Source organism: Dromaius novaehollandiae, chromosome 3 (genome assembly GCF_036370855.1).
Source record: "Dromaius novaehollandiae isolate bDroNov1 chromosome 3, bDroNov1.hap1, whole genome shotgun sequence".
Classification (NCBI taxonomy): Eukaryota; Metazoa; Chordata; class Aves; order Casuariiformes; family Dromaiidae; genus Dromaius; species Dromaius novaehollandiae.
Window position 1 is genome coordinate 96,418,231 of NC_088100.1, and position 144,179 is coordinate 96,562,409.

Sequence of the window (144,179 nt, forward strand, 5' to 3'; positions counted from 1 at the left end):
AGAGCACGTGGAGATATATTTTGTTTAACTGATGAATCCAGAACAAAGTAACACCCACTTCTGAGCATAACTCCTTTCCCTTCACAAGTACTTCACAAATACATCAGACTCAGGAATCTCACCCCAGGCAGACTTTTGACCCCACAAGGGAAAAAAAGTGCCAGACAATACTTCTCACTAGAAACATCACTGTTGCTATTGATTTTAGATTGAAGACTTAGTGCATAATACAGCATCGGGTGGCAGATGGCTACACAGAAACTGTGGCATCCATTTTAGACAGGGTTTCCTGGCCAAATTCCAAGACACTTCATCACTTTGTCTGCAGTCTCAGCTGAGCTTCATACACTACTTTTTCTGCTTCCCTCAACAGTCAGGCAGCTCACCTCTGCAATGGGAAGTAGCCCAGAAGGGGTTGCACTGCAGAACTGAGTCAAGTGAGTTACAAGCTTGCCATCTCCAAGGTTAACAGAGATGAGGTGAGTCACTGAGTAAAAAAGATACATAAATGAGAATCACAAGTGTAGGCTAAATCATAATCTCAAAGGTGTGTGGGGGGGAAGCAAATAGGAATTATTTTGATTTGTCTTCCAGAGATGCGAACTTTAGGATTTGGTATTTCCAAACTTTTCTCAGCACTGCATAGCTAGAAATGTTTCTCTTAATGAAAGGTGAGGTAACCAGGTAATCAGGTAATAACGTGACTCCATCTGCTTGAGCTTTGAGGAAGACAACAGATCACAAAATGGAGCAGAACATGCTGGACTGAAACTAGCAGTTAGAACTCAGTGTAGGTCCATCAAACCAGTGATATTTCACCATTGCAGATTCAGCTAAAGGCCAGCTGGTTTGCCAAGCTCTTCGTTTCCCTTCAAAATGGGTTTTATATAGCAATCAAACATTTATTATTATTGTCAATAATAATAAACTCGGACCCATCCTAGATATCAGGATCTGCTCTGTCTTCAGGGTATTTCCATGAGATCTGCACTTTGCTTTACGGAATGACCCAAAAGCATGCCTTCTCCTCCTACCAAGTGAGGCCTCACCTCAAGCTTGTCTCAGCTGGAGGTAGCCTTTGTGCATATATTGCTGAAAGTAGAACAGATAAATATAACTGTTGTTTTTCTCTTAAATATTCATCATGTAAGTGCTAAATGAAAGGAATGCATTGTCCTTTTGCTGCAATGGAAAAGAGCTGAGCAGAAGTGTGAGCAGATGTGAACACCAAGCTGAGAGGGACTCATAGCAAGTGCTGCCCTGCTGTTGTACGATGGACGAGGGACCGCTCGAGAACCATCTCATGTACAAGCCTGGCTCTGGCATGCCCTATCCTGTCTCATACTCTAGCACTTCACCTCCTGCAGCACTGTACAAAACAAAGCCAGTACAACAGCCCATGACATAGGGAGCAGGCTGTGTGGGTACAACTCTACAAGGGCAGGTGTTGATAGATACAGCACCGCTACTGCACTGAAATCCATAGTAGATGGAGATCCACCCCTGCCCCCCAGGTTAACTCCTGTCTTGAAGGTGAACTGACTCTCTTTCAAATCCATGTTCTGTGCCAAAATATGAGCAGGTGGGAGAACGCATCCAGCCAAGCACCTTCCCTGATCAAAAACACACAGCCACCTCCTAAGACTGGTGAGCATAATTAACTTGTCCCTGCTTTTGCCAAGCCCTGTCATCACCTCCTTCCCTCATGTCCAAGCACTGTCTCAGCCACAGTTTAATGCAAGCTGTTTCCTGCCCTGAACCCCTTCCCTGCTCCTGCAGTTGCCTTCACACTGCTTGCCCTGCTTCTCATTCCCTGCTCCCTGTGCGTGCCTCCACCTGCCCGTGAAATGCTACCGCCTTTCCACCTTGCACTCCTTCCCAGTTTCCCAAGCTGCTCCCATTGTGGATCTGCCTGGAAACAGGCAAACATGCCTCTGAAAGATGAGCTGTTAGCACTGAGAGTAAACTCAGTTCATCTCACTGTTATACTTCCTATCATTTAAGGTAACAAAAACATAAATGCCCCACATGGAACAAAGCTGAGAAAAAAAGAGATGGTGGCAGCTATAGGGATGTTTCTACATTAAGTCAAAGTACATGCCAAAGTCCAGCACCTTCAGGCAATGAGATGTGAAAATAACAGGCCATCTCTCAAGCCTGCCAGCCCTACAGGACCCTGCATGGTGACAGACTCCTGTTGGCTCAAACACTTGAGCCAATATGACATGATAATTGGGAAGGGAGCAGACACATGCCACACTGAATTAACCAAGCAACTATTTTTTTTCCACCACAGCAGAGCACTTTTAAGTAAAAAATTTCCTGATCCTCAGCAGTGATGGCTCAAGGACAGTGATAAAAACAGCTTGCTTTGGTCTTCTGTCTCACTGATTGCTGCTCCTGAGAAGGCAGAAGCAGAGACTTGGTGAATGATTTTTTTCAACTGTTTTAGTGAGTCATTCTGAAAGTATCAAGTGATGAAAAGCCCCATATTTACACTTCAGTAAGCTGAGGTCCTTCTGCAGAGAATGATGGCACCCTTTGGCTGCTGGAAAAGTCCTTTTTTGGCTGAGGGTCAAACTGATACTTCCATCACAGAAAGTCCATTAAAATTTGCCACCGCAAAAGGGTCCACCTAGCCATGATTTTGGCCTTGGACAGAATTCTGGCTTCAACATTCAAAAAAAATGTGATGTTGACTAAATGCTTACTCCCATCCCCAGCCTGGATAAAGTATTGACTTTCAGTTCCTGCCCTGAAATTCAGTGTAGTGTTACAGGGACCTGCCGTGTTACTACTGTGCTCCCTGTGAGAGCTAGTCATGGCCAGCAGCAGGGAAGTGGGCCCCTTTGAACGCAGCATTCCTGGCGCAGAAAGCCCAGAACGGCTCTGTGACAGGAGGGCATCCTAGAAAGCATCCTTGTACCTATACTTGGTTTTTATGCATGTTCTCTACATAGCCAGTACTGGCTGGCATCAGTCAGGATGCTGGGCTAGAGGACCTTCTCTGCGTTTCTCTGCAGGCATTTGAAGTTTACAGCTGTCTTCCTCACAAAGAAAAACACTTCATTTCCCTTGCTGAACAGGCTATTTCCTTCCGCTCCCCAAAAAACATCAGTCCAAATCACAGGAAGATTCAATAAAGCAGGATTTTGCACAGTGGGGACATTTTCCTAAAAAATTTTTTTGGAGATGAACTAAGCAGAATTGTTACAGAAAAAATCTGGTAAAGTTCCTGTTGTGCCTGGACACCAGCTCCCATCTCTCGACACCAGTGGACGTGGCGGCCTCGGCTCCAGCTGGTGTAGGTGGGCAGAGGAGCTGGGCAGCCATGTTGCTCCACCACAGGAACAAGTTGTGGCAAAGAAGAAAATGTTCTCTCCAAAAGCTTTTAAAATGCCTGAATATATATTTATGACTGAATCTTCCTCCTGCATTCCCAGAGCAGTACAAACTCTTTGGTTTACTGTTCGCCAAGATTGGGTCCTCTGAACGTTAAACTTTGCCCTTTCGGCAATTATTTTTGGAGGGCTTGTGACCCTTGTGTGTTTATAACAACTTCTGGGTCCAGAAGTGATTTCACTTGACTCCAGAATTACAGGAGGCTTAACATGGGGGTGTGCTAATCAGGAAATGCATGATTTAGGGGGTGCATACTGTGCCGTGCAGCATTACTGATCACTACCGGAGAGCAGTGACAATGGGTAAAGAGCTCAGTGTTGCGCAGGAGCCTGGCCGTCCCTTTCTGCTGGCTGCATAAATCTGCTGCCTCATCTGTTGTCTCCATAGAAACTACCCTGCCATCTGCAAGAGACCTGCAAAGAGCTTTATTTCTCTGCAGTAGTCCCTTAACATAATGTATATGGGGAGGAAAAAAAAAAAAGAGGAGATCAGCAGGACTTCGCCTGCGGGACAGAGGCAGGAGAGCTGTTTACAGCCTTAGCATTGCTATGTGTCCTCGCAGCTCCCCCACCAAACCCAATGTGACCCAGTTTCGCATGGTAGCGTTCAGTGGGGCCAGAGCAGCACCAGTAGGATTCTGCCCAATATCCAAATGGGGATGCTCCTCTAAGTCTCTTAGCTGCAAGTTTCACATCCACTTAAGGGACTTAAAGACTCAGTTGCCATTAATTTTAAATGGGAAGGGACCACCTACATCCTCCAGGCTAGTGTGGAACTATAGCCCTGGAAAACCTAAGACATGGGCTACAGGTCTTCTGAGGATAAAATTCTTCTTGAGATTCATGGTATCTTGGGTGAGGATGGATATTCTAGGGTATAGAGCCAATGTCCTCCTGGATGGAAAGGCAAAGGCTAAGAAAGGACAAGAAATGATGGGAAAAAATACTTTTTAAAACTCTTCTTTGAACTTAAGTAAGCTCTCTCAAGCTTAGGGTGGGAAGGCAAGTCGGTCTGTTTTTTAATCCAAATCTGTTCTCCAGAATATAGCAGAACTAGAGTTCTCACAAAGACAAATTTTTCATTGATAGATTGGTTTTTTAAAAAAGAAAAATACACGAAAAATACAGATGATTTGAAAAATATCTAATTCTTATGAAGTTTTGGATGGCATTTTTGAATGTACTTTCAGAATCATTACTGAAATGGTCATGGAGAATTTTTATTTCTTGGTTCTTTTAGAATTCTTGCTGGATTTTTTTTTATTTTTTGGTCATGCATCACAAACAATCCCTAGAATATTTTCTAAAAAATTCCAGTGCACTCCAAAAATAACAAAAACAAATGAAAAATGTCTATTTTGAACTCTGCAAAGTGGAAACAGCTTTGAAAGTCTCTAAGAAATATATTTCTCAATTATTATTTTTTTCAACAGCCTTCTTCAAGAAAATTTTTCTGCATGTTTTTTCATATTACTGTGCAATAAATAGTAGTGCCACTATAGCAACAGCTGAGAGCAGTTTGTTCAGCACATACATGCCTATATTTCTAGTGCACCCACTACCTTGACATCTAGGCTGATACTGTGTGAGAGACTGGGCTGAACAGAAAGGTCTGGGCTCGGCTTTTTTCTAAATTCTTTCCTCTGTATCATCTGCCTAAAAGCTTATAACCTGTGCTGAGAAAGAGAGAAACATGAAAGGTGAGTTAATAAGGGGAGGAAGAAATATCCATATCCAGATGTGATGGGAGACGAAGGGAGGAGAATGTTTCATATCGATATTAATATTTCTACTTACACTGTTCTCTGTGTGGCACCCAGATAACAAGGGGGAGAAATACTTACAACAGACGGAAAGGTAAGACAGATTGGCTAGAATGGATGTGAGGAAATAGTTTTAAAAATTTACTACTCCAAGGCTGCAGTGGGTAACAAGAATTTACCATCTCTGCCAACCTTAGCTTCCTTCAGAGACCTGGAACATACAACATAGCTCATTGCTAGGCAAACTGCTGCAGATAACGAGGTAGGGCCTTTATAAAGTTATTGTTCTCAGAGGTAATTAAAACTTATTTCAGATCTCATTGAAGAGTAAAGAGGTATTGAAAGCAAATGGAGGAAAAATAATAATATTAAAAGAACCTCTTGCCTCATCTTCAATTAGTCATGCTGTCTCTGGCAAGTTGACTGCATGGTTCATTACTGATGAATAACTACCATTAAAGTAATGGACTAAAACCTGTGAGACTGGGATCATTCATCTGGGGAATGTTTAGTACCAGACCATTTGGCAAAAGCTTTCCTAACAGGCAACGAGGGGACAAACGGGCTCTCACGAGACCAGATATCAGCCAGCACATAGGATGGGTACACTCATCCCAATCTATCCCAAAGCTTTCCCTCATGAGGAAGCACTGTAAAAATTTTTAACTGACGATGGCCTTTTGTTTCCTTTTGTGTTTTAAAGGATGAGCTGTAACACTAACAGGAGGTTCTTCCGACCAAGAGGGATATAAAAAGGGTCGTATCATTCTCTCTCATTCCAGCTGAAATCCTGGGAAAGTGAGGGCACAGCAGGATGCAGGGGCATTTGGTTCCTTTTACACCACATTTGTTTACTTCATTTTAAAGGCTCTCAACCTAGGAGACCCAGACCTGATTTCAGTAAATCAGTAACAAATCTGCCGAAGAAATGCAGCAGGTTTTGCTCTCTGTCAGCCTGGCGTAGACCTAGATATATTCCATAAATTCAGTGAGCCGTTACTAAAGTCTGAATCTCCACTTCATTGCCCTGGTTTCCGGCAGGTGTGAACTCTGCCAGCTATCTGAAGGAGCTCACGTCAAAGCTTCCTCACGCACAGAATAACAACACAGAAAGTATTCTGCAGCATTGTTCCAAGAGCCAGAAGTTTTATTACAGGCATAATCTAAGATGCAGAAAGCTCATTTAAAACATTGTGAAAGAGCTTAACTCTTTCAGCATTAAATCCTCAGACCTCTTGCACAGTCACAGAGGTCCTCAGCCTGTACAAGAAAGAAATGGGAGTCAGATTCACTTATGAATCAATCTTCTTACAATTTCCATAAGTAATCACAGACCATGCAGCCACTGGAAAGCCCCTCAGCCTGCCTTGCCTCCCACGCAGCCCATCACACCGTGGTGAAGCACTGCTCTGTCCTGTCCTCCCTGGGCCCTGGCTCCACATGGCAGGAGCCTGGCAACCACCCTGGTTTGAGGAGCACTGGCCCTCTGAGCAGTTGCAGCACAGCCCTGCAGGCAGTTGAGCTGACCCGTCTCAGCAGAGAGGAGTAACATGGCCAAAGGGCAGGCGCTCCCAGGCGGGTGGTGTTTCTGCTGAGGCCCCAACCCAGGGAGAAGCATTTGCATTTTGCTTCCTCTGAGCATGTGTGACTGATCAGGGCACAATCAGCTTCTTCGTACAATGAGGGATGTGGAGTTATTCGTGGGAGGAGGAGCTCCAGGATCAAGTCTGGTGTTCAACACAAAGGCCCTTATCTTGCTTGACATGCTAATTTTGGACATTGCCAGCTACAGAAGAACTAGGCTTAATTGACCCCAGGGTAAAGAAGGTCCAGGCCATGTGAATAGAAGACAAAAGGGACTACAACAGAAGTATATATGGTCTTTATCAGAATATACTACTCTCTAACTTAACCACATAAACTGAGAATGTATTCACAGCTAGTAGAAATCATCCGAAGTCTCCTGACTTCATTAGAGCCCTGTGGGTGACCATTAGATGGGAATCTAGCCTGTTATTTTTTATCTGGAAAGCTTTATTGAACAAGATAACAATTCTTGAGCATGGGTCTGTGCCTCTCCACCCAGCGCAATAGAAGGATCTCTTGCTTCAGGAAGACCCAGCCCCAGGTTTATTGTGTTGAAAGGAAATGAAAAGTCATCTGATTAAGTGCTGGGAAAACGCTTTCCTTTCACAATCTGCAGAAGAGCGGTAACAGACAATCAAGCTAAAGCAGATTCAGTGCCGTGTCTGATAGGCAATAGAGAGGGTATTAATAGACAATATCATGACAACTGTTGTTGCCTGGGAACTGTCATTACGAAGCCCTGAGTGGGCAACAGAGGGAGCAGCATGGTTAGCAGATGCCCTGGGAGCTCAGCCATTAGCCCCATGAGTGAAGGGAAACAGGTGCAATGGGACAGTGCGGCATCGCTGGTCCTTCTGACCTTACCCAGTAGCAGGCAGCAACGTGCCCACACTGCTGCAGTACAGCTTATTCAGTGCTTTTCCTGAGCATATACTTACTATAGGTATCTCTCTATACAGAGTTATCTCTGGCACTTTTACATCTCCAGAAACAATATGATTTCTTTAAGATGTTTGCCCTGCCACTGTCTGGCACTTTTTATTCTGCCAGGAGCTAAGCCTTGACACTTCTGCTGAATTTTAGGAGAAAAATCTTTCTTCTCATTTCACCTGAATGGGATGCTGTGACAGAAGGACTGCGAGAAGGAAATAGGCTTGCTGTGAAAGGAGGGGGAGGGGATCAACTAATTTAAGCATTGGAGTGGGATTTCTTATGCTTTTTGCAGCAGTGGAGGGCTTGTTTGCACTCCTACCACCCCACCTTGTTTTACTCCAGATATCTTATGTTCTAGCACATCCAGAGACCTGTCCTGGGCCCAACCTGCAGTCTCCTTGAGGTGGTCTGACTTTCCTTTCCCCAACTCTGCCCTGACCCACAGTGTCCTGGAACCTGCCCTGCTCCACTGATCTACTCCAAGCACTGGGTCTGAGAAACATGACAAGCAGCTGCTGCCAGCATCAGCCCGTGCTGCCTTACTATTCGGTCCAGTGGAGCTGACCCGACCTTGCATGACATAAAGAAGTCAAACTCTCCAACAGCAGCTGCAGAACTCACTGCCCATGATGAGATTATTAGCATAGTAAGTAACTGGATTAAGGCCATTTGTACTAGGCTTTGGGGTACTTGGAGTAGTATGTTAAAGGAGTCTTTTTAGTCTGCCTGCTTTCACAGCCTATATTAGCATTAATGGGAGATCTTGGAGCTAAGCCAGCACAAGAGCAAGCCTGCAGAAGACAGTTCTTGGGAGAAAATGACTTTATGAGACTCTCCTATCTGGCCCTGGACTAAGCAACTCTCTACCTTGATGTCTCCTTTTCAACCAGCTGATCAGAATTGGGAGGCTGTTTTAATGAGAGATGTCATGTTGTTCTCACTTTCCTGGAAGTTTCAGTGCAGAAGCCTTGATTCAGCAGATAACTTTTTGGCTGTCGGCAAGGTGTTAGAGACCATTGTGAAATTTATGGAGCAAGAACAGCAGAGTCTTTAACACAGAGACATGGAATGAATGGGAACGATGCTCAGTCATGCTGCTTCTCCCTTGTCTTAGCAAAAGAATGAAACAACCTAAAACACAAGGTTTACTCATGCTGCACATCAGGATCAGCCCTCACTCTTCTGAGAGGGACCTATTCTAGCCCTCAGAGGTGGCTCGCACCATCCTGCTAAGTGGCCCACATGATCCAGCATCTCTCTGCCACAAGCAAGGCTCCAGGACCGCAGTTCACACATCCCAAGATGGTTACCCCGATCGATAGCAACTGCTCCACACAAACTGGGATTCAGCCTCTCCTCTCTGCCAGGGTGCAACCTGGAGCCCCATGGCCATGCCACACATGCCCTGTGGCAGTTGCTTCACACAACCCACAGCAACTACCCTCCTGGCTCCACATTCACACCCACAGCCCCCAGAAGCTGCCCCAGTATCTCTATCTCATGCACTCAAGGTTGATGCTCCAAACAACTCACTGATTTTGCCCCACTTTCCCCAGGACCACATCCCAAATGTTTCTCCAGGTCGTATTTTATGCACTGAAGTCATCACCCTGCATATCCTCAAACTCTTGTTCCAGGATCTCCATCTTCCCTCAGCTCCCAACACCACGACTGCTGACCCCTTTAATGTGCTGGGATGACTGCTGAACAGGCCACATCCCTTCCTCGCATCTGCCATAGTAAATACCCGCCACTTCCCAAAACAGCTTCTTTTTCCTCTGTCAAGGCTATCATATCATCCACCCAAACTATTGACCCTACTGCAGCTGAGATCACCATACCTACCACATCTCTTCTCATTGCTTCCTGGGAGCACCCAGACATGTCAGGCTCCTCACGCACACACATACACACACACACGCACAGGACTTTCCTACACCCACTCTCTGGTTAGTCCGGAGCAGAGCCCACGGCTCAAGGGCTTGGCTGCTCACCTTCCTCCTCTTCCAAGGAAACAGTGTTAGCAAACAAGAGGGACATGTTACTACTGATATCACAGCCACAAATCTCCAAGCACTGACACTTGAAACAGCTTCCATCTGCTTCATTAAAGAACAGAGCTGTGGGTCAGGCTGTTTATTAGGTACTAAAATTTAAATTAAAGCAGTTTTTGAAGAGCAAACTTTCCCTGTGTGGCATAAAATTGCTTAGATACCAAAAAAAGACTGCATGGACAGATTTAGAACCCATCTCAGGTTTTGTTTGATTATTTATTTATGGTATTGTTCTTTTTAAGACAAGAGCAGTTTATCTTGTGCGTTAGCTCCAGTTGACTGGGAGGATAGAGACCTACCTGAAGTACATGCAGCAGCCTCTGAATCAGCAAAGATCTGAGTGCCTTTCCAAAAGGACACTATATTAAAACCTATGGGAAAATGTGGCAATGACTCCAATACTTAAGATTGCATAGCATTTTTCATCGAACTGCAGCTTTTCCCAGTTGCATGTAACATGGCTAAATTATAACTATTTGGGCAAAAATCTCCACAACAGATTACTGCATCAGGCTGACAAGGGCCAAAAGAGCACTATGCATGGTTCACTGCCATTTACACTAAATGACTGAAACTACGGCAGGAAGCAAGGAAGCAGTGGGCTTCAGAAGGCCAGTTTATAAGTCTATTTATTCTGATCTCAGCACTTTTCTCTGTTTACAGAGTGAAGAATTCTAGTCTTTATTTTAATTAATGTTTTTTGTTTTCTTTTTTGGTTTAATTTAAAGCTCTTTGGTCTGCTTTCTGCATCTCATTGTTAAACAAACACCTACCTACATCCATCTCAAAGCCCTGACTGACTCAGAGTGAAAGGGCCTGTTACTCTTTTTTTCTGTAATACTCTAAACCTTTCTGGCTCTTGAAGACTGGAAGCTGTTACACATATCCTGGTTCTTGTCCCAATCTTAATTCCAACCTACAATGTAGTTTCTCTGTTACCTATCAATTCCTGTTTAAGATTTGCTCCTGATTCACCTGAAAGTAGGAATTCTGGTCTCAGGCTCTGCATTCAGGCAGCCACAGGAGATTTATTCCCACTCCAAAGCTTTCCTTCTTCCTAAACATCCACTTTCAACTCCATAAGAGCAGTAAAATGGCAGAATGCTAAGAGCTGGCAGACTCCTCTGACATTCCTATAGGGCAAATAAACTTCTTCTATTAAGCCCTATCCTTTTCCCAGTTCAGTCAGTAAAATTAGTAGTCTTCACGGAGGTTCACCTCAGGTTGAGACAGACCTCTGTGTAGCTGAGAGTCAGTTAGGAGATGTGTGCATGTCAGCCTCATTGGCCCAATGCCCATCACCTACCTCCTGCTCTGACCAAGGGGAAGTGCCTTCTGCCCAAAAGGGCTTCCCTGAGCTTTCTTTGAGTAACAAGCAACAGACATAAACAACAGCCCAGGTTGGACCAATTTTGGCAGCTGATGGTAACTCACAAAGACACCTGCAGAGACAAGAGAATTCAGAGTAAGATATTAGAAGCTTTTCAAAGACATTTAATTAGTCTGACAATGGCTCAGTTACAAAAGCATTTCTTTTTACACTGTGCCCATTAGAAACCCGCAATCATTCATAGCATTATAATTTATGGTTATGGTTCTGTGTCCCAGTGAATAATTTAAGCTGCACAGGCTGTGAAACTTTTATTACTAGGTTAGCTTCAGAGATTCTTCATGCTTTTTCTATAGCAGTTCTCTGAAATCTAAGCCACTGATGCTGTTGCTGGTGACTCATCAACTTAGCTAGTATTTTTGATATTAAAAAAATCAATTATTAAATGGAACAATTTTCTCTTCAGAAACCAGTTTTTTTAACTGTTTCCTATGCAATGCAGGCACCAGGTTATTTATGGATTGGAATCACATTCCCTGGATCTGCTGATATTACTAGGCACCAGGGCTTAGCGGATCTGAGCGCAAGGAAATTTAGGCTGAACCTCAGTAAAAAGTCCTACCATTGAGCTCCTTCAGTGAATGAAATAATTTTTCAAGCATATGAGGAAGTCAGCTGAAATACTTGACGCTTCTTAGGCTGGACCGAACAAAGCCATAGACCAGGAGTTCCCAAATTTACATAGCCACTTTAGCAGCATCACTTTCTTCAATGCTGGCAGCAGCAGAAACAACAGGATTTGCATGCTGGAGCATGAGAAGGCATTTAGCGTTCCTATACTAGTGTGCCACCATATGGTATAAACCATTTTCCATAGTATACCGCTTATATTGTGTGTTGTATTTCTGGATTAACATGATACGCATACCAGTCATGAGACACTTCACTCAGCTAGGAAAATACTGACAGTACATAAAACAAAGTAATTCTCAGTGTGCTAAGCAGAAGAAACTAAAAATCCTACCAGAAGCTTCCTTTCCTCCATCCCTCTTTGCTCTAGTCTATTTGTCATTAAAGCTTTAATTACACCCTTTCAGAGCACTATCCTTGCCTCTCCCCTTGCCTTTGGGCCCTTTATTGGATCAAATGGAAATTCTGGTGCATGGTTGCTGCAAGATACCTATAGGGCTGAATGGCACCCTTCAAAGAACAACTGTAATCCATAACCAAAGACTAGGTGGCTGTAAGGACTGGAAAACAGGGTTGTTTCTTCTCTTGAGCAGTAATTTCAAACTCAGGTAAAACTGACAGGAGAAAACTTATGGATTAATACCAGTGTGTGTGGTTCTCCTCATTTCAGTGGCTCCCTTGGCTTCAGTGGTGTTACATCAGTTGGAGACTCAGCATAAGTCAAACATCAGCACTTAACATTGCTAGTCCTGGGACCTGTCCCATTGAATGGTGAACCTGTATGTTAGTGCCTACCTCATGTTCAGCATTCACACTGACAGGTAGTGATTTATTATGCCTTTTTCACTGACAGCTAAACAAATACATGTGATTTTGCATATATCACAGCTTAACAGCATACACAGGGACACTGTTACCAGGATGTTAACAATATGTTATCAGGTGGCATATACTTAGATGTTACCTTAATTAAACTTCTGAACGTGTCTGAGCCCTTGAAGAATTCAGGCTCCTCCTGTGTCCCTGTCCCTCTCGAGGGGGGCAAATTAAGGAGACACTGGGCCCCTTGCCACCAAACCTGCCATTACAGGACCAGGCCTTAAATATGGGACCTGCTAGGAAGGAGGCTCCTAACACCCAGAAACTCTCTCCAATGACTCCAGTCCCATAATATCTGTAAAATCTAGGCAATGCCTTGACTAGAACAGTCAGTGATGAGTTTTCAGTCCTGTAACCTCCTAGCACCTGCAGAATGACAGGAGGGCAGAGCCTACCTGGATTTGACTGCATAGGGCAAGCTGCCAAGCATGCAAACCAGTCATGAGCTTTATTTGCAGTACAACTAATAGAAACTTTTTTATCTTGCTGATCCTTATCCATTTTATATCTTTGCTCAAGGACTGCTTACAGCATATTACACATGAATCCTTTTCTGGGGAAGGGCTGATCAGAGCCCACCCTAAGTATGCAAAAGACCTGTAGAAGAAAAACAAACAGGGCCACAACAGCTGAGGAGGATTTCACTTTTTTTTAGTGAAGCAAATTCTCTCTGAGATGTTGATGACATTCTTTTACTCACTGTTCCAGCTGCCTCAGAATAGAGATGACAAAGTCCTTCATAAACAGATTGAAAGGTCATTTGATTTCACTGTGGCTTTCTCTAAGTACCTCTGTGTCCTCCACTAAAATGTTTTTGTATACCTTCTTCAGTGATAACCAATTATGAGATATTAGGTGTACATGGAGTATTACAGATCACAGGCCAACATCTGTCCTTAATTACAATGGTGTAGATTTAGCAATCCCATTGACCTCAGCAGGGATACTATAGGTTTGCAACCTATAACTGAAAACAAGATATGGTCTTTACAGTCCAGACTTTATACTAAAGCACATCTCCACACTGTCTCCTGAAAAGTATGAGTATTACAAACAATGGAAGTATTGTTAACTCAGTATAAAGGAATACTATTTCTAAGCCATTAGCATGATATTCTTTTCCTTGCAATACTCCCAGTGCTAGTGGCTCAGAAACACTGGTTGATCATTTTTAATAGAATGCTTCCCCACCACAACCACCAAAAAAAAAAAATTCTTCTTTATCAAATTTCAAACTTTTGAGAAGGATATACTGATCATTATGTCATTTGTGTTGTTTTTCATTCCAAAATTAGGCTTTTTTATAAAGTCTAATATAATAACCAATTCAAAATTATAATGAGCCATTTTAATTTTCTCTACTCTACAGTATTAAGTGGCCTAGAATTCATTCTAATATTTTGGATTGCTTCTCTTCAAGTTTTAACACTGAGAGTCAGAAGTGTTGATATTTCCTAGGGAAAAACAACCAAAAAAAACCCAAACAATCTTCTTTCCATTCTCTATAATGCCTTTCTCTAAATATTGTCTACCCATGGATTTGGCTTAAAAATCAAACAGTCACATTTCTAGTATTTGCTAAAAGTAAAATTACACATTGCATATTTTCACAAGTTGCCTTTTTTTGCTAGTATTTTTCCCCCCTTGCATTTTTATATATTATTAAAGTGAAAAAACTAGTATAAACAACTGAAGATAGCACATTTGCCTGGCCCAAAGAGAGAAAAAGTAGCAGGAAAGGAGAGACATGAGTGCCATAACATCACTGAAGCCCCTAAGGATTAGAAGCTAATATAATCTGTGAGCAAAAGAATGAAGAAAAAGAGAGAAGAAATAACACACAGCTCTTAGCTCATATAGCATGAATTGCCCCTCAAAAAAGCCTACTGTTTCTCTTTGATTAAAGAAACCATCTTTGTGAGACTATACTCTTAATTAAAGTACAGGAGGCACATACCTACTGGCAAGTGCTCTGATCACCCCCACCCCCAGCAGCTCTTATAGAGGCTGAGACCACTGCATTGGGTGACCACCAAGCCCTTCCCAGCTGTGGCTGCCTTGGAGAGACTGCAGGTGGTGTGTACCTCTCTGATGGGGTGGTTCAGACAGTGAGGGTAAAGGATAAAAGAAGCTAGACAGCCCTGGGGCTTTCCTCACTGACTGATGTAGGGTTATTAGATGCATCCCTAAAGAGGCTATAGGCTATGCACTTTCATCACACTAGTATGGGAAGGCAGGTATTAGTAGGAGACCTTCAATACTGCAAGCTGTGAGGACCCAAGAGCTTTCTCAAGGAATATCTTTGGAGGACCCAAATGTACTGGGAAAATGAGCTGAGATGCTGCTATTTTGTTCAGTCTCTAAAGTGCCTGAGCAACATGTGTTCCCTGTTGAGGTTTAAGTGTGAAATCAGCTTGGAAAGAAAACTAGAGGGATTATGCAATGTGTGTGAGTGGTAAAGGACAGAAGGCAGGCATCAAGTTGAAGCCTTTTATTTGAATATAAATAACATCTAGAATAGCAGTAAGTCATGCCACTAAAGTTACAGCTTTACAGTATCTGCTTAAATGTTACTATGGTATTCCAAATGCTCTTCACTGTGTTTTATCTGAGAAGTAAATTTTAGGTATTTCATGATTATTTTTCTGCTAAACTCTACTGGGAAATATTACTCTCTTGGGATTTTAGTTAAAATAATGACTTCTACAAGTCCTGAAAAATCAGAGCTCCATTCCGAAAAAATCATGACAAATCTTAGTTACACCTTTTTTGAGCCAGCAAGAGTTTTGTTTGGTGCAAGCTAGGGAAGAGAGTTGGATCATTCCTTATTATTTCCATGACTACTACTATCTATTTGTCTGTCTGTCTAAATGCCACTCATCACCTGAGCACTAAATATATGAGTATCTATTCTGAGTCTTCATTGCAGATGAGGAACAACAGAGTTTATCTTGGTGGTAATTTATTACTACAGCTGCTTGGAATTCAGAATTGCCCAAAACCAAGGATAATCTGTTATGCTCATTCTAAGTAAATATAGTATATGCAGGGGCTGTGGAGACAGATAATTACAGAAAGAGCACCATCTATTGTCAGGTAAAAAAATATTAATGCTGTTTATAGGCATAGAGCTTCAATGATGTGGTGGCAGCTGTGGCATTTGGACCCATTCCAAAAGCAAAGCAAAAAGTGCTCTGAATGCTTTTGACCCCAAGATGAAATGGCCTAGGGAATGATGAATATGAATGTCTCATAGTATGTCTGATAAAATAGGAGACCTTGAACCTCCTATGGGGCTGGGGGTTTTTTTATGAAGGTTTCTTTATCCTGAAGGCTGCTAAAACAAGTGGGTCATGAATGAAAATTGAGTGCTAGCTTAGAGAATGAGGTGGGCATTTAATGGGACATCTGGATGACATGGGAGAGAAAATGAAGGAGTAGATCCCTATCATTCAGCAGGGTATGGCAGAAGAAGCCCCAGTCTGGCTGCAGGCAGGGCTCAGAGCCAGGGTGCCGTGTCTTGTGTTCAAACACAGTAGCACACAACCCTGCGGCTCAGGCAGCAGGTCCTGACTCTCAGCCTGACTCAGGAGCAGCACAGCTCTGACAGTGCTGTGACACGGTCAGGCAGCCAAGGCCGTAGCCAGCTCAGGCCTTGCTCTGCCATCCTCCATTGCCCTGTGCAAGCAAGCGCAGACCTCCTTTCAGCTACCTCTCAGCATACACTGATAAAGCCCCCGGACTGGTTTGGGGCTTTGCCAGACTAATGCTTGGAGGGGGGAAGAAGAGAAGGAGAACATTCCTCAGTGGCTATTTGGAAAGACTGACTTATCCCAGGCAACAAAGTTGTTAAGCCAAGCACTTCATAAATCATTTATTCAGCTCTCTGCATTTTCGCTAGGCAGCCTCATTACTGTTTTAATGTCTTAATAAAATTGAAGGGCAATGACTTACCGGACCAGCTTGTGATGCCCCTTCTGCTGCAAGGAAGGGTTGCCCAAGGAAGACAGCAGGAATGAATGATAACTTCTTTCCCCTTCCCTTCATAAGCTTTCCCATGTAATTGATCCTGCCTGTGGAGTTTCCACATGAGGCAGCAGAGAACAGAAAAGAATAAAAGGTTGCAGGGGACACCTAAAACCAGCAGAGAATGTCTCATCAACTCCATGCAAGCAAATGACTCAGCTGCTTAACTCAGGCAGATGTCTCCCTTGGAAGAGCACTTACCCATATGCAGGATACTTGGAGATATGGGGATGAAAGGAGGATGAAAACTTTGTGTCCCAAATAGTTGTAGTTATAAGAGAACATGACTCTACCTGGAGATCTGTGCATAAGGGTTTAAGTGGGGTATAAAGCAAACCATGGATACTGGAGCAAACCACTGGCCAGAAGAAAGACTCTCTATAGGGCTAGCAGGCAGCAGTAAAGCAACAGCAGAGACCAGGGAAAGAGGATCCTGCATAGACCAGGCAGCCAAGGGGCTAGCAACACCTAGCAACCACTCTGCAGGTAGACAAGCACCAGCACGGGATCAGCAGGGAACAGCTGAGAGATGTGGAGTTGGGTGGAAATGGACAGCTGTGAGCAGATGCTCCAGGCTTGCTTGTCTGGTTCCTGATGAATTGTAGGCCCCTGTAATTCCTGCAATGACTGACTGTGGAGGAGATTGTGCTGGGTTACTGAGGCAGAGGAAAGGGAAAAAGTATGTTGGAATGGGCATGGGGGATCTGACCATTTTGCCCTGATACCCAAAGCCACAGTTTGCAGCTTTGTAGTGGAATTGGAGCTTCCTACTGATGTGCAGATGCTACATACAGGGATAACACCATTAAAGTCAATAGCGGGGAATCTAACATTTCTTGGTTCCCTGGCTAGTTTTGCCTAACCATACAGCAGGTCCATGCTGACCTCTTCTTTCATTACTGCTAGAGGCTCCCTGCCAGCAAAGGATGGGGTTAGCCAAGTGAAAAACTTGAAAGGCAGTGTTGCCTGTGGGGGGAGTGCACTTACCAGTTCCCACAGTTAGCCAGAGACCTTTCAGAAAACACTGTAAATTCCTTTCAACTTAATTTGGGCTGGGGAAGAAGTGTGCAGAGATGATATGCTTTGCACACTCCTCCCAACCTGAGATGCAGCTGGGGAAACACCCCCTGAGCCCAGACATGGGTACACTCTTGGTTTCTACAGGTCTGAGTGTGCATGGACGGCCAACGCTGTTGGTGGAGGGGAGAGCCCAGATATCTGGTAGCTCAGTGCTTATTAGCATTCCCTGACTGGGCCAAGGCAAGAATAGTAACTAGGAGGCTCCTCCGAACCTGTTTCCTTCAGCAAAGGGGATGGTTTGGGCTCTGGAGAGTAACCACCCCACAGGGAAGGACATATGTGAGGGCAGGTGTGAGCACCTTGACCACTGTGAGGTGTGTGCTTGCCTCACCCACACTTCCTGCCAGCAGTTTGGTGAAGGTGTGGGTGCTGGGCTGTGCGAACGCGTGCTAGTAGACTGGGCCTGAGCATGCACCCCATTCAGATTAAATAAAACTTGTGCCAAGGCACAAAGCAGACTCCAGCTCTCCTTTCCTCTCCCATCCACAACTCCCCCTTAGCTGTCTGTCACCTTTGGAGAGCATTTCAAGCACAACAGATGCAATAGAGTGCAAAAGTATTTCCTTAAATGAATTACAAGCATACTGCAGGCTGTGAGCCAAAAGGAACATTTCCACCCTTCAGGTCTCCTATCTCCAAATGAAAATGGAATAAATAAATTAATGAATATCTTATGAAACACACAAGAGCATTTGTTTCCTTCCTGGGTCTTTCACATTCAATGTTATTAACTGAGCTCTTGACTCAGAGGTCAAACTAGTGTCCATACAGTCATGCATGCAAAAAGAAAGATAAATATCCTGCTTGATGATTATTCCTTCTTCTACAAGGAAATTTAAAAAATATATAGTTTTCATTAATTTAATGGACTTTACACTTAGCAAAAGCAATAGCTGACGTGGTGGTGACACATACACCTTCCCTGAAAGAAGTTTGAGGACTATAAGTCCATTTGAACAGAAATCCATCTTTCCTAAGTCCCTTGGTATCAAATCATGGTGCCTCATGTCTGCAGTCTCTGAGTCCAGACCTCAGAAGATTTGTCCAGCTTCAGTAACTACACTCACAGACTCCTTTTTCCCTAAGTGGTACTGTTCTGGAGGAAAGTAATGCATGGATGCAAATCAGTGCAAGATAGGCCTACCTGAGAAGCAAAGAGTGAAAATATGTGCTCTAGCTTCAACATCTAAACCAAGCCAAATGCAAGAATGAAGCAAACTCCCATTATAAGCAGTGAAAAGTGAAGTTTTAACCTCTATTTCAGAGTACTTCATCTAAAATAGGATTATTGCAGAGGAAAAAAATTGTAATTTTTATGTATGGAGGCTGTACAATGTCAGATCTTGCATTTCCCTTGAAACACACTGAATCAGAGATAGAGTGAGATTAATCTGCTTCTTTTCTCCAGTAATCTAATGCGACTTCTTTCTCTTTCACTTTCACCTTCTTTCTTACTGTGTGATTATATGACAGTCTTGTACAGCCTCTTCCATCAACGGATAGTAGAGTGTTCTACAGTGATGAGGGGTGTCATTCTCTGTATTTACTGATGAATGAACTCAGATAGAGAGGATTGCTGAGAACCACCCAGCAGCAGACCTGGCAGTGATACTCAGCCCAACAGTCTCTTATTGGAGCCACTCATCTACTTCAGTTAATATAATAGGATGTAAAGCAATACAATGGATATATTCAGGCTCTCTTTACCTTCCTATTGTAAGTTCCTCTTACAATTGGGTTATATAAACCTGATAAAGAGAAGAGCAAAACTATAATAAAAATAATAGTAAAACAAATACTGTGGAAAAAAAAGAAAAAAAAAGAGCAAGGTGCAGCTCAACTAGGACTATTCTAAGAATTCATAAATATCAAAGGTAATACAGAGGAGAAAACCAAAATCTCTCTTCTGCCAGATGGAGCAAGGTCCAGCCATACAATATTCATTTCATCATCTGAGGTTCATACAGGATCTTCTTTTTTTTTTTGAGCTTCAAGCATGTATGTGATAAAGTAAGGGTCTGGTGAATTTGCAGAGCTAATTCTTTGTGTATTTGTTTATTAATTCTTCTAGATGACTTTAAATTGAAGCTTTCTTTCTGATGGAATTCAGGGCTGGATCATCCAGGATTTAGAGGAAAGGATGGAGAAAGAGGGAAATGACAGCTCAATTCTGTGACTGAATTGATTGCTTTGGAAAGAAATAATAAGGAGATGATCTGATTTTTTTAAATGAGAAGAACTAAGGAAGCCATGAATGAAAAGGGAAAATTAGATTTCATTTTTAATATTGGCATTCATCCCAGAAGTAAAATATTTCCTAAATATCTACTCTATGAGATTCTAAGTGATATATAATTTTGACAATAAAGGATGGTGAAAGTCCTTCCTATATAATGTTCATTTTTTGGCTTACCAGATGTGTATTAAGTGTACAGTACTTTCAGCTTAATTAGAATTTTCAGGCTTTAAAAGTAGTGCCCATGATACACTGAAATGAAAACCAGAAAACCTTTGACCCCCACATTACTTTTTTCCATTTAGAAAATCACAAAACAATGTTGAAATGTAAGAAACAAACCTATTTTCAAAGAGGATAACTAGTTCCACAGAGTTTAATTTTTGATAAATCCATATTTCCTGGTGAAAAGAAAAATTTCCCTCAAGTTCCACTGTCTAGACTCAGCTCCACTCATGCTGAGTAAGAGCCCACACCATGAGGATCTCCATCAATGCAGTTGTGGGGCTCTTCATTCTGGGACTGAGAAGTCAGGGGATCCGAGCTGTTCCCTAGCGTCAAGAGGCATTACAGAAGACAAGGAATGATAAAATTGTTATGGAGAAATATAGACAAGAAGTAATGTGCTTTGTTAGCCCTCAGGAGAGCTGTATTCGTCTCCTGGTGCTCCCTAAGTCTTTCTGAGAATTTAGGTGGGTAATATAGCATGTTCAGCTCTTTTTCTGTAAAATGGTGTTCTAAGGCTTCCTCTGTGTCCTTGTATTCAGTATTAGGAGCATAATCTCATCAAGGCAGGACTGCCTCTCACTAGCTATCTGCTACAGAGAGCTGACATCCAGCAGAAGGAGGTCCTGACCTTGCCAGCTCATTACGGTAGCATAAACAATAAAGAGCACATTGACGAAAGGGCTTCATTTTCCAGAGCTGCCAGTTCAAAACCTTTTGCCAGCACTGATTTTGTCAAAATGGATGAATACAAAAGAAATGATGCGAGTCGTCAGGCCTCTTGGAAGCACAGCTGAGTGTGGTTCAAATCCCAGCTGGGGTGCAGGCAATGATGAGTCTTCCAGGAAAAGTGATCAGGAATGGGCTTGGCTGGTATGAGAGACGAGCAGTGTGTAGTAGCTCAGCAGATCAGAGAGGCTGTGCTTTTCCAGAGATAAGCACTGGTCTTTCTGTCCTCAGGTGGCCCACAGAAAGAGCTCATCCCTTCTCTAAAGCCACAGGTCTCCATGCCTTCCTCTATTAGAAGGCAGAATAGTACAAGCCAAATGACTTGAGAAAATAGGAGAGATTTGATTTCTCTTGCAGTTGCTTTTCATGACATGGTGGATATTTTTTTCTGGTGCTTAGATGAAATGGAGCTTCCTCAGCCCTGCAGGGCTCCGCTCTACTCAGGGAGGGAGTAACACAGTCAGCGTCTTCTGAAGTGCGAAGTTCTCAGCTTTCCAAGAACTGAGGGCTGGAATGGGAAGTCCTCTACCCACTTACAGACAATTTATTCCTAACCTTTCTTCAGTTTATCCTTCTTTAGCAAGGAAATCAGTTCTTAGTCTTCCTTCAAGTGTGTCTCCTGCCTTGCTATTCACAGGCATGGGAAATCACCCTTTTCATGGCAGAAGGAGGTGTGACCCATTATATCCAGCATCCCCCATCTGGAAGGGAAATGGACAGGAGGGATATTTCACTAACGGTCAACTCTTCAGAGAGAAAGACTGTTTCCCGTGGTTATCCTTGACCCAGCACAGACCATGGGCATTGGTAGGAGCAAAACCTCATGTATTCATTCTTTGATAAAGCACGGCATCATGTAGTGTGGTTGTCAACTGGCTTGGGCCACCACTGGGAGGGAATGTGGCAGCTGTTGGGCACCAGCAGCCATAAAGGCAAATGCTTTAGGAGAAGAGTAATAACTCCTGCACCTTCAGCACTGCTTGCTTCTCCACCCCATCCATTAGCTCTCTGGGGGATATCCTTAAACAAAAATGTGTTTTCACAGTGGAGCCAGCTATTCAGGAGAAACAACATCAAGCTTGCAGAAAGAAAGACCTTAGAAACAAAATCACAGAATCACAGAACAGTTGAGATTGGAAGGGACCTTTAAAGATCATCTAGGACAACCCCCCTGTTCAAGCAGGGTCACCTAGAGCAGGTTGCACAGGAGATCAAGTCACCCTGCTTTGTATGCTCAGGCCAGAGGCATTGTCCTGTGCTGGTGACCTGCAAACTGGGAGGTAAGGAAGTCAAAGACACCCTCCGTAAGAGAAATGCAGTTTCCCAGTCAGCCAAAGATCATGGTAAACATTGATTGCAGCCAGTGCTCGTTAAAAGCACAGTATTGGCTAAAAGCACAGTATTGGCATGAATGAGAGCTGCTTGCCCTGAGCTCCTTTAATTCCCATCCTGTCTTTCTGAAAAAAGTTTCTCATTCTTTCTCAACTTCACCCATAGATAAATTAATGACAAAATCTTAGTGATTATGGTCTGACCTCTGGGCATATGTCCTGCTCCCATAAGGTGGAGTCCAGCTGGGAATTACAGGGAACATTTTGGGAGCAGAAGAGGTATTTCCCTCCCCTTCTCTTGTATTTTTTCTGAAATGTGTTTATCTTTTTGAGGTCTCATAGAGAAGGGATAGAAGAAGGAAGGAGAGGGGAAAGAGGGGGAGCCGTTACTGAGCTGAAAATGAATGGAAGGTTATGGACAAGGTCATGAAAACAAATTCTGTGTCCAAGACCGGAGGAATTACAGCATATCTACACATCTTCAGGCCTTGAGGGATTAACTGTTTTCCAAAGGCAGTCTAAAGGGATTGGAGGTTGTAATGGGAGGGGAATGAGAGCTTTGCAGCATGAGGGTTTGAGCGTGTGCTGTGGCATGAAAATAATTGAGTCTTTCTCCCTCTGAAAAGATGAAGAGGAGAGCAGCCCAGGACATGACTCTGGGGAAATCAGCATATGCAGAGAGCAGCAACTGTGCTATCTTGGGCATCTGCTGTTTCTCACACAGGGAACCGAGTTATTTCTGTGGAGCTGCCTGGTAATTTGCCTTTTCAGACCAGAACCTTTTGAGGGGAAGGGAATATGGCATGGCAAAAGAGCATTCTACTAAGATAGATGTCTTCTCAAAACTTAGATCTGAAATTCACCAGCTATGTAATGTGTTCAAATATTTCTCTCACCTCAGCTAAGTAATGTACATACATATAGTGCTTTTGCTATGCTTTTTTCAGCAGTACCGTTTATATGAGGATTGCAAGGCTCTTTACTAAGAAAAGCTGGTTTCACCATGGGGGAAGACCAGGATCCACACCAGAGGCAATCTATCTGTTCAAGGACACACAGCTTTAGCGTAGCAAGCTCGAAATTTGATGCCAAATTTCCAGATTCTCTATGCTTGCACATCATTATGTGTTCAATCCAGACCTGCAGGCTGTTTTGAATTAGAACTAAGCCAACACCAGATACTCCATGCCAAACATTTTGAAATTATTTTCATATTGAAATGGTTCAAACTAACGCATTTTTAATATTTTCTTCAGCATGTCCACACATTTTAATTTTATTTTCAAAGATTATTGTGGCATGAAAGACCAGTTTTATTTCTTTTTTAAGGCAGAACCAGCTTTTTCTTATGCCCTTAAAGAAGATAAGCAGAGGGGGCCCAAACCTGCAGAAACAAGGGCCCCCAAAACCATATGTTTGAAATTTCTTACAAATCAGTCCAGGTAACCTGGCACTTCTTGTTACATGAGCATGATTTCAAAAGCTGCAATCAGTATCAAACAGCCCAAAGGTTTGGGCTGAGCCCTCTACTAATTTCAAGACAATCTCCTACGGTGCAAATGTTGATAACAAGGCAGACAGTCTAAAAAATCACTAGATTTTCAATAGACCTTTTTCTTGTCAGAGGTGAGGACACGTTGTTCTTAGCCTGCCCCCTGTCGGCTATATCATTCCTCTGGCTTTCACTTAAAAACGTCTCTGAAGGTTTGCTCGGTGCATTGCCCTTCAGGGAGCACAGCCAGGGACCCCTCCATGACCTCCCTGCAGCCAAGCAGGTGGCTGCAGACTCTTTGCTGCAATCAGACTCCTGCCATCCACAGAGGTCCAGGGCTGAACCCATTTTAGTTGCTTTCTGATTTTTGTAAGCGCCACTGGGAATGGGCATTTTGGCATGAAACTTTTATTTGTTTTCTCTCCCACCCTGCCTTTTGCTCCTCCATGATAGCCATTAGAAAGCCCTCCTGTGAGAAACTCTGCACCTGTACCACGCGGATGCCTGAGTTTTCAGCACACACACGGCAGCTTTGTGCCTGAACCCGCACTCCAGCACGGTAAAGATCCACCCTTGTATTGCACGTCATGTCAGTAGTGCCTAGTTTTAGATGGGTGATTTCTATCTTTCTTTGAAAATGTGTGCTGGGGTACAGACACACGGGAGAGGCTGTGAGCCCCTCACACACACATACACTTAGGAAAAGAGGTTCAATTCTTTTCTCTGAAATTTCCTAAACCTCTCTGTGCCTCAGTGTGTATGGCAGGCGCAAGCACCAGGGCAGCAGATATCAAACCAAATTAAGGGGTAAGTAGATGTCTACCACTCTCTAGTGGCAGGCCTGACTAAGCAGGTAAGTCATCTGCAGCTGTCAGCTAATGGGAATAATCTCTTAGCTTGAGCTGGGGAGGCTCATCTCCTAGTACTGTAGGTCTACAGCCATGGGCAGTTAACCATACCAATAAGACAGCCTTCAAGCATGATCAGCACAGGGATATGATAAGAACATGTAATGCAGTGGCTGTACCCAAAGAGGGGAAAATGAAAGTTGTTACATAATCATGATACAAACTGATGGCTCAAAGCCCAAGTGGGATAAAACTCAGCTACAGACATGGAGTGTTGTAGCTGTAGAAATGCAGTCTCAACCCAGAACAAGCTCAAAGACATAAGAACATTGAAGAGGGGGGGAAAATCCATATTCCCATTCCTGCAACAGGAAATAAAAAGGCTTCAACGAACCAAAACCTCATCTTTTGGATTCAGAAATAATTTGAGCTTTTAAACAGAGCATATACTAGAATAAAAGTTACAGATGTTCCAAGTGTCTTTACATAGCCCAGTGTGACACACACGAGAGACACCAGTACCCAGGTGTGACAGCAACAAGCACCACTCAGCCATCCCATGCCTCACGCCAATAATTCAGTATAACTCTGGGTCCCCTAAATCCAGGGAAACGTAGCATAGCTGCCCTCTGAGCTGTCTTCCACCCTGTGCTGCTGCCATCATGGCCCGTATTACCAAGGGGGAACAGAATTCACCCCTGCTCTTCAAAGACTCGAGCAGCTGAGGCACAGCCCAACTGAGGGGCTATGCTGAAGCCAGTGCAGCTCTCCAACCACAGGCATGCTGGTAGCTATTTCCATCTTGGCTTTGACAAAGGTAAGACACCTAGGTTCTGGAGCTTGATTAACATTTCATCTTCTTAAGAAAATGAAAGAAAGTCTCAGTTCGTTTTTTGCAGGTCTGAGAGATCTTCCTCATCATCATTCTTTTTATTATTTTATACAGGCAAGCCTTTATAGAGGAAGCCACTTCAAATATTTACACAGTCACCTCTCAGGGCTCACACTGTGTGCCACTGCATGCAACATTTATCCCTTTAATTCCTTTGCTTCCACGTCTCCCTTCCTACACAGGCACTTGTAGCAAGAACTGTGCATTCATGCACAGAAGAGTGAGAAATAGCTTCCATCTGTAAGCCTGAATCATACAGGGATGGCTTCCTTCATGGTATGCACTATTTATTTAACTGGAACCTAATAGCAGGAACCTCGCTGGAGTGTAATGCTGCTTCTCAGCTGGACACGAGGACGCCCAGCAGGAAAGTGGTCATGTACGCTCACTTGACACCCCAAGCAACTATTCATAACCCCTTGCTGATGATGCTTTGTGCATGTGTCTGTGTGTACCTTTACCCTATTATGCTAAAGATTTCTCTCTTCACCTAGAAGTCTTGGAGATCTTGTTCCTTCTGAGCAGTCAGAAATATATGGAACAGAGCAGATTTTCAGGGAAAAGCTTCCTTACACCAGATGTCAAAGGAAGGAGAAGAAACTCCACTGGTAAAGCAGTTGAATAGAAAAACAGGAAACCTGATTTCATTGGAGAAGCAGTAACACTTGCCGCATTGCTCAAACACTAAGGAGTAAGCCCCACAAAGGGATCATGCTCCCTGCTGCTGGGAGGAATCCAGAGCCCCGGATTAAATGCCAAATGCCCTACAGCGTGTATCAACACCTCAGGATTTGATTGCAGAGCCAGTGTGGTGAAAGAAGCTCTGAGGCCTCTATCCTACTCTCAAAGAGGCCATGGCACTTATTTTCAGCCTGCATTGAGGCACACCTCTGTATTTGCAGTTCACAGACCTGAATTGCCCTCTGTTACGTTTATGCTTTTATTTTATATGCTCCATTCTGACTGGGAATATTTAATTAAGCCATGGAAAAGCAGAAGAGCTTGCACCAGAGGGGCAGAGAGCTTTCAGCATCCCATGGTTCAAGCACTATTTACCATCTTGGAGACAGGGATGCAATTCCTTTCTCTGCCTGGGGAGGTTTGTGTTCCCTGCCTCCAAATGGACTGCTCCAGCAATCAGCCTAGAAAGAGATACAGGGAGCAAAGATTCCCAAATTCCAGTCAAGTGGTGGTGCCTATCGTGGCTTCTGCTGAATCCAGCTGACATCAACTTCCAGGGGCAACCTCTGTTCCTTGCAGAAGTAATTGCTGTACCAAGAAATTATTTCACCTTCTTTTTAGCATACACAGTGAATTTCATGGGCTGGTACTAAAAGATGTTTCACTATCAATCTGTACCTAGAAATCATGGCCATAGCTGCTATTCTGTGCCCCTACTGTCATTGCAGTGAAGGAGGTATAACTCTCTGTTAGTGCAAAATTGCAACTGCAAAGCCAAGGAGGCCCAAACTGAATTGACTCTCCATACTTTGCACTGCATTTTACTTCATAGAAAAACTAGATTTAATGCTCTACTGCACAAATCAGGCTCCCCAGGTTTGCAATGCTTTCAGAAACAAAAATTAATGATAATACTTTTCATCCTTAGGTATCAAAGTGCTATGTATAGGTGGGTGATTACATCGATTCCACCATTTTAGCAATGGAGAAATTCTGAAATAGAGGTCTCCATGATGTGTTGAAGACCAGGCAGCAGGGAAGTGGCAGATGAGCTAACTCTCCCAGTCTCTCATCTGTGTTCTTTTGGATGACTTTGTAAAAGCAGGAGGTGGGAGGCTGGGGCAGGGAGGGAGACATGAGGAGAGTGAAGACTATGTCTCAGGCATTTAAATGAGTCTCCAAACACTCAGGAAAATGTACTCTGCCAGCGTGCCCACAAGTGCTAAATGGCACCTGAGTGCTTTCAGGGAGCCTGACAAACATAGGCACACCCATCATTTATTGGCAATTAGCAACAGAAATGTGGTGTGAAAGTGAACTACCTACCACTTCGTAATCAAAGAGCACTCTGGAGTATTTATCAGTTCTATGGCCAAGAACATATGAATTTTTTCATAATTGCTTTGTTCATGTCCTCACCACAGCATAATGAACTCATCCAATTTAAAAGCCATTAATTAATCATTTATTACTGATTACACTTCACAATGGCATCCCAGATTGCTCCTCTGGTAGTGGTAGTAAACATGTCATGTCAATCTCTTGCTTCATATTCCAGAGCCGAGCACATCAGCTATCTCTAATAGCTCATTATTCATCCAGAAGTACGTCTTTGCCTCCTTGTTATGGCAGCAATTCTGGCATTCAGGGTAGCATAAGCGCATTCATGGTATAACCCTGTTCCTGAAGAAATATAATGTGGCTGTAAAATTCTCAGCAAAGGCTGGAGCACATTATGGGACAGGGCTGCTGGGATCCCACTCCAGGAGAGGACCAAACAGTGACAACTTCAGGGACTGGAGAAGAAGCATGATCTTTTTCTTCCCAGCCTCCCTGGAGACACACAGAAAAATGAATCTCCCACTGAAGTCAAGTTATAGTTCTAAGTGTCCATTTATGGTTGTAAAACTTCCTAAACTGTTTTGAATCTTCATCAGACTGTTTCCACCTCAGTCATAAATTGTCCATTCTACCAGCATCTGTTCCTTTCTGGTTTAGAAATTTCTTTTGAAACCATCTGAAACAGCTTCTTGAGTCTGCCTAATCCTAACTCTTTAAATCTCCTAGGAGAACTTTTTTTCCCCTTTGTTTTTGCTCCAGCACCAGTCCCCCCCTTGCTCTGCTCTAGTCTTTGTAAATTATTCACCATGCAACATCTTTCACACCACTATTTCCTGTAATTTATAGCATCTACTATATTGTATTATTTAACACTGCAAAGCATACTGGGATCCAGCTTGAGATGTAGCAAGAAAGATGCAATGAATTGTCTTGTGTTGTATAAAAGCCTAGTCAATAAAATGGAAATCTATTAATAGCTTAATGGTTGTTGTCTTGCAAAGCTACTAATGTGTCTATCTTTTATGTTCATCATAGCAACATGACAGGTTTATTCTACTGCATAGGGGGCAGGAGCTTTTAAACCTGTTTGCCTACCCTCAGGGAAACTGCTTTTTTCTTTTCCACTAACATCACATGCTTGTTCATGGAGTATTAATAACAGCCGTGTGATAAGCTTCTTCCATCAGACAGTGAAGTCCACTAAATAATCCCCAGCAAAGTCTTAATTCTAGAACATAAGTGCAAAAGGTAAGGCCACAGCTGCTGGCAGTTTATTTGGCTTTCACCATAATGTCATATCAGACTAAATTATTGAAGATGACTGGCAATTTACATGTCTCTTCTCCAGCTCAAGCTAGAATTCCCTTCATTGCATTATACTGCACTGCATTTATAAATCCAGGCTTGCAATCCAACTTGTTTGCATATTATATACTGAGATGAGCAGAAAGTAAAGTTTTATTTGACAGGTGTGGAAGAATGGAAGCCTATTCCAGGCAAAAAGCATAAAGAGGAGGTCAGCGTCTCCTGCCTGATGACGAATACATTGTCCAAAGTCTCTTAATCCTTTGGATTTCAATGGCCATATGACTTGCCACCACAGGAATTTCCCCAACATTGTGAGATTAATTTTGATGGTGTCACTCTGTCTTTACACCAAAATAAGAAAGAGTTAGATTCATTGCCTTATATTGAAAGAAATAAACAAGATTTATTCATCCAGACTAGTGTCTATCTTGAGTAGCAGTATATCTTTCTATTAATTGTACCATGAAATTCACATTGTATACATTATAATTGCATAAAGTTCAAATATCTTTTGGAGCTACATCAGGCATCTTCTAGGCTATAGCTATGAAAGTCAAGTGTCACTGGCTTTCATTTTATATTCACATTCCAACAGGATTAGTTTAAAGACCAGATAAAAACAAATGTATTATTCAGAACTGAGTAATAGCTTTCACCAGCCATTGTGACAGCCAGATAGGATACATGGGTTTTTTTTTCACAAGCCATGTAAATGGTGATACAACTCCAGGTCTTCAGTAATAATGTTTATTGAAAGGAGAATAACAGTATTTCAAGCCCAACTTTTTAGATGAAGATATCTAAATGCAGAACCTCCTTAGGCATCAGCACTAAACAGTTTCCCTTTCAGAACAGCAAGCCACACTGGATCTTGTTTTGACTCATAGCTTCTGAAAATCAGACTACTTCTAATGTGCCTTGAAAAGGTGTTTTAGGGTTTTGTTTAGCTATTCACTGGTTTTAATGGGAGCAATTCACATCAATATTTTTAAATCGCTCACCCTCAAAGTGCAAATCTAACAAACCTACTCTGAAAACATCATTCTTATTATGTGACTGTTTATACACAAGATGAGCTCAGTTTTTAGCCTTTCAGTAACACTAATACTCATTCCACAGGGAAGTTATGATCTTTAATTCTTTAATAATGTCATATATCTGTTTCTGCATGTTTTGAACCACAACGAATTCCTTTTAGTTTGCTTGACAATGCATTAATCCTTGTGCTTACTAGATACCAATTGCATGTCAGTTTGGTTAACATATGAATGACTATTCACTCTGATACGAATATGCCACCTGATATTTGCCTTACTGTGATGTTATGATTTCTCTTGTTAAAGCTAGAGAGCATAAAGTATAATTAACTGATTAGTATCTTATCCAGGAAGAATCTTGTAAAAAAAAAAAAAAAAAAAAAATTGCAAATGTATTAAAATGTCTTAAATGTGTTAAAATATGGTTAGGTACAGGGAAAGAAACAACAAAACCAAAATATGAACAACTGCTTTCCAGAGGGATTTCAAAATGCATCATCATATAGAATATCCGATCTGAGCCCTAACTTCAAAAAAGTGAGATAAATAGGTACAAAAGTAAAATGCATAAGGAAAAAAAAGAACTAAAATCCAGCACATGATAATTTCTTGCTGTTAAAGCTTTCCTTACAAAATTATAAGAATTGGGGACAGATTAATCCAATCTTGTCCCCAGTAGAGCAGTAACCAAGGAAATTACAAGATAATGAAATCCACAGTTAAAAGAAAACAACACAAACACAGAGAGGTACATTAACTGCACTTTTTTGTGTGTGGGACTGCAAGATATTATTGATTATGTAGTACTAGGCTTGGAAAATGAAATGAGCCAATGAAGTGCATTGGAGGGGTTCAAATGGTAGCTACTCTGAGTAGTCCAAGCCCTTTTACTGAAAGACATCCCAGTAGGAGATTTTCCCTAGGTAGTTTCTCTCTCCAATTTTATAAAGCAAAATTCACAGAAGAACGTCAGATGGAAAAGTGCCAGTGCATGATGATTTATGCAGCCATTTGTTTGGGCAGTTTATTTGTGGTTGATTAAAACCTGTAAGTTTATCCATTCTTCCTGACTAAATAGGCCACTCTAATAAAACTTATTACCTGCCCTACCAGCCTGGCTTCTTGTGTACTTTCAAGTTGTCCCTTACTGTTTCTCTGATATGAGTTACTGCCCCTGCAGCTAAGATGCAGGAACCATCTGAATCAGACTAAACAGGACAGATCTCTGGCACTGGTGAGGATTTTCCAGCAGCAGGTCCAGACTGCCAGAGGACAGGAGCTTCTGAACCTTTCTAAGTCTGTAACTACCAGCTTTCCTTCCTGCTGTGCCCCAGTGAATAGAAACATCATTAAGCCTTGTTGCCATCCATTTGGTGCACTACAGAGGAATTAGAGGGTATCTGTTTAAGCAGAACGTGAATCCTCAGTGGGTCCTCATTGCCTTCTCTGCTTTGGAAGCCACCACAACCCTGCTATACTTTAAAGAAAATAAAAATCCTGGAGAATTCTGGAAAAACTGAGGCTTGCATAAACCACCATGCCTCCTAAGCTAAACTTACCCAACACCTTCACAGGCAGCACACAGAGGCTCTATCGGACCGAGCATAAATGGAGATTGCAATCAAATGGGTTATGAAGCAGAATCAGTAAACATTGAGCAGTGCCATGGTACTGGGGGTTAACCTTTTGTAACCTTGCTTATGCCATATCACTGAGGTCAGAAAATAATTAATATTTTTTTACTGTAATTTTTGTGTGTGTCAAGTAGCTTAACATGAAGTTAGGAAGAAGCTCAATCCTTGGCAAATACAGTCTGTGGACTCTTATTCTGAAAGGCAACACAGAAGGGGGCAAAACAAGGCTTCCAAAATGTATTTGTCAATCTTCTAAGCATCTCCAGACATAAGTGATTGTGAAGAGAAACCAGAAACAGTGACTGCATCTCAACTGCTATACGTACTGAAAAATGCTGGGAATCAGTTATTCAGTCTGCTTCAAATTATTACACAGAGTCATTCAGAACATTAAGTGATACTTCGGTCTATAGAGAAACACCGCTTCTTGATATTTTACAAACTGTATGTGCCATTTTATGATAATCACCCTCAGTGTATAAATCACTTATATCAGCAATTTACTTGCATAGGTCCATTTCTCATTCTACATCAAATTTGGGGTTCTGACCCTGAAATAAACCTAGAAATCAGTACAAATAACAAGAAACATTCTATTGCATGAGATTCAAGGGACCCAAGTTACAAAACATTCCACTATGTTATCATAGGTTCTCCCATCCAGCTACAGAAGGAGAAAAACAAACAAACTCCAGCATATCAGCATCTAGGAAACTCCCTGGGTCAAAGAGAATGAACACTGCTATGGTTAAAAAAGAGCTATATTGTGGCCAGTAAGAACAACAAAATTACCATGACAAGAAGTACTGGTACTTTCACCGGGAACTGGCCAGTGGCTGGCAGTTTTTCAGGGAAGTACCTAGTTCAATGCCATACAAGAAGTCTTATAGGAAGAAAAAAATATACTAGGAAGAGGATTTCCAGAAAACTGAGGGACTTGGGAACCTGTATCTGGGGGATACCCTAGGCACTGTGCAGAAAGCACTCCAGTGCTGCCTGAAGTAATACAGACTTGCTCAGCTGGTGTTAGTGAAAGACATCAACAAAGATTTCAGCCCATGGCTCTAGCTAAATGATCACAGCAAACCAGCATACCCAGAGCAGGCAACAGATTTAGCTGCACCTTGTCTGTCTGAAGTCCTCAGTGACATACAGCAAAGCCCACTTCATAAAGGAAGAATTGCTCTTTCACACCTGAAATAGCTAATATATACTTTAAAGCTATTATGCTGAAGATTTCCAAAATCACATTGGTTCTTGAAAATATAGGCTACCTTCTACAAAAACTTGGATACCAGGGAGTTAAGCAGACAGTGTTTAACCAGCAACAGCAAGCTATTTACTTTATTTTTATTAAAAATACCATTACATGCTATTTCTAGGTAATATGAAAAGTCCTTGACAAGCTACACAAAGTACAAAAGAGCACAGAAATAGTAATTTTTAAAATGGTAGTGTAAATCCATTTGCTGGTAGCTGCTGATGCAGTCTGCTTTTCCATTCACTAAGACACTTAAAGAAGTACCTCTGTACCTCTTCTGCACTGAGAAGGCAGCCTGCAGGGGGAACAAGCCTAACAAAGGTTGAACCATCATCTTCCTCATTCAGCACCCTTCAGTGCTACTCCTCCCTGTAACAATAAAGCTTTGTTCCCTCTTGAAAACAGAAGTAGCCTTGGCCTGAGTGTCATGAGAAGAAACATTCTGACATCCTTTCCTGAGCCTTTCTCTAATTCTGCTCCTTTTGTGCTCATTGAGGAGAGGGAACAAACAAACAAACAAAAAAAGAGAATGTAAAAGGTGCCACTGCAGGTCACTTCTGGGTGAATTTTTTAGTAGCTGATGGTAAGTAGGTTTGTCAAAACACATGCAGCTGTGTTAACAATGCCTACTGATTCGTTTATTTGTTTCCCTGAAAGAATGGACCAGTACCTTAGGCATGAGCTCAGAAAACTAAAGCTCAATTTCTGCTTCTGCTGCAGCCTTCTCACTGTGACCTTGATCAAGTCACTGAATTTTTCTGTGCCACATTTCCCCACTCATACACAATGGCCTCCTCATATGTCCAAACAGTGTTCTTATGCTAAAAACACATTTTTCTGTTGAGCCTGTCTTTGTATTGTTGCCAGAGGAATGGGAGAAATAGAAACACAACATGGGAAAATAGTGGTTCCAAATAAGTACTAAATAAAAAGATCAAGAGTGAATTATATGGGCCAAAATAACCCCATATGACACAGAAAAATCTAGAAGCAGAACATCAGACTGTGAGCCTGATGCAGATCTGCTGGATACAAGTCTAAATACAGTCTTAATTTTCCAAAGACACTAGCATGCAATAAGGGCAGACTTGCACAGCTGAGAGCCAGTATCTGCACAGGAAGGAAGCTGATGAGATCATGTCAGTTATGGCAGACTTACAAGAAACTGCCATGACAATGATGCAAAATGTTGATGATTGAAGAGAGGACACAGAAAGGCCAGTAGCTATTGGAGAAAATGGCAATAACAAAAGAGGGAAAGATAAGATCAGATGAAATGATATTTTCATCCCATTATTTCATTATAACTTACTAGATAGAACCATGTACAATTCTTTTCTTAAAGACCGAATGTAAGTTTAAACTTATTTATGCTTCTTGAGCTTGCCTTTTCTCATTTTTCTGCTGAGACAGAAATTGGATCTAATGAATCTAAAGGACACCCTCTCATCAGGTCTGAGTTTGAAGTCCATCTGATTTTGTGTTTCTTCTTGAGAATCCTACTCTGTTTTAACCATGATTTTTCTGCCTTTACCCTGCAGAGCTTTACAAGCCTCAGAGATCATGAGGAAAACAGGTCCTCAGCTACAAACTGAATGTAGTCCTAAAAGAGCTGAAACATGACACCGTGGTAAGAGTCACCCTTTCCTTTCTCCTTTTTTCTTTCTCTGGGTCCTCAGAACAAGCACTGGGGAAGTTGGCACCATTTCATAAGCTGCACCTCAACTGCTTGACCTTTACTGTATGTTTTAGAGCTTCTTAAACCTTATGGGCTGGAAATTCCATTATGATGAACCAAATGCTGATCTCCCAATGCATTTACACCCCAAACTTACCCACTTTCCATCTCAAAGTGAAGAATGAGAGCTGGAGACAGCATGTCTCAAAGTTCAAATTCCTTTGGAGGGTCCATCCATACCTACTGCAGTAGCACATTAACGGTGGTATCCACCTCTCTTAACTGCCATCATCTAAAGTTAGACAGCTCCCTAAATAATCTGATTGAGAGAGAAAGAAAAGTGCCTCAGGAAGCAGATTCATCCCTCCTGTACTAGGTTGTTTCTTCTCTTCACTGTCTACAGAAGACTAGATAATTACCTTAGACTCATTTTTAAATGACTGACACTTGGGAAGATGAATCCTACTCTCAAAAGGATAGTGGGAAAAAAGGCTAAATCTCCATATCCAAGGTCCCATGATTTTTTCACCATTTCCCAAGGTTGTCCTGTTATGGGAACTCCCTTTAAGCAGATGGAAGTCTTTGAATACAACCAAAGGCAGCAGCTGCATCTTCAAAGCAGCCATTTCGCAATGGTTATTTGTGGGATCTTTGATTGCTGTCCTTTCTCTCTGCTAAATTATGGGCTCTGCAGTCACCCTGATTACCTTCTCTCCATTTTTCCCTTCTTAACTCTGAAGGGTAACATGTTGCCTGAGGCAGGATTCTGTCTGAAGTCCATGCTCCTCTGGCTGTCTACCTCCATGCAGCTTAGATCCACAATTTTTAGCTTGAAAACCATCCTGCTTTTGTAATATGTGTGACTTCAAGGGACAACCCTATTATTTTATTAGAAAATAAATGCTAGTTAAAGAATAATAAACAACAGAAAGGGAAAACAATTACTAGTTACAGTCTGTCTCTGTGGAATGGTATTATTGGTCTGTGTCACAATTCTTTCTTACATATTAGTAAATATAGGATGGCTTTTCTTCCATAAATATCTAATGTCCTAAGACTGATTCTCCATTTCACTGAGCTGCAATAACTCTGCAGCATAAATATAGCATAAACCCAGGATAAAAGAATGGGGGAAAGGGCTCAGTGATCTGGATTCTGATCCTATGGCTCCTTGTATGCACTGAAATTGAAACACTGCAAATTTATGCTGGCATAGTTGAGATCAGGTCTGTTCTTTGACCTATAAAATAGCATCTCTGTACTACACTTCCACAGACAACTAGCACATGGTGTGAATGTTTCATCAAATCATTGAATAAAGATCAAATATATTTTTTTCTGATTATTTATTTTCTCCCCTTCACACAAATGCCCATAACTATTCATAGGTGTCCTAGCAGCTCACATCTCAGGTTGTTTGTTTGTTTGTTAATGACAAAATGTGGCAGAAAAGGTTTCTTTTAAGGGCACTGGCAATGACTGTATGACAGGGCAATGCATTCTCCTCCTATCCTTTTTTCTGTTTGTCTCTCATGCTTAGAAAGCTTCAGTACTGAAGCCTTCCACACTCTGCCTTAGCAATCCACAGATTGCTTTGAAAGCTGCTGGCAATTCTGCCATCATCTTTCAGCTCTTTTCTTTTCCATCCCTCAGCAGTGGTGATCTGTAACAGTGCCTGTAATTAGAAACCACTCTTGGGCAGTGTGAGGTTGCAGAGTTTTGTTCTTTCGTTTTTCTGCTCTGAAAAAACTCGAATTTGCTGCTGTTCAAAGAAAAAAGTTAATCTACCCCACTACAGTATAACAGAATTATACAAAAATATTGTTCATATATATTTGTACTAAGTTCAAAAATGTAATGCGTGTGTATATGCCTATATACATAATTATTTGAATATGTGTGTCAGTCTGTATCTTCTACCACATACGCACATTCTTCTGTTTGTGGGTATTTAAGACAGCAGCAGACAGACTGTGAGTTTGGTCAAGAGACTGAGGGAGGAGTGGACTTCCACCCCACATGCTGCTGATCCCAGAATTAAGATCCTGTGAAGAAACTGGGAGCTGAGAATATGATGATCCCTGAGACAGACTGCAAAGTCAGACTGCAAATCCACCCCTGCACACAGTCTGAAATCCTGCTCTGAAATGGATATAACCATGAACGAGTTGACATTGAACTCATAGATCCTGGAAGATCTCCTGTCATCCTTAGCACAGGGGGAGCTTCTTTTGGGAATGTGTAAGTGCATTTGACATGAGGGCATCTACTCTGAGGACAGTTCAGCCCCCTCGCACATATAGGTGTTTTCTGATGACTGCTAGAAGCAGCCATAGGTTTCATGGTTCAAGGTGTTCAGCTCTACCTGGTGGCTCCATAGCAGCACAGTGCAACTGATTTTGTCTGACTGCAGTCTTGCCTGGCTGGTCTCAGAGCATCTGCTCTGTGTGTTCTCATATGTATCACTGCCTGGAACAACACCTTTTGGGATTTGTGTGCTGTCACTTCACATCGCTTTCTTGCACATTCGCTACTAATCACAATGGCTATGTTTCTTTTGGTATTTTTCTGTGCATTTTGTTTGCTTGTTTCCACTAGGCAGGGACTGAGACAGAGGTGCTCTGGGACTGTGAACAAATCCCCATTCTGATGCATAGATTGTATTTGGATTGAGGTTGTTGGCTCAGCTGCCTACTTCAAATCCGTGTAGGGATTCTCACATAGAGAGTGTTGTTGTTTTAACCACATTAAAGAGACAGGAACAAGCATAAAATGCAAGTGTAAATCCCAGCTTCCTCACCTGGCCCCAACTCTCAGGAACACTTGAACCAGAGCTTTTGCTGTAGCTCCTTCCCTAAACACTAGACTTGGATAGGGGTTGAGCCCTGAGGCATTGTGTGGTGAAGAGGAATGAACTGCACTATAGCTATAGATGTCACCTGGGGTGCACCAAAATCTTGACTTAGAACTGGGGATTTAAGTGCTCAGAGTGGCTCCTGCTTTCCAGTCCCTCGCAGGAGCTACAATCTTGTTCCTGATGCTACCATTTCTGCGATACATCTGGTCATGCACAGCGTCCTGAGGCAGCAAGACCAAGTCTGCCTGCTTTGCTCCCTGTCTTAAGTGTAACCAATCAGCCCTGGCTAGCATAAGCCCACCACAGTGTGAGCACCTCCAGAGGTATCACCCGCCCACAGAAGCAATTGAGCCAGGCACAAACTCCTGGGAGAATCTGAGGCAATATCACTGTGTACCAGATTAGACAATGCAGCAGAGGTCTGAAGTAATCAAGCAGTGATCAAGTGACCCCTCCCTATACTGCACATACCTTCCCAGTGCTAAATTAATTCCATTTATTACTAAGCACATGTAAGAGTCAGGGATCATCATGGTATCCATAACGCTACAGATGAAATCTCACTTCCAGCAGGGACTGTTGTGTAGCCAAGTCAGGGGATGGTTTAAGCATTGTGTAATGACAACTAACTCCCGATGTAATGCTGGCTGTACACAAAGCACCAGAAGAAAAGGTTGGAAGCTCTGTGGAAATATGTTTTTATCTTGATTCATGGGTGATTACTTTATCTTCTGCAGCTCAAGTAGTCACAAAGTATCTGTCCTTTATCAAAGTCTGAACTTGCCTGAGTGGCTTTCTGTGACAGCGTACCACTGGACAGCTGTATGCTGCTGAGACAAATAGTTGTGTTAGGGTTTCTGTTTTCCTTTAATTTCATTTAGCTGCTACTTCTGTTATTGTCTAGTGTTAGATGGGCCAGCTATCTAAAACTTCAGAAAGCCCCTATTACATATAAAATGTCTGGTAACTGTACAGGTAAGCTTTTGCATTACTGGCAATGGGAGTCTGAATCAATGGACTTTGGCCCAGGAATGAAAGGAGATGTAACATCTTTTACTCATCACAAAAGGCTAGTCATCTTCTACAAAAGCTGCAGCCAGCATTTTCCAAAACCTGCAGTGATTTGGGGCAGCAGATATTTTGGTAGCCTGCTTTAAAAGTAGTCTGATTTTCAGACAGCACTCAGCACCTGGGCCACTCAAAATTCACTCTCCTTTATGGAATTGCCTATTTTAGGCCCCAAGATAGAGATGTCTAAAGATCACTAGTTATTTGAAAAAATTGGTTAGAGGACTGAATCAACTAAAGGTGCCAGTGTTTGATCATATGCAGATCACAATCTGAAACATCAGGAAGTAACTTCCCTCCATGCAAAAATATTTGTAGACACTATTTTCTTCCTTGCCTCTTAAACAAGTGTCATTGGTATTTTTGGTAACAGTACAATAACAGACTAGATGGATCATTAGATAAAGCAATCATTTGGTGAGCAGACAGACAGAGAGTTTGTGAAATGTAACTCTGTGATGGTTGCTCATAATATCTGCACAGCCCCTTCACTTCTAGTCTCCTTTCGGTTTTGCAAATACAGGATCATGTTGAAAGTGTTTATTTGGAGCCACAAGAAATACTTTCTTATGCACCTCACAGCACTGTCTTTGCAAATGCAAAGTACTGTATGCCATGCTACATTTATGCACTTCAGATTTGATAGATGAGGTATGCTAATAGAATATAAACTATCAAATTAAAAACTTTCGTATTAGGGATGCCAACAGTGTTTGCTGTTCCTAGGAATTTGAGACAGAGTTTGAAATTTTTCTCTGCTCTTTAATGTGGTGCAATATGCACATTCTCATATGTCACCTTTTAAAGAATGAAGAATGTACAGTTTTAATCAGAAGGAGTTTCAGAATCACAAGAAACTGCATTATTTTCAGATTGAGCAGGTTCATTATGCAGCCTGAGGAAACTGCCAGATGATTATACTTTGCATGCAAACCCTAAGCCTGATTTTTCTCTCTCACCTTTGTTGACTTTACACTGTTCACATATCATTCATTTCAACAGAGATACACTACTTTTGTCCTGCAATAGGAGAGAGCAGTTTTGGGTGAGAGATGCTAAGAATGCGTAAGCTGACCTATATGCTTGTGTGTGAGTAAGGGTTTTCTGCTCCAACCCACTCCCTCCACATTTCTTATTGTGCTAGTGGCATAAGGTGTATTCGCCTCTCTGTGGCAGCAGGCATTTATAGAACTGTTGCAAAATGCCCTAACAGTCCTGATTCTGTTCTTGTAAGTGTCCTGGGAATTGTTACCCTGGTTACCCTGGTACCAGGCCATATAGGTGCCACTAGCATGTAGGTACTTATCTTTGGACTAAAATCAAAAGCAATAGGATGACCACTAACTTTTGTCCTAGGGGTAGGGAACTGGAAGAGCCTCTCACCTCTGGCACTGTCTCTTCTTTACATGCCAGGAACTGCAGAGGAGCCAGAGGAACAACAAGCAGTATTGAATTGATCTGGCTCACGCCCTCAACCCATGAAAACTAGCACAGCACCTGGCACTTCTCTGCACATCTCAGCTTTACCTGTGAAATCTCATCTCTGCTGACTGCGCAGCTGGGCAGAAGCAGGCTGGGATAAGAAACGTCCTGGGGGACCTGGTCTGTGACTGACAGCAGAGAGCACAGCCTCCAAATATGCTGTGATGTGAAATGGCACTGGTTTGCGTCTTATCTGGAATGAGATAATCAGTGACAAGGGGGTAGGTGAGCAGCTGGATCCCCTCTGCCCGGGCCGTTTGTCTGCACTCCCCTTCTCCTGCTTCAGGCACTGCACGGTTTGCTAATCAGATATTAGTCTGCATGCTGCTTGTCCACCAAAAGCCAAAGGAAAGGAAGCAATGAGAGAGTATCTCTTTCAATAAGCAATTTGCAAAGGAGGTTGAGGACAGAACAGTCTCCAGTAGGGGATGTCATCTCTGTCAAAAGCTTGCCCCAATTAGATTACCCTGGAATCTGAAGTGGGAAGGGATGGCAAATGTTAGCAATATGGTGGTGGCTTTGGGCGCTCATTCCTCCAGCTATCACTGGTGAGATTAAAGCAATTCAGTGCAGCTAACTGCAAGATTAATGGAAGTATTCAACTATTTAATCCTATAAAGGTATTACATGAAATGCTGACAGTAGCCTGCATGTTTTCCAGCTTGCCAGCAGTGTGTGTGTGTGAGTGCATGTGTGTGTGTTTTAACATGGGAGGGGGCAAGGAAGGGAAAAAGAAGAAATCCCACACAGTCACTGATCACATACTGAATAAACATGGTCACAGATTCCTGTTTCTTAAATGGGACTGTGGAGCCTCTCAAGGTTTTGGCAGCACAAGGAAGGCAAAGGAAGCAGGAAGCAGATCAGACTGGGGTGCTCTGGTTGGGTTTTGAAAGAGGCATTGGCTAACTAGAGGGCTGCTCATCTGTCTTGAACCAAGTCAGAATAAGGAAAGATCAGCTGTAGATGTGAGCAGGGTGAAGGCAGGGAAAGAAAGGAAGGTGACTCTCTCTCTCTTTCTTTCTCTCTAATTTTTTTTAATTTCTGCTACAGAAGGATGCCCCTTGTCCGAAGAGATTTTACTCACCATAGGAGACGCACAGGAGCAAATGCACCATCATCGCCACAAATTCCTGCTTGCACACTCCTCACTTGCATCACAAACTCATTTTCTCATCTAAAGCATTCTAACCGAACTGACTAATCATTTAACTTACTTCCCCACCTGGGGTGCCCTGAAAATCCTGTCCTCATCTGATAGCCACGGCAGGCTATGCCTGTGCAACAAACAGTCCCAGCTGTGGTATGCGTGAGCCAGTGCTGTACAAGGCAGCCACAGCATGCAGCAAGGGAGCTCTGTTCGGACTGATTATGCAAGCAATTCCTCAGCAGCGGTCTGTAATGCCACAGATACACTGCCAGCAGCATCCAACCTTGCTTACAGTCATTGCAGGCACCAGCCAAAAGCCAGGGCACCTCTGCATCAGTAGGGCCAGAGAGGGAGCTGACATGCAGCAAGTTGGGGGGCAAGATGGCATTGAAACTGAGAAGGGAATGTCTTCTGCTGGAGCTTCTCCCCATCCTAATTGGCCTGCTAGAGAAGAACTTGGGTTTTTCAATGTGATGGATGGTTTTACATCTTTGTTGGCAGTTACATGATATTCTTTGGGCAGAGTCTGGCTCCCAGGTGGGAGGGACATTGCTACCTCTATGGCAATTACCCAGGTGCCTCCATGGGGAGGTAAGATTTGAGTCTGCAAGGACAGAGGCACTGGAAGAGAGATGGTGGGAGCTAGCGAGGAATTTGGAAGGAATTTGAGCAGAGGATGAGAAAGTCAGAGCCTACAGCCAGGCCTCCAAGGGTAGAGGAAAAGAAACTTTCCAGGGACCAGAGGACACTGTGTGGAGTTTATTAGGGCCTGAAGAAAGAAACTGCCATGCAAAGACACAGTGGTCAGGGGAACACTTGTTTTTAAGGCCCTTTATCTGTATTTTGCCTTACTCATCTGACTCTGAGTTTCCTTTCTCTTTCTTACAAAGTTAATTGCTTCAGTCAGCAACCTAAAACAACCTGGCTTTTTGAGGTTAAAATCCATCTGACTTTCTAGAGGCACTTATATAAGTAAAAGGCGTAGGCATAGGCAGATACACCTGATGCCCTGGCTGGCTTGAGGTCCCGTCAGAGTGGAGAAGCAGGAAAAAAAGTCTTTTAAGGCAAAAATTTTCATGAAAACGTTGACTGAGGTGGAAAATGATTGTTAATCCCATTGACACTAAATGAAATATTCCTAATAACTCTGCTTGCAATTTGATCAGAAAGAGGTGATTTACGTATTTCACTCCCCCAACTCTCTTGTACCAGAGCCAAAATTCCCTATGTTGCTTCCAACAATATGTTTTCAAACCAATATGTATGAATTACCTGAAGGCAGGAGGCAGAGGTTAGAGTCTTTTCTGAATCTGCCTCCAGGGATGCTGGCTGCAGCTCTCCTGTATGTAATACATGCTAAGGGCTGCAATACAGGCTAAGGGCTGGACCAAAGCCTCTAGCCTTTTCCACGTAAGGGCATTAAGCAGCCATTAGACTGCCATGGCTCTCTGATCACTGCTGAACTATCAGCTGTTGACTTATTTTTTGCAAAGTGGCCTGCTCTTGCTTTGGACTTTGCTTCACTGCTTTTCCCATTACCGACACACCACAATTTATTGTATTTATTCTAACTCATCATGTGCAACAAAGCAGAGATTTAGAACTGCAGCATTCAGCCATTCTAGGCCATCACTTACATGCTACAAGGCCTCCAAGAGATAGGAAATTGTTGCAGTGGTAAGAAGAGGCTAGGATATAAGGGAAGGTGTTTTCATCCTGAATGACTCTGGGGAGCATTTTGGCTCTTCTAATGGCTCCAGTTAATAGATAAAGCCACAGACAACCTCAGAGAGAGCACAAGACAGTAGTTTATTCAGCAACCCTGATTCATAACTAAGAAACCTTCCTCAGAAGTTTGTTTAACCCATTGCCTTTTTTTCCACAACTTGACACTAGCTCAGCTCACTACACTAGAGAGGCTTGTGTGCTCTTCTTCTCTCAAGAGTTTCTGGTAGGCTGTACTAGTCTCTTGCAGGAATATGGGGATGTGTGCCAGTGGCTGGCTGATTCCCCCTGTGTTTCAGGTCAGGAAGGCTTAGGGAGGGGAGAGTCACTTAGATCTGGCATTGGTTAGCAGTGCGGAGGATGTGCTCCAGCTATTCCTGGGGAATCCCAGAAATCTGTTCTCTTTATGGATGCCCTCCACAGCTCTGCAGCCAAGACAGCACAGATCCTCACCACTCCTGGGAAGGAAGCAGAGCACAGCCTTTGCAGCACTTGGGGTGGGGGGACAGCCCTTACAGAGGAGAGGCCTTCTTCAGCAGTGTCTCGCTGGTGCTATCCAGGCTTCCAGCAGGGTAGTGAATCAGCTAAAACAAGGCTAACACAAGCATTCAGGAGCACTGTGCATTAACTCTCAATCCAGATACTAGTTGAGATGGTTCTGTAGGGAGGGAGGATGGGAACGGCACAACACTGGCTGCTCCTCATGGTACCAGGCACTGCCCCTGCATGCTGGGCACAGGAGCGTGGAGGCCATTGCTACCTAGAACACTGTCTAAAGGAGCCCTGCTCCCACTCAGATGGACGGGCATGGTTCCTGTGCTAGTGAGGACAGGATGCAGCTACACAACTGGTGGAGCATTGGCTGTAACATGTCCAAACTCCTAGGCATCCATCTGGAAAGCCCTGGGTAGAAATCTGGGTGTTTGCACCGTATAGCACATGCACAATGAGTCTGGTGAGTTCTGGTCCCAGATGCAACCACATGGGCAGTGATACCATTTGCACAGGACTTCTGGATTTAAAGCACTCCAGAAAACCCAAGACATGGCCCAATTTCTCTTTTTCTATACAGAAAAATTTCCAGCCAAATAAAAAAGACACCACATAAGGCAATGTTAATAGGGAGAGGGAATTATATTCCCCCGTCTCTCAAAATCTCCTTTCTCAGCAATATTTTACAGTGGGTAGCCACACAGAGGGAACAGAGTGAATGAGAGCTGAGCAAGTCTCCCTTCCTCTCACCAGTTCTTTCATTGGAGAAAGATGTCAGAGGGCAGAATCACAGAATAATTCAGGTTGGAAGGGACAGCTGGAGGCTGTCTGATCCAATCGCCTGCTCTCAGCAGGGCAACTTCAAAGCCAGAGCAGGCTGCTTCAGGCCTCGCCTATTTGAATTTTGAGTATCTCCAATGGTGGAGATCTAACAGCCTCTCTGGGCCCTGTTCCAGTGCTTCATCACCCTCATGGGGAAGTTTTATTTTCTTTACATCTAATCAGAATTTTCCTTGATGCAACTTGCTGCTGCATGAAGACAGCAGTAAGATCTTCCTTTGCCTTCTCTTCTCCAGGCTGAACAAACCTAATTCTCTCAGCCTTTTCTCTTACATCCTGTGCTCCAGCTCCCTGACCATCCTGGTGGCCATCCACTAACCTCGTTCCCATTTGTCAGTGTATTTCTTGTGCGGGGGGGGGGGGGGGGGGGGGGGACAAAACCAGACACTAATTCCAGATGCAGTCTCACAGCTGCTGGACAGATATCCCAGTGAGTTACAACACTGCATCTGCACATGGAAAGCAGCTCAGTACTGGAGACAGAATCTGACACCACAGCTCTTTGTGCAGCAATGAACAGCTACACAGGTAACAAGAAAAGCGAGGCTTCCCGAAGATATTGAAGATACACTTAAAGCCCAAGAGAAACAGGGCAATCCAAGATGGATATGAAAGAGATTATAACACCCAAGTGCTCAAGCTGAACAAACAGGGGGTTATGGCTGGGTATAGGAATGCCATTTGAAAAACACATTATTCCTCCTGTTTATGTAAGTACAGTAAATCAGTGTAAGCCCAAACTGCCAGGCAATCAGAAAGCTGCAAAGACCTCAGTGAAGGGCAGAGCAATGACAGTTGATAGCCTCTTTAAATAATAATAGTGTTGTTTCTATGGAATCCCCAGTTCATATTGTTGCTGTGAGCAGCATGCAAAGATAAGGCTTCCTGTGCCCCATAGATGGCTCCAATTTCCCAAATAATTGATAGCTGCAGCTCTTCTTGGAGGATCAGGTGAAGAAATCAAAAAAGAGCATCATAATAGCTTCATTTTTCATTCAGCACAAGTCTGGTTTGGTTTCCACCCTGGTGTAGGTTGGTAGTGGCTGCACTGATTGACAGGCCTCAAGGTGGAAATGGGGAGTAATAGCTGAACTGGGTCCTGAATGTCCAGTGCAAACAACCCAGGTCTGCACCTGGAAAAGGCTATGTAAATACCTCAGGCAAAATGACTGTGAAATAACAAAAATCTTGACTTACTTCAAAGAAAGTAACGTATGGACTCCTCACACCGTATTTCACACCCTCAGTCTGTATCTTTAAAAGCAATGTTAGGAGATGCAGAAGGTGATGTGGGGTGAAAACAAACTTAACACTAATATAAGAGAACACCTTTTTTCCTCCAACGATAAAGAAATGCAGCAGATTGCAAAACATAGACAAAAAAGAGAGAAAACAAATCCCACCGTAACTTCAAGCTTCTCTATAGATTTTGATGGGCTCAGCAGGGAGTGAGTAAGGGCCAGAAGGAAGGTATTCCCTTCTTGGAACCACAAATCCAAAGGCTAAAGAGAGTGTAAAGATAAAAACTATTCTCAGAAGGCTGCAGAAGCATGGAGGCCCTCACCAGTGTCAGCACTGTGTTGCGCGAGACAGCACATTTTGAGATAACAAAGACAATTCTTTTTGCTCCAGCAGCTGACAAGCTAAAGCAGAGATTTCCTTTTTTATTGTTATTTTTTATTTGTGGCACACTCCAATTTCTTCCAGTGAATGTAGGCCCCCATTCTGATCCTAGGGCCAGACTATTTGCTTTTGTTAATTGCCCAGACGTCTTAGTAGTGGTCCACAGGCCCTTAGGGGTACACAGACACATTGCAACAAAGAAAAGCAGCAGGATATAAGATAAAGAAACATACTCTGGGGACTAGACTCCCCTGGAGGCCATGTGACTTGCCCAACGCCACTCTGGACACCTGTGTCAGAGCTAGAAACACAGGGCAGGGGCCCTCAGTCTCCATTTGTTTCCTCAATCAGAAGACCCAGGACTTCCCAAGCTAATAATGAGCTAAGAAGGCACTGCCTCCTTTTCCAGCTCATCTCTTAAAAGTGAGAGACGTGGTCACATCCTCCCTGGAATGGAGACACAGTATGGGGGGAGTGAGGTGCCTGACCAGCCCATGCTCTGCCCATGCAAGGTCTCAGCATTTCAAGCAGATGACATGATGAAGGGGGAGAAAGTATATGAGTCTGGTGAATTTGTCAGACACAGTCCAAATTTCTGGAGAATGTGAAGAGAGGACTGACTGAACTGTAGATTTGGCATGTAAGACTTTTTTAAAGCAGACACATTGCCTGACTGGCAAAGCTGTCACTGCAGTTCAGAGTCTCTGGGTCCCACTTTGAAAGAAGGAGACCAGGGCACAGGCAAGAACTGCAGGAATATATTTTCCTGAATATTTGATACTGTAACTGTTCATGAAATTGTAAACACAGATGTCTGAGCACCCCTTTGCTTGAGCAGTCATGCCTGAACATTTAAACATGAGAACAGGTACAGGTCTAAGACAATGACTGGGGTTTTACATTCAGAAGGAGGCTTGTGCACAATGAAAAACATGTCCCATCAGTGAATGAAGAACAGAAGAGAAGATATCCTCATAAGACTAAACAGCCCTGAACCTCAACTTCAGAAGGATGCTCCCTGGAGAGCTATGATTGCCAGAAACAACAGGAGAGTGGGAGAGAGGCCCACAAGCCAAGGGAACAGGAAAGGGCCGTGAGTGGAAGGCGAAGCGAAGCAAAAATGAGTTGTGTAGCAGTACCTGGTCTGGAAGATGCATGGCAATGCTCGATCTGTGTCAGGATGCAAAGAGATCCAGGCAATATTGAGTAGTGGTGGCACAAGGAGAAGAAAGCTCAAGTATTTTAGCAGTACCAGAGCTGGGCAAACAGTTATTCCCAATTTATTTCTGCTGCCTCAAACTCTTCCAATTGCCTCGTCCAAATGGAAACAATTCAAAGCTTCTAAGCCTGTATCTTGGCCAAACTTGATTGTTCTAGTCCCTTTTTGTTGGATAAGCAAGGTATGTAGGGAAAAGTAATATCTTTTATTAGATCACATTATTCTTCTCTCCCACTCCAGGCCCAAAAGGAAAGAGAGAGTCTTTATGCTGAATTTTAGCTTGTTGCTCTCTTCAGATGTTGCACACTTCAAAGCCTTTCTTGCTCAATGAATCTCTGAAAAACATTATCTCCTTCCAGCTACAATAGTGCTATTGTTACAGTGACAATGTAGCAGTTGGGTGCTGAGGCTGAGACCATGATCCTTCACTTCTGGAAAAAATGGGTGTTTATCAACCAACCTGAGGAGGAACTCACACATGCGGATATTACAACAGCAGCAGGTCTTGTACCATCACTGGGCACAAAGGCTGACAGGCAGTCTCAGTATGCATTCAGTCTTATGTATGTTATACAGCACCCAGCAGAGTGACCTGAATTTGTCACAAAAAATAGTAATAAGAGCCCATAGACAGATTTCTGCAGAAGTTGCAGAGACGATGAGAGGAAAGGCTATTTGTGACCTACATGAAGTGCATGACTTGTTAGCACCGATGGGTATGTTTTGTCCACTGGAAACTGAGTGGTCACCCTGATGCTCCACTTGTTCACAAACAGGATTTGCACAAGGATGCATTTCTCAGCTTTTCACTGGAAACACCAAAAATAGAAAGTGGTGTTCTACTTGTTTATTTGTTTGTTAAAGCTATTTGCACAATGCTGGGCAAGAATGGTTGCAAAACATCTTCAAAATGTTCCCAGGGGATGGAGACAAAAATTGAGCAATGCTACACAGCACAAAGCACAAGAGGATCTGCAGATGCACACCACGTACCAGGCTGCGGGGCAGAGAGAGAGGCAGCGATGCTGTAGGAGGAAGTCAGGGAGCAGGAGCAAAGCTTGCTGTGGCTGTTGCTGTGATGAACAGGGGGACAGGCAGTGCAGGGCACTGGTGCTCCAAAGAAGGAGAAAAAATCCTCTGTCATCTGAGAAGAGGAATGGAAGTGATTAGGTGAGGCGGAGAAAAAGATGAGATGCAATCGACTGACCATGATGGACAGCATAAGGAGGTCATGACAGGAAATCAGTGCTGTAGTTGAAGAAAACCTCTTTCTCCTCACATGTAAACTGGAGGTGAATTTGTACCACAGAACAAACAATGTGGCAGGGGACTGAAGGGCACCGTGTTAATACAGGCTGAGTCTTTCTAGATATCCTTGCTATGTCCAGTACCTTTCAGTTATTGCCAGGCTACAAAGAATTTCTTCTAAATTTCCACTTTTTTGTAAATGCAGGAAGTTAACCAAAAGAAAGGAGGATACCAGACTGTTTTCTGTCTATTGTAGCTTATGGAAAAGTATCACAAAGGAGCACAAGGTATCACAAAGTATCCCAGCTTAGGCTCTGACTCACTGGCTGGCGAGTAACTGCAGAAAGGTGTTGATCCTCTTTTCCAAAATAGCTCTGCAGGACAGGGATTCAAAGTAGGCAGTGAGAAGTATATGCAAATACCATAAGATAGTGTGTCTCAGGGCTCTGGAGGGAACAAGGCACTAATAATATTGTCTGCATGCTTAATCTCTCCAAAATCCCCTGGTTGAAAGGCAGCCATGGCAGATGTGTGCAGATGGGTGAGGGAGCACCACAGAGCACTCAGAGAGAAAATACTACAGGGGGAAAAAAAAAGGAAAAAAGCAAGGGAAAGAATAGATCTGTGTTGAGAAGGGGAAAAGAACAGACTGATTCAATCTGACTGCATGGCATAACTAGAGGGAAAATCAATCAGTGGTCCTGACAGTCTTTCCCATAAGATATTGCACCCAAAGACAGGGTAAGCTGAGGCCAGCATACAGAGATATTGGGTCATGTCCAAGCCATTTTAGTACTGGTCAGGAACTGCACAGGGCAAGTGGTAGCGCTGGCTCAGCCTTGTTGCTCCAGAAAAGTTGACCACATCACAAATCCACTTCAATAGGTTTTTACAAGCCTGTTACACACTCAGCTCTTAGGTGGCCTCCACTGGGACCTGGGGCACACACAGCTTTCCCACCCTGCCCTGTATGCCGCTGGTCTCCTGGGGAGCTTGCAGGCAGTGCCTGGGAGGACTGAACTAGCCAGCCTTTTTTCTCCATCCTTTACAGCTGCAGCCTGCAGGGTGCCTGGGTTATAACACAGGTAGGGATAGCTGAGCGGAGCTGGAAGACTACCCCATCTGCCTTAGTCTGAAATATCTCAAAAGCAGAGGCCTTGTTGGTAGTATGCAACAGAAATCCCCTTGATATGTTTTTGCAGATAGATGGTAGTAAAGTTTCCACAATGTTAAAGATGTGGAAAATAATTCCTGTAGCACTTAGCTGGCTGAAACACTTCAAAAAATTTTCTTCCTGCTGCTGGGAATGAAGGGAACCAGGCTGGGTCTGCAGAAGGGAATCAAAAAGCCAAAAGGGTGAAGGGGACCTTGCACCTGGGATACATGCTTTGAGAGCCTGTGCCAAAACCTCAGGATTCATCTCCCACCTTTGACGTCTCTCACCTTGCTGGTTGCCTCAATGTCCTTTCACAGAGGACTTCTTTTACAGAGGTCAGAGAATTGAATGGATGGAGAGAGAAAGGTCAAGAAGATGAAGTTGATTGTTAATCTGGAAGTTCACTGCTGTGACACTGGCCCACTGGGTGGTCGCAGGAAAATACTCTGGGCTCTCAGGCTCTGTTATTGACTTGATCCAGGATGAGATTGCTGGGCACTGCAGATCTCATTAACCTGAGCCAGACACAGCAGTGCTTGGCACCACAAAAATCACAGCCTTAAGTTCTCCACTCCTCAATGTCCCCAAGCATAAATGGGAAAAACAGTATCTCCCACAGTGAAAGAGAGCTCAGATTCCTCTTGATGAGAAAGGTTATTATTAAAAAGAATATGGGAAGGAAGCTCTTAAAATGCAATGTGTTACAGCTGAAACAGAGTAGTGTTCTTTCTTTGTTTTCCAAGAAGTCAGCAGTACAACAGAGCAGTTAAAATAGTGGAAAACTATTTGGCCATTTATAGGACTGTTCATTCATGCAGTGTGCAGGGATAGTCACCAGAAAGCCTTGTCACGTTGCCTTGGATTATGAAGGATATGAGCTTAGCTCCACTGGATCAACAAGCAGGGCAAGAAATGGAAGTCTCAATCAGGTTAGCTGAAGGAGAAAGAAAGTCCTGCTCTCTGTAACATGCTCCTACCCAAGTGGAGACACAGAAATAGGAAGAAATAATAACACAAGGAAGGAATGCAGGACAGTGAATAGCAAAGAGAAATCCATCTCAGTGGGACAGACGCTCATCTGGTGCAGGCTGACTTGGCCGGGGACAAATGTTTTCCTGCGGAGCATTACTGAAGTTAACAAAGGTTTAGTGATTTACCCCATGGTGGATCTGGCCTGCAGTACCAGTCAGCAAGACAAGACTATTAACTGCTGGAATAATGGCAACTTAAGAATACAAGCAGCTCTGCAGAAAATATTCTTTCTTTAATGCTTATGAAAAGTACCATAGATACTCAGCTGGCCAGAATATTTTTGATTATGCATTTTTATTGAAGTGCAGTATTTTGCCAAAGTTGAAATATTTCATGGAAACATTAGTTATAATTAAGGGGGTTTTTTTTGCAGGAAGATCTCTGAGGTACAAGCTGGATTGCCCCATCAGATATCAGACCAGGGAATAGGCTCTAGTTAAAAAAAAAAAAAAGAGAGAGAGAGAGAGAGCTCTCTAAATTTTTCTAATCTGAAAAGAAATGTTCCTACACCATCTTATTATGGTGGAAAAAAACATTCACAAGGTTTTCACTTTAAATTAAAAAAAAAAAAGTTATTTTTGAGGCATTGAATGTGACCATATTGTCAGTCTCCAGCTGCCTTTACATACAGATTCCTTTGCATCTTGAACCCAAATACTTTATATTCCTAGGACAGGTCATACAATATCACTGAAGCTCCAGCCCTCAGTAATTGAGATACATCTGGGGATAACTGAGTTGCAGTAAAAGATGGGAATAACAATCACACCTAGATATATGCAAGAGTATCAATTCCTAGAAAAAGAAAATATACAAGGCACATAAGAAACTGAAATCTTGGACTGAACTTGATAACAGCCTTTGCCCACACTGCCAGCTATTTATAGCATTAACAGTGAAGTCCAGCCACCACAGCAGCTCTACCAGCTCTTGGAAAACCTAATGCAGTGGAGTCCCAAGGCTATGCTTGCCTCTTCTCTTCTCTTCCTGGCTGAGCCCTTTCCAGAGGCTTTCCTGCAATTCCTCTGTCCTGTCTTCTGGCCCATTGGCACTTCCTCCTCTAGTACTTCTTCTTGACTCTTTCCTATTCAATCCTCCTGTTAGCTATGTATCCCTTTATCTTCTCTGAGTTTAACACACATTCAGAGCAACCCTAGGCATCCAATTACAGTGAACAGACAGGATAAGATTCATCAAAGGGAAAGTGGAATACTAGAGACATGTCATAGTCTGCCATAATTCCCATAACAGGACTGGAATCTCTTTTACATCTGGACAATTCAAAGCATCACAAGTTATATTTTAGAGTGAATTTTTAAGGTTACTGTGCAGTAGAAAAACCTTCTTTTTTCCACATTTTATCATGGAAAAGTCTTTGTTATATCAAGGGTCAAACAATCACAGAGGCTGCATGAGCACGTGGTATGTAAAGTTCATAAACATAGACACCTAGAGGTTTTCTTCCTGCTAACTACTCCTGAAGTTCTCCTTTTAATGGCTTGGACCCTGAGTCTGACAAGTATAAAAGTAGTGAACCAACTTCTGTTACTATTGCATCTTGTTTAAGATGGGACTCACACCTTCCTCTTCTATCCAGTCCCAAGGAACTTCTGCAACATGTGATCACTGTAGGGTCCAAAGGACACAGTTGTGGCAATGCCTCTGGGTGGCGGGCCTTCACTTGGAAATTACCTCTCTTCCTCACAAAAAGACAGATTTAAACCATGGTAAATAAATGCTGCTAGATGACTGGGAACTTGGTGTTCCCAAGGACTGTGAAAGCCCACTTAAGAATGTCATCAGCACAATTCTAGTAAGAGATAAATATATGAGAAGGAAGGAGGAAACAGCTCAGTAACTAAAGCAACGTTACATACTTGCTGATTGTCATGGGTTTTGCACCTAGATTTTCCTGTCCTGTACCCCTTTTCAAAAGGCGCCAATAATCTCTTGCTTAGTACTAGGTAAGGTCTGCAACCATTACATGTGCAAGTACAGTAAGTGCCTTAATCTCTGCCTGGAACAGAGGATGGCAATAAGGCAATAACTGCAGACATTCATGTTTGAAGATGTCCCTAGTGTCTACTGAAATACTACTCAGTGAGATTCCACTTCCAAGAACTGGATTAGCATCACCATATCACCCCAGCAAGAGGCAGTTGCCTTGTGCTTCAGACACAGCCTCACCACCGAAGTGTGCTGGTGGGAGAAGTCCTCAGGAGACAGGCAGGTGCCCAGTGTTGGTGGCCCTGCTGTGCCACAGGACACGCTGCCCAACGGGCACTTCTGCAGTCTCTCTCTGCAAAGCAAGCATAGGCTAGTAAATCTCAAGCTGCTCAAAGCTGCTGCACTATTCCTATCTCAACTATTTAGCTTAATTTTTTTCTTTTTAATCCTCTTAACCATGTTCACTAATTCGGCTTTTAATCATAAGCCTATTTATGTAAATACATTTTTTCATCAGCATTTCCCCCACTAATCTATCCAAGTTCTCTAAAACACCTTCTTATTCTACTTCAATTACTTTCTTCATTTCTAATGACTTCTATCTTCCCTGCTTTAGTTCTTTAACATTGTTATTATTAGCTCCAAGAAGAGTCTCTTGCCAGTTCCTTTCTAATAGCATTTCAGCAGTAAGCACCTCTGTAGGCTGAGCCCTTCAGCTTGAGAGAGGCCATTGAAGACACTTCTACACAGGATCCAAATTGCTTCCACCTAAGGCAGTCCATTAGAAACATTATTGTTATTTGCATGTATGGCAGTGGGGCTAATGCAGAAGATCAAAGCCCACAAAAAGCACCGACCACCGCAGTGAGATGGGCAGGTGCAAGAGAACATCTGGGGACACCTGAGGAGGCAGGGAGGCAATGGCCATCACACTGATAAGCAGCAATCTCCCCACATCGATTGATCAGCCATTGTTTTCCTCAAAATCATGGCAGAGAAATGTTAAAGGCAAGGTTGATGGAATATAATAAGGAGGCCGCATTCAGGGAGCTTCTCCCATGCACAGGTGGCTTCATGCATGTGACTGAGGCTCCTGGGTAGTGCCATGACACAGATGAAAAAGAAACAACGCTCATTCATAGAGAGAGGAGTAAAAGAATAAAATCACTTCTGTGACACTGTAATGAATGACTGATGAGTGCAGCATCCACAGCAGAAGTGGGAATGTATGAAAGATGATGGAGAGAGGAGGGAAGATCATGGAAATGACTTAAAAAGACTTGTAGATGTCTTCATTGTTCAGGGTGGAATATTTGTATATATCCGCATTAAAGCCAGCCAGAAATAGAACACATTCCTTGAGACATCTTTTGAAGGAAAGAATTGATACTCATTGTTAGGAAATAGTCTCTGGGATATTTTCTGTTTCTCAAATGATAGTTTTTATTTAAAGTGAAACAATTCATTTTTCTCACATACCAATCCAAAAAAGTTGTTTATATCAACATCTCTACTACTCTTTTCTTCTGCACTGTCTCTGCTCTATCCCATTTAGAACAGGAGGAAAAAAGGAAAGGAAGGAGGAAACATCACTAACTACCAGCCTCCAAACAGTACATCTCAGTAGATCCTTAGATTTCCAGTTTACTGACAGGGGCCAGGAAACTCTATCTACACTCACTGGAGGAGCCTCAAGAACCTTTGAAGGTCTGGGCTGAGACTTCAGCCTCTGGAGGCCACGGTGCCCATTGCCATCAGTGGAAGGAGGCTAACCTGCTGCCACAGAGATGTGACCTCTGGTGACAGCCTCCCACCTGCCAGCCCTGTGTTGGGTTTGTGCCCCGAGCACATCCCATTTTTAAGCCTCGAACCTATAACTATCTAATTAGCTGAAATGTCAGCAATGGGCCCAAAAAAAACCCATCCAAAACATATTCAGTCCAAGGAAGCTCTCTGAAAACTTCACTTGGATCGCAGCCCCATGGCCCAGGTCACAGTTTAATACCAAGTGACCTCTCTGTAGGGTGGCTTTAGGACATGGAGTGCTGTGGAAGTGCCTGAAAACTTTGGGAGCTGCAAAACTTTGGCAGTACATCTGGCAGCTCCTTTGTAGCCAGTGCTGCTAGCCTGCATGGAAGAAGTCTGCAGAGTATTTTCCACTTCAGAAACACTGAAGGATTTCTGTTGCTGGAAAATGTCAGTGATACCAAAAGATAATTGTACAAAATTTCATTTAAGAGACTGTCAATGCTGGGAATTTTTATCCCAATCAGGATTTTTTTCAAAAAATAGAATTAAATTTGCCAGTCAGCTTTATTAATTACTATGAAATTCCACTTAGTCTGTTCTGCTGATGGAAGTCAGAGTATTTCTCAAGAAAATAAACAAGCTGACATGGGAAGGGCTATAGGTGAAAAAGTAAATACTCTGTTTATACTGGAGTCTATACTGAATCATCACCCCAGCGTACCATTACAGTCAGGGGTCTGCTGCTGGCACTGAGATATTTCAACTGGGACATAAATTCCAAGTCTTCCTACCTATTTATTATAATTAAAGGTCCCTTGGCACTTTTCCATGAAGAAGAATGTAATTTGCACAGCTTCCTGCACAGGGAGTTATATTTTGCCATGCTAAATTCCCCAGACAGTTCATTGGATAGTCTGTTTTCCTGGACAATTGAGCAGCATTTGCTATGAACTATTACATCTGATTTGGGTTAATTGTGCAGCACCCGTAGGACAGGTTCCTCGTAAAGATGCTATATACACAGCCTGCAGTTACTATACACAGCCAAAGAGATGCCTGGTGGGATCTCTGGCTGTGTACACACTTACCAGGGGGATCTTCAAGGAATAAAAGAAACTGCTGAAACCACAGATATTTATTATTCTCTGAATGTGCTTTGTGTGTATTTGTATAGCTAACAAGATCAGAGCCTGTTTTGTTTGCTGAATTGATCCTTCATATTCTCCCAGTGCAATTAGGCTACCATTTGTTTCACTTATGCACTATGAGCAATCATAAATATTAGTGGGAATAAGTTCTGAACCTCCAGGCCAATTTGTTGTGACATGTATTTGCAGTCAGAAAGCACATCCAAGAGCAAGAAAACCATATGGCTTTTCTTTCAATTGATTAGGCAAAAACGAATATAGTTAAGCCTTCATACTCTGGTGCTAAATCTCTGTTGTCTCTGGACCTTATGTAGTCACTTGCACCACCAGAAATGATTGTGAAGTGCTACGAAATCATCCTCCTTAACTGATGAAGCCCCTCTCCTTCCAAGGCCAGATTGCTAATGCCAGCTGATGCAATGGTGTCAAAGTAGTAGATAAGAGGAGTCCCACGAGATTCCACTCTCTACAGTTTCCCATCAGCTTCCCCCCAGTAAATTCTCCAGGCCAAGAAAGGTCTGAAAATAGGATGCTTCTTTCCCATGGGGCAGAAATCCCACCTTACCTACTCTCCCAAAGGACCACATTAAATTCTGCCTGTATGATGAAATTGCTTCTCTAGTTTTATTGTCAGATTGCTGGTTGTTGTAGAATTGATTGAATCTGTCAAGATTTTCTTGAGATGGGAGGGCAGGACTTACTTGCTGTACAAATACAGATAATTTTTGCGTGCTTAGTGGCTCTTCTAGAACAAGTGTTGATTGTTTGTACATGCATTTTGAAATGGAGCTGCAGAGGGACAGCACCTCCAATGCATCCCAGAGGGAGTTACTGCAGTGCTTGATAGGTATGTCAGACCCCCTACACAGGCACAAGTCACTCTTCACACGCACAGTAAGCCTAACATACCTGGAACCCACATGTGTCATAGGTATGGGATTCATTTTTGTGCAACTCAATCTAAAGTCCAAGATTCCTATAAAGTTTATCAAAAAACAAAGTTTATGCCGCAGCTGCCCACATAGTGTAGTTACTCGCATGTAGGTGGTGTCAAGCAACAAAATTCATATGAAATCAGGCTCTGCATACCACAGGGCAGCCAAAGGTTTGAGTCTCAGTTCTCTATACCCAAGTGGGAATTATACAGCCCTGTAAGTAGACAGCACCGGTGCACAGCTCTTGACTTCTCACCGCCTCCACAGCTGCTTCTTAAACCTCATCCTGGTGTTTTGTAGGCAGGGCCAGCTCTTTCCATGGGAAGTGAGATGGGAAGCCAGATCCCCTAGAAGGCACATCCTGATCTCCAACAATGAACCCCCAGCCCTTGCAAAGATTTGTTTTGTGGCCTCTCTTTGCTTCTCTACTCCTCGAGCAGTGTTTAATGGAAGCTACAACAAAAAATGATCTGCTTCATTGCTTTTCAATTAGACAAAAACTCCCATTAGTGATGCAATTAAGGCGCTGATTTCAAGACCGTTTTTTAACAGCCTCCTTGACATTTCACAGAGCTCATTTGTTTTGCTTTGTGTTTTCTTTTTTCACAAAAGTAGATGCAAAAAATGATTCATTCATAGAAAAGCAAACAAAACAGAAAAACTCAAAGGGTGGGAGCAGGGTGAGACAGGTATGCTGCAAGAATGAAGGAAAAGAGAGTAAAGATAGCTTCTGCTATCCTGTAGGATAGGTCCTAGCCAGGAGGAATAAATAGGGCAGAGATGAGGAAAAGACAGAAAGTTCTCACGTGAGCCTACAGAGCTGTTTGTTGCTGGAAAACAGCACATGGGTAGAATGGATAAAATAGAATGATTTAGAATAGGTAAAATAGAATAATGTAGAATAGGTCAGGAATTTTGCTCAGGAAAACTGTTTAATTTCATTTAATTTCTTAACTAGAATAAAAAGTGAAACAGGTATAAATACGTCAAAGTATCTCATATATTCCTATGTAAAAGAAACCCAACTGGTTTCTTTGTTAAATCCATTTGAGATTGTCTTTTTTAAAAAATAAAGCACAGTTCTTTACATTTGAATAAACATCTTTAACCATGAACAATCAAGTTTTATGAGGAACATTTGGAAACAAAATTGAATCTGGGGCTCGAAAAATGAGATGTCTGAACAGACATGTACAAATCACTTTCCACTGAGCTCCAGAGATGGCATAGGAAGGCAGAACCCATCTGAGCAGCAGCGCCAAAGAGGTAAAGGGGAAAGCAAGCACATTGCTCTACAGCATACAGTACTCGTAACAACATGGGTCACAAAGCATACACCTTTTGGCTCACAGAGGACGCTCCTTTGGGCTCGGGTCTACCAAGATTTTTCACATGTTTATGTTCTCCTTGCTCCCCTGCTTTCTGATTGTCCTTATCTCCTAATTTTCTTCTTCATGCAGATGTTTGCAAAGTATTTATTCTTGTCATTCAGAAGAAATTATTTTGCATAAACTCTATCAGTAAGCTGATACTTGCATCCATCTGGGGAAAAAAAGAGCCAGGGTTCAGCACCTGCTGCCTTTGAACTTCTCTGACATTACAGTTTCATTAGGCATAAAAGCAGCAAACACAAAAATCCTATTATGAAAACATTATTAGAGTCTGAGACCAGTGTTGCCTCAGCAGTTAGTGTAGCACACAGACACACAGACACAAACACGTTAAAAGGACAGACAGATCTTACCAGCTTTATCACCCAGGACCAGCAGCTATTAGAAAACATTTATTTGTGTGCAGGAAATAACACTCCCCTGTTGGTTTTGCCACTCATTCCCTGCTCGTTCCATGCACAAGATTCCTTCCCCAGAAAGAATAATATTTGCTGCCTTCAAAACCCTTCCTAAACGTATTCATATTTTTGCAAATTCTGAATGGACTCTCATCTGTCTCCAGGATGTCACAGGGTTTAAGATCTCAGTTCAGATCTTGTTGCAACTCAAACTAATCTCTTGGTCTGATAAATATTTCAGTGCAAAACAGCCATTCAGTATTAGCTAAACTGTATGCTGCAAGCCTGGTGAGAAGCCCAAAGAAGCAAAAAGACTGGTGTGAAAGCCTGGTGTGCCTGCCCTGTTCTGTTCACTGCCTTATTCATTGTGCATCACTGTGGTATTTGCATGCACTTCAGAGCTACTGTTATGAATTCCTTGGGTGATCTACAACAGACCTGCATTTTCTTCCATCTCTTCTTTCTCCAATAATGCAACATTACTATCTCCTCCTTTGGTTGCCAAAAACAGCTTTCTACAGAGAATGTTCCCAGTTAAAATCCGCAGGCAATGGGAGTGGGTGAGGTGATTAGTAGCTGGGAAGCATCTTTCTGTTATGTTTGCATAAAGTTGCTGACTGGTAGCCCTGGGAATGTTATGGACAAAGTAAGAAGAGCAGTTCTGCTCAAGTCATGCCCCAAAACCTCTGTGTCTGCCTCTCCAAACCAAACAAAACCTCTATGAAAACAGGAAACTCCTTTGAAAATGCTTTTCCTCTCAGAGAAGGGCTGCAAGAACCTCTATGAAATGGATACAGCTGTTTACACCTGCAGCCTGTTCCTCTTTCTTCATCCCACCTCTTCTACCTCCAAGGTCTTGCCCCATCCTTTGTATTTGCAAACAAAGCCTTAGTTAACATCCACCTTCCTCCATTATCCCAGGACAAAATGTGATGGCAACTGTGGGACAGGTGATCATTCCCAGCTTATGGCTCTTTTATATATGTGTAAAGGTGAAAGGACTGATAGATTTTTTAAGCGTAGTACAGTAAATTTGTTGAATGAGTTGCCTGAGGGGTCTTGGGCAGGTTTCACTCCATCTAGCTGACTAAATCCAGATTAAAGATGCATGGCTCTGCCAACTACTGCTCTTTGATTTAGATGCTTTCACTGTATATTTATTTATTTATTTTTAGAATATTGATTTTGTCAGGAGGCAAAGCAAAGAATGTGGGAAAAAGTGGTAAGTCCAAAACTCAGCAGTGTTAGACTTTTAAAGGGCTGAGATTCGTTTCTTTAATAAAATACCTGCCAAATAAACCAGTTTATCTAAGCAACAAAGTCCTGAATCTGCTGTCATTCAAGGTCAGTGATAAAGTGTTACTGACTTCGTTGGAGGCAAGTCTGGGGCATGAAGCAGCTGCTAGTGTGTGTTCCCCTGGTGGATATGGGAGTGGATTATCAGAGTACTCGGCTGTGAACTGTGTTTCCAGGGTACCTTTTGGCAAGTCACTGAGGCTACAGCTACAGGAAGGAGCCAGGGGTGCTTCCAAGTTCCTCCATGCGGGCATTTTGCCCTTGTCCTGGCACTCACCCCCAGCCGGCACCACCACCCTCTGCACTGCCTTACTCCCATTCCCAGGGCAGCAGTGCCTGAGCACAGCCTCAGCAGTGCACCCCAGGGGGTGCCTGGGCTGGGGATGGAGGACCAGGGTGTTGATTAGAATTTTTTCATCCTGCCTCTAATAAGTTTTGATCTGAACGTTCATATTCAGCTCAAAGGATGTGGCAATGCTGCTACAGTATCCCAGGTTAGCTTTTCTGAAATGAAAAATCAATGGAGTTACCACAGATTTGTACCTGGTGCTGGCATGTAACCCTGTACATGTCCACGACTGCAGTCAGAACCAACACCACTTTAAATGGTTGGCATGCTTGTACACACCAGTGTTGAGAGCACTTCCCTAATGACTTTGCAGTTACAATATATTGTCAGTATGACTCTAGCCACACAGCATGATCTGGAACGCACCATGGTGATTTTTTGAGGGGTCACATGAGATATGACAAGGAGTGATGTGAGTAAGGTAGCCCTGTTCTGTTCACACATACCTCACAATAACAAGACAGAAAGAGCCAATTTACCAATCCTAACAAGCATCACCATTTTCTCTATAACTTTTCTAGCACTAATTGTACAATTACTCTCTTAATCTATCAAGAGAACAAAAAAAGTACTTATATTTAGAAGATAGCTTGAATCAAGGTGTTTTTCTTTTAGACCTTTAAAACTATATTTACTTGAAGTACTTCAAATGTTTTATTTCTAGTACTACAGTACATAACAAAGTAATCGTGTAATTAAGAGATAATGTCAATGCAATAGAACATTGTTGACAAGATAATAGTCTCCTGCTGCTATAGAAATGCCAAGGCAAAGCTAAAGAATACGCAGGAAAAACATACATAAAAATAATTTGATGGCATTGTTTGTTTTTAAACTGAATTGGCAAGTTCTGATTGGCTTAGCTGTAATTTAGTATAGGTTGGTTTCCTTCCACAGCAAAGCGCTACTCTACACAAAAGTGTGTGTGTGGCAGAGGGGTGGGAGGTTCAATTCTTAAGCAGCAAGGCAGTGCATACAGCAGGAACTGGGGCCAAGAGGAAGAAACCTATCATTGCTAACTCTGGGTCTGCTCTCCCAGGAAGAGCCATAGCAGAAGCAATAGTGCAGAAACGACGCCTGCACCCACTGGCAGGTGAGCATCTCAATCTGCTGTTCTGTTGTGGCTATGTGAAGCTGGGGCACTACTGCATAACTTGACCCCATATTCTTCACGACCCATATTCTTCCCTGTAAGGAAGCCACCACAGAAAACATCTAAACTTCAGCTGGATTGCATCCTACTCTCATTTAGCCTAAGGGATAAATGCTGAACCTAAGGATTAGAAGTTCATTGGCTCCTGTTTGCTATTCCAACACTGACTCAGACCACATTTCAGAAAAGCCTGAGCTATTCTGAATAACTTCCCTGGGTCTTTCCACCAGCAGAGCACCAGCACAGCTATCATGTCCCTGGGAGCAACAGTCCCCTTCTGCTGTGTTGCCTGCACTGAAACAGGGGAGGCAGCAGCTGACACAAGCTCTTGGGTGAAAGACCCTTTCCCAGGTAGGAAGTGCTCCCTGTAGGCTACCTGAGACACTTGAGTTGAGCCAGAAGGTGTGGTCCAGAGTTTTAATACTGATAACAACCATGGGACTCATGTTCACATCAAACTTAAGCTGAACTGCCAGTGGTGGGGGGGAAGGAAGCCTCATTTTTGCCCCCAGATTCTGAAGCAGAAAAGGTGCAGGGGAAAGCTGAATTGTCAGCCCCTCCACAACAAGTCTGAAGGCTCAGTGATGGCTCCTTGCCCATGAATACAAGATACAACAAATATCCAGGGCTAGAGGCAGAAGGGATAGAGGCAGAAGTTGGACAGGGAGGCTACATGACATGACCCAGAAAATGGATATTACACTGGGTAGTGATAAATACCCCCATAGTATTCCTGGAAAGGCTGCACCAGGATGTCACTGCCAGCCATGTGATTTCCAGCATTCATTATAGTTATTTATGTAAGAGGATTGTTTTCTTCTCTTTAAATGTACTTCATGTACCCAGACACAAATAAATTAGCTCTTTGAGTTGCGTCTGTGTCTGGGTACATGAAGCACACTAAAAAAAACCTCATATTAAATGCATTAAAAGATTGCAAAGTTACAGACTCAGAGATAGCAATAAAAAAGGACTCTGCAAGCTTGCTTCAGTCCTGTGTGGCCATAGCACATGGCAGGGTCAATGTCCACATATGCCACCTCTGAGCACCCTTGCCATGCAGAGTGCACAGTGGATCTGTTCCCTGTAGAAGCAGCTGTTCAGTATTTCATTTTATCTTAATTTTTCTACATACAGCTCCAGGCCTTATTTATGTGCACTCTGAAGACCTAATCCAAAGGCAAAATTAATCATGAGTTCTTTATAGCACTTATCACTGCAGCATTTGAGTGGTTTATAAAGACTAATTGATTGATATATGCAACAAATCTTGAGAAATGTGATTTCCAAATGGAGATGGGGAACTGAAACAGAGAGAGATTGCACCTGAAAGGACCGCCAGTGCCGGGTGTCTCATCTGAAATACCTTTTGCCTGATTTGGGGAGGTACATGGGGTTTCATGGCACTTCAGATGCTTCAACTCCAGTTGTTTTATTTCCTGTGTTTTGCAAGGCAGACTTCACAGCTCTCATCTTGTGCACCCAAGAAATGAAAAATGTATAGTTAGTAACTCTTTGACTGGCGTCAAATATGAACCTTTTGGCCCCAGCACAGACAGAATTCATTTTTCCAGATGGTATCACACTGATTCAACTATGACAACCCCATCCAAGGTATTTTGCAGTTTCCTACTACATTTGTTGTGAAAATTTTCTCCCAAATTCTGTAACAGAGAAAGATGGAGATTCCTGGAGCCTATGTACTACCTTATCTGCAGAGGCATTCAAAACCCCTCTTTCCTGATTACCCAGACTGAGCGCTTTCTTGGAGAGCACAGTGGCTTCCTTCTTTGTTGTGCGCCAGGGTTTCCCTTCTGAGAAAAACAGGGTTTAGGAAGGGGTTGAGGTGTGCCAATGTCTCTCCCTAATCTGCAGTTTGGGCACAAAGTTTGTACCCAAACTCACAAACTCAGAGGTCATCTGAGGCTTGGAAATATAGCCGGGGGGATCCCACAGAGCAGGCTCAATCATGCTGACTGAATGAGACAGTAACCCTGTTGAAAACCAAAGCTGGCCATCGCACAGTTAAAGACTCCATCAAAATTCAGAGAGTGACCAAATCAGGATTGTATAGGCTTCCTTTTATTCTGACCATTCCTAACTTCTTCATGCTTTTATTTCAAACATAATGTTCCTTAGTCTTCATAGCATTTGGGGGAATAACTCAGACTCAGGAAGAGCCAGAAAGCATCTACCAGGTTCAGGAACCAAGAGTGGACAGCAAACAGAGCAGCTGCCTAGGCCGCTGCTGATTATTAGCCAGTGGAGACATGCAGGAGTTTATCGAGGGGATCAGTGATCCCAGCTCACATCAGCTTCACATGAGGACAGCTGTGTGTTTTGAACGGGAGATATTTCTACATGTAGACCTGGCCCACAACAGCAATCTGCAGAGAAGTGCATTTCTCGCTCCAGAGCAGGGACCAGCAGACAATGAAGGCAGCCACAGTAACAGTACATGTTACTGCATTAATCCTGGGCTGGCTACCAGACCTCAGCCAGGGAGAGGAGCAGGTGGTTTGGCACACTAGAAGTAATAGCTGCTGTCACTGGCTTGCCAGTCCTGCAGACCTACAGATATATGTCAATGCTTCCTTCTACCACCTTCTGCTGCAGACCAGTGTCTCTGTAGTCCTCCACGGGAGCCGCCTCCTTTAATTACTGTGTATCTGGCTGATTTTAAGCTCCTTCACTTTATAATGCCACCAGCACCTACATCATAAGCTGTATGCATCTAGATAACCTGTTCTCAAAGACTGTATTGACTTCTTATTAGTGTAGTAAGAGGTTCATTCATATTACTCCATTGTTGGCAAGCCCTGACTCCTATGATTTGCCTCCTACTTAAAGAGAGAAAATGCCTTTCACTCCAGGAAGTGACTGAACCTCTTTCATTCTCACCAGTTCACATAAAAAAGGGGGCTGATATTTGCAATCAGGACAAGTTCGACAGTTTGTGTGATCACAAAAATGGATGAAAATTAACACATTGTAGGGCAAACAAGTGCCTTTAATTGTACTTTTCCTTTTCCCTCTTCGTTCTTTCTAAACAGTTGTCAAAATTACACTTTTTGTTTGCTAAAATGCACCAGGTCTTGCTGTATATAAAGAGATTGTAAATAAAGCAGGCTGGCTTTTCTACAGATCCTGTTACACAAAAGGTCCACACACTCATACTCTAAAAAGATCCTCATAAAGCCTGTCCAGGCTTCAAAGGTGTTCTTTTTCTCTTTTCTTTTCTTTTTTCTTTCTCTTTTTTTTCTTTTTCTTTTTCTTTTTTCTTTTTCTTTTTCTTCCTTTTTCTTTTTCTTTTCCTTTTTCTTTCCCTTTTCCTCTTGTTTTTTCTTCCTTTTACCCTGTCCTCTCCTGTCCACTCCACTCCACTCCACTCCACTCCACTCCACTCCACTCCGTTTCTCTTTCTTTCTTTACACAGACTGCTTTGAAGGATGTTTCTGAGGCGCCTGTGTAGGCTGGATGAGACAGTGCCTGTCTGGGGACCACGTCAGCCCTGTGGGGGTCTCCTACACCATCTTACCCCTCCGTGGTCGAGTACTACCATGAGACAGGGCAGAGAAGCAGACTGAGGCAGATGGAGCCGATTCAACATAGGAAATGTTTTACACACAAAGAGTGTTTCTGTTTGCTCATCTTTGCCTGCATGTCTATGTGTTTGTGGGCAGTGCTGTCCAAAAACGGGGACAGCTGCTACACCAATGTCTGCTGGTGGACCAGAGAGCAAAAGCAAGGAGGCCCTGGCCACAGCTGCATAGGAAAGCTGCCCATGAATGTATGTGTGTTCAGTGTGCCTACACAGACAGCACAGGCTGGCTTAGCTGGCTGTAATGAGCTGGTACCATCTCAGACTCAGAGGAGGCTGTCAGTGGATTTGAGCTGCCTGGAAGCCCTTATCTCATGTCTAAGCAAGAGCTCCCCTTGCGGGGGGGGGGGGGGGGGGGGGGAGGGGGAATGGCTGAAAGGCAGTGAGAGAATAAAACCTGTCCAGGTGTGGGCTCTTGCACCAGCCACAGTGCCTGGTTGGCAGGAAAGCTAGGCACCCAGCTTCTGCTGACTCCCCCTTCTCCAAAGCCAAAATGATATGGGAGGCTGAGAAATTTCACATCAAAGGTTCTGCAGCATGTGTTCTTAAAGGACAGAAGAGACACAGCCCTGATTAGCCAAAGATTAAAAACAATTCTGAAAGCACCTAGCACTCAAGACTTTCTCTTTTAAATAAATGTCATCATTCTGATGTTATGGATGATACTTCCTGCTTCATTATTTCATAGTTAGATTGGATTCGTAGTGGGATTATTAGAGCTGTAATGAATTGTGCCAGTTCAGCCAAATACTTAAGCATGGGCTTTAGCAGGATTTAATCATATATTTAAGTGCTCTATTAAGTAGAGATGTCCATAACTTTACACCTAAGTGCAATGTTGAATCAGGAACATAATCATATTTTTTCAGAATATAATTATTATTACCTTATAAGTGGAGACCTTGAGATCATAAATTAACTACCCTTGGAAATGAAAGATTCATGGCTTTGCCTTCATATCTGTTTACGGGTTTGTAATTTTGTGTGTGTCTGTCAAAAAAAATATATACACTTTAGTGAAAGAAAGTTCCTCCTGGGGATGCCTTCTGAACAAGGACAGTTGTACAGGTTGTAGCAATGTGAAATGAAAGCTGAGGGAATTAAACACTGACAGTGACTTGATGTCCCGATCCAATATCGGGGGGGGGGGGGGTCGTTACGATCCCAAGGACGAGATTAAGATGCTAAAACCGGTCAAATATCGTACAACCTTTTAACTTTATTTTCCACGGAGTGGGGAGAAAAGGTGGGGAAAGGTGAAGGGGAGGAGAGAGAGAAAGAGAGAGAGAGGAAAGGGGAAGAGAGAAAGAGATATCACCACCCGTGGATCCAGCGGCGTCCCGTTGGTCCTCTTCACCCTGGGTGTAAATTTTAGCGATGCGCGTGCAGTAATTACAACTCGAGCAGGGTCCGACCCTAGGTTCCCGCTGAAAAGTTCAGAGCCAAATCAAGGCAAATTAAATAAATAAATTGTAATGACACGCGTGCAGTAGTTACAGCTCGAGTTGGGTGCCTCCGAAGAGGGACCCTGAACAAAGAAATCCCTGGGCAATTACAGCTTTTTCAAATTAAGTTTCCCACCCCTCACGCGGTAGTTCAGACCAATAGTAATTTTTGGTTCTGGGGTCTCCTGCTCCCTATTGGGTCTCATCGTTGTTCCCAGGCAGGCTGCTTTTCTCCCTTATCTTTACTGTTGCGGTTTCTGCTGACAAATGTGTTTTGATTCCTCGGGTTCTGCCCTTCTTTCTCAGGGCCCTGACAAACAGGTGTTGTTCCAGCAATTAGCACTGCCCCAGCAGTGACAGTAGGTGTTATCTCCCAAGGTCCTGACGAGGAGGATATAATCCAGACCCCCCCTAATTAACACTGTTTCAGCAGTGAGGGGAGGCTTTGTTTCCCAGGGTCCTGGCGCCCAAGCAGGCCTTATTTCAAAGCCTTGACATCCTGCCTCCCGGAATGTGGGGCACAGGAATGCAGACTGCTTGTAACTCCCTTATCCTTCCAGTCTGCACCAGCTCTGGGGCCCTTTCTCACTGAACTAGGGAGTGCGGCCTAAGGCTTCAGCAAATTTAGCTACTCATGCTAAGCAGGTTTTATAAAAGTTGTGCTAAGCAGCAGTAATTTGCAGTCCAGGTCCCAAAGTCTCTGCCCGATCATGGTCTGGTTCAGCGCAGGCTCGGTGTGTCCTGGGTGGTCGCAGGGAGACCATTTCAGGGGTCGCAGCAGCTCAGTCCTGTTTCTGCCGGGAACAGATGGCTTGTTTGGGGTTATGGTTTGCTTGCACCTTATGTACTAAGAAATGTTTAAGGCAAAAGTCCTGTCCACCACACTTACACAGGAGGAGAGACAGCGAAAGGAACTTTTGATTTGTGTGGTAGGTGGCTTTTTGATGGCCTGTGCATCTGCGAGTCTTTGCAAAGGGTGACAGGTAGATGTTAGATCAGCAGGTTGCATACGGCTTCTCGCATGGTTTGGAGATGTTCTTCCCCAACTATTCACAGTTCTTGTTCCCTCTGAAAATTTTGGGGGAAGTTCAGTGGCAGTTGGTTAAGACACCATTTCAAAGACCTTAACGATGTACATTCATCTTGTTTATCGACTCACTTGACATAGCCAACTAGACTACTTTGTATTCTACAATCAGAAATCTGCTTAAGAAGAACTATCCACAAATATATCCTGAGCTTCCAAGGAAGATGGCATACATTTCTGTACTTGCCAGTTACACAATGTAATTTAAAAAAAGGTGGGGGAAATATCCAGTGGATGGGTATTACTTTCCCTCCTGCATCAGCACCATCTTGTGGTGTGTGAGAGTCTTCCTATGACTGAGATGCACACACCAAGGCAGGGATTTCCAGTGCAATATCCCTGTGCTATTAGTCAAGCTATGTGTGCTGAGCAGCATAACTGTGTTTGTTTGATAAATTTGAGGAGTAAGTGCAGTGGTCTCCATCAGCTGCAAGACCTTTGATTAATTTAGTAATTAACCTCAGGAGTTGTTCCAGTTACTCAAATATACACATTAAGGCTTGAGTAGATGCATAGCCAAAACTGTCTAAATATGTAAGCAGGGATGTTTTTAAGCATATAATTTACCCAGTTATGGCATTATACTTTGGTGCATGTTTTAGACATATTTAGTTGTGTGTTTTATTAACCCCTCCAGACCTCTCTGTACTTGCTTAGGAACATAGTGTCACAGCAGACTTAGACTGTCAGCTTTCGCCATCTCTCACATACATAACTTTCTCTGTTTCTGGTACAAAGCTTTCCTGGACAAATTAACACAGCAATGATGTGTACAAATGCCTAGTCAATAAGCTGTGTGACTGGCCATTTGCATGAGTGGGCAGGGAATCTGCAGACTCTAGCTGAGGTAAGAGGGCCTGTGAGTAAGGGCAAAGTCTCTGCTTACATTTCTCTGCCCAAGGACTTTAATGTTTGTCCCTGTAATACTTTTGTTTTGATCATTAACACCTATTGAGTCTGAAGTTGTAGGTGAAGTGCAGGAACTTTTTGAGAATCCAAAGGGAATGATTTTTCCAATAACATGTGGCCTGACCTTCAAAGCCTAATAAGCAGGGTAGTGCTTACATCAGCCACCTCATACAAACTGAATGCCTGGAGCTGCCCTTTCATTTCAGTCATATCTATTGTCTTTCTCCCTGACTGAGGTAAATGACTGGTCCTGCTACCCTTTGTTACCGGATAAACCTGTATAGTAGCTTGCATAGGACAGAGTTGTGCTTATATCATTAATAGTGCAAGAATTAACAAAATTCTCAGCATCCATCTTTTATTATTCCAAATATAGCTCCAACATTTTATTCTTAAAAAGGTATCTTTCCACAGGGGGAATGAATATGCAATAGGAAAACATTGTCTTATGCAATAAGCCATCACACCTATTACAGGTTATCTCACTCAGCTCAAATGGAGGCTAATTAACACTGTTTTCTGTTTGTCTGTCCATTTCTTTCAATGAAAATTAGAGGAATAAAAAAGATAGTAGCAAAGATAGGGTAATTCTTCACATGAATTAAAGGAGTTCAGTTTGCACATTTGAATGTATCTCTAGATTTGTACTTGTGCCACAATAATATTTGTATTTTGATCAGTATCACCTCTTGACACTGGAGTCACTCAAAAATGTGTCATTTATCTTACTCATACAAAATGGAGGTTCTATCTTTCCATTTATACATAAGCCACTGAGATGGCTTGATCCTTTTGCTCACTTTTCTTGCAGCCTAATACCTGTTGATGTGTATATTTTATTTTCAATACTCTCTGAATTATGTCTTCTACTGTTTCATTACTGAGACCTTGATTTGATAAACCAGCTGATTGCTATAGCAACCCTGCCAACCTGGCTCTGCCTGAGGCCACTGCAAGAACACTTCCACTGTTCTCTCAGATCTGAAGCGTGAAAGCTTAGGCTAATGTTCCCTTTCAATTTGAGGAGATTATTTCCCCATCATAGGTGGCATCTTTAGGCTCCTGAACATCTGTTACCTAAAAGTGTTATGCTTTCTAAGAGGAAGCAAGGCAGGGGTCCAGGGAGGAGCTGGGATCATCTGCAGTCATCACAGAGACCGAAAAGAAAGAGTGAAATGTTTTGACAAGCACGTACTGGAAACAGAGAAGAAAATGCCTATGAGACCAATCTCAAGAGAAGGAACAGGAATGGGTTTTGCCAGTGCTCATAATACTGTTTTACTTAAAGCTCCAGCCCCTGGAGGCCAGAGATAGCAGAAGAATCTTTTTTGTTGCTGTTCTTCTTCTTCTAATCTCTCTAGCTCTCATAATTGCTGAGACATGTGAAAATATGACCTCCAGGGTACACAAACTGCTCAATAACCAGCAACAAAATTATCAAATATCCCTGAAAGACTTAAGATTTGTGATTGCAAACCAAAATCATGATTTTGGGGAGAGATCTTTTTTAACAATTTGTAGTCAGCAATACTGAAAGCCACCCTAGGCAGCTAACTACAAACCAAGCTGGCCATTCTCACATACAGGATTCAGTAGCTAAAGAGTTAAGAGAGGGTCTATGGACCTAGCTGACAGCTAGAGGGACCACAAACACTTCACTGCAAGGAGCAGGGCTGGTTCACATTCTGGAACCTCAACATTTCCCATTGACACTTTAGGATGTGGCTTGGGCTCCAATCTTCCCACTGCAATTAGAAAAGCCAAGTTCAAGATACTTGTTGCCGGCCTGACTTGTATTGTTGGGTACCAGTAACTTCTGTTTGAAAAAGATCTTTTTTTAAAGAAATCTCTTTATTGTTCATTCACATTCTTTCTTCTGCTGCTTCTATGCTTCTGGGATCAAACAGAGACTGGAAATGCTAAAATGCCATAAGAAAAGCTGTTCTCCTTGTACTTGCTGGCCAGATTGGAAAAAGGGAAGATCTGGATATCTCGCGAGAAAGTCTGCTTGTGTTGGCTTAGTGTTAGACACAGAAGAAGAGCCAAGTAAACACTTCACAACAAATAAATTATACAATGAATGTTGCCATTTTGTGCTCATGAATTGTCCAGGGGCAGACTGGAAAACTCTCATATGTATCTGTTATTCACAGTTACCCATGAACTTTTTTAGTGAATAATTAGCAGTTGGCAGTTCATTCCAATTTTGAGTGGTGAACTGTTAAATCTACAATTTGTAACTCAACTTCTATAATCACACAAAAGTAGGGCAAGGGCAGGCAGGAGATGCTAAGGAGGGCAGGGCATGTTTTGAAGCTAAATTCATCAAGGTTATAAAGCACTTTGGAGACATCCTCTAAAAAGTGCTTGGGAAGCATAAGGAAATATCACTGAAAATAATCATTTCTGCAAACAATGTAAAATTCAGTCTGCCTGCACTGATGCACTAATCTCTCTGGAGGGGCTGATGTCAGGGCCTCCAACAATAATCCATGAGTTATGACCCTCTAAAATAAAGGATTTATTCCACTCTCATTAAGATAACAATGCTCACAGGGTTTTTTTTTCCCCTGGTATCAAATCACTCAGATGGTAAAAATACGTATGGTAAAGGGGAGCTCATCTCAGGGCTCCAATGAGGGCTCCAGTAATGTCTAAGCTCAAATATGAACCTGCTCTGTGGCAGGGAGTTGGGCTTACTAGCTATCTCTTTCACTCCTATGCAGAAGCCTTCATCCCCTCTGTCCTAGGAATCACAACTACACCATCTTTCACACTGTTCATTTTCACATATTCATATTCTGTACACACCTACTTTTCCAAAGCTGCTTGGAAAGCGGTACAGGGAAGGCACATCAGCCACTCCTCCTCCCTTTTTTCCTCTCTCTGCTAATGAGAATTTGTGAATTGACCCAATCATCCACCAGTCTGGTTTTGATTTTCTGATTAATGGAATGATTAGCTGGTGCTTAATCAACAATAAATTGCCCTATCGCCCTCTCCTCCTAATTCCTACAGATCCTTTTTATTGTGTGTTCTTTATTTGGTCTTCCCTCCTCATTTAACATCTAGCTGCAGCAGTGATCCAAGAAAGAATCTGGATATCTAGTTTTTCCTCCTAATCTTCAGTGAATTCTTGACTGGCCAACCAGTCCAGCAGACATGAATAAATCAGTACAAAGATATGAAAGAATCTTCATATTTCCTTGATGTCAGTCTCTCATTTCATGAACAAATCTTCCCAGGTTTTGCATATTCATAAGAAAACAGAGTTGGCACATCTCTTTCCAGTCACTTCTTCATGGCAGTCACAAAACCTTTTCACAAAACAGAGTCAGCATAAGCAGAAGTGAAATTATCCCCTCCTCATCCACTGTGCAACAATGCTCTTGTAACAGCAACTAGAAGCAGTAAGAGATTCAGCTCTTTTCAATGATCCAGGTACTGTGTGATTGCAAGACACAGTTTGTGCCTTGGAAATCTTACAGAGGTATCCAAAGCCAGAAAGAGACACAACAATGGAGGAAAACAGAAAAGGCCTGTGCCAGGGAAATGATAAAAGCACTTGGGCTTTCTGTGCACACAACTTCCCTTTCCACTGCACATGGAGCATGGCAGAAACACTTCTTGGTGACACCTCATTGCTTCTCAGTCTTTCCAGCAAGCCTACCAGTAGAAGTTACAATTAGGGCAGTATTTACATGACCTAGTTCAGCTAATTAGGCCCCCTAAAGGTATAGCACAGACAGAAAGGCTTCTCCTACAGGCAGTTCAGAGCCTCCTAACTCAGGAGGTCTTGAGGGAGATCAGCAGACAAATTAAGCCCTTATATTAGGTGCTCTTAGAGATATGAATATTTTCCCCCTCGTATATTTACTTACCATCTGGGTTTCTGTTCATCCTCCTTATCCCTTACAGTTCTGGGAAGCAAAGAAGTTGCTATCACTGCCAGACTGGGCTAAATCTGAATGGGTGACCTTCAAGGTAAAAGCCTTTGTTCACTACTATTAATCAGGCCCTTGAACCATCCACTGTTATGGACAATGATCCTTTTCCATGGTCACGGCTTGCAAACTCTCATTTACAAAATGACTCTCACAAAGAGTCTGCCGGAAGGTTCAGTAAAGAAATCTGTCACAGCCTGGCTTCTGGGCCATGGCACATGGAATACAAAATCAGATTCATTAGCTCCCAGGCCTTCACCAGGTTTCCCACTACTCTCTTTAACAGGAAAAATTATGACACTATTTTGTAAAAAATGTTTTAAAAATCAATGTTGATTAATAAAAGTAATTTCAAGAAGCCGTATTCAATTTTAAATTCATTTCCTCTGCTTAATTGTCTGAGAATGTCTTGAGTGATGGTATGCTAATATGAATGTGTTGCCAATTCAGTCCTGGATGAGCCTATCTTCTCTGATGGCAAAAGCCCCCCATTCCCACCTCCCCGCCTCCAGATTACAGCTAGTCAAGGTCATCTGATAGGGAACAGAAGAATTCTGTTGATCCTGCTCCACCAGCTGGCAATATTAACACTCACCCTTTCGATAAAGCAGTAGATGCAGATATAGTCTTAAACCAGCACATGAGAAACAAGTGAAGTGCGTCAGAAATTTATTGGTTCATAATAACCACTAGGCCCTTAAAATCAATAGCAACAAAAGATATACGTGATCCATTTGATTAGCAAAAGACCAATTCCAGAGTCAGTTTCTTATAAAAGAGCTTCTGCAGTGTGGGTACAGATCCTTGTGCAGGTTACTCTGAGTGATGTTCAATAGCTTTCATCTTACTGTCCAAATCACACAGAGCCTTTCAGTCAGCACTGCCAAAGACTGCTGTGCCAGCTGAAGCCACTGTTTCCATGGGAAAGTAACTTTCTGGAAATACTCAGTGTATTTTTTAGCTTTTCTGGATATTAAACAATTTCCAAAACAAAGAAGAGGAGCTAGCACTCTATGGACAGCATCTGTGTACAGCATACAGCAAGATCCACAGCATTTTAACTGGCTAGAAAGGGATTTCGAATACAGACACTGGAGCCAAACTTCAAAGTTTTGGGGTCCCTGACCGAAGATTCAGTTGCTTTTTATTCTAGCACATTATAGCAATAGTAACATTTGGATTCAGAAGTGCCTTCAAAGTCAAGGTCATTTTGCTATGCTCCTATCTCCAGAAATAACTTCAAGAACATCTTTTTTCCAGGAAAAGCCTCAGAATTCTCTACTGAGATTGCTATACAGGGATGATTTCACCAACTGAGTGATACCCCTCAGGGAAGGAATGCATTAGCTGTTTAATAGTGCATCAGAACAGTGCACAAGAATATAAGAGAGGAAGTGAAAATTCAGGGAGAAAGTGGTCAGGGAGAAGCAGATAAGACTGCTTTTCATGGGAACGAATTTACAGAGCAAGAGGTCTGAACTCCAGTCTAGGTTTACCCTTGAGTTTGTCAGTTTCCTCTTATGTGCATCAGTTTGTGTCTGTAAAACAGAAATAAAGGTATTATTTACTCATATTTATAAAGTACTGTGAGGCCTGCAGATAAAGTGCGACTGTAAGTGTGAAGTCTCAGTAAGATCAAAATCAGCTGAGATAATGATAGTGAAATATTTTGCACCTTAGTGCCAAGTGTATTTTAAAAGGCATAAGAGCCCCGTGTAGGTGGCACTAAGACACATCTTGTGCAAACACATTGACTAACATTTGCCATCTTTTTGTAAACAAAAATTTGACCAAGATACCGCAGCTAGCAACCTAGACATAATTCCAGCAGGGTGTTCATTACCACAGATCTTCAGGAATGGGCCCTATTTCTCAAGTATATTCAGTGATGGATGAAACTCTGTACCACATAGAAAAGAAAGTCAACAAAATGCTTTCTGTAGTCCTTTAATTTTCCCTGCAGTTAAAGGTTTCCCATGTTGTGTGTGACCATGACTGCCTCTGCTTAGCCTGGCTAGAGCGTGAAGCAGTGTATCTACAGAAATAAGATCATTTTTCCTGTGCAACTGCATGGCCCTTGGCTCGGCACTTCACCCTTTAGCAATGGGTGATATGTTGCTTTCAGCACAGGCTGTTAGTTCTTCCTCAGATTGGAAAATAATGCTCCAAACTCTATCATCTACCAACTTTCTGTCATCCGCAATGTGTGTGTAGGCAAAGCACACTGGAAATAAAATCTCTGTTGTATTCTAGGTATCATTCTTAGCTCCTCTCTTCAGATGAGAAATAACTTGAGTGGTTCCCATGGCTGCTGTAATGTGAAATGTGGAGGTTAGAAAACACTAAAAGGAGTCAGTGAGATGCAGCACAGAACCAGAGAAGACAAGTTAGGAGGGTTCAAGGTTACATGTGATTCTCAGTGACAGGATGGGAGTCCTGAACATAATGAACAAGTTGCTATGCAATGAACCAGGAAGCACACCGCAGCATACCAGCGACATTCTTATTATTGTCCATGTGTATGTGCACTCTCAACCTGCGGTAAACAACAGCCAGCTTATTCCGCACTGTAAGAGGAACATGCTGTTTTGCACGCACAAAGGGAAAAGACAATACACATGGGCAGTTGCTTTCAAGTTGCTGACATGCTGCAAGATGTGGTTGTATGCCTGTACCCTTAATCTCTGGTGTTAAAAACAAAAGCAATGTTTTGTTTTGCAATTTGTATCCTCTTGAAGGTTCCACAAAAGCCCCTTGAAATTTTCCATATGGGAAATTGATAGCATAAACCCTTTGGCTTTATGCAGCATCCCTGACCCTCAGGATAACAAGCTACTCAGCAGAGAAACAGGAGCTGAACAGGAAGAAAAATGGGGTGGAAGAAGAGATAAAGTAGCTGAGAGGGAGAAGGCCTCACTGACACCAAGCAGCACACACCAGAGAGGTTTTTTCAGCTGTAGAGAAACTCAGGGACAGAACAGGTAAGGCCAAAGTCAGGATCATAAAATGAGGAGGAAGGAGGAACAGAAGTAGATGATAGTGTTTAAAGGCGGATAAAACTGAATGTGGGCAATGTGTCTGGGCTTCTACAGGAGCAATTATCTAATTGAAACTTATCATAAAAAGCAAACAAATATTTGGGGTTTTTTAACTCCCATCAGTCAGTCTTACCACCATTTCCCTGTAGGAAAGCAGAGTATACTTCAAACTATGCCACTCTAGCTGTGTGTGGGAATCTGCTGTGGAGCGGACATGATTAGAGAATACTCTCAGACAACACCACTTACTACAATGCAATGCCACTTACATGTTTACTGAAAGGAAGAAAGAGAGGACTGCAAAGCTAAACACTGTGGAACAACTGACCACTATTCTGACAACATTCAAAAAGAACTATTTTTATGGGCTCTTGTATTCTTTGTCTAAAAATGATAAACAGTGAAGCAAAGAATAGCAGTGTTCAAGGACATCTGCAAATATGCAAAAACCACAAAGCACTAAATTCGTTGTTGAGTTGTTTTTCTCTGTTTCTGTTCCAAGAGCCTGGTGATTTGGAGATTCCCATGTATAACTGCACCTCCTAAGCCTCTGGTTGTTGTCTATGGGGAACAGACATCATCATCATCATCACCTCCACCACCACCACTACCATCATCATCATCATACCTGCTGTGGCACAACGTCCACCATAGCAGTAGTTCATGCTTTGTCTAGGTTCTTTCACAGATTTTTCTTTCACAGATTTTTCTTTCACAGATTTTTCACAGCCTTTTCACAGACTTTCACAGGTTCAAGTTACAATGATCTAGTTGCACCAGAACAAAACCATAATAAAGATACCCTGCAGAGGTACAGAAAGAGGCTTGCACTGAGTGTGGTCCACACAGTAATTTAACAGTGCAAGTTGCCAGTGTTTATGCCACATCTTATGCTAATATTGCTCATTCATTCAGGGTGTCCATCATATTTAACAGAGGGATATAAGAAAACCAACCAAGCAGATAGCTTTGCTTCTTAAAAGTCACAGTAAAACTTACCAGTATTATCACTAGGATTCCGAACTGTAACACGCCGCAGTGGCTGAGATCCCAGCAAGAAAGGACCTAAGACCATCAAGTCTTTTAATCTTTCGATCATTCATAATATTCAGAAGCTTTCCCATTAAGATTTCAAGGCCTGTTCTCTGCCTCTGGGTGGTACTTTTATTTTATTCTTCATTAAAAGTCTCTAAAGAAAGTACTCAGCAGTTTTTGAAATTGAAGAAAAAATGGACAGTCCCTATTATATATATGCGGAAAACCCTGAACTGCAACATTGAAGCAAATGGTATTGAAAATTAACCACTGGTATGGATCTGTCCTTTTAGCAGAGAGCTTTTGGGTGTAAAACTGTTTGGAATCCAAACAAATCAAGCTCCTGAAATCTGAGGCATTCTGCAAGGACCAGAGCCAGAAAGAAAACATCCTGATCACCTAGTCTGGTCTTCCACATCACAGAGACATTAGGGCTTTCCTGATTCATTTCTCCTTTGATCTGATCTTTAGAAAACCTCCAGTCTGGATTTCAACATTTTTTTGATGGAGACTCAAGTCTTGCCTATAGTACCTGGTTACCTGTGCTTAGCAACCCTCACCAGTAGAAATGTTTGCTCTATTTCTACACTGAACCTTTTGAGAGAGGGGAATCAGACACCTCTTTCTGCCTCTTCACCTTGAAGGAAACACTCACCAGAACAACTGCCTTTTCCTCTCTCAATACGTGAAAGTGCAGTCAACTCCTGTTCTGTCATTAACATGGTAAAACGTACTGATTGCCCAAGATAGCAAGGAAAGTCCACATTTTCAGATCCTGACTGGCATTTTAATTAGAGCAATCTGAAGACAAGACAGAGCCACAGGATTGCATTTCACTGATAACAGCTTAGAGTATGCAACTGCTAAATGGAAGCACTCTGAACTCTCCTGATAGTGCCCTTCGCCAAAGAGCCCAAGGGGCCTGTTCTGGGGCACAGACTTCGAGATCCATTGTGCTGAGAGGGACCCACAATATCTACTGAGCTGCAAATCTTGGCAGAACCTTACTAACAGGGCAGCCAGAGCCCTTCCACATGCCCTGTTCTCACTGCTGCCCCTCGCTGCACAGTCGAAACATGGGCCCACAGCTCATGGTAACTCACTCCATCAGGTATGGTGATAAATGACCCAGGTCATCAGCCTGGGGCAAGAGAGATATGGCCAGGCACAAAACCTTGGAGGGAGCAAAGACAGTCAGAGTTGGTCCCCACCTCAGCCCCTCAGCATGCCTTCTGCTCAAGGCACGGAGGTAAGCACAGTGAGGAAAGGTACCTGTACCTGGGATAGCTCCATGCTAGCTAGGGCTGGCAGTAAGTAATAAAAGCCATGAACATGCTATTTTTATTAAAGCTGAATTTATTTTCAGTAACAACCAAGTCCCATCCTCACTATAGCAGCACCAGTGCTAGTCTGGCAGTCCTGGGAAAATGCCTGCAGAAACATTACTGAAAACCATTATATTTTATCTCCCCACACTTTCTGCTGTAGATGAAGTAGCAAGTGGTATTTTACATTTACCTTCCAGCATATGTTATGTAACTACAAAGCATTAAACTGCTGCCATGTACCACCACAGAGGTGGCTCTGTTCCCTGCACTCAGTCTACAAATCTCTCTGGAAGCCTCTGCAATAAAAAAGTTAACCAACAAAGCCTATTGCTTTTAATTAATGATTGTTTAAATGATTAATAAATTATGACTCCAAAATCTAGCAGTGTTAAGTAACCTTAACAAATAAAGCTGTGAATCTGAAATTGCCATGTTCTGAGACGTGACAGGTTCTGATAAAAATGCATTGAATATTTACAGGAATGATTCCTCTTGGGCATGAGACTAAGAATAGCACTGTGACTGGATTTCCCCCTCTTTCATTTAGGAGAGAGGAAACATGGAGAAGTCCACTGTACAACTGTCGGAGTACATTAAGACTTATTTAGTTTTTCCCTGAGGCATCAAGTGCCTGTGCCAGGTTTGAGATACAAGTATCTGTGAAGGTAAATCCTTTGTTCCTACCACTACAGAAGCTCTTTAAAATACCAAGACATTTTTTAGCATGTACATACCTACCACAAAGTCTTCAATACATATGCTTTATGGCATCCAATGGGATCAGGGAGAATTCCCCTCCATGTAAGTAGCATCTGGTTGTACAGTTGCCCAGGTGCATTACAAGTGAAATCTGGCATCTTTGAAGCACATAGGAATTTTGTCACTGATTCTTTATGACTGACATTTCAACCCTGTATTTTTTCCCATTAGTGTCTGATGCACCTCTTAGAGACAAGATAGAGGTTTTGATATCTGTGTTTGCTTTCTTGCAAAATGTATCATCTCTCTTGTAGAAATTAGGCACTGATAGCACATCAGAAGATGTCACATAGTCGGATGATGTTACGCATCAGCAACACTGAGTAGCCATATCCTGCTGATGAAGCTAACTCTTTCCGTCTGACTCCGTGGGATCAGCAGGAGGCATTTATCTAATGGGATGGGCACAAATACTGCTGTCTCCAAAGGATATTTTCCTGCTGCCTTCACATCCCTGCAGACTACAGAACAAGAGCAGATCCCAGCAAGATCTGCCATATCAACCAGCAGGCTGCAGCTTGCTTCTTAAGGGATCACTGCCAGCAATGAGAGGGGAGTTCAGGCTCCATAGCTCTTGGTGCCAGGCATCTCCAAGGTGCTGGCTGAGCAGGCACCCCTTCAGATAGTTCTGTTTGACCAGGTAGATTCTGCAGTGAACATCTGAATTCAGGATGAGAGCAGAAATAAGAACAGCTATATCAAGCTAGTCTCAACAAATGCAATCCAACAACCTCTGACAAGAAGCCCTTCAGTCACCTACTATACAGACTGAATTTGACCTATGACCCGTATGCTCAAGTTCTCACATGGTTTCATTTGCCTTGCTTGAGTTTTGGATGAAAAGTCATGCTTGGTCATGCAAGAAAAGACTCTCAGCTATTCAGAACGTGCAGTTAAAGCCTGATTTTCAAAGTGTGGCTGCACTCCAAGCATTTTGGAAATCTGTTCCCTTACAGTGGTGCAAAGAGTCTTTACTGAAATGTTACCTCAAGAGACCAGATGAGCTCTCATTTGATATGGTCTTGCCCTACAACTCCCAGCCCAATAAATGAATAAAAATACTTCTCAGTGTGGCTCATTTGTGGGACTGAGGGTCAGTCAGCCCATTATATAAGAACACTGAATCCAATAATGTCTTGGTTTGTCGTTCTGAGTAATTTAGTCCCAATAAACACACTGAAAAGTTGCATTTACATTTGAAACACTTAGTGAGCAAGAATCCACAGAAATCATAGTACATCATTTAATAACCCATTTTTCTGGCCTGTTTTCTTCCTCCATTCCCCCCCCCCCCCCCCCCGCCCAGTTTTACTTTTTGGTAAACATATAAATCAGCATCATCTGTATTCATTAGGTTACCCGCCTTGTTCAGTGCAAAATTACCCCTGTTTTGCATGATTTTTCCCCCTTCTGATTAATATAAATGACTTAAGTTAATTATGTTTCTCTTCATAAAAAAACATATTTGTCAAACAGTAAAAGCATCAATAAAAATAAACATGAAGATTTTACAAGGGCACAGACATGCAAACAAGATCCACATGGCTGCATTCCACCCCCAAGTCTTGTTTCAGAGGTGGCTATAATCCATCGACTCTGCCAATGAGGCTTTACCCTCATTCAGTTGAAAACATGGGCTTCACCCGAGACTGACAAGGTCAGTAGAAGATAATTAACCCACTCAGATACATACCATTAGACTAGAGGAAACATAGGTCCCTTTGCCCTGCCTTGTATTAGACCTACAAAAAGCTTTAAATTGGAAATCTCCCAAAATCTTGCAGAGGAGGTCTGGTACACTACAGAGCCAACTTAATTTCTGTTTTTCTCATGGCCCTAGGTTTGGATGGCTCCTAAAGGCATTACTTCCAGAATCTTCCTCAACTACAACTGCCTCCTAAGATTTTACTTCCAGGGACATCCCTTCACACAAAGGAGAAAACATTATATGTAAACTGCATTTGAGCTCGCTTCCTTGCATTCCTTTTTCCTAGACAGCTTTCATTCAGTAGTCCCTTCCCATCCTGGTGAGGCCAAAACTTCAAAAAAAAAAAAAAAATTCCTACAGAGGAGAAAACTGAAAATGGACTACATGTGTAGATTTTCTGTTATAGAGAGAGAAGCAGGGAGTCAGACCTCTGCAGAAATGAACCAGGCACATCCAAATGTCCCTGTGTCAACCCAAGGAAAACTCTTCTCTCCTGAGTACAGGTGTCACAAGAGGGCTGGCTATTCTGTAGCTAGGATGACCCATCCTTCTCTGCAGCTGCCCATGAATTGCAACAGAAGGAGAAGAGGAAAGCTGTCTGTGTTGCAGAATAACTGGCTTTACGTTCTCAGATCCTGAAAAGCAAAGGAGATGAAGAAAGTTGTTTGCAGAATGATATGGTCAGCTACATTGAAATCCTTTTCTATATCCCATTCCCAAGAGAAAGGTTCTCCTGGTCTGTTGTTGCGCCCCAGTAATAGTTATGTTCCCAAGCGACAAATTCCAGTATAAGTTGGAGGTGAAGCCCAAACTCACTTTCATTTCACACCTTCTATAAACATGTGTGAGGCTGCACCCAGAGGGCTGTGTGACCTGCTCCTTAATCCTTTTCTCCAGCTGGGAAAGAACCATTCCCATAGGAGACACCAATATATCTGCCCATCTAAGGCCTCATGTGGGATATGAAACTTCTAAGGAACCGTCCTAAAGTGGGGAGAGGCAGAAGAGAGTTTATTCACCTAAAGACTTCTCTAGCCACCAAACCTTGTCAAGGCAGGCTAAATATTAAGTTTGAGGATTGGGACACTTTCTATTTGTTCCAGGTCAGTTCTCTCACCCTTGCTTTATTCCATCTAGCCAAAGTAGCTTTAAATCTGAGCAGGCCAACGTGCCTGACATAGGATTTACTCAGCCTGAAGCCAAAGTAATTATTGAAATCTATTAAGGAGGGAAAAAAAAGTATTGGCATCTTATTGACTTAATCTCTGCTAAAGCAAAAAGTCTGCTGACCTGTAATTAGAAATCAGTTTTGCCTGAATCAGTTTGCCTGTTTGGGGAAACAAGGCCTGGTGTGAGTTGTCAGTAGGGGTCTTAGGCAGGGGTCACCAGATCAAGAAGCCCCTGCTGTGACCTTTAAGTGTCCACAAAGAGCTAAACATGGAAGACAGCAAAGCTGATGCATCTGTTAACAAATCTACTATCACAGCTTCTGGCTCAGACATAGCTTTTCCTTTCTCACCAGGAAGTGACACTTCTCCATCTCTGACTGAATAACTATTCATTACAGCTCTTCAATATTTACTGTGCGCAACTGCTTGCCTTGTTAAAAACAACTGCTTTAAAAATAACATGATAGAGCTGTTTTACTTTCTTCGTTTTTTAATTCTAGTCCCATTTTTTTGTGTTCTCATAAGTGAATCAAGTAACATGTTTAACAGTGACTGAAATGCACACAAGCCTACCACTGCCACCACAGTCAAAAGTGGAGATCCAGCATGCCCCACAATGATTTCATTTCATTTGTAGGTCCCAGTGCCAGATGTGCCAGACTTGCTGCACATCTGACAGAAATCAACTCTGTGCCTCCACAGTAATCATCTATTCTGGGTTTCTGGATACCTGATATTGCTGAACAACGGACATAGGAAATCTGGGAGATCACTGGCCTCACCAGTAGGCTGGGAGATGATTTGTAAAAAAAGCAATCTGGTTTCCAAACCAGCATTCCTCAAAGTATGAATTTAGAGACAGAATTGTCCAACTGATAACTGGAAAGTTTCTGGGTTGAACCCAGGAATGGACACACTGAACTTTGAGAGTCCATGAACTGAGAAACCAAACATTGCAGCTTTTCCCCCTAGCTCTTCTAGACAGTTCTCTGTAGCTCCTAAAACATGTTTTGGAGAAAGGTGAATAGTATCACACCATTTCACAGTGAAGGAATCTGGGAACACAGGAGTGCAGTGAATATTTTCAAAGGTACAATTGGGACCAATGCAGAAAATTCTTCTTGACTTTCACCTGAAAAAACCTCCCTAGAAGTGACTTGTCCAGTCACACAAAGAATATCAGCATCACAGCTGGCAACGGGATCTAGCAGTCCCAGCTCCCTGCCCAGAACTCTCTCAGTGGGATCACACTCTTCCTGTCTATTTTTTAACACAACCCAAACAGTGTGTCTGGATGCAGGTCTTAGCATCCCTCCAGCTTCTGACATAATTGATATTAATCTCCCAGTGTTGTAGATGCTTGCAATGCACCAGATGGGCCATTGTTTAATTAATAGCACTGCTTTCATTCAATGTGAGCTTGATTAAATGAAAACTTCATCTGTGGGGAACCAAAACCTGCAGGCAGGATACAGAAGAGTGATGCTGCTATCAGCTTTGCTGATTTTGAAAAAAGAATCTGTATGGGGTGAGGCAAAATTTCCAACCATTTTTTGGAAGGAAGAAGGGATCTTCTGTCTCTAGGTAGATATTAAAAATTTGGCATTAAAACAGCCTGGAAAAGAAGGGGAAAAAGACAGAGTGACTGATGTCAGGAAGAAAAAAGCAAGAGGGCAGGATGAGAAGGGAAATAGTAAGCTGTGCTGTGACTGAAGAGATGCAATCCATGGAATAGCAGAGGACAAAGAAGTCCACAACTCATCTTCACGCCTCAAATATTTGGAGTTGATTGCTGAGTGAGCATGACTCTGAGAATAACTTACAGAGCCCGTGTACCCATTGGGGCATTGGACATCCTGCTCACAACCACCAGGGAGCTACCTTGTGGTCCAGGCTAGCTGGCCATGCAGCACAACCATCCTCCCATCTCAGATACTCCATGCTTGGGAAGCAGCACAGCACAACCCTGGCTACTTCTGCACTTAGAAGATCATCCTGTGGCCACCACAGCTGCAGCAACCTAGCAGGGAATAAACACCACAGATAGAGAGAAAGAGAGGGAAGGGCTGATGGAGAAGGAGCTGGTGCTGAGGAAACCTGAAGCAGTTGACATGACAGCACAACAGCCACTCCAGTGTCTACCAGCTCCTATGGAGCTGTGTTGGGGGAACAGGGCATCTTTTTAAGGATTGTCAACACTACACAATGTGCAGTATGTAGGAATGGCTCAGATTTTTGGTGTAGCACAGTGCTGGGCAGCTAGATGTACCAGCAACCTAGGCTTCTAACTGCCTTAGGATATCTGAGACATCCACACAACATATTTGCCAGTCCCATGTCTTAGTGTGCATCGAACAGTACTAGGGGCAAATGAATTGTGCCCATCACTTGGTTTTGGAGGAAACTCTTCCATATTGCTGTATCACACAGCACACACACAGCCTATGTATCTGCTTCTGTTTCTAGCACCCAACCTCTTTGTTGCAACCTCTTGTTACTCTTACAGGACAAAAACAGGTAATCTCTGAGGCCTGATTTCAGAGGAGCAGAAATAAGTAACTTGTGAATTGTGTGTTTTTTCATTTTGTAGCAATTGATCAGCATTGCAGATCACAGAATACTATTGCTGCCAGCCAGCAGAGTGACTCCTTTAGTCCAAATCACAGGGGTCTGCATGCTGAGGTTGATAAAGTCTTGTATGAAAGTCTTCCGGACAATCCAGAGTAAGGGTTGCTGTAACTATTGCCTTGAGCTCAGGAGTTTGGACCTCAGTGTATACAAGCGTATGGTGCACAGGGTTTTCTTCCATTGGGAAACAAGATGCCGTGTCAGAGCAATAAAAGACCACTAGACCATAAACAAGGACTGCTTCAGATCCTTGCGCCTGTAACACAGATTAAGACTAAAGATTATAAACCCTGAGCCTCCAGAATCAACAATATTCAGGTATGACAAATTAAGTTATCACTGAAAAGGATGAAAATCCATAACCCCTTTGTCCCTTCTCAGGTCATAAAGGAGGGCTTTTAATGTAAAGATCAGCAGAACATGTGGGTGATCCTGCAAAATCTCAACATCCTGAAAAATCTGAGTCTATCCTTCACTGGATTTGCTCTCCTCCTCTATACCTTACCCTTTGCTATAGACAAAGATACACTGAAAACTTCCTTTCTTGAAAGCAATCAGCTCTTTGTGCATTGGATGCACTACTGCCCAGGAGACATGCCTTGGTCACAGCTATCTGTATGACCCTGTTCCCCTTCTGCAACATAGGAATAATCTTATGCCCTTAGTCTCAACTTCTGCCCCCCTCACCTAGGCTGACCCTAGATGTTTTGGTGCCAATGCTCTCTTTCATTTTGACCTTTCTTCATTATGACAGGAATTACACAGTTCCTCAGATAGCAGGACCTTCGTATCAGCTGGATTATAATTATAGGGCAGCTTGTTAGGGCAGATGCATTACATTAAAGATCTTTCTTTTTCTGAAGCCCAAGATAATCCTTTTTATGGTAAGGTACTCCACAGAGACCATCTGGGATTTGCCCCAAGCTCCCCCAGCCAGCTCTGCTCTGCTACTCAGGCTAAGAGCTGCCATAGCTTCCCCAGGGGAAACAGGCATGTTCTCTCAAACTCTCTGGGAAAGAGACAGCATTATCTCAAGCAAGATCTTTCCCTGCTGCTGCTTCCCAGATGACAGCATTACCCATCTACATCTGCTCATTGGTTCTCCAGGAGAAGAGAACCTAGCAGTCAGGATTTCTGAAGATATTTCACAACAACATTGCAAGATCACAAGATCTGGCTGGTGGCACATGCTATGTTAGAGTAAAGAGAGAAAAAACTATTCAGACAGATATCAAAAATCTCCCCGTAACGTACATTTCAACAAGCTTCTGATCCAAGCATGGATTGTTGGTAGATAATCACCAAAAAATATTGTATTAAAAAGATCTGTGTTACAATTTTCACACCCAGATAAAATTTGAAGTTTCTAAGCAAATTGGGTATCAGAATGACTTAGGTCCAAGCAAGCTAACATAAACACAATGTGAACAGGAGCTCAGGACCAGAAAGCAATGCTATTTGACCATGTAGCCATTTCCAGAATGTCCTCTGCTTCTGTGACCCCATAAACCTCCCTTTCCAAACCAACCAAACAAAAGCTCTTGTTTGAAGATGATAAACATGGCATATGGCACTTGTAGTTATGTGATGCCTCCCAGACAAAACAAGCAACTTAACCTACCACACAAACACCATACAGAGCTGTGAACTTTCAGACCAGCTTTGGTTCCCCCCACAAAGTGTACTCATGGATTTTCAAAGGATTTGGAATTTCTGCTTTTAGCAAGAAATGGCTTTAGGCTCCATTTTGATTCAGGCACTTCCCATCTCATGCTAAGCACAATGCTATACCCAGGCTATCGTGCCTCCAACTAAAAAACAGTGAGACTGGGGAAAGCAACAGGAAGGGGCAGCACTGAAACTCCTGGCTTGAGCACCTGAAAATGTGGTCCTAGCTCTGTTATGAACCTTCTACACAGTTTTGAGCAAATCTCATATCAAGTCTTGATTTCCGCATGCACAAACAGTATCGTTCCTTATTTTTATATCTCACATGAGCATTGATCAGGATCACTCCTATCTGAACAGTGCTCTGAAAGTGTAAAGCATGTTACAAATGTCAACCATCATTTGAAAAGAAGGACAAATTCAGGTGAGCAAAGACCTCTGCTTGAAGGAAGCTCATTTTCCCCATTTCCTTCAGGCCTGGACTGGAGGAGGTTTGTAGGCATAACAAATTAGTCACTGTGTTTGTGGGGCTTTCTGTTCTTCAGCTGAGACTCCCAAGTGTGTCATTCAGTGCATTTGAGGTGAGTACCCCTCCACAACCCCAAGGACAGAGACCCCTCTTATTGCAGGACGTGGGGCATAGTGACAAGCAACCTAGTCTGGGGACGAAGTGGTAAGCCAGCAGTTTGAGAGCCCACATCTCATCCACTCTTTTCTTCACAGCACTGTTCTTTGTGCAAACACTCCTGTGGCAGGCTACACAGCGGGGAGCTAGCTAGTTGTTTTTCCTCTGTACACTCCCAGAGTTATCCCATGGGCTTCCCACCTGGCAGGATTCCCATTCCTCTTTCTTCTTACTTTCTTTCCCCCCTCCTGTGGAATTTTATTTTGAAGAATTAATTACTGTTATCTTGCATTATCCTTGACATATTACTTCCAGATGGTTCTGTTTTTCTTTTCCATCCACACCCAGAACTGTTGTGGCCATCACAGAAATGGAGCTGGCAACTGCAGAGTAAACAGTCACTCATCTATATAATCAAAGAAGTTAAAGATAGAAAAGCCTTATCAGTTTTTATCCACTTCTTTGTTTTGCTATCTGAAAGACTGTTTCTCTTTTCTGTCTGTTCTCTGTTCCAGCATTTTCCGGTGTTTTCCTCTGACTGATCTTATACGCTCCAAGACTTTGATTTCAGTATATTCTTTGTTTCACTTCTACACTGATAGGTTTCCTCATAAGGTGATCCCTGATATTTGGATTAACTGTTCTTTTGCTTACTATTCATAGTCATCTTGTACAGAGATGTTTCTCTATCTTACCACAAGGTGGGTAACTATCATTATCGTTATTGTACAGATGGGTAAGTGAAGGAAGAGAAATGAAACCAGCAGAGATAGGAACAGAATCTGAAGCTCCTGTCTGCCAGCAGGGACATTCAGACACTTCTCTGCCACTTCCCAACAACACCCCTGCTACGGCAGCCACAAAGTGCCATGCACTATCCATAGCCCTGTAACAGCAGGTTCATGCCTCACGTTCCCAGGCAACTGGCACTGTGCCTTGCCCTCTGCCCTGCTGCCATAGCCGCTCTCCCACACTACAGCCTCACACACCACAGGTCAGAGGCTTGTGTGGAAGAGCAGTGCTACATTTTGCATGATCCCTTGTGGTAGATATATTCACAGCACAAAACACCATCTCATAAGTTAGAAGAGAAGATGTAGAAGATGTTTCCCTTACCTCCTCCCCAGCCCTGCTGGAGCACTGCCTGTGTGCCAGAACTGGGCTGCAAGGAGTGATGGAGAGACTTTCTCTCTTGCAGGCCTGATACTGTTTCTGCAAGCACTGACTCGGGGAAAACACCAGTGTGAAAGGGCTTGCTGTGTCCCAGCCTGGAGTTCACAGGAGGTCTTCCTGCCCTCAACAGCTCCTAGGGCAGCTCTACCTTTTCCTGACAATAGTGAGCGAGTTTATTAAGACTGAGAGATGTGATACAACTGCATTGCAATGGAAATGCGTGAATACACTGGCACCCCTTGTAGTGCCACTGCACAAAGCTCTCTGAGGAGAGTAACAAGTTCAGAGCACTGCTATGTGGGACCTATCTCCTTGGATGGTCTGTCTTTCAGGGCACAAAGTCATCACTAGCCACTCACAGAAGGAGAAGTAATATTCAAAATTAAGCTTTCCACGGGACTCAAAACAGCTGCACCTCTTCAGTAATTCCTCTACATACCTTGAGTTCTGTTCTATCTCAAGTAAAACAGATAAATTAAATTCATAGAAACAAACATTTTAGCAATTTTACTTTGTGTGTGTACTTGTGTTGATGAATCATTCATAAACTAGTCAAAGCAACTACGAAGGCATTCGATATTCATAAGCAGGGATTAAAGATGGGAAAATCAAGTGAAGGCAGCATTCCCAAGCCTGTTCATTACACAGGCTCATTCTACTTGCAAATTGCTGCTCACTCCAGGTTTCCCAAGTCTTTCAAATATGACCATCCCCCATACACACCTTTTCTGCAGGCTTTAATAAACAGTGAAATACTAACATTAATGTTTGTCATCATCATCCTCATACTCATTCTGTTTCACATACTGGGCTCAACTGAGATGAATGAGACAGTTCATGTGTCTTGTAGGATGTGGACTGTGGGGTGAGGAAGACATTACTGTATTGGTTACATCCTGTTTATATTTTGAAGATTTTTGGGAAATGGGAAATGGGAAAGAGACTAAAATTTTATGTATTTATATATTATATATCTTAATGGAAAGTCAGATTCTTGGGCAGAAGAAGAAAGAGTCAGGGAAAAGCACTGACTTGCTCCAAACCTGCTCAGTTCAACTCATGTTTATAATCTTCGCCAGTTCATATAGATAAATAATTTTCAAAATTTAATTTGTTCATAAATGGTTCACTTTGATTCACAGTGTCTCATGATGTGTGAATAGTCATATGGCATCATTTTTGCTCTTAGACTGAATGGCTGAAACTTGTATGTGAGATATGCCTCCAACCAGGAGACCAGGGAACGACAAATAGCAAATAACTCATTTACAATTTGAAAAAATTTTCATAAATACCCAGCATCCACTGGAATATTGGTGAATAATGAGTTGCATTTCCTCCACAAATAGCCATGAATCTCATTCAGGATGACAAAGTCGTGCAACTTTTCTCATTATTCAACCAGCTGTACCACATAGTAGCTCTGGAACTGTCCACTAAATTCCAGAGGCAGCTTGTTTGTTATTGACAATGATGTGCAAGACAGAGTCTGGGTTAAATTTTCAGATGCTGCTTCAAATTGAAGAGATTGAGCCCAGTTCCCTGTGTCTAGCAAATTAATTTGGAAAGCAGAAGTCAAACACTGCCAGATCAGGCCAAGAGCATTTCACATATACAAGCGAAAAAGAGGTAACAAGGCCCTAGTAAGTTAAGCCTATGTAAACTGGGTATAGAAACCACAGAGAGGAAGAAAAAGCCTCAAGTGCTGGGTCTGCAAGCCTTTTTCTGGTTACATCCCCACTTAAGAGATGATAGAAGTGCATCATTTTCCAGAGACGTTCTTTATCCTATAGAAATGCAGAATATATATTTTCCTTTTCAAATCTCCTATATAGGTGGGAGGAGTCCCTAATATACTCTCTTGCTGAGTCACATTGATATGGAAAACACAGACCCTTAGGAAACGAGACAGTCTGAACAGCAACAAAGAACAGATGTCCAATGGAAATGAAAAAAAGAAAGAAAGAAAAAGACAAACCTTCACTTACAGAAGTGATTGTAAAAAGATGAATGTGTTATTACGAAAGCACACACACCCCTAATCACACCCCCACTTCTATCCACAGGGGGTAGAGGGAGCAGGATGCTCCAAGTGTTTGTGTAGTGCTTCCAGCAACTCACCAGAGGCTGATACAACAGCAGTGTTTATTTAATAACAGAAGCACTCAACCAACTGACTTAAGCAGGGTAATTAGCACAGAAACAGCTGCAATCACAAGGGGGAAGGTGGATTCATGGGAGAATGTGATGCTGTGGCTATAGTGCTCTCCATAGGATCCCAGGAAGTGGCAAAATAAGAATTACAGCTTAGATATGTAGAAAAAAACATTGTGGTCTTTATTATTCTGTACTGTAGAGACTGAAGAATGTCAAAAGACCTTTTCCTAAAGAAAGTGGAGAGGACAAACAAAGCAACTTCACCATTCAGTTTTTTAGGCATTAGCAATAGGAATGGCCTGGAGAAATGGTCATGTTCCCCCAGTGGAAACTGGGGTATTTGAATTTGGATTGAAATTTCCCAGCTTTGTGCTGTCTCTGGGAAAAGACCACAGGCCTGTGCGACCAGAAGAAGATCCAAGTGTTCACACTGTGGCTCAGCTCAGCTACATCAATCTGCAGGAAAAGGGATGTGATGCTGAAAGTCGCTTATCTAGGAGTGCTTGGACTGTCTACACAGGTGATGGCGAAAGGCAGGAAAGTCTATAGAGTAGCTCACACCAGCTGAATTAGGCATCAGCGAATGCCCCTTGCTATCCCCAGTTTACTGCATTATTCACCATTCCCTGAAGTCTCTCTGCACCAAGCTAGACTTGTGGGAGTACAGAAGTGATCTTGGAAATACTCCAGGCTCTCCTCTGCTTCCATTACCACCTGCAAACACAGCCCTCCTCCAGCCCAATCAGTCTCTGTGGGTGAAGTAAGAGACCGCTTTTACAGCCCACAGGCACTCAGCCATGTGTGCGTGTTTTCAAGCCAAAATTTTCAGAAGGGTCTCATAAATTTCACATTTCATCTTATGAGCATTTTTCTTGAAATTGTCCAGGACCTCTCTAATGCCCAGGAATACTGCAAGTTCAAGAGGTGCTCACCCTCTTGCAGGATTAGCCACAGTGCCTGGAGAACTGACACAAAAGCAGTAGCTTTGGGGCCATATACCAGGCTGCTCTAAGTGAACATAGGGCTTTTTAAACAATGGCACTTCTCAGTTTTCACCAGGTGGGCGTGTGGCCCCACAACCTTATTAATTTCCTCTGTGTTCTCCAGCGAGTGCTTCTATTTTACCGTGACAGAGCGAATGTTAAAAGAACAGACTACATGGAATGTCACCTGCATGCACCGATGCTCTTCAGATGCTGGTACAGCTGCAGCTCCTTGTCTTTGTAAAGGTGAGCTACAAATAAAGTATTGACTCTCCTCTCACTCTACTATACAGTAGGATACATCCCTGGAGGGGATTGTCATTCTTGCTGCTCTCAACCAAATAACTGCTTTCACCTCCAAGTGAGAGAGCCACTTCTCTCCCATTGTCTCAGTAAGGACACAGCAGGCTGGTCATTAACACAGGTCTGTATCCTGCCTGCCCTCCTGCCATGTGGAGGACTTGCAGACACCTGCAAATAGCATGTTTAGGCAGGCCTTGTTTCATATTACACACCCAGAGGTACTCTGGGATCCCAGGGGATCATATACATTTTGGAACCTGGGCCTATGCCCATGGCCTTACTGTCTGCACAACATGCAAGACTCGGATGGCCCTCAAAATCAAGCATAGACCAATGCCTTGGGACCACAGGTCTTGCAGAGAGCCAGGCAAGCAGGATCAGAATGTGGAGCTTGACTAGTTTAATCTTTGGCATCTACTTAAGAGAAGATAAATTCTTTCACAAACAAAACTGACTGGAAAAAAAAAAGAGAGAACATGTGCTGCTATGCGAAGTACATAAGGTAATACAAAAGCTACCTTTTCAGGTCTTTCCCTTAAGCTGTCAAGATAGGGATGCTACCATAAAATGGTATTAGTGCCTTCACGAAGTAGCCTGAATTTCCACTGGGGTGTGGATCTTTTTCATTTTGCATTAAAGCAAGAAAAGGCAGTGGAAAAGATTGTTGTGACTGAAGTCATCTTGCTTTGGGATTAATTTACAAGTTACCATTTACACCTACTCCGTGGCACTGCCTGAAGCTTCCTTTTGTGGTTCCACAAGAGAAGCAGGGACTGTGGGGAAAGCAGTGACTTCATTATGGAAAATAAAGTAGTTTAAAAGCAGAAGACCCTGAGAACTCATCATGGCTCACACTATGCCCTGCAACTGAAAAATACCTCTATGCTCTGAACAGCACAAGGAGCTGGTCAGGCTTCAAACAAGTAAGTGCCCACATGATAGACTACCAGTTCATGGAACACAATGCAACTAGTGATGTACATCACAGCCATACCAAAATCTCCAAGCTCCTAGAGTCCTACCACACTGCAAAGAATGAGTCCCGTCCCACAAGAGAACACCACCTAGCCCTCTGGGGGCACAGAATATCGATACAGGCTTGTGAAGTGGTCGGAAACACAACCGAGGTGTCCAGCTCCAGTGACCATCTGCTGGATAACACTGTCACACAAAAACTGAATGGGGGCTTGAATCCAGCTTAGCACTGAGCCCCTAATTTTAATAATATCAGTCTGAAACCATTAACTACACCCTTCCACCCCTCTAGTGTGGATATGGTTAATAGCACTAAAAAGGTGTTTAAACGAACCCAAACTACCTTGTAATTACTTCTAGGAACAAGAATACTCATAAGCCATTAGTTCTGAACACTTTTCATAATTCCTTTGCCTGCTCATATACTAAATTTAGGGGAGCAGCCTATACTGATATAGTAATTTTTACTCAAAAGAAAAGACACACACACACCTTCCACCCCCATGAAACTGCTAAGCTAGTTCAGAAACTGTGTGCAGAGCAAGAGATGAATAGGCAAAGCAGACAATTTTTTCTAAAAGGTAATCTGTCTGGGTCAGGGAAAGGGCCCATCAGTATGGTGGGGAGGAAGTAGTTTAAACTGCTATTGCTCATACTGTGGAGAAAGCGGCTAATTTTCCAAGATTTGCAAGCTGCTCTCTTCTATCCTAGAAATCTTTCCAAGATTTTCTGACTGTCTTAAGCACTGAGTACCTTAAAGAGAAGTGTCATTGTAAAGTTGAGCAAGGAGACTATTATTTGGGGTGCCATAAAGAAAAACAGGTGAGCAGCTGAGTTTAATTAAATCATTGCATAGACCACTACAGGCATCCATATTTTGAACTCACCACCCAGAATGGCAGCACATATCTTAACGTGCCAGCTCGAAAGGGTTATTCAGCAATTCTTCCTTGCTTCTTCCTTCAGTTTCAAATTCCGTACTCTACAGTTTTACTTCTAGGGGCTCCCATTTCACTCTCCATCGTTCTGTGCCCATGTGCTGTTTCAGAGGCTGTCAAAGGGCACTTAGATTTGCTCAAGCAGGCAGGAACTGATAAACTTCTGGTGCATCTGAATTGTTTCCTGAGGTGGTTTCCCTCTTTTTCTCTCCTCTCCCTTCACACAACTATAAAATGCCACAGATCTGGCATTTTCAGACAGTTTCTAGCAATGCATCCTGCACCATGGTGCAATACCTCAAGTGTTTGTGTTCCTCAGAGAGAACAGAGATGCATCTCATCCCCAAGCAAGTCATAGACGCACAGGCAACATTAGCCTGGGTTTTGCTCCCTGCAGCTGAAGGTGGTCCCCTTTTAGGTACCCATGCTGTCCAGTTAAAGCTATATACATGCACTGTACAGCAAGACCCTTTATTATTCACCAACTACATGATGTTCTGTCTAATTGTCTCTCAAGTTCAAATCCTATTCTTTAAAGAGGTACAATTAACTACCTACCATTCAATGAATAAATAAAATAGTATTCAGAAAAATGTTAATCAGATTGCAAAGTCCAGCACTCTCTAGCTGGTAAAAAATGGAATTAAGATCGTGTAAACTTTCAAAGCTGGGTGTATTTGAACCAAATCCATAGCCAAATTCATCCTTCAGTCGATACCTGCTGAATAAAGACAACAGATAACACAGTGCAGTAGGACACAATGTAATTTGGGGTATTGCCACAGTGTTCACAGTGTAATCAAGCATGCATGCTTGCTACCTTCTTTTTGAGCAGCCATGTGAGTAAGTGTGTAAAACTCCTGGCTGCTGGAGTACAGAAAAGAGGATACAGGCAATCCAGTATCCTTATGCAACCTTTTGATTGCTCACATCAAGTGGCAGAATTAAGGGTATAGGGCCTTATTCTGAAAGGAGAAATGTGGAACACGCAGAACAGTTACAGCTACAATTTCTGAAGTCTTTGTTTCACACAGATGTTCTGCATCTTCCATTTAACCAGTGGAGGGGAGAGGGGAACAAAACCTTCACTCTCCTGTCCTCTGTACCTTTTCAGAGGGATCACAGAAAAACATGGCAACACGGTCAAAACCATACATTTTTCACCAACCCTGTTCTCATAAGCAGCAACCTTTTTTAAAAAACTTTTTTTAAATTTTCCCTCAAGGTCAATTTGGGGTGGATAGAAAACACAGGGTATGACTTCAAACACTGATCACATTTCACTAGGATCTACATCCTTATAGCCAAATAGTGCATCAATTCTCTGCTTTCAAGGTTAGAAGGAACACTTGAAAGAGACATAACCATTTTGTATGCTTCAGAATGAAAGCATGGTAGCCAGTAACATGTATGTCATTGATCACTCTCTTTTTGCAGGAGAGCACAGCAGGATGGTTGTATCAGCTTTTCTGTCATACCCTTTATGTGCTAATTTTCTCATGGGAACCACCTACACAGTTTGAACTCTGAACCTCAACAAGCATATACATGGAATGCTCTTCCCAAGTATTGAAATGCAGGTGTTTATTCCACCTTTCATGTGTGAGCAAAGTGTTATAATATGCACTTAGATTACAGACAACAATGGCCTTCATTTTTCTTTCTTTGTTATTAATGAGATAGCTTCATCTCCGGGCATTGTGAGTGACAGAAAATAGAGAGCTGCCAATCAAAATGTTGAAAGGACATTGTCAATGTCGTGTTTCATCCTCAGCTCTCTATGTGCTTGAACACAGAAACAATGTTCAAATTACAGTCCTGCTATTTGAAAGGTCAGAATGCAAGGCTAGCCCCTTGCATGCAGAAGCCCGAAAAAACTCAGGCTGCCATCAAGAGTACAAACTATCTAAAGTCTTCTTGTAACAGTTCATCTTCATAAAAACACTATCTTGAGCATCCTCAGTAAATAGCAGGCCACATCCTGCCCCCATTTAAATCAGTGCTCAACTTCTCAACAACTTCTTCAGCAGAAACATTTGCTAGTGATATGCAGTACCTTCTGAAGTTGTAAATATTTACTCCTAGGGGGGGAAGAGAGGGGTAGTCTCCATCATTAACACGTAGTTCAACAGTCTTCGAGATTTCTTATGCTTTCTACATAGGTTAATGGTTAAATGGGTCATTTCCATAACAGCCTGTTCCACAGTAAGGCCATCTACATCCATTTTCATGGCTTCTTAGACTTAAACACATAGAGAAGAAAGTACATATTGATGAAAAGAGGGTCAAGAGCCATACACAGTGTAATGCTCTGGAAACAGGGATGTTATGTGACAGGCTCTGACTCTAAAACGACACAGAAAGACTCACATTTCCTCCTAGGACAGAGACCCATTTTAGGGGCTCTTCACTCCCTCAGAGGGGTACCACTGGAAAAAGGAAATAGTAGAGCACAGCAAATGAAACAATGGCCAAAGGGGATGTGAACACATTTCCCCAAAACAACAGCACTCCTTCACATGCAGGCATTTACAAGTACGTTCAGAAGCAACATCCCACTTTCCATCTTTCTAGCAATTGCTGTCATTGCTACAGGATTCTGGCAACAGATAGGACTAGTGAGTCTGTGATGATTCCCAAACAACTTATTGTTTAGATTTAGCTCCCCCATTAGAAAGGCCTGGGAGTCCCAGATCTAAGCACAGTTGAAGAGAACAGAATTTTCTGTGCAGTTTTTTCTGCAGTAAGAAGCACACATTGAAAGGGGGACAACGAAAAAAGGGTGGCTTGATTTGACTACCCCACCTGCAGAAGAAGAGGCATAAAGTTTGCAGTATGATGGTCTGACGAGATCATACTAATTCAGAAACAGGGAGATTTGAGAGGTGATACCACTCATACCTTCGACTGCATCTCACCAACACTGAAGCAAATCAGCAGCAATTGCCCTGACATCAGTGGAGTGACACAGGTGTAAAATCAACACATCTGAGAGGACAGCAAGCTGCTTTATCAGGAAAGTAAGCAATGAAGAATCTAGGCACTAGCAAACAAAATCAGTTCTTCTTTGGGAAGCAACCAGGCAGTGCTGTAACTGCACAGGTAATAGGCAGGAAGGCTGGAACAGCATTGTTTGTGTAGCAGGTCTGGAGACTAAGAAACCTTAGTTTAGTGCTCTGTGCTAGGTGCTGTACCCCCATAATGCAAAGACAGTTCCTGTCCTTAGCATCTGCAGTCTTAGGGAGGTATTTTTGGCTCTTCGTTTTGTTTGATGGGATCAGAAGTGCACAGTTTTGGTCAGAACTGCACAGAAAATGGTTTTAGCATCTTGTTAGGATTTCAGTTGTCGATATTTTTTCTCTCCTATCTTCCATCAAGTTAAGAACTTGTATTCTGAAAATATTTCACATACTAAAAAAACCTCAAAAAACAAAACACAAAACAAAAAACAAGCTGCTCTCCTTGTTTCCTCCCCCCCCCCCAAAAAAAACACTGAAGCTGTGAATTTGGTCAAGAGAAGTTCATTCCTGCCTATACTGCTCAGCCTTGCTTCCCTATGGTGCCCTGATCAGTTCTCTGAAAAGCAGGAATATTTTTAACTTCACCCCCAACCATTCCTAACCAGCAAGGCCCTGCTCTTTACAGAGACGGTAAATGTACAGCTCAGCCACTGTGTGCTATGATTCAGTCACGCAGATACTCTTCCAAGCTATGCTGAACAGTTGCTTCCATGTTGGCATTCAGGAAGTGAAATTGTTCTTTTCATGGTTCCCAAATGTGGCTTTGCAAAGTTGTGATGTGGTCACTTCTTATCTCTGAAGACATGATACCCCAAGGCCAAGATTTCTGGTACTCATGTGACACCCCACAGTGGAACTTGTCCTGGTATCTTCATTAGCTTCCAACCCAGCTGATGGGTCCCACTCCTTTTTCACAGTCATGTGGAATTCCTCAGCTGCCAGTCCAAGTTATCATATGCTCCAGTGCAGCCATGAGTACCCTGAGATGGTTGATGTGACCTATGAGTAGCAGCTTTAGGATATGAAATATTATTAAAAATAATGATATTTTCTTAGTATCTACATTGTTCAGGCTTTGTGAATCTCAGAGAGGTGTAATCCATGACGCTCTTCACATCTAAGTGAAGTCTTGCAAGGTGCTTGAGAACAGACTGCAATTCCTAACACAAAAGCAGACATTTTCATTGTGCTGCTATATGTCCAAGCCTGCATAGCCACTATCTTGTGGCATGAACGGGGTCCTGTCAGAATCACTCTTGTTCCTGTGGCTTTCAGTTTGTTAACCCTTTCCTGGAGAAGATGCACTGCCTTTTTTATCTTTATTTTATTTTTTTAGATTTCCCTTTTTAAAAAAGTGACTCAGCACGTCACCCTCCTGGTGGCATGAGCTGGTAAATTGTTCGACTCTGCTTTGGCTCTGAGAAGCTCTTAAGATCATTCTTTCCTTTTCTCCCTGACTATCATCTTCCCCTAAAGGGATTCTAGGTCACTCCCTGTTCTCTTGTTAGCCAAAGGTGCAGCACAACATGGTTCTGTTTAGATGTCAAGCAGTATCTTCCCTCCATTCAAGAGGAAAACGAGGTCCATGTCTCCTGCCTGCCAGAGTTTTTATAAGTTTCTTTTTCAGCAAATTGCTAGCACAAAGCACAGAGAGCTTTGTAACTGAGAACTGGAAAGAATTTGAGAAAGTCTTTGGGCCAGAGCAAAAGAAACAGTTTTTGAAAACAGGCATCTGACCAAACATCCAGCAATTTTATCTGCTTTGCCTCCTGCTTTCTACCAGAGCCTGGCTGCACTTCCTTACAAAAAAACAGATGAACTAGAAAAACACAGCACCTTGCCTTTCTGCAATGAGGAAGAGAACAAATGGCACAAGCAAATAGGTCAGACTGACCTCTAGGTCAAAGACTCTGATCTCCCATGCAAAGTATATCTTCTCCAAACCTGGGACTATGCTCCTCTGAACTCTATGATGTTGTTAGTACTGATAACATTTTAGTTTCTGATCAATCTCAGATAACTTCCACTGCATCCAGCCCCTCCACAAGACATACTCTTCCAAGGAAAAAGCACATTAGAAGCATTGTACCATCAAAACAAACATTGACATCGTTGTACTTTCAGATAAGAACATTCTGGGACTCCTAGCTTTTACAATATTCTGATCGATATAGAACAATTGTCTTTTCAGTTACACAGCAAATGGACATTACAAGAATTCTGATTAAGTTTACCCAGTCTGACCAGCACATTTGGCTAATGATTCCTGCTCCTCAATACCCATAGAGTCACAAAGGAAATAAAGCATGGGTGGATGAAGGAAATGCAAGGGTTGGCTACGCTGGATATATCTGAGGTGGAGTGAAACTGAATGTTCTGAATTTTAAATAAACTGCAACAGAGCAGGGATTGGATTACCCACTGCTGGGTGCTAACAATATAAGTGCAAAAATGTACTCTCTTACCTCACCTGTTCCTGTGTCTGTCACCTTCCTGGATTCTTACAGACAAAGATAAAAAGCAGCACAGCAGCTCTGCAAGACAAGCAAAGCAGAAAAGGGTATTTTGCTTCAGTACTATGCATGCAGATACACTTTCTTTTTACCAGGCTTTCATATTATTTCTCACCTAACACCACCTTACGAGAGAGGCCCATGCAGAGGTCGGATGTAGATCCAACCCTGACCTGGGCTTTTGGTCCATGAGTCAAGTTCAGACTAGCTTTATTGGTCCAAGCTCTGATCTAGAGTTCCTGGCAGTTTTGATTGTTCTAGCAATATATGTACAGTATCCATATGCATTTTATTCCCACACTTCTTATTCCCATCTCTGAGCAGCGCATGTTGTAAGGTATTCCTCCTCAGCATGGGAGAACGAACACTACTCATTTCATCAAAAGGCAAAAGAGGCACAAAGACTGGGAGTACCTCATTTGAAGTTAGACATCTACAACTTTGATGTCTAAGTGGTAGGTATTTACATGTGAGCCAGACATTACTTGTCATTTTCTGGAGAAAAAGAAGTACTTCCAGAGCACTGTAGACTTCTAAAAATTCAACAGTTTGATTTTTCCAATTCTATCGACGGGGCTTAAGTTTAGGTCAGCCTTAACTTTAGGCCGGGCTAAAGTCCAGGTCCAGCTTAAGTTTAGGCTGGGCTTAAGGACAGGCTTAAGTTAAGGCCTGGCTTAACTTTAGGCCAGACTTAATCTTAGGCCAGGGCTTAAGTTTGGGTCCAGCTTAAGTTTAGGCCAGACTTAAATTTAGGCTTGTCTTAAATTTAGACAAGACATGTAATATATATTACCTCTTCCTATACATCCTGCCTCATCGTGAAGGTAAGTGATTTAGAAAATGTCTACCAGGTGAGACAGGGGTTCCTGAGTGCAGCAGGAAAACATCGCCAAGACATTATTTGCCCCTGGTGATTTTCCAATGAATCTTTTCTGACTCCTCCTAGATTTGGGGGGATTCATTTTTCACTGTTCTGTACTACAGCTGGTCTTTTACACCAATACAAAATGTCACAGTCCCACATACACTGTCTCTGTGGTTCTGGGAGAAAGAAAATCTTGCTCTGACTCCTAATAGAAGCAGATTGAGTCTAGAGAGAACCAAGGGTGAATATCCACAATAAGGAATTTGGAGTGGAGGTACACAGGACCACGTTCCCATTCATTTCTGCACTGAGACAGAAAATGCAGAATGACTTTGTGTTTGCCCTGTGCTTTGATCAGAACTTCATGAGTAACTGGTGCCCACAATGATAAATTTTATTGTCTCCACTCTGACCAGTCACTTGTAAAGCTGTGGACTCATTGTGAAAGAACCGTTAGATCAAGTTGCTAAAATGGGAGACAGTTTATGGGCAATTCAGAGTCTATTTAGACAATGAATATTCATGATCTATGTGGACAATTTCACATTAATGCTTAGATAACACAGATTTACGCTCACACACAACAATGACTTGCGAATATTTACAGGTGAACACCTGGACAGTATGTGACAGAGCCATGAATATTCATGATTACATCTTCTGAATGAAAGAGAAAGGCTGTACCTGAAGCTTGAACGACAGTCACAAGAAGCTAACCCTGAATATGGATATGAATCATTAATATGGATATGGAATTAATGAAATATATAACAGACAAAGATAGCATTAAGGAAAAAATTAGAGGTACAGTTCTGATCAGTCAAAGGATCAGTAACAAAACAGGAAACTTCTCTGAGCTGCTCAAAAAATTCCCATTGGATTAGTCTTCTGACGGAAATTAGGTTTCTGATGCAGCACCTTTTCAATGTGAATATCTTCTTTTTTCTTATTGACTCAGACACTTTTTTCAGACAAAAGTCTAAAATATTCAGCAGGAAAAAAATTTGTGTGTGAGTGTACGTACACATGCATGGCCATGCATGTTTAAGGGGTCTTTATACCAAGGTAGCCTGCACCTTCAAGTTTCTTGTTTAAGCTTGTGCTGCAGCAATTGGCCAGAGGCACTGTGCTTGGTCCTCATGGAGAGGTTCTCAAAGACAGCTGTGATGAGACTAGCTCATTGCCTGAGACACACATGAGTCCTAAGACAGTTTAGCTTGAGACAGGAGAATCACAGGATAAGGATGGTGTGGCGGACAGATGAGTGAACTTTTGCCTTGAACATTTCTTGGTACATAAGATGTGAGCCTTGCTGTGCACGTTGCAGATTTTGCAGGAAACCGTAACCACAAGCAAGCCATCCATTTCCATCTGCTCCCAGCTGAAACAGGACTGAGATGATGTTTTTCCCATTGTACAAGCAAGCTATCTATTCCCAGCAGAAACAGGACTGAGATGGTATTTTTCCATTGTACAAGCAAACCATCTGTTTCCAGCAGAAACAGGACTGAACTGCTGCGACCACCCAGGACACACTGAGCCTGTGCCGAACCACACCACGTCACATCATGCCCGCCATGCATATGCATGAGGTTTCTTGGAATCGGGCAGAGATTTTGGGACTTGGACTATATAAAAATGGTACCATCAGAAGCTAAGTGGGGGACCCACCTACCACCAAACGAGACCCCCCCACTGCCAAGACACCCAGGGTGAAGAGGACCAACAGGACGCTACTGGATCCATGGGTGGTGATCTCTCTTTCTCTATCTCTTTCTCTCTCTCTCCCCTCTCTTTTGATGAATGTAGGTAAGATCTGTTCAAAACAGGATTTGTTTATCTAGTCGAAGTAATCGCCATCGAATTATCATATTTAACCACATGCCTTGTCTTTTGTGTTAATAAATCATAAAAGCGGTTGGCTGATGTCATTTCACCTTAATTCAGTCCAAGAGCATCACAAACTTGGTCACTGGTCCCAAGGGGAGGGAGGTCATCCTAAACGACTCCTTTCGGGTCACAACAGATAGGTTTTCATAGTAGGGGGATTTCAAGACAGAAATACAGATGGGCAATCCAGAAAAAGATCTGGGAGCAGAGAGGCTCAGGTCAGGGGAAAGGCAGCTGATAGATTCACATATGCCTATTTTATTTGGGGCTGTACTGAAGACGGTCAAATTAACTACCTTCTACTCCATATCAGAGACAGAGACAGCTAAGGCCCTTTAAGTATGTCAGCAGAAGTATTGAGGGACACAAAAAGACAAACAGAGGCAAATTCAGTCTGGCAAAATGCAGGGCTACAAGTTATACATGCTTGTGTTTCAGTAATCCCCAGGGTGCATATGGAGTTGGCCAGGATGCTGACTGAATTGTCCTCTCAGGAGATAAGATGAATCTGACATTGAGCTCTCCTCTAAAGGAAGAAAGAGACTCTGCTGAGGGCTTACGCAGGCAGTAGGAAGATAGAGGACTTACCATCTAGCAGGTGTTACAGCAACCAATAACTCTGCCTCTGCTGACAAGTCTTGTGTGTCCCATGCCACCTTCTCACTTCCTCTATATCTAGTCTCTAAAATGAGTCATCATCTACTTATTAATACAACCACCAAAATCTTGTTCCCTATGTTATTTCCACTGCTGCTTAGCTCCTTCTGTGCTATCTCATTAACATAGAAGGAATAAAAGTCTATTGTCCTATGTTCACCGAGAGCAAACAAAACAGCAATGACTGATTTCAGAGAATCACTAGCAGCCAGAGGATGCAGCTCAGGCAGTGTCTGATCACATTTGCCCATGCTCTGTTGCATGTCATCCTGCCTGGGAGAGGGACTACACACAACACGTGGGGCAAGAGAAATACAGTAAACCCCATCGCCCATACCCAAATGCTACCCAACAAGCATTTTCTATGGACCAATACTCTCTGGACTAAGCTGAAGAGCAGACTCTTTGACCTGAATTCATTGAGACAGATGAAAGCTATAGCAGTTGAAAATAAAACTATCTCCAGGCCAGTAAATACCTCACTTCTTTCCATCTCCTCAAATTATCTCAGCATCTGTCACTTTTCCACTGATACTGCCTCTCTCCGAGAGGAAAATACAACTTAAGCTCCTCCCAGGATGCTCAAATGGACAGCAGTCAGATGTCAAGCTTGGGGACTCACTTTTGTTCCAGAGAGAGATCAGTTGCCTTAGCTCTCTTCTGTGCATATCTCTGGTTTCCACTCTCATGCTCTGTACTTACTTGAGTGTAATCTCTGCTTGAAATGAAATCAGACAACTTGAGGATATACTAGCCCATTAAATTTTCTGCTCTCAGCTACTGTTGAATAAATAGCCTTTGTGAGACATACTCTGATAGACTGTATCTCCACAGTGGGTGTAGCTAGCTCTGGAATCTAAAAATGGATGGGTTAATGACTTTGCTTTCCTTCACTCCAAATGGAAGTGCCAAAAAGGGTTCCTCTCAGCAGCAATTGGAAATGGAGCAACTATTGACACTTACTGGGCTAAATGTCCCATTACAAATGGTGTAGTCATTTCACATGCAGAATATTTCATATTGCAGTGGCAGCAAAGGAAGGCTGGATTGGCTGCAACAACTTTTACACAAAATATTGAATCTGTGGTTTTCCTCTCAGCATGCATGAGGACCAACAGCTTCCAACACAGGCAATTAAATCAGAAGATAGGAAAAAATCACCTTCTTCTCCAATCAATCAGCATTGCCAGTTTTTGTGATTTCAGTCACAGGTCTGTGAATGTTTTTCTTCAAGCCTCACCTCCTAGCATCAGCAGACTGTGAGAATCCCAGCTCTCCTTTCATGAGGAAGTCCCAAGCCCTCCAGGCCATGGAGCAGGACTTCAGGATAAGAATCCTAAAGGAATCAGAAACAGAAAGCACACCAAGGAAGCTCCCACATTTATCATCTCAAAACCTCCTGCAACACTTTTCTGTTCACAGTAGTTGCCAGCTATCACAATAACAGCTGTCTTCACCTCGGGCAGATAAAGATATGGAGAGACAAAACAGCCTCTGCTCAAAGCAGGATGCAACATCCCATTACAACCTGTAGTCCCCATATCCACTGCCTCTGAAAGCAGCAGCAATTCTAGTTTACGTTTGATCAAGAATAACAGTGACTATCAGCCACTTCCAGCAGCTGAGCTCCTGTCTGGATCTTCATGGTCACATTCTGCCTCAATTCCAATGCAGCACTGCTGCAATAGTATCTGAGCACATCACCTGAAATAGGAGAAACCTTAACGCATTTATCTTCTAATGACACCTCAGACAAAGCAGTCTCAAAGGCATATATTAATGACTTTGTCCTCACTACAGCTGGTCTAGAAATGTTTCAATGCAATCAGCTTTTCATTAGAAAACACTGATTTGTCAAAACCAGAATTTATCTTGAAATAGGCTTCAATGCAACAAAGTGTTGGGTTGGAAAAGTTTTTGAAATCTGGAAGAGAGTATCTGGGAGGTGAAGAGGAGACAGGAGGGAGAAGGAGCAATTACCATCCTATTGACTTCACAAGGCCAGGCCCATTCTATAAGTAAGCAGCTTTGTCCCAGGACACTGACAGGGCTCATTTTGCAGAGGGCAGTGGTGGTGGTGACAGTATTAGAACCTCATGAATAAACAGACTTCAGCCTCCAACTCTGCCAACACACTTTGCAAGCTTTAAATTCATGCGAACACCAGGAGGGAGATGAAGTACCACTTTTCCTCACAGATCCTTAATAAAAATGCTGTTCAAAGTTTAATTAACATATATTTTTTTAAATCACCCCACAGCTGCAGCAAAATCTGTTTATCCACAGCATTCCAGGCCCAAATTTTGCACTAGGTTACACCCAGGTGCATCTGCAGCATGGCTCATTCAGCCCAAGCCAGTAGTTATACCAGTGCAGCAGAGCAGACTGTTCCCTTAAAGTTCATCAGATATCCTTTCTCTCCCACAGTTGTTTTTTTTTGTATTTTTAGATTGTCAGCAGCAGATGAAAACAATAAAAGCCTCATATTGCTCCAGCCAGGTGGTGATTCTGCTTCCTATCATCTAGCTGGCTGCACGGTGAGCAGTGCTTGTACATGTGTGTGCGTGTCTCTGTCTTCCTCTTGTTTCTATCTTCTGCCTACCTTGCACGCTCTAATAAAGGGAAATGTTTTTCAAGAGGGTTTCTGGAGGCTGTATGTACAACTGGGGCCAGACCTTCTTCCCAAAACAGGATCTGCTGTGAGCTAGGGAGGAGACCACCTGGTTATCCATTATCCTCAGGTTGTCTATACTGAGATACCCAACTGTGACAGATCTCAGCTTCTTCAGCTCCATGATCTGCCCTGCCTGGAAAAGCAATAGGAATTCAGGGAGGGGAAAAAGGGATGCTCAGAAAAGAACTGAGATGCAGGTTGATCGTTTTATCTACATTGTCTGGGTGCCATCGGAACACATTAACTCCTTCATTTATCACAGCACTATCATTAGAAATCTCAATTATTTCTGAATGCCACACTGACAAAATGTTTAATTAGCTACTTTGTTGCATTAATCACTTCTCGGATACAAGGAAGAACCAAAGGCACCAGTGCAGGGCCCCATTATTTTTTATAGAAATGTGTGCAGGGTGGAAGAAGCTGTAATAAATGTCCCCATCATTACACAGAGATAAAGGTCAAACATTAACACAGCATTCATATATCTTAAGCTTTTCACAAGAAGCACATACCTGCCAGCTACAGCATTCTATACTAGTGAGGAGAGAACAATGTGAGCTGCCTGGAAAGCAACTCAAGGAACCAGCTCGGAGTTTTTTATTTTCCCCTTAGAGGGTGATGCTGTTCTGGTGCTTCAGGGAATAAGCAAGCTGAGCAGTTAAGTGGTTCAGATATTACCATTAAGAACCTTTCACAGTGAGGTTCTCCCAGGCTTTTCATGGAATCTAATTGTAACTGCAGGTACTACTTTATTTTATTTTATGAAATTAATTTAGCACAGGCCTGACAATATTAGGAGTCAGAAGGGCTGGATTTCCTGCCTGTCTTGAAGTCAGTCAATATACTACTGTAAAGCCAACAAATGTGAAGAAGCCTGACTAATACTCCCACTTGCCCCAAAACAAACTGTACTAAGACCAGTGCACAGCTTCGCCACCAGCTCCCGTGGAGGTAGGGCACGACCATGGAGACCAGCTGACTTTGGTACCCTCATTTCCAGAGCCCTTCTCCGGGTTTCTGTCCAGATGCAGCAGGCATTAGAAACAGCATAGATTTGTCTGTCCACTTATCTGTTAAAGTGTACATGTCTCTGGAGAATAAATCACAGGAATACTTCTTGTTAGGTAGACACATGCCTCTGAATAAATAGAGTGAGTCTATCATTTTGTATAAATCACCAAACAACCATGAAATGACTTCAGATGATGACAGACCTCAGGGCAAGACCATTTGGCCTACAGCCCAGTTTGGATGGACATTTGGCATACAAGGCTCATAAAGCAACACAGACAACACTCTCCAATACCTAAAATCAACCATCTCATTCATTTTAGATCATCAGAGCTTCCTAGCTGCCTAAGTACATGTGTTCTCTGAAGTGCCAATCAATCAGGGCTAACAGGTAGCTCATGTTCATTCACATCCCCCAAGGGACCCAATCCATTAGGTGCCCTCCCCTCTCACCTTCAGGTAAGGTGGGCTTCAACACAAAAGACAGTAGTCACTGTGCAAAATAGGGAAGGAAGTGATGGTGGGAACAGAGGCCATGTTTTGAATGAAAGCCTTATAAGAGACCTCAAATCTTGTTCTCCTCACTCAGCCTAAGAGCTTCAAAACCACATCTCCCCTTTGCTAGGGCCCTGTCCTTGCCAGGTCTCTCCATTCACACACAGAGGGGAGGGGGAGCTGAACTCTGTAGCCTATTTCTGAGATACTTTCCTACAACAGAGGCATCTCAGGTGCCAGACCATTTCCCAATGCTGTTTATGCATTCATCTAATGAGTTTTTAATAAAAAATGCATATGCCTAAGGTAATTGCATTACATATTCAGCAGTGTCTAGGTAAGAACTTTCTAGCTTTTTTTTCTAGCCCTGATCATCTCCATACACCTCTAAGGCTATCTGACTCCTCTTCATGTTGCACCAAAAATCCTTCATGTTGCCAGCAATCTTCTTTCCCCTGGGACACTAAGGTCTACCAAACTTGTAAAGGATTACTGCCTGAAATGGTGTATCCAGCTCAGGATGCTACTGGGTATTTGAGAAGACATCTGCAGCAATGTGCTTTACTGTCAGTCTTTCTAGCTAGGTGCCTTTATAAAATTCTTAAGTCCATAGCTCTGAGCAGCACGCAGTCATTTCATGATTGGTCTTCACAGCACCCAGTTTGCTATGACAGAGAAGAAGAGAGATCAGGCGGTTTAGCTGAGGCCAAAAAAAATTGAATCCATTGAGAAGTGCCTAACTCAATTCTTATTTCAAAAGGATGAAATAATGCAAAACCAAGAAAGAACAGGCATGGGGAAAATGCGTTAAACTTCGTCTTATCGGTCATTTCTACATTACTTTCTTTAAAGCATTCTCCCTCCCACAGTCCCACAGCAAAACCACTGAAAGCATCTGATTTCTGCAGCAGACGTATTTAATGCAGGGAGATGTTCTGGCTCACAAACTCCAATTAGTTCTAATATTAGGCCTGCTCATAAAACATACAGTCTCCCTTGTTTTCCACAAGCACATCGATAAACATTATTGTATGGGGATATAAATATAACTCATTAGTTTGTTGACACTCAATGGCTTATCTATATATGTAACGCCATCCTGTCATTATTGATGCCTTTTTAATGGCACAGTATCATTAAGCAGTAATGTTATACTTCTATTAATATCATTTGGGCTGGTTCTTAATAACTATGCCAGAGTGACTGCAGCATCATCTGCAGGATGTAGATGAGTGCATAATATATTTCTCAGCACACAATCCATAATATTCACCATCTTCCATGACTAGAAAATCACAAAGTTTTTAGCCCTCTGACTGCTGACTTCGGGAGTCATGGAGCTCTGTGGATAAACATCCTGCCTCAAACTTGCCTGTCTCTTTCTCAAAATTCATGATGCAAAAATGTAGCACCAGATTACCACTGCTTAGTGGCTCGGTGGCCTGCTGTACTACAGAGGTACACAGGAGCTAGCTAAATGGCTGGCAGGGTGCCTCTGTACAAAAGATGTTCCTTAGTGGTCTGAGCACAAGGCAGGAATTCAGCATTTCTCCAGGGACATCTTGTTTGCAAACTGACTCCCTCTGTGGTCTTTGAAAAGTTTCCTTAATTTCTTTCTGACTCTTTATTCCTGTTTTTCTCCTGATGGGATTACAGGTTCTTATGAAAATCTCCAAGTTAGCAAATCTTGTGGTTTGTCCCATTTTGTGTAAATGCCCAGCAAACACAGTTAAAGACTGTGAACAAAGCAACATACCTGGCCCCTGTCCTGCCACAAGTTGGACAGCACAGTACAAACTTTGAGGGACAAGACACCCTCTCACGCTCTCTCCTAAGTGGTCTGATTTTGTGTCTTCTTGACTTCAACCCCATCCTTTGCCAGCTAAATCAGTGGAAATTTGGAGATTGCTCCAAAGGTCTGAGAAAAATGCACTTTCTTCTAAGTCCTCTCATAAATGCAGGAGCCAAAGTTCCCTCTGCCAGGGTTTGAACTTCCAAGAGCAAATCTTTGCACCCCGCTATTGTTACAGAACTGGCTGTGTGCTGCAGGCGGTGCAGGAGCCCTGGTGGGAGCCCTGTGACCAGTACTTTGAGGAAGCCACTCCGCTGCTGATAAAGCATGCGCTTGAGGACATTTCCCAAATTCCAACAAGATGACAAATTGAAAGACTGAGAGAAAAAGACAGTCTCCCCCACAACAACACTTCAAATTACAGGAACACAAATTCAGTGTAATTGCCTACTAATCATTAGCTATTTAATTATATGCTCTGGGCAGTGTACAAAGAGGTTGATTCCTCATATCGCTTACCCCACTGAGCTCAGTGAGTCATTCCTGACCTACACTGGGGCAAATGGAAAGAGTTTCAGGCTTCTTTTGCTTTTATCATGAGAAATACAAGTACCAAAATGCAGTAAGTGGCAGGTTTTGTTTACTTGGGACTGCCAAGAAAGAGCTCCCGGCAGCCTGTCTGTTCTCCCACTGCCCATCCCAGGCCCAACAGTGCTGAGAGCAACTCTGGCTCATCAGTGATCAGACAGTACTGGTGTGTGCTGCAGGGGTAACACCCCATATACAGGCTACAAGGCTAACACTTTATTGTCTCTGCTCTAGGAGCAACAGCTACCTCATAGTGACCTTTAAACCCACCAGCTTTAATGGCTCTGCCAAATCTAACACATTACTGTAATTGCTGCAGGTAATAATTACTTGGTGTTCAGTAATCCCTTCATAGCAGCTGTGTAGGTGAAGTATAGTTGCATGGTATTTGTGCTCAGTAGCTGAAAAAGATGTTGTCCAGTCATTTAGGTCTATCATTTTTCAGTGTGATGGTGGGGACAGATGATAAAATAGCCTTCATTTTTTTAAATAAAGATTCTTTTTAGTGGAAACATCATAGCTTTGTACAACATGTCATGTTTCTTCTGAACTACAAAGGAGTTAATAATCCGCTCCCGCTAATAGCAGACAGAATTGCTCTTCAGCTCAAGCTGTAGAAAGCTGCACTTTGGCATTAGAGGTCCCTAGTTTAAAACCTGTTGCTCTGCAAGGCAGCATGGAATGGCATTAAATAAACCATTTTCTATGCCGAAAGCCATATATCCAAACTGATGGAAAGGAAGAACTACAAGAAATAAACAAAACAGCCAAAAAACAGAGCTGATATTTTCAGCATTGGTGGGTTTTTCAACACAAAGCATGTTCATGGAGGCAACAGGCTATATACAACCGCAGGCTCAGTGAAGGCTTATTTTTCCACAGTTTTATCTTTCAGAGCCTTTTACAAAAGTTAAGCAGAGAAATGAAATGGCCAAGGGATCCAACGAAAGCGATCATTACCTTTGCAGTTGTGTGAGGTGGCACTGTTACAAGACAACCCTGAGAAGCTCAGAAAGAATGTTTGAAGTAGGTAGATTTGGATAACTTCTATCTTAGATAGAATTTGCTTAGCATGAGTAGCCGCACACTTGCTTAGCATAAGTAGCTAAATTTGCTGAAGCCTTAGGCCGCGTTCCCAGTTCGTTAAGAAAAGGCCTCAGAGCTGGTGCAGGCTGGAAAGATAAGGGAGTTACAAGCAGTCTGCATCCCTGTGCCCCACTCTCCGAAAGGGAGGATGCCAAGGCTGAGAAATAAGGCCTGTTTGGGCACCAAGACCTTGGGAAGTAAAAAGCTTCCTCTCACTGTTAAAACAGTGATGATTAAGGGGTCTGGATTATGTCTTCTTCCTCAGGACCTTGAGAAGCAGGGGTGGGACCCAGGGAAATGTGAAGAAATCATTAACCAATCAGTGTAAAAGAGGAAGGAAGTCACAAATATGGCAAATAAGAGGAAGAAAGTCACAAATATGGCAAATTTGATTGTATAAATGCTACCTGAAAAGTTGGGGGGGTGTGCTCGATTTGTGGAAAACCACCGAGCACCCAGGCTTGCGCAACTCTGAAATAAATAAACAAATGTCTCTCCTGAGTGTGTAATTATTGGCTCATTGCACACCGGGCAACGAATCCGCTTTTCGGACAACAGCACAGGCCTGAAGTGATTGAGTAGTTAACAATAGATTTGGCTTTTTGGGGTCTTCATCTCAGCAACACAGTAACAAGTGCCTTTGTAGCACCCAAATGCGGGAAATAAATGGACAGCACGCCAATCAATATGATTAAATGCTGACACTTTATTAAGCCCGAATAGCGTCTTTTATGTGCCTTAACAGTGATCCCGTGAATCAAACTATACAGTAATTGGTACATGTTCATTTAGCACGCACATCTAAACAGTATATGATTGGATAGCATGTACTGTCTCCGAGGAGGCAAAGAAATTACCTAAGCCCGTAAGTTTCTCACTGAATATCTGGGAGTTGTTTTTCCTGGGAGTTGTTTTTCTCGTTCCAAGGACAGTTTCTCACCACATTGCATGCCCTCTAGTAACCTTACCGGTAGGCCGCAAAACCTACTTTCACACTCTTGCTATCAGAATTAGGGCTGGATTGCTCACATGTCCGTTTTCCTCTAGAAAATCCTCCACACCCAAACAGTCATTTGCATCCTTGCCTGAAGCAGAAGACTTAGGGATTTCTTTTCCTTCAGCTTCCATTGCATCCATCTGATAGGCACACTGAAGCATTTATTTGCTTTACTGATAGAACATAATTGGGCATAATTGCTGAAGCATCTTAAATAATTCTAAATAGAGGAATTGATTTGGGGATTAAATGGAATATGATAATTGTGTAACTGAACAAAGTAGCTGTAGTCCTCACCCAGCTAAGTGGATTTCATGATCGTGGCTGATTGCATCAGAATGTAAATCAGCCTGATTTGCGTGGCTGACACTAGCTTCCCTCTTTCTCTCTTAGAGCCAGTTTTAAGCAGGTCTCTTCCAACAAAGCAGAGACACAGAGAAGAGACCTTGGAAAGAAGCATCCTGGACTTAGTGGCTGGATGCTCTGTGGTCCCCATTCAGCAGGAACAATCATTCCTTGGTGGGGTGGGTGCCTCTGCCAAGCTTGTAGGGGCTTCTGTCATCAGCCAGGAGCTGTTCAAGCCCTACCCAGGCCTAGGAGAATTTATGATGTTATTTTTCATCCTTAAAACCTTTGATTGTTTGGGCCATTGTTACCTGGGTGATCTCTCTCAGGATCATGCTGTCAAGGTAATTTTCAGCAGAAGTGATGAAATTTAAGCAACTTCACCCTAAGTGAAGCTGAGCTGCTAGTAAGGCACTTAATGAAAGAGTCCTTCCCTCTCAGATGTGCTTCTCCTTCCAGCTGGGTTCATCCACAGCTTTGTTTTGTTACCATTCTGGTTACAGAACTCCAATTTTCCAGTCGGAGTTTGCTGAAAAAGCTGGCTGAGCCTTGCATAGGGCTTTTGCTTTGTGGCCATATGCCATTCTAATTAGAAAGGCTCTAAGTGCACAGCACATACAAGTGGCTCTACAGGACCTGTCAGATGCTCTGTGGATTTTTTTAATTCATCAAAAACACATGTAGTTCAAGGATAGGAGCTTTTCATTGTCATGATCATCATTTACATTTTGTAAATAACACATGTAGAAAGCATTAATTCCATTTGAAAAAGTAATATCATTCCCAACTCTTTTTTTTAATTTCTTTTTTTCTTTTTGTCTTTGTTTTGTGTGTGTGTGTGTGTGTCGACTTTGGGCTCCAGCTACTTGTTCACTACCTTCGTTTATATCTGTAACATGCTTCACATACATGTTTATAACCATGTTACTGTATGACTGTACTGGCTGTTAATCATTTGTTAACATTACAAAATCAGCTATATAACATGTATATTAAGGATGGCACTAAATTCTATGTCATGGTCTCATTTATTAAACATGTGCATGTTTATCGTTTTTCCTCAAAGAAGCAAGAGGGCATTTAGAGGAAGACCGAAATTTCTTTTGTGGATGAATCAGTGTGGACTTGCTCATTCCTAAATCTTTTTGTTATAAGGAAAATAGCCCTTCTTTTCCTCCGAACTGGTGTATTAATTGCTCTAGTGCAAAGAAGACATTAATCAAAGGGAACGCAAAGAATTCTGAGGCTCTGAAATACTCTGACTTTCACATTGAAACATTTTCTGGTCCTCTTTGTGTTCATACGTTACCACAATCCTACTTGTGCCAAAACTACGGTGGCAGAAACAAAACCCCCTCCTAGGACCATAAGACTGTTTCAGATGATAGAAAGGATTTACTGTCCCTCAGTCTAATGGCCATTCTTTCCATATAGCATGTTGTTAGGTCCTTATGCTGCTCCCTAGCATTTGAAGCTGGGAGTCAGCAAAAGTGCAACAATATATTCTTGCAAAAATATTATATTACAAAATCTCAGTCAGGCTGCAAAGTAGGGATGTGTGTATGCATATGAATTCAAAATATATTTTCTTTGGCACAGTTAATAGCTATTCAATCTTTTAGGCTCTACTATAGTTTGCACTTTGAAATAAGGTTTTGAGAAAGAAAAGGAGATGATGGGTAATTGGGGATCTCATGGTATGCTGAGCTAAAAGGAGGACTGATATCAGCAGGGACATTCACCATGTTTACCCTTGGGACAAGGACTGATCACCTGCCTGTACTTACCACACAAGAGAAAAATGAATTCAGCCATAAGATACACAAAAAGCAAGCTTGAATAGCTCAGTCTTCACTTCGCTCTTTTAGAACCCACTTACCCAAAGTGGGGAATGCTGTTGGCAAGGATCAGTGACTCATGTTTAGTAAAAGTACTGGTCATCTGTTCGCAGCCATCACTAAGTTTAGAGACCCTGCTGAAATCTAGGGAAGCTTTCTTCCTGCTAGGTAGATTACCTCTCGGAGTTTCACATCTTGGAACATATCCATACATATGCTTGCAATAGTCTGTAATATCTCTATTGCAAATTTTTATTCACTCGCTGAACTCCACAGCTAACATTTTTCTCTGAAGGTCTTTCAAAATTGGTTTTTTGTAGTACTTGTTTTGGAGGATAAATTTTTGTCTACGTCTCTCAGTTTCAAATTCATGTTCAGTAGGTCAGTATATTTTGTCAAAGTATCAGCCACCCAGTTTTTTTCACTTTTAGGTTTAGTTGGAGATGGGAGGAGAAGAGAGAAGGGTGAAGTAACCCAAAGCATAAGTTTATTATCAGATTCTCTGTGCTACCTACTGTCAAACAGAGAATTGATTACACAGTTGATGTTCTGTGAAACACTGTAGAGCAACTAGTATCACCTGTTCCATATTTTTATAGGACATAATGATGTCAGTGCTCACATAAGAGGACAGGGAAAAAAGATTTGAGGGAGTCCAGATTTCTTCTTTTAGCCTGGGTACACATGACTTGTTAGCAAGACCTCAAGGATCATTGAATTTCAGTTGACAGCACTAATGTCATGATTATATCCAAGACTGCAGTAAGAGTTGAAATTAAGTACATAGCTGGAAAATGAGTGGGCAAATAATTTGATTTACTGATGGGTCTTCTTGATTCCAGTGGACTAGGATGAATATTTGTATTTAAAAGGCCTAAGTGATACTTTGTAACATTGGTGCCTATATTGCTTATACCAAAATTACAAGTCCTGGGCTAAAGATTGGAGCTCTGAGTAGCACTGAGTGAAGAGAATGTTGTACATTCTTCTGATCATGCATCACAAATGAGGGATGATGTTTGCAGAGACTAAAAGATTAAGAGGAATTTTCATCCTGCTATTGTTCTTCTGCTTTAAACAAATCTTAAATCTAATCTTCACCTTCCCTTAAAATTTATCGATGGTCAGATGAACAAATTAAAAAATCCCCTTGATGGATGAAGTGCCCTCAGCTTCAGTGTATTGGACTTGAAGACCCAGCAAGAAACTAGAGCTTTTTAACCTTTTACTTTCAAAGCCTTAACACTAATTCTATTCTTAGACATAACCAGAAAAGCATTACCAAAGCCAAAACAAGGGGTTTGGGGGGGGGGGGGGAGGTGAAAATTTCTTTCTTACCTAATCTGCAGCAATCCGTAGGAGTGAGGTGAGAGCAGAGCATCAGCAGCTCAGTGGAAGCTATTAGGTTCAGAGGCTGCACTTGCTTTCAGGTTATAGCTAATTCCAGCTGATGGTCACTATTGCTGGTCTTGCCAGAGCAGTGATCAGTCCCTATGTCGCTCAGATAAAGGCTTTGCTAAAGCATTAACCAGCACAGGCCTTACAGAAGCTATGACCAATAGATGAACTGTTTAGACCAGCTTAAATGTGCTGAAGAGTTCATAAGATGAAGTACCAACACCCAAATCAAGATGCAGGTCAAATACATGGTACGGGATGGCTGAAGGTACATACAGAGGGTAATACTAATTTTCCGAATAATGTAACTTATTTTGATCACTTTACAGAAAGTGTCAGAAATCATATAGCTTTGTGATGATCTAGGGTGGGGTTTTGAGCTATCACCTTAATGCAGGCATCCATGTGTTAATATCTCTTATGAGCAAGTGTGCTTCTATCGTGCCAGCTCAACCTTTTTGTGGCATAAGACTGACTACTGGAGTTTCTCAACAACTATAATATCATTACTGAGGTCTGAGAGTCTATAACTTGCATTCAGATTAGGATTTTGGAAACCCAGAGTTCAAGAGGCTTGTTTATGACCACAGACCAGGTTATTGTTGCAGCTAGGGTACTGAAAACAAAGGGCAGAAGACTCATTATTGCTCCATCTGGAAGGATCCCTGGGCTACTATGAGGCCTGCTAAAAGCTAAGCACATCTCAGGAGCACATGGAACCTCCTTTATGTTAGAGATTTCCATGGCAGTGACAGCCAACTGTTTGGCTGATTTCTAGCCTCAGACCATGTTATAACCAAACTGATTCATTTAAAGCCCTGTCAATGGACACAATCACTTACGCATGAAAGGTGGTACAGCAAGTCCTGAGACCTAGGGCTGGAAACTGTTTTTAGCCACTCAGCTTCATCACTGTCTCCCCCATATGACCCCCACTTGAGAGATACCTGCTTTTTCCAAACAGAGGTGGGCTTCAGAGTTTTAAGAATTACTTTTGGTACCAGGAGGCATTGACACTCAAGCTACCACTTCCATCTTAAGTCAGTGATGACTAAAAATTTAAGCTATCTGGCCACTGCATTTTGGAAGGGATTGTTTAGATTTGTTTTCATATCTCTATCCATACAAACACTCTGATATACATTGTTTTTATGTAAATGAAACACTCATTTACAGTGTTGTCTTTTTGCTTGATTGTTTTTATGCTGATCATTTATGTTTTGCCCTAAGGACTATTTGGAGGCCACAGAAACCAGAATGGATGCTTTTTCTTTCCTATTCAGCACAAACATATCTCTAAATTCCAGCAGGCTCAAGAATTAGAAATACAGCACAGAGGTTACCCTTGGGGTAGCTGCTGGTGGGAATGTGCTCATTCTGCATCAATTTCTGTTCTCATTACAACTCCCCTAAGTCTTGGACTGAGAAGAGCACCTAATGAGAAGAGATCAGGCCTTGAGATTCTGTGACAACTCATTTTCTTGACAAAGACAGTAACAAAAAACAAAAATGACACAGCCATAATCTCTTCCTCTGACAGCTTTAAGGCTGTAATGAGAACAGACAGCTGCAGAAAATGCTTCTCTTTGCTTGTGAAACTGGAGCCCTGTGCTCCAGCTCCTGCTAAAGAGCACTGGTAGCAAGCAAGAAAAAAGGTAGTATTACTAGCAAAACCACCCTTGGCCAAAGCCCTTCATGAAGTGGGCCTCTGGAGCTTCTCAGAGCACTGGAGCCCCAAGCAGTTTTAGTACTCAAATAACAGGGTGTCTTGTGACTGAGGTCCTTGATTCCTGCACCTCAGCTGATTCCTGAATGCATTTCTGGCAAGAATCAGGTCAGGAAAGAAGATGGAGCTAATAGGAACTGTATCAGCATAGCTATGATCCAAGTTTGCTTGCCTTTTTGTGTCCTGTAAGCATAAAATTAACAGAGAAAGAGGCCCCCAAAGAGCACACTAAGGTTGAGAAGTTAATTGTCTACTGTAGACTTTGTTAGAAAGGATGATAAAAGCCAAAGAACTTAAAATATTGTGTATATTGTTTTGCAGCTAGGCAGGTTCTGTAAGGAAAGAAATGTGCAAATTAACATTCTGATTAGGAAGTGAAACAACCCTGGGAAGCGGAAGAGGGTTGAATGAGAAAGATTAGGTCTGGGAGGAAAAGTTGAAATGATAAAACTTTGGTAGCACATATACAAAGATACTCATAGTAACAGAACTTGTCAGGGATTTATGAGGGACTGGTTTTGCACCTGCTATAGACCTTTTATTGAAGAGTCTCCAGCATAAGACCATTTACACAACTGCACAAGCAAAAGAGAATCTATATACATATATAGATGTATATAAACATACAGACATTATATATATATATATATATATATATATACACACACACACACACACACATATACACACACAGAGCATGTAATAAATAATTTTATCCAGCATTCTAGCTCCTTATATAGGGAGTGGACATTTTTCCAAGATATCCAAAACAGCGAACAATACGTCAAGCCCAAGTGAGCACAAGGAAGTGATGAGACGACAGTGGTTAAGTATGAGAGGTGGCAGACTCTGTAAATCAGGCAGCCTAACCTTTCTGTAGGCTGTACAAAGGCAAGCTATAATGAGAGCTCCAGCAGAAGATAATGAGGTATTTGTGCATGTTTATAGGAAGTCCTCTCTGAAAGCAAAAAAATAGCATTGGAGAAAAGTGCTTGCTGAGAAACTTAACCAGCAACAGCAGAAGAGACTGACTTTGGTGACTGATGAGAAATCAGATGTGAATTCTCAGCTTGAAAGGGAAGACATGTTTAATAGAAGAGAAGGGGGGGTACCACTGTTGCCCCACCATTTTCTGGTGATTCCCAGTGTCTGGATCCCCCTGTTTTCTCTTCTTTCACATCCAGAGCGACACTTTTCTCAGGCTTCACCTCTGCACTTGTCACCCACCGAGTTCTGATCCATTAAGAGGATTCCTTGCAGTTCCAATCACTTTTAAAAATTATTGCACTTTCCATGTGTCAGATTCTGTGTTTTGACCCACGTGCATACATTGTGGCATGAGAGAGGGAAGCAAGGAGACACTATAAAATTCCCAGTGCATTCCCTTGCACCTAAAGTTGCCGGGGGCATGGCAGCTCTTCCAGCATACATTAGAGGTACAAAGTACCCAAAGTACAAAGTACCCAAAGTACAACCTAATTATGTCAGCTTCTAAAATACTTAAGGAAACAGCTTCCCAGTCCCATTTACTTTTCTTTGCAAACATATTCAGACAGTCCAGGCTGCTGCACAATTTCATACCAGTATCTGCTGTTTGTTGACCCACAGATTTTTGTTGGGAAGTCATGTGAATTTCAGTGATTACCAAGTTTCGCTTTGAGATTTGAGGTCTAGTCACAGGAACTACTGGCACAAGGATTCATTTTGCCAGAAAGGTCCATCCAAATAATCTAATCTGGTCTCTGATTTACCACCAACCAGAGGATTTCTTCAAATTCACACTTCTCTGAATAGGGGCACCACTGAAAGACAAATATCCTGTCTAGACCTTCCAGTCTACAGTGGGACAGAATTCACCACACTCTTTATAAATCATTCCTGCTTCTAATTATCCTTCCTGTAATAAACTTGCTTAATATTTCCCTTGTAAACCAGTCCAGCTTTAACTTCCAGTCCCTGGATCTTTTTGTCTGAGTTCTTAATTTCTCATGCAGGCCCTTGGGGTACAATCCACCTGACTGAAGGTGGACCAGACCACAGGTCAACATCTGCTTCAGCCATCTTTATAGTCAGAATGAGAAATAGGCCCTTCTTCAGGGTGGTTCATCTCAGCCAGAGTTAGACACCTATGGACATCTATACTGCAGAGATTGAAAGTTAAATGAAATGAATGACCTGGTCAGATTGCTCAAGCCTAACTTTAATTTTCTCTTTTGAAAACTAAACAGACTGAGCTCCGAGAAGGACTGTTTTCCAATTCTCTAATCATCTCCCAGACTCTTCCCCATCTTTTATCCTTATGTTATCTGAATACCTTTCTTATAAATCACATTGATCATAGAATGCACCCTCTCAGATTTTATGAAAGCTGCTTCTTTTCCTTCTGAGCATCATAGGTAGCTCACTTAGAGGCAGCTTTTAAAGGGGTTAAGACAAAACAAAACAAAAAATATATGGCTGTGGCAAATGCAACTATGTTGGGAGGTCTTGGCATGGCAGAAAAAACAGCACGGAAGCCAGCAAGGAACCTGAGCCATAGTCCATGTGCTCCAGGCAACTTACTGTTGCATTGTACATGGTACATTTTGCATCAGGTGACTCTTGTTTCACTTAAAATACCAAACAATTGGTGCTGCCTAGGTTATCCCTCTCTAGCTTATTACACCAAGGCAATGCAGTAGATCAGCTCTCCATAAGATGTTTGTAATGGGAAGTGTGGCTGGAGTGGGCACTGTTCATCTTTCCCTCCAACTGCCCCATCTCCTGTGCTCATTTCAGCCTGATGGTCTGGCTGCAAATAAAAAATGCAAGGCAGTGCAGATAAAGGGAAACAGACACAGACTTCAAACATCTAGTTCTGCAGAGATAACAAAATGATTCTTTCATTAAAAAAAAATAAAATCTCACTTCCAAGAAAAAGCCATGCATGTCCCCTGAGGGGGGGGTCCCCATCTGCTATATCACAGGAATACAGGATCACTCCCAAAACCAGCCTCAGCAGCAGGGGTGAAGGATAGAGTACTGGCCATCTGGAGCACTCCCCTGGGATCTGGCTTGTATCAGGTAAATATAAGATGTAGCAGGCTTCATCTCCAAAGCACTTTACAAATATTTATTAATTAGCCCACTCCACTCCCCCATTAGGGATAAAACTCGTATGGTCTCCACATTTACAGAGGGGAGGAGCAGCAGTAGGTTAGATGACTTTCTGAAGACCCTCTGAGGAATCAGTAATAGGGCACAGGTGTGCCTGGAATCCAGTCCTGTGCTCATCTTTAAAAAGTAACTTCAACTCTGGATGTTGCTATTCCCTATTCTACAGTAAATGAAACAAGCAGATTTTATTCTGCTGCATCAACAATACAGAAGATGTTGCTGTAGATCCGAATCTGACTTTGCACTATACACAGAGCAACAAAAACAAACCTGCATGTGCACTGGCATATATATTCTTAGTTATCAGAGCAGAAACAGTGTCACTTACTTCACAGAAAGATAGGAGGAAAAAAGCCTCCTGTTCTGAAGGCTTTTTATCCAGCATAATGTTGTTTCCACACAAGCAGCACTACAGGTTGGGAAAACAACCGAGAGCTGAAGGACTTGACCAGGGTATTAGAGTGAGAACTCTCTGAACTGCATAAAAATCTGAGAGGGTGCTTTCTATGATCAACGTGATTTACAAGAAAGGTGTTAAGATAACACAGGAATAAAAGCTGGGGAAGGGTTCAAATAAGAGCCTGAAAGGTGTGAAAAGAAAATGTTTGATCTCAAGTCTCCAGAGGCATTTCAAAGGCTGGAGACCAGAGCCTCAGATGAGGTAAATCAGGTGAATCAGGCTGCATCAACACACGCCAACTGACAACTTGCCTGTACATGTATATAGGAATCCTACGTCTTCACTAAAATGCAGCTGTCCCAGCCAACTTGCACAAACAGCATTATGCACTGGCGTATTCTAAGAGGAAGAACTGAGGATAACATTTCTATTTGAAACTATAGAGGAAATTATATGTAGGAAGAGAATATGATTAACCAGCTCGCAGTTTCAAAATAATCCCAGAGTTATACATAATATCATTAAAAAGTGAAATTTGATACTTAGAGATGCCAAGTAGTCACAGCTTCATTTTCCTATCGCACCTGACAGATGGTACCACCAGTGCCACAGCAGTCTCCGATAGTTTCCTCAGGCATTTTTTAGTCTCTGGGAAGACTGTCATCACTTGGCAACCAACCCTCAACTCTACAAATCCCCTTGGAGGGCTTTTATTTGTGAGCTCACCCTGCATCTCCTTAGGTTTATAGTTGTAATAGGACCACCACTTTGATAGCAGTGCAGAAAAAAGCATATGCAAGTACAATTCAGGCTGTGCTTCAGGATGACTCCGCTCTCATGGCTGTAAATACAAACATGACTATGACAGCCAACAGATGTACCAAAATCTGGTCCTGTCAGCCTCCACTCCATTCTCTTTCAGCAGCCTTTCCTCTTGCTCCTCCAAGAGGAACACCTTTGATACGTGCATTATAACAAATACATGAATAACAGCACAGTTCCTTCTGAAACTGCTGGGCTGAAGAGCAACCCATCCTGAGCCCATTGCTGGAATAGTTTTCTCATCAGAGATCCAGAGATGTCTGCACATCCTCAGTTCCCCAGATCTTGCCAACAGCTCCTGTTTCCTATACTAACTTTAAAAATCTTTCTGTCAGAAGACTTGTCCAGCGTATTTATCACTACTACTGTAGCAAGGGATTTCTTCTTTTATAGCACCTTAGGTTTCAAGTGAAATGTCACATGTAATTTGAGGGGTAAAAGAGATTGCAGTATCATCGTGATATTTCCAAAGCATTTCTCTACTGTGCCTGTCCTCTCTACTGATTCCCCTTAACTTTGCTCGTGAGCAATGAGTTTGCATCTCAAAGAAAAGAAAAGATGTTACACTGACACATGAGATGGTGCTAGGTAATCACCTGCCACAGAAACACTCAGAGAAAATGACAAAGATGAAATTCAGAAAAAAATATTGGGCTTGCATCTTTCCAAAATATTTTGAACTCACACAGTACTAACTATCTATCTGAGTATACTTACCAGTGATAACTAGGACTTTCAACAGCATGTATCAAAAGGTTGATCAACTGAACTATCCATCAGATTAAATTGATCAAATTACACAATATAAGAGGATTTATCCCTGACTTGTCCTTGATTTATGTAGACTCTCATTTTGTTGTTCTGGTACTAGGCAATACTGAGGTATTGTCTGTAAGGAGGTGAGATCAGAATTTCAATTTTCATACAGTTTTTAAGTCCTTTCAAAATCTTTCCCCCTTTGCCTTTTTATGACGTGCCTGCCAATGTTGTCTCTCAAGGATTGTCCTAGAAGAAACACTGGGCTCACTAAATTATTACATTTGTGCACAAAAATGGCAGTGTTTACCAGTCCAATAATGAAAACATAACTCGTGCACATAGCCTCCAGGATCCTCCAACTGATCTTAGAAAAAAAAACTCACACTCATGTTTTCCATGAATCTTGAATGACAAGGTCAAATAATAATATCCTACACTGAAATATCAATTTCACCACAGAGAACTCCAGACTTACTTCACAGATAATCTATATACATAGGAGAGTGAAAGGTAATTACTTACGCAATAGAGAACAGCAACCTACAAATACATTGCATGCTGGTAGTCTGTTCAAACATCTGGAAGAAAGGAAGGCAAAGTCACCCCCTCCCTGGAACTCTGAACTATTTCCTAAGTACTGCAACTGCTTAAGCAACTAAAGTATCCCCTTTAGTGTGGTACAGATCTGCTTCCCCTTTCATTTACACCATTGTCATGCCCTTGGTATTGAAATCACTGGAATATTTAGTAAATCATAATTTATATATTCATGTTAATGCTTTTCAGCGTTTGGATCCTTGTGTGACAGGTTTAAAACCTGAATACCTGTTGACCTGCAGGCCTCATGGTGTACAGATTGTTTTCTTTTTAAGTGAATATTTTACATTTCATTTTATATTTCCCATTCAGTTCTGTTTTCACTTCAGATGACAATCATCTTTGCTTAAATTAGTAACAAGAATACTAAATGGTCATTTGATGTTTTCCCAAAAAGTGCTGCAGGCATTTTACAGAGGAAGTTGGTATTCTTACACCTGTTTCATAAATTCTTACCTCAATTTTACATACAGGGAAACTGAGGCACAGATGGGTGGCATGACTTACTCAAGATCTCCCAAAAGGCCAGAGGCAGAGTTAGGAAGAGTGCAGAAGTCTCTTGAGGCTCTGTCAGAATCTTTCTACAAAGCCAGAGTTGCCTGAAGGGTTATCATCAAATAAATACAAATATGTTGGGACAGATCTCAATATTACCCACTAAGTGCTGTGGTATATTTCCAGTCATAAAGAGCCCCAGAGAACATTTCTACTAAAGCAGGCAAATCTTTAGGGAGCTTTCTTTCAGCCCTTTTACCCTTGCACAATTCATACCACGAGTATATTTACTTCTGGTTTACACCTTCATAAGTGATAGCAAAATCAAGAGTAAGATGTTTGAGTTGATTTTTACTGCAGTATCTTTGAAGTGTAAATCACCTGTACCTAATTCTTTCGTGTTGACACTACACTCAGATTTCCTGCAATTAGCTGCAAATGTTTGCACGTAGAGCTGCCATTGTAATACAAGCCTTTATACAATCAGATAGTCACTTTTTAGCCTTGAAGTATGCTACTTCTGAAAATACATAAGTGCAATTAAGAGGCAGTAAAGCCAGCTTTCTTGAAATACCAGGCTTAATAACTACTCCTTGTAATAGAATTTCTTTGCTTGGTGTAAGTGAAAAGAGTTGGACTGAGGACCAAAAGTAGGTTCCTCAGCTGGTATAAATAAATAAAATTCTCTCTACTGAGCTTGGTTTGGAGATGAGCTAATTTATACCAAAGATACATATATATTTTTTTAGAATTTAGCTTCTGAGTTAAAAAAGTATAAACAAATATCTTGTGGTTAAGACTTGGACTGAGATTTCCCATTCCTATTTACTTAGACCACACTGAAGCCTAGCTTGAAAGGGCACCATGACTGAAGTGTTGAATAGATCTTAAGGGTGCCAGTTTGAGGAGCTCAAAAATCAGTGCTCAAACACCCCAAAATCACAAAGTCAATTGTAATAAAAAAGAGATTCTGAAAAATTGCTGGGCTCTTTTTATATCCCTTCTGGATTGAGAGAATTAGTATATGACTGAATCAAACTTTCAAGCTTACTTCAAGCAACCTATGAAATTCAGACCTTAATTTTTGCTTTATTTTTAAGGAGAGCAGAGGCTATACTGTAATGGCTTGCCTCCAGTAGCTGTGGCTTGGAGAGGCACCCCACTGATCACAAGACTCACAATAAGCTCACCAGTGATTTAAAAATTAATCCATGGAACTATCCAGTTCCTGAAAAATTATCATTAATTCATTAGGCAGTGGGTGGTGAGTTCCAGGGGTTTTATTACTATTAATTTAAACCGGAAATTAGAAACAAAAATGAAGGCGCAAAATAACTAAAAATCTAGAAGAAGGGTTTTCATTAATCCTTTCAGTTCAGTGCCACAGAAGATTAATGAGTTCTGTTCAAGCTGAGATAGGCATCCCATATAAAACCAGAGCTAGTCCCGGAGGAAGCAGCTTACATAAAAGAGAAAAAAAATATCTGAACTCAAACTCAAAAGGATATTGAAAATGAGACCAGTGCTGCTTCAAATGTATAGTGATCTCCTCTATTTTCATATGTATATCCAGTGATTTTCATTAAAATCATGAAAATAAGATTCTTCTCCTAATGATTCAGCATCACTGAGTGGAGGAAACACTAGGGAAGTTTACCCCAAAGTTATCTTATAGCCTCCTCCCTTTCCTCTGATTTCTTGACCTCCAGTTGTTTTATTGTGCCTTTTTTTCAGAAGGTGCAGTTTATCTAAAGCTAAGGGTTATCTGAGGAGCTATTTCAAGTACTAGTATTTTAAAGAGGTGGAAGCTGTCTGAAATATGGGCATGAAAATATAGCATTTACTTGCTCTCCTTCAGACGCAGCCAGAACTACTTATAGTTCACAAGCTTTGTCAAATCTAGTATACAGTAGGCAGCTCTTGCAAAACTTAAATGTTCAAGACTTGAATCCCATGCAGTATGAACAGCTGAAATTGCATTCATGGTAGAGATTCAAAAACTAGTGGCCTGAACTCAATATAGCAATACAGGAGCACTGAGGAAAAAAAAAAAACAACTAAATGTACAGAAAGCCATTACTTCCTCTACATTACCTTACCATATGCTTGAAACCAAGGTAAGCTCAGGAGCTAGCTGTGGTTGTCAGGCCTGTTGTAATGTACAGAGGAGACTTTGGGTGCTCTTTCCAACCAAACCCCAAAACTTTCCACCTGAAAATCAGTCAACCTGACAGTCCCATTGAGATTCAAGGATACTCTGCTCTGTGGCATCCTATTCATTGACAGCAGAAAAGTGGTCTCCTTTTTCCTGCTTGTCCAGACAGCCTGTACAGCAGCAAGCAGAGATGACTTATTTTATAAGACAGAGTCACTGTGCAAAATGTTAGATGGTTCCTTAAGACTTATGGCAGCTCCCTTGGAAAAAACTTTCTTTGCATTTTTGCTTTCAGCAATAAACATGTCTCCAAGAACAAGAAGATAGATAATGAGATCCACAAACGAGGAAATAATTTAAATCTTAAACAGCTGAGACAGAGTGAAGCTGGAGTAAATGGGAAGACAAAGCCTGGTTTGCTGTGATGTAGTCAACTGTTCACAAGAAGGCTCTCCAAGTTATTTTGGTGACCTCATGCAACAAAACACCTGAGAATTCATCATCCAACAGACAGCAAGATGATTTATTCAGTCACCATGCAGGAAACCACTTGGCACCAAACAAAGCTGTCTTCATCTCCTTAGGCAGCAGTTTTCCATAATAAAGTCAAAATACCAATGGCTAAAAAGCCCTTGCCCACATTCCTGCTCAAGCCTCCTGCCATGTCCTATCTCAGCCATTTTCTCATTTGTAATACCATCTCTCACTTGCAACACCATCTCAGTGACTTCATCATCCACAGTTCTTGCAGCCATCTCTGGTCTTTTTTCTCCCCACCTCTGTGTGTGCATCCTCCAAGCTGCAGCTGTCTGTTCTTTCAGACATACTCCTTCTGTGATACCTGTGATACCCACACTAGTAATGGAGCCAGCAGGATAGTCCCATGAAAGAAAATGTGACCAACAAATCCCACTACTTGTGTCCTTGCCCAACCTCACTTTTTGGTGCTTACTCCCATCTCTCCATCTCCATAACTGGACTTTCAGCTCCAGGTGCTGTTTCTTCTGTATAGAACCAAGAGTAGCCTCCAAACTGTGATACTCACAAATAATAATTGAGACAGGGAAAGATGACAACAAGTGAAAGATCTAAAGAAATCTTTCCCTGCAGGAATGTGATTCCAGAATTGTCCATTGCAAGGCTTGTACTCTGTCCTTGAAAGCATCTAGTAGCCATGATAACCATTTAGCAAATTAACCACAACAAAGGTCTGGCAACTTCTGATGTACAGAAGAGATGATCTGAAAAACACACTCACAAACGGTTCATTGCTGAACATCCCTGAATATTCTCATCAAAATGCAGGGCTCTTTCCCCATCCTCTAGCAAGGTTTGAAAAGCAGAACTAAGATCATAAGGTTTCAGATTCCCACTGCATTATAACATGTGCTTCAGTGGATTCACTGATCTACTGTCAAGTTTTACTATAAGCTGTTAAACAAAAAACCATTCCAAATCAGTTCCAAATATAACACATTAGCTTCAAAAACAGTTTTCCTTAGGGGTCACTGCATTTTTTCCCATGTGGACTGGATTAACTAGTTCACAAATGTATCAATTTGCCATGGGACTTCTGGTCCTTAGTGCAATTGAACGAGGCTTTTCTCTGTATAAAACTAACATGCCAGCCTGCAATAGCATGCATTTAAATCAAACCTATAGCACAGTATGTTTTCGACAAATACTAAGCACATCCCACACAGAAGGTAATAAGTTCAAATCACAGATCTCTTGCCACATTCAGCTACACTTAGAAAATTCCCATTGAACTCCCATGTCTTTGCTCTGTCTTCCCTTTTTGTTTGTTTTTGCTGCCACAGCAGACTAAGGGGATATAGCAAATTCTGTCTTTCATTCGCAGAAGAGTTTGCATCCAATAGAATACCTGACCTTGAGAGCCTCAGTCAGAAGTCGGTACTCCTAACTGTAATTTGTTCTTTGCTGAAAACAAGTATCTGTGAGTACCTGTTGGCAAACTGGGTGTCTCTCCTACAGTACGTTTATACAGAAGATGACAACCTGCTCTTGCTACCAGGTACTCCATTAACTCAAGAGGCAGAGGTTCATGTGGTACACTGCAGTGCCCCAACCCTGGTGATGGTTCATATAAGGTTCTATGATGCTACATGATGAAAATGTTGTTTTCAGCTGCTGTTTTTAAACTTTGGAAATGACACAAATATATGTATGCACACATGGAAACACAATTGCAAAAGACATTCTTATGACTGCAAATTCAAGCATGCAAAGGACAGAAAATTTTATAATTAAAAGTGCCTTTGCAACCTTTTCTGCGCAATTATAATACAGTCCTCAGTTGGCTACTTTGATTTTTTTTCAGCTCCCTGAGCATTTCATACAAGGTCTCTTACACCCCTTGGTTCTTCCTTTTTATCCCAGGGTCATGTCTTACCTTTCTGAAAAAGTTGGAAGATATGCAGAGAATGAAGACAGCGACTGAAAACACAAAAGGGTGTGAACATTGCACAAGCCACTTAAAGCAATCTTTACACATGTAGCTATTTTCTGGCTCCCTGATGTGTTATCTGGGCATCTGGTTGGCAAAAGCACATTCAAAGCTGCTGCAGATATTATGGTGCCACACTGCGAACAGAACATGTCACGCATCTCAAGGCATTCTGGTTATCACACTCCGGGCATCAAAAACTAACAGCCCCTTTCAACCTTCATTTCCTATTCCCTCAGCTCACTTGCTCCACAGAGTGGAAAACAGCACCCTGGTCCAATTCATGACATTGCAGACAAATTAAGGAAAGAAGTGCTCAGTTACCTCAGTGACAAGCACCGTTAAAAAAAAGAGGCGGGGGAATGATTCATTCTGTCTTCAGAGCAGGGTTTGATTAGCTCCCAGTAATAAGGAAATGGGATGCATCTTTGGCAGTGAGGGTAAAACTAAATATTGAACAGATGCTCATTAAATGAACATTGTCTATCTTGAGCCTTGAAAAGGGTCATAAAACATATGAGATAATGTAATTAAAGACTATCATAGCACAGGTGCACAAACCACTAAATGAAGCTGCCTGAGCAGTTTTAACTCTGGCATTGCCTCCATCTTGATGCTTCCCTTTGCAAATCTATTAATATTCTCTGGCCATAGGTATGATTATGTGTGGGTACACATATATGCGTATATAGGACTTATATGTAAATGTCAAGGTAATGCTGTCTTCATGACATTTCTAATGGCAGGCAAATGATAATCATAGGTAAGAAACAATTTCATAGCTTCTACATCCAAAAAGTGGCAATTATGATCATTTGTCAAATAAAATGGGCCAAAGATTTTCCCTTAGATGATCGTGATTATGATTAGTGGCTTTGAATTTTCATCACTGCAGTTTAGATGGCTACTATTTGAACCAATTCATATGCTACCTGTCCCCTTTCAAAGAGAAGCAACATAGTCTAATGGGACTGGAAGCCCCAACTTTCAGCAAGCACCACCTCCAGGTGTGTGCTACCACACTCCAGGACCACATTTTCCAAAACCAGAACTCAGCTCCCCTGTCTGCTGGTACTTAACTAGACTATGATTCTTCCACATATTAAATCACAAAGCACTGTCCATTGCAGCACAAGGCTCATGCTGGTTCACTGCCACGAGTGCATAATGCAAACGATTTCCTCTCCTCCAGCTCACTGACTCCTATTCCAGTCAGGGAGAAATCGAGGCTGTCTGAACGTCAAAGCGAATTTACACAGCTGCATCACATAGCTGAGATCCATGATGCCTCTCAGGGTTGTTTCTCTAATTAGTTGGAGGAGAGATCAGAAGAAATGACTTGAAAGAGAACACAGCAGCTAGGGCAGGTAAGGGAGTACATCAGGAAAGCAAGTGTGATGATGCAGGGAGAAATGCAAATAAGGATTTCTAGATGTCATGCTTCAGTTAGATGCTAAATGCACATATACAAATCATTGGCCTGTGGCCAGTGTGTAAGGAATTCTTATTTGACATTAAGGGAGCCCCAGACTTAGGTATAACAGGACAGTTAAGTTTTCTCAAACAGTGGGTGAGGGCTAAAAGGAGATCTCATCATATATAGTATTACAGGTTTACTGTGCTACCAGAAAGGTACCAGCTGCCAGCTCAGAACAACAAGCTACCAGCTCAGAACAACAGTATCTGACTTCCACTTTGCCCTGATGTAAAACACTGCTCAACTTTCAGTACAAAATAATACTCCTGGCTACTTTACTCCAGGTGGAGTAATTAAGTCATTTAACTATCAAATTCATGGGAAAAACAGGAAAATACTCATGTTTCCTGACTCCCTATCTAATACGCAGACTCTAGAAACAGAATTCTTCTGTTCATCCCCAGGGAGAGGCAGAGTTGATGACTTCCCATGATCACACTGCAGTCACTTATAGAGCGGTGCAATCTCAGTGGTCTATTCAGGCCCAGCCCTTACCACTGGGCCTCCGCAGAGTAATGCAAAAGGGTTTCATGAACATATTCCCTTGGGAACAGGACTGCCTGCAACAGTTCATTGCTTATAGGCTATCACAGAAAGATTTTGAGTTTCTGCTGGTCAGAACAAGATCTATATTTACAGACAGATCTTACAAACCTTTGAGCTAATATTTTGGTGACATTGCAGGCATGAGGAAAACTTTACTCTCTATGGTTTCAAGCTGAGGAAACTGAGACACTGAAAAGCTAGGGTCTCTCCAGAGGTATGCTCAAACTCCTCACTCTTTGGAAAGCAAATGACCCATGACTCCAATGCCAGAACCAGCCCAAAAGAGAGGCAAAACCGGCCTGCAGGAAAGGGCCAGTTGACTTCTTAATATACAGGAGCTAGCAGCTGGCTAGCTAACCCGAAAGCCCTTGTCTTCTCATGCACAGCTTCTACTGCAGCTGAAGATAAACTCAGGATCACAGCCTGCTTCTTAAGGCCCTCAATTCCATCATTCAGGTTGCTGCTTAACTTCGGTTCTCAGGAGGAGTAAAAATGTTATGAAGTATATACCATAAAGTCTAAATAGCTGTAGTTCCCCCCTTGAATTATTTTGCGATGAATTTTTAGTACTGAATAATGGCTATTTGGGGGGATAAACAGTGGTTGGATCGGAGAAGCAGGTCCCATGCTCCCTGGTAGACACTTACCAATTTAAGTAGGTAAGACCAGAGAATGTCAGTGCTGCAGGAATGTATTGTTTACTGATATTTCAATGCACCTGGTACACACTGTTAAGAAGTCCTAGGAAAGGGGGATGTTTAAAAACAGTTTAAAATGCAAATGCCTACATTGCACCCTTAGAATTAGAAAATGCACAATAAATTCCCATTACATGTACTCCCCATGGATGGTGCCTATGCCATCAGCCTTCCAAAAGCCAGGGGGTGGAATCCTGCCCCTGCTGAAGTCTAAGGAAAAGTACTATTGAATTCAGTTGATCAGCCTTTCCTCTTCAGTCTGACAGAGCCGTGCAGCCCACGCTAACCAAAACCATGATGTCAATGAATGGCAATGAGAAACAAAAGAAATGAGAACAAGCAATGCAGAGGAAGAAGAACTAGGGATACATACTAAATCAGCTCTCCCATCACAGAAATTGCAAAAGGGACACCTAATCCAATATATTAACTCCTCTGGCTAATGCCAGTGAGAGAGATACCTGTAGATTTAAAAGATTGTTCACTGTTCTTGGGACCAGTTGGGTCTCCTTCCTGCCCTCCTACAAGCTGTGGCCCGTCTGGCCGTTTCAGCACCTCACCAAAACGCATGTTGTCACTCTCAGCCTCTCCTTCTCTGTCCTTGCTCCACTGTGCGTAGCAGCTCACCAGATACATGATGGGTGAGAAGTGCCTCTCACTGGAATGAAATACAGAATGTTCCCACAAAGCCCAGCCCACTGCTAATGAAAGCACCTTGTGCTGACAGCAGCTGCTGCAGAGGGAAATGTCAACGGGACCATTACAGCCAGCGATTTCACTTAGCTGATGGCAACCCTGACCTTTGCTGTGCCCAGAGGTAATTTGTTTTCCTGGCTGCTGGAAAGCTGGAAGGCACCAAGAGACATTACAAAAATGATGCATGCCCTGACCCTGTCTCATCATCATTTGCTATGAGATGGCTTTCTCCTGAATGCTGTGGCTGCCAGCAGCTGTGGTACAGCTTCCTGCTGGCTCCATATGGTGACTTACCGCATACAGTTTGACAGGGGCTCCTTCTCTTGGACCATTTCATTACTGACTAAGGAGCAGCAGGACTGCAGGCAGCTAGAGCCAGCAACTGAGTTCAAAGATCTCTGTTGGTGTCATACTGTTTAGCTAATGCAACTTTTCCTTTAACCTCCAGATACGTTTGCAGTAATGAACAGTGAAACATCATCTCTGAATGACAGCTTATAGAAACTTGCTGCAGAAAAAATAATAGACATAGGAAACAAGTATCTGTTTTTCAGAAAAAAAACCTTCAGAATCAACCTGGACATCCATTCAGGTTGCAGATATCCATGCAGATATCCTTGCACATGAACAAATCCAGACAGCACAAGATCCAGTGGAATGCAAGGTCCAGAGAACAGCTTTCAAAGCACTGTCACTTTGACTACTCAAGTCTTCACATTGACCAAGAAGTCAAAGCATAAAAATACATGTAGACAAAAATCACTTTGACCCAAAATGACCATCCAGCAGCTAGCACAGTCCATGCAGCTGAGAGCTCTCACTAACTGGGCAAATAGCTAGATAAACAGCTCCCATCTGCTGTTCCCATACAGCTTCAAGCACTGTTCACTGTGGTCACCCAGTGAGGGACTTATACACATGCAGGTCACAGGGAATATCCTGCATGTGAATAAAAATGCTCCTACTGACAGACCAGACAAAGAGATGGGAGCTGATGTTGTGAGAGAGGAGAGGGAGAGGCTCCAGTCATTCCACTTCATTTACTCAGAGATTGCTACACTGTGGGCATCACTCCAACCCACCCATTATTCCAGTAACACAAAAGAGCCATGAGTTAGTTGCAGTAAAACACAGGACATTCTCCTGGTCAAGGAGTGGCATGGACTGAAACAAGGGTGCCTGTGGCACTTTACAAGGTGCGGTGGAGTATGAGGAGGCATGAGGGTACAGGGCAGAGTGGCATTTTCACTCAGCTCTATGGCAGTTCTGAACTGTAGGGCAGCCCTGCTCTGTCCAAAAAAGCCTTTAACTCTTGGCCTTCCTGCCCTCCCCCTATACCTTTCCCAAAATGCCTTCTCTCAAGGCAGTTCCTCCAAATCTTCTGGTAACTACGCAAGGAAGGCTTCTGAGATTACACTCACTTCCATGTGGTATGCCTTGTGCCCCATGGTAACAAGAGGCTGGATGCCACAAACCCTCCCTTCCCATTTTCCCCCACACTGAATTCTCAAAAGCTCCTGTCTTCCTCTCCGTTAGCCCCTCTTCCTGGCATGGGCTGGGGTTTCCCTTGCATGTAAACCAGCTGGATGGACATTGCACCCACAGCACCATTAAAGTCATTCTGAAGAGTGACTGCTCTGGAAAGGAAGACTTCTCAACACAAGTTCTCCTTTAGGATGAAAAATGGTTCTTCCTGCACCAAAGACATAGTACTGCCTGGCAACTCACTATTTTCCAGAAGGATCAATATAACTGAATGTTCACAGGAATGCAAGCTGCATTAGCTCTCCAGCATTTTCATGCTATGGAGTGTTTCTGGAAAGCAGAGGCTCTACTATTACTCAGCTGCCACCATCACAACCAGTCCTGTGTTCCCTATTAGCATCTATAACCCTTGATTCCATGAGAATAGTCATATTAAGAGTTCATTAAAGAGAAAAGAGTTATGGAGAAAAGAGCGAAATAAAGTCAATTTAACTAAGGTCAACTTTTTGTTCTGGCTTCCCATACAAGTTGTACAGTGTATATTTGTTCCGTATTTGGAAATCATAGTATTTTGCATTTATTACTATGAAATTTCCCCTCCTGTATTCCTTCTGCCCACATGAATGTTATTGGAGACAACAAAAAGTGACCAAATACTACTTTCATTGGGTGTTCAGAAACCCAGGCTCCTACGTTAGGACTTGTCTCAGTTTCCTACAGCAGTCACATTTGTTCCTTAAAAGACTGATCCAAATGCCTCAGGAAGCAGAGGAAAGACTACTCTTAATTTTAATCGGATTTGGCATATAATCACAGTAGCATTTCCATCCTCTGGTCAAAGGCTGCCACAAAGAAATGCCTTCATTTTTTTTCTCAACAGCTGCATCTTAGTGGATAGGGCAATTAGACTACAATTCAGGTATCTGGTTACATTTCCAGCTCTGTCACCACCATTTCTCTTTTCTAGCTGTCGTCTTCTTTTGGCTCTCTGAGGGTTGTAGACTATCTATTTTGTGAAGCAGAAAGCTTTTTGCAATGTATACAGGAAGAACCTGGCTTAAAGGGGCTGGGATCCTAATCGGATCCCATTAAAATTAGCACCTTTAGTTTCATATTAGTAGTTTAGTACTAACACAAAAAAAACATAATTAATTCAGTATCAGTAAATAGTGTTATTGATACTGTTTCATGAAGCAGAGAAGTGAGTAGGGTTCTTGATGTGTTTCTAAGGTGTCTCTCTGAACCATCAGAAATTTAATGCCAGTCTTCATTATCCTCAATCATAACATATTTTTAGATTCCCTTGCTTCTGAGTCCAGTGTAGTGTGCATCTGCCCTCCGAACATCTGCCAGGTTCACAGTCAGGTCCAGATTTGTTCAGAACAACACTGAGGCAGGAATTACACAAAAATCATCTGGGAGGCTAGCCCTTTCAGTGGTGTAAATCAAAAAAATAGATTTGGCTGCAAGACGCTACATCATTTATAGCTACCGAGGAGCTGGGTCCTTCATCTCCAGCTCTAGCTTCTAAAATATGGATATGAAGCAATGACAACTGTAGCAGTGGAAGCTCTGCCTAGGCAGGCAGGAATTCCAATGGCTGCAACTGGAGCTGGAGAAATGTTTGGTTAAACAAACATTCTTCCAGTTACACAAGCCTCTTTTTTAAGTTTTTTTTTCCTGTTGTAAGACCTGGTTTTCCTCTTCCTTTCATCCTGTTCCTAGCTATTTCAGACCATACTCCTTTCCTGTGTAATCAAAGTAGCTTTTGAAGAGAGGTCTCTGGAGATAAATATGTAGATACAAGACACACTCCTTCTCCTGTCCTTCTCACATCACTTCACTTTTACATTGCAGTCAGAGAGTACAAAAGAATATCCTTCCCCAAGAACTCAGCTAGATTTACACAAGGGTTAAACACTGATGAAGGCTCCACTTTTCATTCCCTTCAAGCTCAAGCTAATACCAGGCTACTTGGATGCCACTGCATAAGAAAGCAAAATCTCTGCTCTCTTTCTACTTGAAAACAGTGCAAAGAAATAAATTGGCAGAGGTCTTCAGACACTAGCGATATGCAAAGTTTCTGTGCTGGACCCTTCAGATTCTTTCTTTCTTGCTACTTCAACTTTTTTCCTAGAGAAAGAGTTTTATGTAGCTTGAAAAATGAGGATGCCCTGGGCTATTTGCTCATGTTCCTCTTCCTTTCCAGCCCTTCTAACAATGGGCGCTCTCCTGCTGAATAATGTTCCACAGTTTACTTTAACATAGGACAGGAGATCCCCTAAGATCACTTCCCTTGCACTTGCCTTTCCTTTCCTCGCAGGCCTGTATCCCTGCAACAACAGGCAGGGCACAGCAGGACTTCCTCTGGAGATCACCAATACCTCTCTCCCTGCAGCTTTGTAAGAGGGCATTACAATTTTTCTCCCACTGCTGACATGAACTAGCTGTTTCCCCCTCAGTATTACAGCCAGAAGTTCTCAGGATGGTATAGTCTTTTGTCATTAAGCTACCTCACTTATTGCACAACAGATCCAGACAAATCAAATCCCATCTCTATTTACACAGGGCATTAGTGCACCTTTTACGTCTGCTATAAAAGCCAATTCTTTGTGACCTTATTTTACTTAGACGTTGACTGGGGAAGAGCATGTATGCTTTAAACAGGGTGCAGATAATGGGAAAACACTGCATCATTTCCCCTTGTTTATATTGTTCCACAGAAAGAAGCAAGAGAGGCCTTTGTTTGGTTTTGAGGTGTTTTTTTCACAATTCCCTGGACCTTTGGCAAGTATAAAGTTTTAGTCAAGGCTAATCTTGGTGAGGTTAAAAAAAAAGCCAATCTATTACCTCTCACTGCTGATGGCCTCTTCATTCCAGGAGAGCAGGGCAGGTTGAACAGGTATTCACATTGATCTGCTCCATGATTAAGTACTTGAGCACTGCAAAATACAGAAACAGATAATGAAGCTGCTTTTTAATTGCTTCTAATAGTGATGCTTGCTGAGAAAAGGTATGGAGTGACAAGTGAAAAAGATTTATTAAATGAAGTAATAATACAAGAGTGGCACACCAAGACAAGACACACAAGCTTCAGAACTAACTTGAAACTACCGTGGCTCTGTGCAACTGACAGGACATGAATTCAAGCCCAGAGAAATGAACCCCTGAGCTAATCCAATAAAAGCCATTCATTTTCTCTCCATAAGGGAGATTTCTTGGCATACATTGCATTCCTGGCCACCTCTTGCTTGCCAAACCCTGCAATGGCAATGTCTCACTGTAGCATCCCTTTCAAAGGATCTTGAGAGTCTCTGTGGGTCACAGTCTGCCCTGTATGATATGGCCAAGTCACAGTGAACTCTCCTACCTCAAGGCAAAGACATGATCCAGAGGAAGGGGTTTTCTAAATTTCTATATGTAAACAGTGCCACATATTTTCCAAATGACTGAAGCACTGCAGAACAGCAATGCCATCACCTACTACAGGGAGCAATAAAGGAGTGAGTGTCCTTAGATCTCAGAAGAAAGAGGACATGTCCAGGCTCAAATCCTTAGCTAGCTATCCTAACTGCATCAAAGAGCATCAAACTCCCAGTGAAGCTTACAGAAGCCTGCTAGCAACATCCCATTGTTTTTCACTGGTGAAGAAGAGCATACAAGCTACAGGTCCTTTAAAAAAAAAACAAAGAAATTAAATATCATTAAAAAATCAGGCTTCTGCTACTCAGTTTGGTTTGCTCAGTACTGATTTCAGTGCAACCTTCATGAGAAAAGTGAAATCGCCCTCATCTGACCGCCTTAGGGCCAAAGCTTCTGCACAAACACTTTATTCTTCCCTGGGAACAAGACTGTCACGCAAACACGATTGCCTCCTGGAAGCTCCCAGAGCTGAGAGGGCATAAGTATTCAGCAAATAAGCACACATCTGTACATAACAAATCTGCATCTATTCAAGATGAAGCCAGGCTGCTGGCTTTCTGCATAATACCGCATTCATGCCTGTGCAAACCACTGTCATATTGTTGGCACTTTTACGCAATCCCAGAGCCATGTACAACTAAATCTATATAAAATCAGATAATCCACTCCAATTGAAAAATGCAGTAATTGAATGAAGCTTGGTGGGGGAAGGGAAAAGAAAGTTGCAGAAACAATGAATGTGAAATAAATACACACATATTCAAATGACTGTGGCATTCTTGTGGACCTGTTGCAGGAGAAAAGGGACCATAACACCAACTGACTTGCAGTGTCCAGCCTTCTAAGGTAACTTACAGTGCCTGTCGCCAATTTCCCCTATTCACAATTGGTCAGTTAAACACCTGTGTTGGCTCCATCATTCTGCTTTAGACCTACATCAAAGTAGGACTGCCCTCTGTACTGATCTCTTCAGTATTATGACCAATTTGCTCCTAGGGACATCTGCTCATGTGTATCCTACCCACCTTGCAAGGCAGCTCTCACCCAGGCAAGAGATTTCCTACAGCAACCCAATGCTTCACTTCAACACAAGCAGACATTACCATATTGATGTCTACAGCTTAGTTTCTTCTTGTTTTCTCCATGTCTGATTGATTGGCAGAGTTGGGAATGTGCACAGGATGTTTTAATAGGGCATCAGAGCTTTACATTCACTGTATCATTTCCACTGAGGGCTTCAGACTCTCCTGGGTCAGCAGTCGGCACCAAAATGGCTATTCTACATCATAGCAAAGATCAAACTGCTCCAGTATCTTGTCTCTAATAACTGTCAATAACTAACATGGAGGTGAAGAGCGTAAGCGAAGGATGAAAGTAAGACTGACCCTTTCCCAGTTACACTCTCCTACCTCCTGGCAATCTGTTGTTTAGAGATTTTCTGCAACAGATATTGGTCTATTTAATAGTCTGTGACAGAATTTATTCTATAACTTTTTCTAAGTTTATTTGATCGTTTATACCTTTGGCCACCACAATGTCCTGCAGCGATCAGTTCCACAGTTTCCACCATGAATGCCCAGAAGCAGCTACCCAGTCCTCCAGCGGAAATGAAGCAAGTTTGCATAAATATAAAGGGTTTTAAAAAAAACAAATGTCCACATCTCCAAAACTTTGGGGATGCTGGAGGCCTGTTGACAGTCTCAGGAGACAGTTAATGAAGATCTCATGTTTCTAGAGAAAGGTCTTCTGAGTCAACATCGAGACATATTTTTGGGAGACATGAGAAGCCTACACCACAAATGCACAGCTGGTTCCTAAACGAAGGAATACATCTCACCTCCATTTCCAGTGCTGTAAACCCAGCATCTCTTCAGTGTTAAGTCTGCCTGAGCTTTCCTTACCTTTTCCTGATCTCTTGGCTAGCTGCACGTCCATCCACTCAGCTCCAAGAAGCAGGACATACAGACAAAGTTGCTTGCTCCTACTTTCTTCCTGTAATTCTTGTCCTATCTGACCTGTTATCCTAAACATCTCAAGCTTGTTATGCTATGGACTTTTCTCCACTAAAGGCTCTGTGCTGCCTGGAAGCCTGCAATTACAAGGGCTAGAGGCTGTGGCTCTATGTGATCCCTCCAACCATATCCTCCTGCAACACTAAATCACTCTTAGCACTGTCACAGGGCAGTAAGGGTTTGTATTGGACAGGAACAGCAGGTTTCGGCAGCAGGTCACAGCTGGTTCCAGCCGGTTCCTGCTGGTTCCAGCCCGCTCCGCAATGGTCGGGGCAGCCACCACACCCCAAAGCCGGCATTGGCACTGCTGGGTGAGTGGTAGGAAGGGTAGCATTTATCATGAACGTGTAGTAAGGTTGCAGTGATTTTTAAGAACTGTTTGGACGCACATGCATTAGAAACTCTGCTTTAAACACGTGTTTCACAGAGGCAAGAGCTGGAATGGGTCGGGTGTAAACAGCAGGGTTTTGGGAGCAGGGCTGCAAGGGCACCCTGCATGGGAGGAGGCTGTGGCCTGCCCTGTGCCGGTCACAGCCAGTGCTGTCCAGCTCCAAAAGCGATGAAAATAGCACCATGCACCAAAACTGGAACTAGTCAGAAGAGGAGACGCTGCCTCTGCTCAGACATATTTAAGAAAAAGGATGGAAGCCACAAGGATAAACTGGAGGAGGCCTATGAGGGTGCATGTCAGAGGAGACACAGGAGGGGACCCAGAAGGGGACATGTGACGAGACGGGGCTGGAGAAGGGAAATGGAGGAGGCAGGTAGAAGGGGACCTCACCTCACCGAAGGGATGGGGAGGGCCTGAATATAACATGCAGCGAAAGCAAGGGAAGCTGAGGCTAGGGAAAGGGAAGAAAGGTGCTGGACTGGTGTTGAGCTGGGGGAAAGGGGAGGAAAGGTACTTCCCTAGCTGTTTGTTTGTCTTTTTTGTTTCTCAATACCTGAATCAGTAGTCAAAAGTTTATACTAATCGGCAATAAGTTAAATTAAGAGAAATTCCCTGAGTGGAGACTGTTTGCCCATGACAGGGCTCCAAACAAATGATTTCCCACACAACACAGGAGGAGAATAAAAGGATCCACTTGAGAGTCCAGACTTCCTGGCTCAGCTCCAGTGTGATCCTAAAGCACCTACCAATGATCTTGCTTCACACTGGTTTTGAAATGCGAGATCTGCAGCGGTGGGTGTGCAGTTTATGTGAAGTGGGATGGTGAGCTGAGGAGCGTGATTATAAGCAAGCTATAACAACTGAGCAACACGTGTGGGCAGGGAGGCATTTTGTGTAACATGCAGTAGGCATGACAATGTAGTTGTAAGGGTATGTCCAAGCCCCTGTGTTTGCACATACACACTGAGATGTCTGACTGCATTCAGTGCATGCAGTTCAGTGGCAGCATAGACTGGCAGTGGTAGAGACAGCTAGGGGCACCTGTACTTGTGACATCACTTTGTGTGTGGCTAGACAGTGTGCAACACATTATTCTGGCGCTGGTAATTTTGGAGGTGAGCGGGTGCATGTCTACTTCTAAGTAAGGTAAAAACTGAAATTCAGATGAAGTACCCAGACTGCAGATGCATTCAATTACTTTCATTAGACAAGGGATCTCCCCGAGGCTGAAAGGCTTCCAAGTGGCAGAGGTGATAAATTGTCCTGCCAATTCAGTCTCATGGCTATCTGCCATTTGGGAGTCTGCTTGGATTATTACTAATTTTTTCCCCCTCAGTAACAGTGGAAGATGTTCGTACATAGATTCAGGAAGAGGGGACATTTCCAGAATATAAACACTGAGCCTTCCCTTGATTGCTTTCAGACTTGACTCTTGTAACATCTTCAGTTCCACCCTTCTCTCCCCACCTCCCCAAGCCTATCAGGGATTTTTTGATGTTACTGGGGACTTGTTGAAAAAGACTGCCAGACATAATACTGCCTCATCATTTCCTCCACTAGATGGATTACTTTTGGGGGGCCAGAGAACAGTGATTTTCACTGACCTTACAAAGAGAAAGAGATAAATAGCCTTGAAGGGGAAAGTTTGTATTCTGTCATGAGATGACATCAAGCAGCTTAGTAAAGTACAAATTGATTTGAAGTTAGGAGGACAGCACAGATGTGGAATGACAATCAATATCTGTAGAAAGGTATTGTCCTATTTTTCAGGGCACAAAAAATGACCTGCACTGGTGCACAAGCTATTTCTAAGCATATTTCTTCTGCAGATAGTCTAAGATCAAAAGAGTTGGAAGGAAAAAGTAAGAAAGGGAGGTATCTTTTTCAGAAGCTTAATAACCTTCTTCATATTTCATGATGAGGCAAATCAGGGAGCAAGGAAATAAGGTGAAATTCTCATCCTATCTGACCCACTGACATAAAGAAGGCCAGGTCATGGCTAAGTCAGCTGGAATGTTCACACCTGCCCACAGCACTGCACAAGACAGCGGGAGAAGGTTTCTTGTAGGAGGGATGTGAAGAAAGACTGGGAGAGCAAGTGAGGGCTGTGTCTTTAAGCTCTGCAGTACTGCAAGTGCTGGAGTCTAGAAGGCAGTCCTAGGAAGCAGCCGCATCTTTTAAAAGCCACCAGTGTTACACTGCTGAGTTCTTCTGCTCTGAAATGAGGATCAGTTTTGCACTAGTCACATACATGTCATGTCAATGTCTTTTACATTATGATAGCACTGCAAGAATTTTGTTTCATCCTTTAATCCTGGGAGCTAAATTGCTGCTGAGGACATCAGAAAGCAAAGCAATTCTACGGTTCCTGGTTTTGTCAGCCCTGTACCACTGCTTTAGACTTTGCCCAGAAGGAAATCTAACACGTAGACAGCATCCAGAAACTAAATTGTTAAGATGAAGGCTGAAGTTCAAAGACCAGGAGGGAAGATGAGAGAAGGGCAGCAGAACTGAAGAGAGAATGAAAGATGGGGGAACAGGAATCAGCTTCCCATGTCACAGATAGACTACGCAGCAAAGGAGGATGCCACACGACCAAGGATCAGCATCTTTTCCATCAGTCTGCCTACCTCATTTTTCTGCTTCCTGGGAGAGACAAAGCCAGTTACTCCTCCTGCCAAAATTACTGACAGTGTGGTCTCCAAGAGGAAAGGGATAGGTGACAACAGCAACTGGTTGCATTCTGCTGATAGCTATGTTGTCTGTCTATACACTGTTCTTACCTCACACTGGACATCCGCATTCACCCACACATATATGTGCATGCACACACATGCACAAACTATGAGGATAAGCTGCCATACATTAATAGCACTATTAGTAATATGTAATGGAATTGTCAAAGCTGCTCAGTGCTAGCATAATAGGTAATTCTTCATCATTAACAGAAACTGCCAGCAGAGCAGCTACCAGCATCCAAATGTTTAATTTTCAGATTGAGGAAACACAGAGCTTTCCATGGACTGCTCAACAGGGAGATGACCCTGTGGCCAGTATCTCTCAGAGGCATTAAGAAAGTGTCATTGGAGGCAACCTGATATTGATCAGATCAGAGCTAATCGCTAGACCCCAAAATGAGTCTTTACTGAAGTAGAAAAGAGTTACAGATGCAATAAAAATTAATAATAATGACCTTTGTTTTCTCATCCATGTTTCCTTGCCCCAGTCAGGACAGCGATGTTAGAGAACTGGGATACCTGCAATCCCAGCTTGGCTGCCTTGAGTTCTCCGCATACTTGCAGACTCAGAAGGGAGTCATTGCTAATCTGTGCTCCTTGAAATTATCGTTAATATTACAATTGCAACTCAGGGCCACAGCTGGGGCCCCATTATGCTCATTTGACAGCCAGCATCTCAGCCAGTATGTTGGAGACTGAACCAGAAGCCTCAGCAACTAAAAACACAGGCTGCTTCTGTCAGTCATTAAAACAAAAAACAAAAAAAAAACAAAACAAAAAAAACAAAAAACAGGCTATATGGCTGAGATTTGTAACAGAGTTATATATGTGCTATCAGCACAGGGCAGCACTGGGGGGTTTCACCAGACTGCATGCCTAGCTGCAGTCTGCAGATCGCTGGTGGCGCAAGAGGCCATGGTCCACATGCCATACAGAACTTTGTATTCAGACAAGCCCCAGGAACCTGCTCCCCAGATAAAATACCACATCCCCCTCTGGGGCTGCTGAGCGTGTTGGGTCACATGGCATAGGAAGACTCCCTGTTGCAGTGTGTCATATGGTGACTGCTCTGGTGAAGTCTGCTAAAAGGCCATCTATTTACCTGTCAAGCATGGGGACTGTCCCCACCAGAGAGATCTGATGTATCCAGTGGTGTGAGGTGGCAGTGGAGGAGTGCTGTCAGATAACAGCGATCAGACACGTTCAGAGCAAAATGTAGCCCCCTTAGCCAGAGGGCAGTAATATTGGGGCATACAGGAACATATCTCTGAAAATCAAGATAATCAGTCACCATGAAAGCTGGAATTCTTTTTCTGCCCAACAGCTAGTCAGAAAAATGTTTCCAGCACCCAGCTGGTGCTGTGTCAGTGAACAGTATGCCATGAGCATGCCTCTCTTTCTTGTCTGAAAAACCTCCGGGAGCTCTGTTATCTAGTGGCACTTAACGAAAGTCACGACGCACTGGTTAGTATTTCCCCAAGAACAGCGCTTCACTGCAGGCTGCCGTTTAGCATCCTCTTCCTTACTATGATGCCCTTCAGAGTCCTACCCTCCTCCAACCTAGCAGCTATACTATCAGTGTATCAATTTGTCTTGTGAAATGAAAAATCAGTTCAATGGTGAGAGGGGAAAAACTCATCAGCTACAATCTTATGGGTTGCACTAAATGAACTTGAAAAAGCACTGTGTGATGGGGAGCTGGGATTGCCCCTGCTGGAGTTCTCAGCAGTTTCTTTTTCATCCAGATGCAATTGCATATCTCCTGCTCTGTGTTCACTGACCTGCCTCCCGTTCACAGCAGCATCTCTCCCCCAACTCTCCTCCCTGTTATTGCTTTGCTTTGTCATGCATTGCTGGACTGCACTCCCTGAGTTTTCTGTCTTCTCTTTCCATCCGGTTTCCACCTGCTATTTTCTCTGGTGTGTTTGCTTTCTCATCCACACAGTCCTGAGTCAAAGCACAATGAAAGCCTTGCATTTAGTGAAATGAAAGCATTTATTCTGATGCCTTTTTCTGTCTTTCCCCAGACTGCTTTGCAAGGTCATTACCTCCCTCTTTGAGGCTCTTCTTGACTCCTTCCAATATTTTTTCCTGATCTCACCCTTCTCTGCCCTCTTTCTTCTCAATTTCTACTCTCTTTTCCTCTCCCCTCCTCCTGGTTTGTGTTCTTTCCATCTTTCTCTCATGCCTTACTTCCCCCTCACCATTCTGCCCTCCCTTCCTTCCCTCTGTCTTCTAGCAACTGTTTTCTGCCTTGTTTTATCCACTTTGTAGCTCCGCAGTAGGACTACGCAGTAATATGAAACACATTATGCAATCCTGTAGGGAACAGGACCATATCGTTCCATCTCCCTCCTGTATGGGAACACAGTAGATTTCCTCTGAGCTGTTTAAAATTCCTCTGAATATGCACCATGAAGACAGGAGATAAGAAGAGGATAAGGTAGTACGTTGCTTACCAGTATTTGGGGTAAAAGATTTTTGTTTCTTCTTTTCCTAGTGCCCCCCTCAAATAAAGAAAACTGTTGATGTTAATACAGGCAGGAATAAAATTGAACAGGGAATGAAAAGGGCAAACGTATTTACCTGGCTTCTTGTAAAGGCAGGTGATAGTATCATCATAGGATTTGCAAAATGGATTTCCAGTACCTTCTGGGATAGATGGAGAACATGAAAAGAAGAGGGGTGAGTTGTTCTAAGCAGAGGGAAATCACTAAATTGCAGAGCTGGCTAAATAGTTTCCTTCAAAGCCATTTTACAGAAAAATAAATTTATTCAGAGAAGTGTCATTTACTTTAAGTTTTAAGGGAATCATTGTGAAAGAACCTGGACAATTTCCAGAGGAGAAGAAGGAAAAATAAAGAGAAAGGAAATTTTTTGGTAAACCAAAACATTTTCAGTTTATTGGAAAACAATAAATTTCATGGCAGACACTAAAACACTGCAGGTGTTTTAGATTTTGTGTGGAAAAACAGTTGACAGCTTTGACTCCTTTGTTGCCCTTTAGCTATTTACAGGACATACCTTTGCTCCCAGGACCATGCAGGAAGGGCTGGAATCCATCTGGTAGGAAGTGAAAGCACATTTCTGCACACTTGTCTGCTGAACTCATGGGTGCTGGTGGCCTTACACAGAGTTTGAAAGACACAGGGTCAAAACCTGTGGCAGTCTGATTCACAGACTCTGATGTGCTGGATCAGAATCAACTTTATTCAAGCAAGCAAGCCCTTTATATAAGCTCTAGCCCGGATCGGTACTTTCCCGAAGGTCAAGTTCCCATCATCACTCCTTCTCATCCCATGTGGCTACTACCTTATCTACATACTGCTATTTATTCCTCCCAAGGCTTTCGGCTCCTTAACTCTGTCTTGTCCAATCCCTCGCTGTCTGCCCCTACAAAAACCTACATGTGAGGAAAAGAACAAAGATCTGCTGTGCAGAAGACAAGAAACATCAAGGAGATCCTGAGAGAGACGAGGAAGGACCAAGGCAACCTGCTGAGCATGAGAGTGGTCTGCACACATGCTAGGAGTGCAAGCAGTGGAGAGGAAGAACATGAACACTTAGGAGATGATAATCACTACACACATCACAACCGATGGGGTACGGTTGGGATGTTGGGATAGGGAGGTATAGACTGTCCAGGAAAAGGTCAGCAGAATGAAAACAGATCCATGACTGGACATACCCAACTTGTGAATTTCCTTAAGTGAAGAAAAGAGAAATGATGAAGGATGACATCAAGAGAGATCACTACTGTATCCCATCTAGTCAGGGAGAAGCTGAAGCTGTGCTTCTTTTGGTTAGAAATTAATGGAAGCAGCCAAAGGGCATAACTGTGGCTGGTAACGGGCAACATTACTCCCCTGGCACTGGAAAAGGAATATAGCAGAGACAGACAGCATGCCAGGTTGTTTGAATGTTTTGGGGATTTGTTTCAAACAGTGAAGGAGGATGCTGGTGAGCAGTTCTTTTAGGTTTCATTGCCATCAGTAGGTAGCTACTAGTTAAAAAGCTGGGAATTTATTTGGGTGCAAATAATTAGGAAATGCTAGCACCCAGTATTCTTTGAAAGAGAGGCAGAATTAGGAGGAGCCCAAGGAGAACGCAGACTCACCCTCCCAGGCTCCAACAAACTCCTCAACATGGCAGATAAGGTCTCTTGAGAAGGGGATTTGAGTATAAAGAGAAAATCGGCAGTTACTGAAAAAGACCATGTTAAAGCACAATGGCAGCCTATCCTATTATGATAGAAAGATAGGAAGCAGAATAAGAGACCATTATAGCTGCATCAAGGGCTCTTTCAGGGACCTGAAAATCAAAAAGGAATTACAGAAAAAGTGAAAACTAGACCATATAGCTAAGGACCTGCATAAAAGAATAGCAAAGGCATAAAGATCAGAAAGGCTAAGGCACAAAATTAATTAATTACAATTAATACCAGGCATAAGGCGGTAGGGTATCAATAGACATGCTAGGGTATCAATAGAGGCAAGCAAAAGAGAATGTATAGGCTATTATTTAATAGGAAAATAGGAAACAATGTCTGATATAAAAAAGCTGAAGTAGCCTAATCCATGTCTGCTTCAGGCCTTATAACACACTTCCAAAATTAATTTGAACAAGGGGACATAAATGCAAGCCAGAGCACAGAAAGAACAAAATCTTGAGATAAATGAGATATGTTCAAATTATCAGTGCTTTCCAAAATCCACCCCCAAGCATTGAAGATACCAGCTGTAGAAACCTCTGATCCATTCAGAAATTACCCCTGAAATTCATGATAGAGGAGAGATC